This window comes from Diadema antillarum, unplaced genomic scaffold (genome assembly GCF_040938485.1).
Source record: "Diadema antillarum isolate AM-2024a unplaced genomic scaffold, OU_Dant_1.0 seq00000094_RagTag, whole genome shotgun sequence".
NCBI classification, from domain to species: Eukaryota; Metazoa; Echinodermata; class Echinoidea; order Diadematoida; family Diadematidae; genus Diadema; species Diadema antillarum.
In genome coordinates this window covers 896,073-1,040,251 of record NW_027271183.1, presented here as the reverse complement: position 1 = coordinate 1,040,251, position 144,179 = coordinate 896,073, and the positions used below count along the sequence as shown (strand labels likewise).

Below are 144,179 nucleotides of genomic sequence, written 5' to 3'. Positions count from 1 at the left end.
TGAGCAAAAGGGGGGGGGGCGCAAGAAAAAATCAAAAAAGATAAGAACAAAACGTAATGATGACGCGGAAATATACAAATTTCGGCTTCAGTTTGTTGGTATAAATCGTTATCTAAGAATAAGGTCGTCACTATATCTTGATTAGAATTGTAAGATTTAATAAGCAAAAAATGACAAAAATTCCATGTTTTGTAAGCTGAAATACAAAAATTTTCGGCTCGCTCGCTGCGCTCGCTCGCCAAAATTTATATATATATATATATATATAAAAGAGAGATAAGAACAAAACGTGATGATGACGCAGAAATATACAAATTTCGGCTCACTCGCGCGCACTAATTTAGAGTATTTTTTAAAGTCCTCAGTTTGTTGGTATAAATCGTTATCTATAAGGCCGTCACTATATCTTGATTAGAATTGTAAGATTTAATAAGCAAAAAATGACAAGAATTCCATGTTTTGTAAGCTGAAATACAAAAATTTTCGGCTCGCTCGCCAAACTTTATATATACATATAAAAAAGAGAGATAAGAACAAAACGTGATGATGACCGAGAAATATACAAATTTCGGCTCACTCGCGCGCACTAATTTAGAGTATTTTTTTTAAAGTCCTCAGTTTGTTGGTATAAATCGTTATCTATAAGGCCGTCACTATATCTTGATTAGAAGTGTAAGATTTGATAAGCAAAAAATGGCAAGAATTCCATGTTTTGTAAGCTGAAATACAAATATTTTCGGCTCGCTCGCTGCGCTCGCTCGCCAAAATTTATCAAAATTCGCTACATTTAAATCACCCTCAAAAGACCCCTTTTAAGTGCTTGAAAAAAGCATAGTAGACTTTGTTTAAAGTCCCTACCGGGATGGGGTTGGGGTTGAACACTTTTTCAGAAATTAGGGGCGCAATTTTCGCGCTTGCCCCGGGCGCCGTTTCCCCTATATACGCCACTGCAAATAGAAGGCCAGAAGACAGAGTTAGCTGGTAGTACAAGCTAGAAAATGCTGAGCATTGGAGCAAATTTCAGTGTTAACACAGATTGTCACACTATTCGTCTAAGGAAACAGTAGAAATTCTTTGAGGAAGCTATTGTCCGAAAGATTGGGCATTCTTCTTATTTGTATGATGGGGCAAAATGCCTTTTCAATATTCACAGTGAGAGCCGATCTACCTGAGGACCTCCTTGCGTCAGATCCACACACTGCAGATGATGGCAGCAACGACGCCCTCTATAGGTGTCGGAAGTGCAGGTAATCCTTTGATCATCTCTCTTTCTCTTTTCTTTCTTTCTTTCTTTTTTTTTGCTAGTTCGTTTTATCCTTTCTTCGTAGATTCTTTGTTTCTTCATTGGTTTCCTCTTTTTTTCTTCATTTTTTTTTTCATTCTTTGTTTCTTTCAAAATCAACTACTCCATTTGATTTTTTTTTCTTTTCAAAGACACCATTCAGTTTCCACCTCTGTAAATGATTAATGCAGACTTGTAAGAATATTGATTAATAGAGGGAAACTAACACACAAAGAGAATGAGTTTGTGATTCATGTCAACATCTCTGACAAATGTGGTCAAGTGTTTCATGTCACCAGCAGTGGGTAAGTGATGCCACTATTGAAAAAAAAAGAGAAGAAGATATGGTTAGCTTTGAAATTTTACACTTTATTTCAGAAAGATATCCTTTTAAAAACACAACCCTCACTCTTCCTCACTGGTGAATTTGATTCGTTTATACTTGTTTGAATACTCTTGTGTTATTTGTTTGGTTTGCCAGACAGTAGAATCTATGAATGAGGATGTTATCTCAATGAGCAGGCACACATACTCATTGTTTCTTCTATCCAAAACTACACATGTAGTAGTGCAATTCTAAGTATCCCTGATTCTGTAGGAAGCTTCTTGAAACTTCCTTAAAACTTTCTCAAGACTCTTTCAAGCCCTGACTTGGAAATTGTCACGATCCAGAACCCATTGAAATGCATATTATATACAACACAAGCATCATCCGGAGAGATCTTTGAAATCTCAGTGATATTGATGCAGAAAAATTGGCAGCCGTGCAAGCACTATTTGAAGAGATACACGCACACACAAGTACACACACACACATACACCAACCACAGATCTAATTTTATATTCCCATCCCTTTCCCAAAATGAAATTATCCCCCCATCACTTTGGTAAATGTATATGCTTAACACATGCAACATACATCTCGAGGTGTGAGAGGGTAAGGACTCTATGCACAGTCTCTAGTGTTTGGTTTTTGTTTCTTGTTTGATAATCTGTATTAATAATTGTATGTCTAATTCTTTATAATCAGGAGGGCACTGTTCAGACAGTCCAGCGTGATTGCCCACAGCCAGGGTAAAGGTCTGAGCAGCTTCGGCTGGCACAAGCAGGTCAAGCAGCAAGGACAGAGTCCACAGGTCAACGTCACTGGCCAGGGAGGTCAGCGGGACCTCGCGTCCAGCAGTTGCACCTCCGTCTTCATCGAACCCGTCTCATGGATGGAATCGTTTTTGCTGGGCGTCAACGAAGGAAAGGTTGGTATCGATGGATTTTTGAACTCACATCAGCTGAATGACTCATATGAGCTACATACTGTAAAACATGATATTTTCGCAGCATGAAATTTTCTTGAATTGCAGCTGACGGCCTTTTTCATGGCATGAAATTTTCTTGAAGTGCCTTTGGCATTCAATGCATGTAGAGTAGACAAGAATTTTCGCATGCATTTTAATTTCGCAATTGTTGGCTCACGCAAAATTCACGAAATTAAGATGCACATGAACATTCCTCTTCTACAAGTATTCTAATTGTTCACTGTCTGTTGTCAGTTGTGCATAAACATTTTAGCATATACCCCTCATATGGTGCCCCATGTAAGGTGACCCCTGATACCTAAATCTCGAGATTTTTTTGAAAAGTTTGCATCAGATGGAGTGTCATGAATGAGAAATGATATGCTGAGGTGAACCCCAGACCCAGGGGTTGGGTCGAGGGAGTACTAAGGAAGGGATAGACACCTATCTTGACCATAAAACTTTGATATTTTTTTCACCAAAGTTCCCATTAAAAGTTGAGGACCAAAAAGAGCACTGGCATTTTCGACTTGGTGACACACCCTTCTGTTTAGCAAATGATTATTGGGCTAATTTCATATTATCATACTGTGTTACAGGAAGGTTTGAATGGACATACTCTACAGTGCACTCCCGTTAAAACGAAATGCTAGGGACCGGCAGTTTTCTTTCGTTATACCGAAATTTCGTTATAACCGAACAAATACAATATATAATGAAAACAAGGAAGCCACGCATATATGATATTCTGTTTGTTGAATACTCGTCATACACTGGAAAGCTATGTGAACAATAAAACAAATAGTTAAACAATTTCAGATTATTGTATTACAATAACGCAAGTTCCCCTCGGAAACTGTGGGTGACACACCAAGCGAAGACACAGTGATGTGACGCGTTCGCCCATGCAGAGACGCTGTAAATGCCTTTTTCCGCTACATATTTTCGAAAGCGATCCGCATTCCGTTATAACGGAGCACATTTCTTTTGTTTTTCTTTGTCAGTGGTGCTCGGAAAAAACTTCGTTATATTGAAAATTTCGCTATAACAATGTTCGTTATAAGGGAATTTTGTACCATAGACTTTAATGGCAATAATTTTGGGACCAGAAGTTTTACTTCGTTATAACGAAATTTTGTTATAACCATGTTCGTTGTAATGGGAGTGCACTGTATTTAGATAGTTATATTTGCTGTACATGTGATGTAGAAACTGCATTTTATGGTCAACTAAAGCATAGTTGATTGTTATACTATCTGGTAACTACAAGCATTATTGCATTTGCCACTAAAAAAAGTGACTTATACTTTTCCAATATCTAGAGTTAGTACAGCCCAAGTTATATATAAATAGCAAATGTCTATTTCATATTCTATCTTGACAGATATCTTGCCCAAAATGCAGCTCTCGACTTGGTTCATTTAATTGGTCAGGTATGTGACAGTTGAGATAATTTTGACTATGAAAAACATGAATACCGCAAGACAAGATTGCTTCTAGCACAAAACTTTAGCATTCAGATTAAAAGAATTATTCAGTGTATGTTGAGTAGACATGCACAAGATATTACTATCTACCTGGTAGGAGGCAAGGTATCCTGAGCAATGTTGGGATTGGAGTACTGTATCTCATGAGGTGTCCTGTAATGTTGCAGAAAATAGAAAAGCAGCCTTATACAGCTCAGCTGGAAACAAGTATGTTTTTACCATGTTAAATGCGACACATATTAGATATATATATATATATATAATTTTTTTTTTTTTTTTGGTTGGATTTTTGGATTTTCTGTATGTGTTTGTTGTTTGTTTGGCTGTTTATACCCCCGCCAAACGAAGTTTGAAGGGGGTATATAGGAATCAGCGGACGGTCGGGCGGTCGGTCGGGCGGTCGGTCGGGCGGTCGGTCCGTTGCAAATCTTGCGTCGCGAACTACTTCCTCAGTTTTCATCCGATTCCCATAAAACTTGGCACAGATGTGTGCCTTGGGTTGTAGATGTGCAAGACGTATTTTTTGACAGTACCCAAAAGTACGTTGCCATGGTAACGGCATATTATGGGCAAAAATGGGTACAAATCTTGCGTCGCGAACTCCTCCCACAGTTTTTGATCAATTTTTATGAAATTAGGTACAGATGTTCATCTGAATATGTTAATGTGCAAGACACATATTTCCGCAGTGGCAAAAAGTGCGTTGCCATGGTAATGGCATGTTATTGGTAAAATATAGGGCAAAATGCTTCATGGCAAAACTGCTTCATCAGTGTTCTTCCCATTCTCATGGAATTCATATTGAATGTTTGTCTTAGGATATAGGTCAGCATGACACATTTCTTGACAGTGACAAAAAGTATGTTGCCATGGTAACAGCTCACATATGTGACCGTGCACCTCAAACGAACATAAAGTCGCACACACTGATTTTGCGCGAGGACTGAAAATAAGTGAAATGGGTCAACCTAGCCGAACTTGACTTTTTCATATTTTCTGAAAGAGCGAGGCTTCTTTTATATCATGCTAAAATTTGGTATCATAAAACGGGCAGGAAAGTGTGTTTTTTTAGCAGTTTATCTCGAACATTTTTGGTAGAATAGTGTGATTAGGTGTGTCTTTAGAATCCTTTTTTCATTTCTGAAAAACCTTGTCCACACTCTTCACTTTCAACTGTAATAACTTTTGAAAGGATAGTGCTACTGCTTTGAAAGTTGGTATAAATTATGGACAGAATGTGTTGATGAGGCATGCTAAATTTCAATTTAATCTGATAATCCCTTCATTGTTGTTACTCTGGTGGTTTACTTCCTGTTTTTTGTCCCATTCATTGCACAGCCAGCACGGTTTGGTAAAGATTAAGCGCTTGAATAGACACTGTACTTCAGAGCCTCTTTTCTCAGTTTCCACTTTTCCTGAGTTTGTGCTTTCTTTCCAATATTTAGATAGGTTAGGAGAGTCCATTTGATTTGAGTTATACATCATTTTAAAGCTTAAAGTCTGCTCTTTCAGAATATGGTCTGAACTAAAAATTCATGTCTGGCGACTTTTTGTTTGTTTTGAGGTGCAGGGTCACATATTATGAGCCAAAATGATGGAAAATTTTGTGTTGCAAACTACTTCCTCAGTTTTTGCCCAATTTCCATGAAACTTGGTACAGATGTGTGCCTTTGGTTGTAGATGTGCAAGACGCATTTTTCGACAGTACCCGAAAGTACGTTGCCATGGTAACAGCATATTAGTGGCAGAAGATCAAGGAAAGATCTTGCGGATTTAACTACTTCCTCAGTTTTTTGACCAAAGCTTATGAAATGTTGTTTTGACCAAAGCTTATGAAATGTTGTTTGGCGGGGGTATAACCAGTCGCTGTAGCGACATTTCTAGTTTTGTTTTGTTTTTATTTCTTGTGATTTTTGAGGGAGGTAGTGTGTGTGTGTGTGTCTGCTCGTGTGCCTGTACTTATGTTTGTTTCATACCCACAACACTGTGACACTTGATGTTTCCGGCACAGGTCAGCAATGTTCGTGTGGCGTGTGGATGACCCCGGCTTTCCAAGTTCACCTGAATCGGGTGGATCGCATGACTCCTATCGTCAGATGACGCGCCGCTGATCCCTTGACCATCTCCGAGAAGGACGAGACCAGCAAGATATCCAGAAAAACGATGAAAGATGCAGCTTGTAGTACAAGGAAGATGTGGCTAGTGCTATTTGATGTTGCGTACAACATGCCTGCATTATCAGGGCCCTGTAAAGATCTTGTCCTCCCAGCATGCAAGATTTACACACACAATTTAGGCCAGATGCTGTACGTAGGCTCATAAATGTCATCTTCTGGACTGTCAGCTTGTAACTCACGTTGCAAAGCTTAACATGCATGCTAAGCTGCACGAGAAATCTCTATGTTTAGTATAGAACAAGTGATGCATCTTGCCGTGGGAAAATCATGAAAGCTTTAATTTCACATGTAGTAATTACTCAACTAACCAGTGTATTGTTATGAAAATTGATATGATATCTACTATTGTCTTGTTCAAAAGAATACAAATACACCGTACCAATTTCTGCCTGAAGCTTTACGATTTTATGATGTTGTGGAATAACAAGTGCAGAAATGCCAAGTAGTGTTTTTCTGTGATTATAAAGTATGCATGTGTTTTTCATCCAGATGACTAATATACACAAGTATGCTTTTGAAATGAAATATATTACATTTCTGATAACTGGTATTGCAGTGCTTTATGTACCATTTCCCCATTTTTGAACCACGGCATGTTTCCCTTTTTTTCCCTATATTTTTTTGTTGTTGTTGTGTGCCCTGGTATGTTTTTGTTGTTGATATTGTCATGGGTTTTTGTCTACATATAATAGGATGGCAACGTATCAGGAAAAGTTGCAAAGTTACACACATCTAAAGCCCTGTGATGTAGTGTCGCTCTTTTCCACCTAGTATCGATCTCATGGGCCTACTGTCAGACTCATCGGCCTTGTTTGCCTAGTGTCTAGCTCATGGGCTATGTATGACGAATGGACCTTTTTTCAATGTCCAACTCGTGGGTGTACATCTCATGGGATGACCCTAACTTATACAAGATCATGATAAACCGATTCCTAAACCGCAATCACATACATGTATATGGATGACACAATATAAATTTTGATGTGGTGTGTAAATGTTGACTTACCCTATGCGAGGTTGTCACCCACTTTGAAAAGCTCTCAAAGACACAACTTTCATTTTGATCAAAGGAGTGTGGCATCAAAATAGCAATCTAAGCTAAAATAGCCTGGGCATGTAGCAAAGCAACTTCGGGACATCAACAGAATTTCTGCAAAAGGCACACTAACATCTCTTCATTATGATTTCTGTTTATTTCAATAATCTGTATGGTCTTAACCCTAACTAGGCCGGGCTATTTAGGGAGATGATAGAGCGGGGAGGGGGGGTCAATCTCGGCCGTTGACCGCGCAATCGCGCCAAAAATTGGCACACACATTGCCTATGATGTAATGTAAAGTACCATGAAGTTAATTTTTTCAAAAATTATCATTTACACTAAATTATGCTAATTTATGCATAATGATGCATGAAATCAGACAATTTGGTATAAATCACTAAACAAAGCTCAAAACAGGCTCATTTTTTGTGCAAATATTCTTTTCAGTGTCCTTAGCAAATGTAAGAGAAAAAAATTGCGCAATCAGAAAAAATTTCCTAAGTATTTTATTGTTTTTTGAATTTCATATGTATTTCTGTTTTTTTGAGTTTATGTTTGTCATTGTTTTTTCGATGAAATTTGTCCGCGACATTGTTCCGAACAAGAAAATATGTTATTAATTGATTTTAATCAATAACCCCAAATAATCATGCTTTAATGAAATTTGCCTGTAAACACAGTTTGCGTAGAAATCGTACACAAATTCACGTTTTTGAGCAATTTTTGGTCTGACATGCACGTGCATATTTATGCGCAACTTCGGAACCGCGCGCTCAGGCATCGCAAATTTGGTGTCAAAAGATGCGGGAGACTTGAAAGAAAAAAGTCATGAAACGTCGCGGCGATAGCTTCTTGCGATAGCGATACATCGCGTGAAACGTCGAGGGGGGGCCTCGGAGGCCCCACCCCCGGCCTAGTTAGGGTTAAAGCGTGTAAGAAAATATCATGTTCTCTATGCCACATTGTCTGAGATAAGTTTTCAACTCGTTTGGCTTAGACTAGGGCCATGGTGACTGTCATAATCCACATGATACACTGTGCAATGAAAGCTCCCAACTTGAAAATGTTTACAATGTAATTTTTTTGTCAAAATGTCTGATAAAATAAGAAATACTTGATTCGACAGAATCTTTCTGTCTTCCCATTTGGGGGGGGGGGATCATTTTTGTTATGTTTCTTGTGTAATATTGATTCAACAAAATAAATGTATGTATATCTGATATAATAAACAATTGTCACTGTGCCAGACAGTCTTTATATAATGTACTGAGCTCCCACTGTCACTCATTTTTGATGTCACGCTTTGATTCATGCATACAACTACCAAACCACTAAACAACTTCAGTGCGCCACAAACAATTGTACATTTTGACTTCTTCATTGGAGAATTCACCCAAAATTGACAGGCAGTGATGACAGCTTTCTTGCCACCAATATACAGGAAGCTAGGTTTTTATTGATGTCACATTGCATGATGTGCCAGACATAAATCTCTACATGTACAGTACATGAAGCTATGTGAACACTGCTCACTTTCCCAAATCGCTATAATATGTATTAGATAACTAACCAGCACCTTTAGGGGGCAATGCTGGTCATTTTTTTTTTTCCAAACAGTTTACATATTAAAGTAAGAATCATCCAGCATACACATGACAAACAATTCTCACCGCACAATGTTTACATGGTAAATATGTGAAGATGCCAAAAACATGGGTAATTTCTAAGAGTATATTATGTGACAAAGTACGTACACACCAGGCAGAAATATTGCATGAAACCGAGCCTTCAAATGTACATACAGTTCAACTAGTCACATGACTTCTCATATCAATACATACTTGATACACCTCATCTTCGATATCTATCAAGAGAATTTTAGCAAATGTTTATCCTTTGACATTCCCTATTTGCATCCTATAAACACTCATGATGATTTCCTCTCAATATTATTGGGACTGTCCAAACACCATACCTAAGCGATGTTAAGATATTCCTGGATACATTGACAGAGCACAATTCCAATGTGCAGCCACTTTATAAGTCACTTTAAAAAAGGGATAAATCTGAACAGATTTTAATTTAAAATGGTTACCGATTATTTGTTTCTTTCAGACAGCAGTCTTCTTGCTTGCTAGTACCACAACTTGAATTGTTAGCAATAAATATAGATAAATTACAACAAGTGAAATGTCGTGCAGCAAAACATAAGAGGTAACCCAAATTCCAGATGGACATTTAATATCGTGCCAACATTGTGATATGTGATAAAAGAAATAATAATCTTATAATGCTAAATGATAAGAAACTGATAATAAACAACACTCTATGAATTTTATCATTTTCAGTTTGCTAGTAACTTATGAACACACGCATGAAAATCATTCTCATTAAATATCCAAATGCATAGACACAAATAATTTTATTCCTAATGTGCCTACTTCATATGTGAGAGGAATAAAAAAAACAAAAAAAACCCACAAAATAAGCCAAATGATTTTGTTCCCCCCCCCCCCCCCCCAGCACACAGCATTATAAAGTTTTGATCCTATGATTACAAATCCAATATAACACTCCACTGATGGACATTACACTTGTGCTGTTCTGAGGTAGCAAGGTCTTGTATCGTGTATACGATAGTTCATGGTTTGGTTTGTGTATACCTAGATTATAACATGATCAGTGCAACACAAGGTACAGCAAAACAAAAGAAAAAGTGCATGAAAGCTCTTATTGAAGGAGGGTATGTCTTGGAGAAATATCTTGCACTGAACAAATGAAAGCTATAAACAAAGCTTGTACAAAGTTTGACAACTTGGTTAATCGATTAAACACAGGCAACAGTTTTCAATTAGCCATTACACACAAACCCTCATCCCTGTGTTGTTGGTCAAGTGAAGTTGACAACAATGCATAGAGATTTTACACAGAATTCTTATTTGAACACCATTCCAATTTAGTATGAAAGATTTGACTTCCCTGGTCTTTCACAGTACACTAAAACATGGCATTATCCTCAATGACCTGAATTCACAAAGGTGGTGCAATTGAAACCATTGTTTTAATAAACATGGACAATTTGTATGGAGCCCCAAGTGTCGCATGGCCTATTTCGTTACGAAATCACTCATTTCGTTGACGAAATGACTGAAATGACTGATTTCGTAATGAAATAGGCCATGCGACACATGGTGCTCCATACAAATTGTCCATGGTTTAAACCATTGTTTCAATTGTACCACCTTCGTGAATTCGGACCAATATGTCTTGAGCAGACTCAAACTGAGTCTTCAACCAAAAACAGTAAATTGCTTGTTAGTATTTTCTGCCTGAACCTGTCGAGAAATGATGACAGGAGTTACATCATTTTCACATGTTTACGACTAAACCATGTGGCAACTGCACACCAACCATGCACGTCTGGTAACTTGTTGACATTCTAATAAATGCAAATGCCAAAACTCAAAAACATTGAAATCAGGAAGAATTCAAAGAGCTGTTCGGGAGATACTTCTGGATCACATGCATCTCAGTAGGTGATGTTATTAAAGAAAGAAGCAGATCCTAATGAAATGACTGGTTGAAAGCATACATGTGACCAGGCGTCTATTTTGCCTGACCACATAGTTTTGCTGTGACAGGTCATTGGCACTTTCACTTTGCAATCACAGCCTATCACAGTAGGGTAATATGACAAACTCTGTACTGGTCAAATATGCCATGAAACAAATGAAATGGAAAAACTTTATAAAGCTAATAATTTCACAGCAGGAAAAATCATTATAGATGTTTGAATGTTGGCATTTACATGTATGTCTTTTGGTGCAGTATCTAGTAGGTATACATATCAGATGAGTTGTCACAGCTACATTTTAATTTCTCAAATTTCGCGAGCGGGAACATTCGCGAAATTAAAATGCACACGAAAGTTCTTGCCTACACAATACGCATTGGCTGCCAGTGGTAAGTCGCAAAAATTTCATGCTGCAAGAAAGGCCGTCGGCTCCAATTCACGAAATTTTCACGACGCGAATATACAATGTATCGTGTTTTACAAGTATACAAAGCAATGCATGATTTGTTTTTTTTTTTTTGGGGGGGGGGGGGGGGGGTTGAAGGCTGTTGAACAGATCCTTCTGTCTGTAAAGCATGTGCAGGAGCCTGAATTGTGGCAGAAATATTGTGACCAGAGTCATCAGGATTATGTTACCTTCAATAAAAGGAAATATCTATGATGCCCTTTTGTTGGTTGCCGTTGTTCTTATTCACACAATAAAGAGGAAGTTACTCTGCAAGCAAAGTTATGGTCCTATGACTCAAAACAATACTGTGATGAATGGATCATGCTGAGTCAGACAACTTGCCTACATCCAGAAGGTGATGACTGTCTTGGTAGTCATCCATTATCGTTGACGCATTCTCCAATTTGTTTCACTGACGTCATAGACGATTAAACAAGTAGTGGTATACCACATACACAAGTATGTGCATAGGATATTAGGACATAATTCAACAACCACTCTTTAATATCATTAGAGACATGAGAACAAGTCAGCTACCACACTAGAAAATCAAAGGTGATAAATTATTGACAATATAAAATTCTGAACATACGAAAACATGACGTATAAAGTATTTTCAATACTAGCTTTATATACTCAAATATTACACATTACAAAAAGCTTGATATTTACAGATCACATTCACAGCAATAGACCAAAAATAAAATTAATAAATCATTCACCATTTTGAGGCAAGGTTTCTATTCGCATGTTGTCAAAACTTCATCAAGCACTATGTGGTTTTTAAAGCATCTATCAAACCAACCCAGGGCCCTGTTTCATAAAGCTGTTCATAAAGTTACGAACAACTTACGAGCGACTGGTGATCAGTTCTGGGCCCCGTGTCATAAAAAGTTGATATGATAGCAACTTTTGCTGGGATGGCAATTGTCATGGTAATGACAAGAATCCAGCTTCCTGATTGGCTGTTGCTATTGGAAGTTGCCATTCCAGCAAGAGTTGCCATCCTAATATCTTTTATGAAATGGGGCCCTGATGTGCTATACTCATCAGAACTTCCATAGTTTAGCACAAGAACCAATCACCAGTCGTTTGTAACTTTACGAACAGCTTTATGAAACACCCCCATCAGTATTAGCTAATATTGTACATGCTTTCAGAATATTGGTAAAAAAGAAGCAAAACAAAAAGCATGTCACCTTTTTGAAATTCATGCTTAACGACAAATGTCTGTTCTTTTTAGACATCCTTTTGAATTGCTTTCTTCACCACAAAGCTAATATAAAGTGCACATGTATGCATACATACAATTCTTCATAATAGAACATTTCCCACAATTAACACACACCTGTGCTAAGACATTTCTATTTATGCTCTGTTCCTTTTGCCAAACTACAGGCCCAGTATGAAAAGGAAAACAATCAAGTGATCACTTCAATAAGAAAGGCAAACCATCATTTAGGACTAGAGTGACATTTGCACTTTCTCAGTCATGTCCCCAGATTTAGACACCATGGCCCGAATTCACGAAGGTGGTACAAATGAAACCATGGTTTAAACCATGGACAAAAACCATGGAGCACCAAGTGTCGCACAGAATATTTCGTTACGAAATTAGTCATTTTGTCGACAAAATGACCGTTTCGTTAACGAAATTATCATTTCGTGGATGAAATGTTCATTTAGTTACAAAATGTTGTCATTTTGTTACAAAATACATGTAATCATTTCATCGAGTGACATTTGCACTTTCTCAGTCATGTCCCCAGATTTAGACACCATGGCCCGAATTCACGAAGGTGGTACAAATGAAACCATGGTTTAAACCATGGACAAAAACCATGGAGCACCAAGTGTCGCACAGAATATTTCGTTACGAAATTAGTCATTTTGTCGACAAAATGACCGTTTCGTTAACGAAATTATCATTTCGTGGATGAAATGTTCATTTAGTTACAAAATGTTGTCATTTTGTTACAAAATACATGTAATCATTTCATCGAGTGACATTTGCACTTTCTCAGTCATGTCCCCAGATTTAGACACCATGGCCCGAATTCACGAAGGTGGTACAAATGAAACCATGGTTTAAACCATGGACAAAAACCATGGAGCACCAAGTGTCGCACAGAATATTTCGTTACGAAATTAGTCATTTTGTCGACAAAATGACCGTTTCGTTAACGAAATTATCATTTCATGGACGAAATGTTCATTTAGTTACAAAATGTTGTCATTTCGTTACAAAATAATCATTTCATTGACGAAATGACTGAATTTGTAACGAAATATTCCACGCGACACTTGGCGCTCCATGGTTTAAACCATGGTTTAAACCATGGTTTCATTTGTACCACCTTCATGAATTCGGGCTCATATGTTTTTACACACATACAAGCACACACTAGCAAAAACAGGCACACACTTGCACACACAATGTAGGCCTACTGTATATGCCATACATTTAGCACATTGAGACTTTCCGACAATTTTGTGAGTGGTTAATTCGCGAACGCGGAGTACAGTAATGGAGAAATGTATGTACGCATGTTGCATTCATGTTGATGTTAGAGTTAATAATTTTGTGAAATTTGTGATAATAAAAACATTGCAAAATATATGCCATATACAGTACACATAACGACAGATTCCTGTCATCTTTACTCTGGCCATAGCATAAACCCAATGGAGCACGACAACACATTTATATCACAGAAAAGGTGCATGTGTGGCTTCACTGTGAATACACCATGATATCATTCTATTTGATATATATTTTACAAATACAACTTGATTATCATAAACATTACAATGTCAAGTTTATTAGGCTTTATTTACTTAATGTATGTAAACTCAAATACACATATAATTTCAAAGATATAAGGTACACATCAGTACTTACAGTGCAGTATATCAAACATAAATGTTGCTGAAGGCCTTAAACCATATAATACTCTGATACTTAGTACAACAACAAAAAAGAAAAAAAAAAAGTCAAACCCGGAAAATTAATGAAGTAAGGTCTATTGATATATGAGGCAGTGATTCATATTAGAGTGAAACATGCATAGCACATATGAAACAATTTATTGCAAATTACCAGTTGTCTTGTGTCCACTGGTTACAGAACAACACATTTGTTTCTGTCTTAGTCCATAATTGATAACAATAATCATACCAATGCATAATTTTACTTTATGACTAATATGATGAATTCAGTATTACTGTTCCTCTGTAGTCTTTCACACTCTTTAAAGTATTAATCATGACAGCTATTGTACCAATTATGCAATTCTCTGGGGAAACTTTAGAATATCACAATGTTCCATATTTCTATGTGCTCCCCTTTATGAAAGTCACTTTTCAGCCGTATGACTTGACTTGTAACTCATACTGCCATTAGTCAGCATGCATGCTGCACTATAAACATTATGATTATATGCTTATACTGCTTAGCCAATAAGCTCAAAGGCTTAGCTATCATTGCTTTTTATAGCCAAAATGCTCAAAGACTAAATCCCTTACATTTCTGTTTTTTCTTTACGACAAGCAACCATTTATTATTTTTTTCAATGCACTAAGTTTTGCAATCTTTGTGGGCATTGATAATTGGAATATTGCAAAGTTAGAGAGCAAAATTGAGTACTCCTACTGTTCAGGTTGAGCCTTTCAGACCCACAGGCAAGATTATTGTGGACAATAACACTGGAATTTTTCTGTAGTGGTTCTGTGAGGGTTAAGAAATACAATTCTAATCCACTCAAACTCTGACAAAACTCTAATATCAACATCACTTTCTGCTGAACAAAAAGAATGAGGGTGGGAAGTAAAATCCTGGGATGTAAAGGTCCAGTATTAATACAACTACCCGCCCAATACCCCATTGTTCGTTTTCTGACCTTTATTTTCCAAAGACGATTCAGAAATCTCTTGGTACAGTCATAAAATCCTGCGTAACTATCACGCTGGATGTTGTAAATGAAGTCCACTTCACATGACTGCAAGCAAATTTTACTCCACACAGAATATTTTGGCATTTATAGTACACTTGTTCTCATTGCAAGATTTCATTAATAAACACCACCTCATGAATACAACACCAGTAATGATGACTTATACAGGATCCTTGATTTACCTGGGTACATATTGATGTAGATACTAATAGGGTGATTTCTTAGCCAAGAATATGAAACAATTACAAATATATATTACATTTATTACACCATATTTGACACATTTACATCATGTAAATTGATGAATTGGGTTTGGTTGACAGTTGCATCCTAAAAGGCTTCCCTTTTGAGAAAAAAAAAAAAAAAACCTGCCTCGAATAATTTTGGCTGAAGTTGATGCCACTCTGGTCTTCATATACATTGTATATTGCAAATTACTGGTTGAATGATTTTTTAAATAGGTATAGTGTGTCCACCAGCATAAATCTATTAATCTTCGCCTCAATATACATGTATATATCTAAATCACTCTTCAAGACATTGCTGTAACACCATGGAAGCTACTTACAGTACTTGCTCAGAGCTTGTCCCAAGTATTATAAGCAGGTACTGTATATGCCGAATATTGTGCGAAGTTTCTATTTTCGCGAATTTCGCGAGTCAGGTGCTATTCGCGAAATTACAAACACATGAAAATATTGACTCTGATCCCAATGTGAATGTGACATACGCATGTATATTTCTCTGTTCAGTACAGGACTCCACAATCGCAAATTTAACCACTCGCAAAATCGTTGGGAATTCCTGATTCACGAAAATTTAGACTCGCGAAATATATGGCGTATACAGTAGATGACATAGTTGAGAAATCACTTATGCCGCAATCTTGCTGTGCGGAGGACAGTCTCACTTCCTGATGTTATGCCTCACGATATGGATGGTAACATTTAATTTCCTTCTATGCAACAATGATCTGAGTGAACAAATATTTGTGAGACATTGTCTAGGCATTAAGAATTTACATTGGTTAAAGTTGTTGTTTTTTCTTCTTGAGAAGTGACAATAGATGTGTATGCATTACCACAAAAACTTCCTTTTGACAGGAAAGTTTGGACCACAGTCAGGACAAAACATATTTTTGAAAGGGTAACTGCGGTGATGAAAGCCTGCCGACTGAAAACCACGGCACTGCCCCCTCCCCTCTCACTTTCCGAAACCAAAGAGAACCTTCATGAGGGCGCTGGCTTTCATGACATCGGGGTCAAAGGCCGGAGGTCGGACCAGGCCCAGGGCGATGCCCAGCTTGACAGCCCAGGACGAGACACGCACCTTATTCTCAGAACTAGGCACCACCTGGCAAAGATAGTTATACAGGAAAGAAACAAAAACTATGGTTGTGCAACTGTCACTATTAAACCATGCAAATTGGCAAATGTCGCTTCCCTGTGTTTAGTATCATACCGGATATTGGTCATGCAAATTTACTTTGTGAACATGCTAATCAATCCATATTTTGCTGATGTGAGTCCACAAAACTATAGTTACTTGTACTGCATTTGGCTAGTCAGCTGTGAACAGGGTTCCCAACTCATTTTACTTCCTTAATTTTTATATTCCCCTTTGATAACAATACAATGTTTCCTCCCTCATAATGAGTAACAGGTGTTTAGCTTACAAAATATTCAGCTACAGCTGCAGCATAGAAAAGTTTTTGGGGTTTTTTTTTCAACTGATGATACTAAAGTATTGTTCAGATATTCTGATTGATAATCCCTTGTGCAGTCCCACCCTTGCTCAACCACATAAGGGATTCTTAGGATTATCCCTGTATTTCCATACCAGTGTGATGGATTAGACTCTTGAGCAATCTTGCCCATCTCTGCAGCTGAAACACCTCTTTAAAGGGAAGATAAACCCCAAGAGCAATGTGGATTGAGTGAAAGCAACAACATTAGTAAAACACATCAGTGAAAGTTTGAAGAAAATCGGACAATCGATGCAAAAGTTATGAATTTTTAAAGTTTTGATGTTGGAACCGCTGGATGACGAGACTACTAGAGGTTATGACGTATGAGTGGACAACAATACCAAGAAAATATAAAGAAAATTCTGCAAAAATCAATTTTTCATGAAAATTACAAATTCCATCAACTTGATGTTGACATATGTTAAGGGTAGCAATTATTCCCCCTGCTTTCTGAAAGCGGTTGGTCCATTGCTCTTTCATAATTCTAGAAAAGTGAATTTTTGTTAAATTTCCTTTATATTTTCTTTGTATTGTTGTCCACTCATACGTCATATCCTCTAGTAGTCTCCTCCTCCAGCGGTTCCAACACCAAAACTTTAAAAATTCATAACTTTTGCATCGATTGTCCGATTTTCCTCAAACTTTCACTGATGTGTTCTACTAATGTTGCTGCTTTCACTCAATCCACATTGTTCTTTGGGTTTACCTTCCCTTTAATAGTAAAATAAATCTTCAACATTTTCTTTGTGGTTACAAAAGTCAGGCAAGCATTTCTTCACTTTTTATCCCATCACACAAATAAGTTTCTGCAATGGACAAAAACTCAATAGTAAAATGCATGGACAGGTGCATCTCACTAATATTGAATACTGAAAACAAAACAAAGAACGAAAAGAGAGAAAATGCACCTGCCATAGCATACGAGCTTGACATTAAAACAGTTTTATTCAAAAATATGTAGAGTACATTTAAGGAACTCAATTGGTCTTCTTACCTTGTCCAAGACGTGAGTGTGAATCAGTCCATCACTCCCAATGTAAAACGTAGAGAAAGCATCAAAGTATCTGCAACGATGAAATGATAACACAGTCAGTGTAACATTAAAGGAACCATAACAAGGGTCTTTCTTTACCTTTTTTTTTCTTTGGTAAATAACTAAATAATTACTACTACTACGACTGCTAATACTAACAATAATAATGATAATAGTTAACAATGCTTATATAGTGCATAACACATAGTGTATGTCCCTATGCATTCAAGAAAAGGAAAAGACTATGATAAAATATACAATTGCCATTGACTATCAACTAGTGCAATTTTCAGAGTTTTCTTATCATGGTGTTCCTCTTGAATATGGCACAAGATAGACTCTATTATGACAAACAATAATGGCAGAAATAAAAGAAACAAAGCAAAACAAGATCTGAACTTAGAGAAATAGATGTTTACAATGGTCGCTAACAAACACAATTTGCAAATTCGGCAAAGTGAAGGGGTATATGGGCACTTACTCTATTTTGTAAAACAGTTTTGTTCTACTCATTACATAACTTTTTTTCACACAACACTGACTGAACCTCATCTTTTTTTTTTTTTTTTTTTTTTTTGGGGGGGGGGGTGCATTTTCTTATCAAATACAGTTCATTATCTTTGGGCACTCAATGCATCCTAAGCAACTGAAATATGTATATGCTCTAGAAATATTTTGGGCAATCATTATCATTTAAACATTAAATTCTTGTCAATATAGCATTTCTAATGACACATTCACTGCTATGAGGGATAGCCCTAAATGGGGAATTACATTCAACTAACACGAATTCCAGTACGGGCAAATATTCATAACTTATTAGACTTGACCTTGTTCATCATACAAAAGTTATACAACAAGTATATTCTGTATTCATATCTTATTTTTTTCAACAGCAAGTACAGAGTAAAATCCGCAAACTTAAAATTACTCACTGGCAACCATATCTACTACTGTCACATTCGATATTCAAGATAATTCAAAGCCAAGCCAAAAGAGCCCCATTTTGGGTGCTCTACTCACCTGTAATTATGTGACTTGCTCCAAGGCCTCAGGGCATAGCTGTGCAGGGGCACGCCCTTCATCCGCCATCTTGCCTGCACGCATCCTTGCTCTGTCTCCATGGTGATGCGCAGCACCTCCATCTGGGTTTTCAGCAAGTAGGCTGTGCTAAGGTATTTGAGTGACTGGACAGTAGCCTTATACGCTGGCAGGCCTCTGTGTATCAGATAAAGAATATTCAAAATGTGCTCATGCCAAGCTCTCCAAAATTAATGCCAGTCAATCATTTGATATTTAGACAAATGATCACATTTTGCCACAACAGGAAAAAAAAAAAGGATGAAGAAAAGCAAATCAAGTAACAATTGGGGAAAAGAGGTTGCAGCAAATATACATTTTCATTTACAAAACTGCAGTGTATGCATGAGGATAAATGTCAAAGATACAAACCTTGTGCTGACTTTCATGATGCGGTTGTTGAAGTGAATATGGTCTGCATACAGTCCATAGTCATGTGACTGCTCAAAGAATCTTGGCATCTGTTCAACACATAGCATTGGAATAAGATGAAAAAATGATACAAAAAAGTAAATAATTACAAAACTATGACAAAGTATTTTGGTGTAGGAAATCAATCACATAGAACTGCCAGCTTCGGCAGTGGAACATTGAAACATTGGTGATGTCAGTCACATATGGAATTATGCCCCTTTTGACATATTTCTAGCAAATACTACCGAAAAACCGACAGAAAGGCAGGTAAGATTTCAAAGGATCATGTACAACCATGACTTGATGTTCATCAAGTAAAGATTTTTTTTTTTATCAACAAAAAAAACCAACAACAGCACTTTGGTAATTCAATTGATATTCTAGAACATTCCTTACAGTTGCTTGTTTCATATTTGTAACTGGTTACAAACATGCATTTGTGTAGTAGTTAATCAAAGTCGATATACATGTACGTCATATTCATGTTGATCACAACGAAGTTATTGACAATGACAAAATGCCTTTAACTACAGGGGAAACTCGGTATAACGAACACTGCTATAACGAGATATCGGTTATAACGAGGAAATTTTCTCGGTCCCAAATTTCCTTCCACACAAGTCTATGTAAAATGCTACTCTTATAGCGAGATCGGCTATAACGAAATAACTGCTATAACGAGATAAATTTTGTGACTTCCAAACAAAGAAAAACATAGTAAATCAAACCTGCTATAGCGAGGTAAAGCAAAATGCCTTCGGTAAAGCTTTACTTCGCCTGTGCTATCATCTTCCGAGATTGTAAAGCTTGATGCGCCAAAAACTGTCTTGTACACACATAATCATTAAGCACTCCAGCTAGCACTGCATGTTGTACGTGTGAAGTGTGTGTGTGCACGCACACTGATCAGGGATGCCAAGTTCAAACAATTTGTATGAGTGAGATTTTCATGACTCGGCATCTCGGCGCGCGAATGTGCGCGCGAGCGAGGGTGTGGCAGGGTTTTTTCCACCTGATGGCCTCCCACGGTAGCTTTTTCAACTTTTTAGCTCGTAATGGTGCAATCAGGTGCATACTTACGTGACTTTTTTTGTACTTATTTTGAAAGACAAAAGGAAATATATCTTCGATTGCAACTATTACTTTAATCTTTTGAGCTACTTGCTCCTTTCATAGTCCCAAATTGCAGACTTCGCCCGGTGCGTGAGAAAAATGGGTGCTATGCGTGAGATCGTGAGATGGCCCCTAAATGCTTGAGTCTCACGCAGAATGCGTGAGACTTGGTAGCTCTGACTGATACATGCAGAAAATGTAGTGGGACGGCCATATGTGTACATGACATCATCATGACGTTTAGCAGGTGTGAGGCAATCTGATGCTGTGATTGGCCTTCTACTTAGGGAATTCCCCGTCTTTACACACACGCAGTCATAATGTACATGTATATAGAATGTGTCACATACACACACAGCATTGTGCAGACCATATTCAAGCTTTCCACACAACACACACCCATACGATAACCACATACCAATCCACAGACGATCTTGTATTGATACAATCACAAGCTAAAAAAATTTACAAATTCAAACATCTACAATTAATAAGAAACACATTCTTGATATTGGATTTCCTTGGCGAAAAACATCTTCTTACCCATAAAGGTGAGTAATTCCCTCACACACAATATCAAGTTATCAGTATTGATTGAAATATGATGGGTAGTCCCACATGTGCAAATTAATGTCTTTATTTTATGCCTTCTTTTATGCCTACTGATATAACGAGATATCGGCTATAACGAGGAAAATGACTCGGTCCCGACCATCTCGTTATATCGAGTTTGCACTGCAGGGGAAACTCGGTATAACGAACACTGCTATAAAGAGATATCGGTTATAACGAGGAAATTCTCTCGGTCCCAAATTTCCTTCCGCACAAGTCTATGTAAAATGCTACTCTTATAGCGAGATCGGCTATAACGAAATAACTGCTATAACGAGATAAATTTTGTGACTTCCAAACAAAGAAAAAGATAGTAAATCAAACCTGCTATAGCGAGGTAAAGCAAAATGCCTTCGGTAAAGCTTACTTCGCCTGTGCTATCATCTTCCGAGATTGTAAAGCTTGATGCGCCAAAAACTGTCTTGTACACACATAATCATTTTCTTCAGTGCACTCCAGCTAGCACTGCATGTTGTACGTGTGAAGTGTGTGTGTGCACGCACACTGATACATGCAGAAAATGTGGTGGGACGGCCATATGTATACATGACATCATCATGACGTTTAGCAGGTGTGAGGCAATCTGATGCTGTGATTGGCCTTCTACTTCGGGAATTCCCCGTCTTCACACACACGCAGTCATAATGTACATACAGAATGTGTCACATACACACACAGCATTGTGCAGACCATATTCAAGCTTTCCACACAACACACACCCATACGATAACCACATACCAATCCACAGACGATCTTGATACAATCGCAAGCTATATAAATTTACAAATTCAAACATCTACAATTAATAAGAAACACATTCTTGATATTGGATTTCCTTGGCGAAAAACATCTTCTTACCCATCTTTTGAGTTATTCCCTCACACACAATATCAAGTTATCAGTATTGATTGAAATATGATGGGTAGTCCCACATGTGCAAATTAATGTCTTTATTTTATGCCTTCTTTTATGCCTACTGATATAACGAGATATCGGCTATAACGAGGAAAATGACTCGGTCCCGACCATCTCGTTATATCGAGTTTCCACTGTATCATTCAATTGCAATATTTTCAGGGATAAAAAGAGTGGTGGGGTATGGGCAAGATAAGAGGCATGGGCAATGATTCGTATTGCACGTTTTTGAAGTAGTAATAGTCTTTGACTATGACATTCATGAGCATTACCCCAAACAGTTATTCCATAATACAAATAAGGTAAAATTATAGCATTATAAATTGATTTCAAAACAGACTTCGGGAGAAAACTAAGTTTGTACATTACACCAATATTTATTGATGATTTATTACAAATATGATTAATATGTGCTTGATACTATTTTGATTGTGTGTTGTTTATGAGATATTATTTAAATTTTACTGGACTGTGGTTGTACAATGCATGCTAGTGCTACAGTTGCTGTTACACATAAATATTTAAACACCCATTGCAACACTCATGAAGATTTTGAAGTTGTGCAAATGTACATCTAACATGTTACATTCTATACTGGTTTTCTCCTACAATAATTGATGTGGAAATTGGTCATGGAGAGATAACAGCACTGCTTTAGATAAGAGCAAAGTAATGAGAGATCCCAGCAATCTTGATATGATGTGGCTCCACATAGGCATTAATCATGTTTTGAGTAAGAGTTGATCAAGTGATATACCCAAGATTCCAGCGACATCATCAAGTCATCGCTCAACTTGCTTAGGGGCAAAAACTGCATATGGGGGGTAAGCGCATAAGTGTTACGTTACTAAAATGTTACATCCCATGCACGTCCCATCATCGCATGGAGAGATTTTATCAGGCCAGCCAGGCAGGTGGGTATGTGGTATGCGTACCGCGTGCGAGAGCAATGCGCTTTATACAAGTATGCACCTGATTTGTTTTTGCCCCTCAGGCAACACTTCTTTTTTTAGGTCACAGAATCTTGTCTAATGTATAATATTTTCTAAAAGATTTATTGTCCTGCATTTGGCAAAAGTTCTTCTGCCATGACTCTGTTATTGCATACATTGAGACTTTGTATTTTTCTCTTCAGAACTTCTTTGAGGAGATTGAAGATTTGAAGTTTGCTCTGCAACAGTCAGCCAAACTGAACCAAGAATATGACAAGGCCCTGAGGCATACGTGTCAGACCTATGGAGCTGCCTTCCCACTCGATAGTCTCCCATCCAGACCCCGATCTGCTCCATCCTCGGCATCCAAGAAGCATCGATCAAGACAAAAGAAGATTGCTGAGTGAGAAGACAATCTTCGTGCGGAAAAATGAGATGCAGGAAAGAGAAGACGGGACTGCTGAATAGTGAGCTCGGAAGAGAGAGTGTATCACCAGGATGGCAACTGTGAACAGCATATTCTGGGCCCAGCAAATTCCATGCTGTGTGAGATGTGTCAAGTTGCCTGTTTGTAAGACTTTACATTGTCTGTATAACAATCTTGTAGAGCCATTATTGCTGCAGAATTAGCTGAATTCTGATGGTTCTATTACAGCCCGTGTCTACCCAATTCGGGTTATATTACATGGCCGGCGGAGCGTTTTCAAAAGTGTGGGGGCCCACTTCTGAGCAAAAAAGAAAAACGAAAGGTCCTCACCTCATCTCTCCCCTTCCATTTCCAGGTTTCTTCAGCTGACAAGCAAAAAAAAAAAAGGTCCTCAGCTCATCTCCCCCTTTCCATATTCCGGGGTTTTTTTTTCAGCTGACAAGCAAAAAAAAAAGGTCCTCAGTGGAAAAACATACCCTTACTGTGCTCACACTTCAAGATCTCTATCTATTTCCATTTAGTGCCACTTACGTATTTCCGGGTTAAAAAAAGTGTGGGTTCCCAAAGTGATGACACCTTATGTATTCCTTTGTATGGTGCACAAAAAGTGTGGGGGCCCGTGCCCCCACGGCCCCCACAGTTCCGCCAGCCATATTGCCTGCAATTGCAGAGATATTACTGATTTTCAGACAGAGCTCTCCCTTTTTTATGTATTCATTACATTTCAGTGGCTGACACTGAGGAGTGAGGTCGAGTATTGGGAGGCTGAATTTAACATTGATCATGATTATGGAGTTCCAGCCCTTACTTCCCTACATGTACTGTAAAGTTAGTGCGAGAGACTGTGGGTGAAGACAGATGTAGATTGTACTCCATGAAATGATGAATGTCTCATCCTCTAATGATGTGCATTCTATATGGCAAAAAATAAATTTGGCAGTGGGATGAAAGGGGAAACCACTGAAAATTTGGGACAGGTCTTAACAAGGGCTCAGTTGTAACAGATGAAGGGGGGGGGGGGGGATTTGTTTGCCATGTCTGACAACTTAAATTTCCCATGCATATGTGTATGGATACTTAGTGTGTGTGCAGCAATTTATTCAGCACACACTGCTCCAGCTGCAGCTAGGCACGCTCAATGATTGAATATGCAACATACGGATACATGAAGTTTTTTGACAGTTGGAGATTGCATCCGTGCCAGGAAGACTGTGTAGCCCCGCATGCTAAATCCCAATGGCTAGGCACTGACATACTCTAATGTACAATGTACCTCTACAGACACAGATGCAGTTTTGCATACTTGATGGTAAGAACGGTTTGTTCTGAACATTGTTTTACTGCAAATTCGTTTGATGAGAATCGAAAGGCTAATGTGTAAGGGGCTTCTTTCTTGTCATATTCAATCTTTCTGTGAGTGACAGGAGGTTGCCCAGTACAGTACTGTATACGCCATATATTTCGCAAGTCTAAATTTTCACGAATCGGGAATTCCTGACGATTTCGCGAGTGGTTAAATTCGCGATCGTGGAGTCCTGTACTGAACGGAGAATGTACATGTGTACGTCACATTCACATCGGGATCAGAGTCAATATTTTCGCGTGTCTTTAATTTCGCGAATAGCACCCGATTCGCGAAATTCGCGAAAATAAAAACCTCGCGAAATATTCGGCGTATACAGTACATTGTACAGTGGACTCCCGTTATAACGAAAGTCCTCGGGACCAGCAGTTTTCTTTCTTTATATCAAAATTTTGTTATAACTGTGTTCGTTATAACAGGAGTGCACAGTGCACTCCTGTTACAACAAACACAGTTATAACAAAATTCCGGTTACAAAGAAGTAAAAATTCAGGCCGCAACATTATCCAGTTTATGTATTTTAAATGTTTATTTGTTCAGTTATAATGAAATTTCTAACTTCTTACTAAGTAATAACAGGAGTCCATTGTACTATACAGGTGTACATGCACGTGCATAATGAATAATTTTATACAATGTCCTCCCAGTTGACCAACTACGAAATCATTACATTCCAAACTAGAGAGGGGCCGTCAAAGGCGGCAGACCCATGCCTAAGTACAAAGTCGGGGTAAACATAATGTGCATTCGGTCATCTACCAGAATTCGGCCACTTAATTGCCAGTGTGCTTTATCACCAGCCAGTGAGTTCTACCAAAGATCGTACACTGAAGTGTACGATCTTTGGTTCTACAGTCACATCACACGCAAATCACATCATTACACATACGGTATTAACACTCATTCACGTACAGGAAAGTCCTTAAGTCTCCTCCAAAAATCCATCGAAAATCCCAAATTCCACCGTCAAAAGTGCAGAATCGGAACTTTTCCAAGCGCGCGCGAATTAAGTCCAGTTTTAAGAGTATTGTCTACGCGACGGGTCGCGGAAAAAGCGCTAAAAATCGAGAAATACGCTGTTTTCTTGCGGGATATTTTGATAACAGCAAGCCGAGAGTGTGATGATATCAAAGGTCGTATGAGTGTACGATCTTTGATGGTATCCACAAAAGCAAAAAAGAAAAACAAAATTTACGTACCCCCTAGGCAATTACCCCTAGGTTGAATGCAAATGTCTACTGCACCAGTATTCGGCCACCAACGAGCGCCGCAACGTCCCCGGTGCAATTTTGCACCAACAGTGTAGAGCGCGATGCATTTTCAGCGGCCTTGCACACGCATTGACATTGAGCACGCATATCGTGCAGTGTGACTGCGACCGAGCAAAATGCTCCTCCAACGAAAAAAACAATCAATGTTAATTTGAAAAATCATCAAAATACGGGCCAGTTTGTGATGACGGAGAACGAACTTTCATAAATCTAGAAGGACATAGTCCCTCAAATAGGCCTAAACGTAAATTTCGGAATTCTTACGATCATTTGAGCAGCGAAGTCGGATCGTTGGGGAGTTTATGTTTTCGTATGGTAGCGGAAAATCGCAAAGTGAGAAACGGGAAATTTTCGGAATGGTCACTATACCATGGGGTCAAAACTTCAAGGTCACACAGAATTTGCAAGGGTCAACCGATTATCACCAAAATCTAATCGATTCTTTCCTGTCATTATCCAAACATTCCCTGAACATTTCGTGCAAATCCGTTTACCCGTTCTCTTGTTATCTTGTACACAAACAAACAAACAAACAAACAAACAAACATACAAACAAACAAACAAACAAACAAACATACGGAACCCTTTACATAACCCCCTGCCGATTTTCATCGGCGTGGGTAATAACCCCCTGCCGATTTTCATCGGCGTGGGTAATGAACTACTTTGTCGAGAACTGTTTATGTAATTTGTGTCTTGTTGATCTTCCTTGGTCGGAAGTACAGCTGTACTCATTGTATTGAACCCGACTAAAGGTATCTGTCATTTTGCAGAATTTTCATCACATTTGTTCAGACTTTTTTTTCAATGTTTGAAAGTGCTGATTCACTATTATCTTTACAGATTATTGATGATGCTGTACATTTTAAAGTCAGTTATGTAGACTGGGGTAAAAAACCACTGTATAAATAACTGACATCTGGTTGATTGTTGTAGATATTAAAATATGATATATTATTTTATAACATGATCTTGTCTTCTTTGCGTTGTTTTGGATTTTTGTTGTTGTTTTTCACGAGTTGCCTTGAAACTGGTGGTCAGTCATGTATCACCATTTAGTGGTACATGTATTGTACCAGTACACTGTACAGTATATGTATAACAAATGCAACGGATGAGTTGCATTTATAGAGGTATGTTAAAGGGATGGTACAGTATTGGTGGAGATGAGAATTGGGTTTTTAACTTTTTGTGAGATACCAAGAAAACACTTACGATATAGTACAGAGCATATCTCATTTTAAGAGGAATTCAAAGTTTATTTGATGAAAATCGGGTTTGGAATGACTGAAACATCCAAAAACAAAGTAAAACAAAGCAATCGTAATAAAGTGTGCATCCCACACTTTAGTAGAATCACTCTTTTTTTAATATCTCAGCCATTTCAAAACCAATTTTCATCAAATAAACGATGAATTCCTCATAGAATTACATGTTCTTTCATATTTCATAAGAGGTTTCTCATTATCTCACCCAAAAATGTTAGAAATTAGGTCTCAACCAAAACTATACGATCCCTTTAAAGCATGGAAGTGCAATTTGCCTTCGTACAGACAAATTTTGTGGAGTTTGATGCAAAGTTCATTTTGACACTTCAAAATTTGCATTATGTGATGGTTAAATGAGGGAGAGAGAGAAAAAAAAAGAAGAAAGAAAAAGTGCTTGCTTACATGTGATGTAGTGACCATTCTACAGTCGGACAAGAATCAGGACTGAAGTTTTCAGAAATAGTAGACCACCTGCCTGGTGTATACCCCTCTCTGTGCCAGGCACTTTGGACAGTGTGTACATGTACAATGCTATGGGTTTTTTTCTCACAGCACACAAAGGGTGAAACCTCCAAGGACCACACCCTCTTATGCAAGGCATACAGAGAAATTATCAATGACACTGGAGTTGATCATCTCAGTCTATGCCGAGACGAGTTAAAGGAAGTGATGGAGACATTCAGTGCACTACAGTGCACTCCCGTTATAACGAACACGGTTATAATGAAGTAAAAATTTGGGCCGTAACGTTATCCACTTTATGTATTTTTATTGTTTATTTGTTCGATTATAACGAAATTTCGATATAACGAAAGAAAACTGCCGGTCCTGAGGACTTCGTTATAACAGGAGTCCACTGTACTAGTCACATTGCTGTTGGTATAGATTTAATCTCCAGTTGTTTAACCTATTTGTCAGGGAAGTTTTCCAGGAAATTTCATGTCTGATTCTGATCCGAACACTTTTCATACCCTCACCATGCTGTCAACACTGTACAAGCAAGTTGGCATGTAGAATTCTGATGACAGTTTGGGTTGAATACACCACAGAGAACAAAAGTTGTAAGTGTACTACAGTATACAGGGGAAACTCGGTATAACGAACACTGCTATAACGAGATATCGGTTATAACGAGGAAATTTTCCCGGTCCCAAATTTCCTTCCACACAAGTCTATGTAAAATGCTACTCTTATAGCGAGATCGGCTATAACGAAATAACTGCTATAACGAGATAAATTTTGTGACTTCCAAACAAAGGAAAACATAGCCAATCAAACCTGCTATAGCGAGGTAAAGCAAAATGGCTTCGGTAAAGCTTTACTTCGCCTGTGCTATCATCTTCCGAGATTGTAAAGCTTGATGCGCCAAAAACTGTCTTGTACACACAGTACATAATCATTTTCTTCAGTGCACTCCTGCTAGCACTGCATGTTGTACGTGTAAGTGTGTGTGCGCGCACACTGATACATGCAGAAACTGTGGTGGGACGGCCATAATGTATACATGACATCATCATGACGTTTAGCAGGAATAAGGCAATCTGATGCTGTGATTGGCTTTCTACATAGGGAATTCCCCATCTTCATACACACGCAGTCATAATGTACATACAGAATGTGTCACATACACACACATTGTGCAGACCATATTCAAGCTTCCATACAACACACACCCATACGATAACCACATACCAGTGCACATACGATCTTGATACAATCGCAAGCTATATAAATTTACAAATTCAAACATCTACAATTAATACAAACACATTCTTGACTTGATATTGGATTTGCTTGGCGAAAAACGTCTTCTTACCCATAAAGGTGAGTAATTCCCTCACACACAATATCAAGTTATCAGTATTGATTGAAATATGATGGGTAGTCCCACATGTGCAAATTAATGTCTTTATGTTATGCCTTCTTTTATGCCTACTGATATAACGAGATATCGGCTATAACGAGGAAAATGACTCGGTCCCGACCATCTCGTTATATCGAGTTTCCACTGTATTACCACTTGCTATAGACCGATTCGGGTTCGTTGAGGGCAGCAGACAATTTGTGGCACTGGGCGCAGCCATAAGTTCATTTTGCGGTGTCCCAGCCGACCCCCCCTCCTCTCCCCCACCCCACGGGCAACATGTTTATCGCGCACTAAGCAAGCATTCGTGCGCTCAGAACGAGTCGCCCATTGGCTAAAACAACCATGCATCAGTTTTTCATTCCGTGCGCGTGAGAGGGGTGGGGAGAGAGGAGGGGGAGTCGGCTGAGACACCGCAGTAATGGTGCTGCCCATGCCAAAAATACACATAGCGCGTCACAGAATCGGTCTATATAGTAGCAGCACTTTGATGATACTATTACAAACCTGACACACAAGAAAAAGTTCAAAACAGAAACTAATTTTGAGCAAAGCTGTACACACTTCTTCTGACAGGCGAAGATGCATATAGGCCAACTGTTCTTTGCTAGGGCCATCAGAGTTGGAAGCATCATCTTGTCGCGAAGACCGCTCATCTCCTGCTCCACATAGAACATCTTCTGTTGGGTTGGCTGAGCACATCGCATGCGCTCCACTCATCAGCACATCCATTCCAGAGAGGTCGCCCAAAGCCACAGGCTTTACATGTGGCTTTTTGTCATGAATACAGGGAAGCGAGCTGTTGTGCCTTGCTTCAGAACCACTCGAAACCAAAGACGGGGACACGCTCAGATTGCTGCCACCATCATTGACATGCATGTCATCATCGAGGTTTGACTGACTCGCAGCATCGTCTCTCCTGATTATGATGTCATCGGTGCACTCGTCGCATGGTCTTGCTGCAGACCAGATCACATTCTCCATGTGCATAGAATGGCAAAGCTCCTTTAGTCGCGCTGCGGCCGAACTGCAGAGACTTCCTGCCTCCTTCGCCGCAGAGATAATGTCTAGGGCCTGTTGATAGCTGGTATTCTCCGGTGAGAAAAGAATGGGTGGCTCTTTAATCACATTTTTCTCTGGACCCTCACATCCTTTCTTAAAATGTGGGTGTGTTGTTTTTTCTTGAGCTTGGCAATGTGAATTCAAATGTAAGTCAAGGTGCATGTCACCACCATTCTCATAAACAATCACACTTGTTGGTTCCTCTTTCACTGTTAGTACCAGTGAGTACTTGGAACTCCCAGTGGTGAGAGTATCTTGACACCAAGGCCTATCTTGCTCCAGCAGACCACCCTTGTGGCTCGTGGAGATGAGCTCGAGCTTGCCACTAGCGAGACGGAATATGCTGAGCTTCACAGGTTCAGATACCACTTGCTCTGGTGCAGCAGCATAGCCATGGCGCTGTTCACGATAGCCTTGATGTAACTGCAGAAGAATGCACAACATAGAATCTTCAAAATAAAATCATGGCAAACAAGAGACTAATTCAAAAAAAGGGGGGGAGACTTACTACTCACGCTCTCTCATATAAACTGCTGAATCACATTGCAATTAAGATCTTGACATCCAAAGATCTACAGTACTGACTGACTGTGATGCAGAAAGTGTAGTCAATGCTATGGCCCTAGCAGAGCAATAGTATAATTAGGCCCTAATGTAAATAATCAATGCGCCATTAATAGTTTATCGGGGGAGGGGCAAAAGGAAACAGTCACAGAGATTCTTTTGCATTGGCACAGAAGTACATAATTTTTTATTCATTTTCTCCTTTTTTTAACATTAACTTTGACAAGTAACTATAACAGCACTACAACAGTTACACAATGTCTGGACGGTCCAGTCTGCAATTCAGAATTCAGAATCATTCAATGTGTCCATGTTGGATGTACCGCCATATGGTCATGCCCAGGCCATGCCAAGGATGTGGTGGATGGATATGGACGGCTTTGTAAAACATGTTGCCCATGATTTGACCATTTCCATGAATCGAACACTCTGAATATAAATTTTATTAATGTTAACTGTCGATGAAATCAATATCAACCTCAATTCACTGCTATGACATGACCACACTTTCAAGGTCTAGAGATCTAGATCGATTTTTGTGAGGACTGCGAAATTAATATGACCTTTAATTTATGACCAATGAGCAATGTGTGTATTTAGGCCTACTTGCATTGTAATATGGAATGTCACAACGTCAACTCCCTCCATTTTTTCTTTCTTCTCTTCCTTCCACACCTCCCTAAGGTGTCAATGTTTTTGTTTCTCATCTCCGCCCTTCATTTTGCAATTTGCATTACATATTATTTTCACTAATCTGCATGTACTGGGATGTAGATCAACATGTTTTACACAGGGTATTTTTTTTTTTGTGGGGGGGGGGGGAGACTGGGGAACCTTGTTTACTTTAACAAGCTGTGCTTTTTCAAATTCAAGGTAATACCACACAACATTCCATAGACCATACATGTATATCCATCAACCTGGTTCAATTTTTGTAATTATATACAAACCAAATGTACATGTTTGTGTTACATGTAAATGATTTGTGGCCGTTTGGTGGGGCCGCATTCACGAGTATTATACTGTGGAAGAAAGCCCCACCGCCGTGCTTATCTACCGATGAACGCCACACGGTGGGGCTGAATTCACGAGTATAAACAGGCGAGCCGCCGTAGTATTTATACGGACACGCAGTGGTGGGGCCTATTTCACGAGTATGCCGTGGGCAAAATCGTGAAATAGGCCCCACCGCAGTGCGCGTGCACCCGTGCGTTAGCAAGCAAGGTTAGGTTAGGGTTAGGGTTTAGGGTTAGGTAGGGTTGTATTTATGGTTAAATTGGCCATTAAATTAGTCAAGGGACATTAGGGAGTCCTTCCGAGAACAAAAAGTAGAAGACCAAAGAAAAAAACGGGAGAAAGTGAGGACGAAAGATGCTATGCTGTGGAAATCACCCCCACCGCCGTATGCATCTCGCGTAAACGCCGTTTGGTGGGGCCGCATTCACGAGTATTATACTGTGGAAGAAAGCCCCACCGCCGTGCTTATCTACCGATGAACGCCACACGGTGGGGCTGAATTCACGAGTATAAACAGGCGAGCCGCCGTAGTATTTGTACGGACACGCAGTGGTGGGGCCTATTTCACGAGTATGCCGATTTGTGAAAATACATAACCGTTACTCAGGCGTTAGAACTCTAACGTTACATTACTACTAACATAACACAGGTTAGAGGTCTAGAACACAATTGAAATTGAATTGAATTGATTCCTAACATCGGAATAAATATATGGGACTGTTGAGTGTTAGCGGGTATATACTCGGCAATATTTCCTTACCTTTCGATCTGACCTAAAAGATCTGTCGGACACACAACGACAAGCACAGCCGGAGTTCGAGGCCCATACTCTGCGTGTAAATAAGGAGAACTGATAAAAGCAACCCTTGGAGGGTTTGATGTAAGGTGACATTTTGTTGATACACCACCGTGAGAACTTTCTACTACACGGGTTGAGCTGTAGAGTCTATCACCAATCAAAGCATGCATGCAGTAGCTAGTACAGTGTTGTATACGATCTTTTCGCGGCGGCGAGCATACAGGTGAGCCACGGCCCGAGCAGCGAGCGGTGTAGTCTAGCTTCTGGACTCTTTTTACTCGTAGCAGTGATCGTGTACACGTCAAGCCGTATGAGGGCGTGACACCCGAGGATTGCGATACGCCGAGAACTGCGATACCCGAGAAAAAGTGGTTCGTTGGGCGCGCAGTCTCTCGAATATCGCAATCAGAAAGTTTGCGCCCTCTCTTGGCACCAAGGAAAAGGGGACGGAGCCCAGACTACGAGCGGTGGTGCGGTGGTGTGCGAAATGCGTTCGTGTTTATGAGTAGCTGCCGCTGTTGCATACTGTATGCAGCACATACTATCAGAACCACATCATGTGGATGAAAAGGAGGATTTTTAAGATTGAGGAGAAAGAAAAATTAAGAAGGAGATCAAAAGAGGAGGAGGAGAAGGAGAAGAAGAAGAAGAAGAAGAAGAAGAAGAAGGAGAAGAAAAAGAAGAAGAAGAAGAAGAAAAAGAAGAAGAAGAAAAAGAAGAAGGAGAAGGGTGAAGAAAAAGAGCAAGAAGAAGAAGAAGAAGAAGGGCGAAGAAAAAGAGCAAGAAGACGAAAGTATGAAAAGATACGAATGTATTTAATACTTCCTACTGGTCAGTTGTATCAAAATATTTTAGAAAGGTGGTACAAAATGTACTCTGTAGGCACCTCCTTAATTATTCAAACATTTTTCCCTCCCTGTCGTTCTCTATATGATATTGTTCCTTTTTTTACTAGGTGAAACGATGCACAAGAGTAGGGAAATAATATGCATATGAAAAATCTGTGTTACAATGGATGTGCGAAAACAAACTTTTTATATTCTAATACTAGTATTCAAACAATTACAGTAGCTACCATTATGCGGCTACAAAGCCTTAATCGAATTATTTGGCTTTTGCAAGTGCAAGAATGAAAATGAAATTGCTAACAGCCGTACCCAAAAAAAAAAAAAAAAAAGTGATTTTGAAAAAAAAAAAATGGAAGCTGCGCTCCTGGGTGGGCTCGAACCACCAACCTTTCGGTTAACAGCCGAACGCGCTAACCAATTGCGCCACAGAAGCTGGATGGCCACAATGTGGGTCGCAACTGTACAGTATTTTCAAAAGTGTTTAGCGCCCTCTCTGTTTAGTTGTTTTTCTAGTGACTGATCTCTAGTTTGAGATCAGCGAATCTAGTTTTAAAAAAAAAATAGAGATCAGACAATTGAAACCCGAAATAATTTGTATGCACCCCCTCTGGATCCGCCACTGGAAATGAAACGGGGGGGGGGGGGTGGGGGGGTACGAACTAGTACCTCCTTGATATGATTATGTAGATTATAAGTTTGTATTACATGCTCTTGCATCCGAACTCTACGAAAGAAACAATAACTACAAGGTCATGTAGATAAGTGGAGAATATGAAGAGTTTGTTTGCAAAAACCGATAAGTCCATATTTGCCAAATGGAGATATTTGCGATTATAGGTCAAGAAAATCGAGAGAATAATAAAAAAAATTGCTTCTTTAGACCATAACTTCAAAAATGTACCTTTATGTAATTATGTAGTGACCAATATATCATTTAAAAGGTATTATTTTGTACTTTATGACAGAGACCGTACTTCAAAATCTTCAAAAATGGACTTTTTGCGAACAAACTCTTCATTATAAAATGCAGTGCATGGCATTCTAAAAGTGAAAAAATAGTTTTAGTAAGGGTTTGAGAACCCGTCTGGCACCATTTCATATTTGCTTGCAATATTGAAAGAGTCTACCAAGAAACTTACCACCATTTGTTGCGATGATGAGTTGTTTCGGAGTATTTTGAGATTTAAAAAAATAAGAGTCGGTATACCAACTTTTATTACAGAAGGATCCAGACTAACTCGGTCTCAGGGGAAAACTCGGCTTTATTTCAAATAAATTACAACATGTTGAAATTCAAGTTTAATGACATTTTTTCCCAGCAAATATGAATATACAAGACAGTACAAGATAGCACTGCACATGCTGGGTCACGTCTCTAGAAGTACAAAACCTTGTGACGAGTGTGCCCTTATCATAAAAAATGAATATTACATTCCAGACAATAATATGCACGCAGCAGCATCATCCCAAAACCGTGGTAAGGACAAAGACAGAGATATACTATCAGTAGCCAATACAGAAACAAAGACAGGAACATACCGGGACTCTCATAGGTGGCATTGAAAGGGGCATCAATTTCGACTTACTCCATTATTATGTAACAATATAATAGGGACAATTTATGGTTACAGCTCTTTATTCCGAAGGTTCGTTATTCCGAAGGCTCTTTACTCCGAAGATTCGTTATTCCGAAGATTCGTTATTCCGAAGGTTCATTGTTCCGAATTTCATTTTCGGATTAACGAATCTTCGGAATTACGAACCTTCGGAATAGCGAACCTTCGGAATAACGAACAGCACCCCAATTTATTATAGGGACATGATTCCCAACAAGCCTGTAATACATGAATACTTTGCAGCGTCATCAATATATCTGAGTATGCGTGCACTAAACATTTTCCAATGTCAGTTTATAATGATAATACCTCCATGGATCTCCTTTCTTCATCTTTCTCAATATCGTAACATTAAACAAGAAATCCATCCAAAAATAAATGAACTCCAAAGGAAAGAGAAGAAAAAGTCGCCACAGAACGTTCCTAAAATGACAAAAATCGGACAAGAAATAAGACATTTGATATTATATCACTCTTTTTTTTCGGAAAGCATTCCTTGACTATAATCATGCCCTCACAATTTTTCATTTGTTATACCTTATATGAAATTCAGAAAAAAAAAATAAGCTAAAAATACAGGTAAAAGCATTTAATATTCCCATACAAAAGAGGTAACGTTTGCTCTTTTTAATGTTGGGTAGTTTTAAGGCAAGTTTTGTATTTCTACAGCTGAAAAGTATGAAATATTTGTCAGTTCTGTACATGAAATGAATAAGAAATATTGTGAGAGCATTACAACATCTTGGCACAATATCATACGGTACAGTAATCATTAAACATGTACCTCTTATACTCAACAACAAGGCAATATTTTGGTCCACCCCCTTTTCCCTTTCTTTTACTTTGCTGCTTGACCCTTCGCCCATATTATAACATATTCAATCATTTTCTTAGAAGTGCTGACCATCAACACTTTCGCGCTTCATCACCTGCACACGCACTCACAGGCACCACTCCTGTTTACCAAGTAATTGTATAAAACTGGATTTACACGCATTTTAACATGGCCCATCCGTATTAGTGTTCAAGTACTACAATAAAAAATGGTAATTTAACTCTGGCTGTCCGTCTGTTCAAGCACGGCTTATAACGGCGGCCCTCTGCATTATATGTATATGTTATATATTGTACTGTGAATCAAGTCATTATTGGCCATATAAACATTTTGTATGTTATTTAACGTTTCATTTGTCTTTATATACAAAATATGACTTACTATGTAATATGTCAATAATTTTCAGAATTGTATTTGTGTAATTGAACCTGCCTTTGTTATTTTTGTATTCTGAAAGAAAATATGAAATGCAGAAAATAAAATCTTTTCAAACAAACATCAACTTGCTGATTTGAATATTCATAACGACTGATAAAGAAGTCGCGTTTTCCGGGAAAAAAAAAGTTTGATCATTTTTCCACTGTTCTGCAGGGATTTTTTTTCTCTCTTTCCAATGAAATTGGCAAAATATTGGAGTGGATTCTCTTCTTTAATATAGAGCTAAAACATTTAGCACCTTTTATACTCACGCCAACGTTCTCGGAATCTCAAAAGAGATGGCTCCTTTATACACACGTGACGTATGAAGACTGCGTGAAGATATGATGTGTCCATCAAAATCTACTGTAAATATCCGGACACTGTATTGTTGTGGTCAGTTGTTGGATCTGTGTGGTATAAGCTATAGCTTCTGAGTTCGAATCATGCATGCTCTGATGTGCAAATGCAAGATGGAGAGTACACATCACATTATATCCCATGACGTGAATGGCAGAAGTGTCTGCATTGGAGGCATCATCCCTGCGCAAAAATGCATGCGATCTTCTTCTTCTTTGGTATCATTATCATTATCATTATCATGCAGTTTCATTTCATTATTATCATTATTATCATTATCATTATCATTATCATTATCATTATCATTATCATTGTTTTCATTTTAATTGACACTATCATAATCATCATCATTATCACTGTCTGTGTATTTATTTCGTATTATCTAAATCATGCACTAAACGGATGTGTCAAAACAAAACATTGGCTTAGAGTGACATCAAGATGATTGTGCTAACGTGGATATCGTACTGATCGCATGCTGTCTCGGTCAAACCTTCTCTGGGCGATGAATTATTGTATCATTACTGTTTATGGTCTAATTTGTTCTACATGATCTCCATCCGTTCATTGCATCATGATTTGTGTGTGTGTGGGGGGGGGGGGTTGGTCGGAAAGTATAGTTGAGGAGGACGGCAGCAGGTGAGAAAGGTACAAAGGAGGGCATAACAATAAGGGCTTGGTTAGAGAGAGGAATTATTGTTATAGGGGAATGGATCCGAGAGATTCTTGTTTGTTTTGTAATACACTGTACGTTTTGTTTTCATTGAATTTGTTCGACAACAAACATGTGTTATTGGAAATAAAATTTCATTTGAATTTGAATTTGAATTGAATTGAATTGAATATAAGGATTCTCATAACTTGCTCAGTTTTTGTTTACTGCTTTCAATTCTTACTTTAAAAGGAATATTTCAATCACATGTTTATTATCATCGATGAAATAGGACTTCCTTTGATAGCCTATTCATAAAACTTTGAGTAGTAGCGGTTAGGGCATAAGGGAGTCATGGTTTCGATATGTAACATTTGTTATGTTATGTTATGTTATGCTATGTTATGTTATGTTATGTTATGTTATGTTATGTTATGTTATGTTATGTTATGTTATGTTATGTTATGTTATGAGTTTACTTCTCTCGCAAGAGAAGTTCGAGACACACCCCTTCCAGTTTTTAGATCCCCCCGCCTCCCCCCCCCCCTCCACAAAACCACCGCTGTGATTAAACCATAGTGCACCAGGTCCACTGACATTGGTTTTTGCCACTACCCGACTTCGATATCATAATCTGAAATAGGCTGAATATAAACGTAACGCGAATGGTTGTGAATGGATAATTCGCTCGTCGACAAAAAAAAAAAAAAAAAATGGAAGAAAGGAAGGAAGGAAGGAAGGAAGAAGAAGAAGAGAAAGAAGAAGAAGAAGAAGAAGAAGAAGAGGAAAAAGAAGAACAACAAAAACAAAAACAACGACAACAACAACAACAAGAAGATGATTTTGATCACGTGACTTTGCCAATCTCATCATCACCGTACGTACGTACGGTACGTACGTACGTCTAGTACTAGTACCTGTACGAAGTATGTGTAGTACATTCACACACGCTTTGCTATCTTTCGAATCGTTGGTAATACGGCGGCCTAGCCTGTGCATAGCAGCGTACACACCAGGCGCACTCAGAAATCCGAATAACGGGAACGTGAATCTCATAGAGATTGTTTCTAAACTCGGTTGTCATCGTATGCCAGGATCTGGGAGTAATGTTTTTTCAAGGAGTAGTATCGCCTCTTCAGGATTATAAATGATTGGGGATTGCATTTGTGTGTGGCAGGAAGAAACGCCGGCTTACAAGATCGATCGTTCGGTGTTCGCATTCGACACCACCAGCCCATCTTCTGTGGCACGTTAACGCCCGGGCTCGCGGCAGGGGGTTCAGGGTACATTGAATAAACTGTAACGCGAGGCGAGGCCAAGGGATTCGTTGGGAGCTGTGTGTTGGTCAGTCAGCGGCGACCAGCAGAGGAGGGACGGAATAACATCATGGCTGCCGATTCTAGTGCTGTTTTAGCCCAGGTACATGTTTGATTAAAACGTCTTGTGTTCAGTTATGTCATGGTATTTTCTTTTGATTTGCCAGAACCATTTTCAAGAGTTTCGCATGAGAATGATTTCGATTCAAACAGCACTAGGCCTACACACAGTACGGACGGTGGTCGTTGCTGAGCTGAGAGCTAGAGCTAGAGGCATGAGCACGGCAGCTCAGCTCAGCGACACACACATTGTATATTCGCATTCCTCATGTTCACTGTAACTGTTACTCCACCAATGTACCACTGCCTCTGCCATGGCACTGATCTGAATGAGCTCTAGATCTGTTATCTGTTATTTTTTCTGCCGAGAGTAGGTAAATTTACATGTAGACTGTCTATAGAAAACATGTTTATCGCTGATCGGAGCTAGGGTTATACTTATATCATCTCTCATCCAGAAAAAATGGGTCATCTTCATTCGGTGCAATGCTGGCCAGTAAAATACTGTAAAAGTGGATATTTTTGCGCGACTAATTTTTCGCGCTCAGTGGGGTAAGAAGAGTTTCGCGTGTAGTTAATTCTGCGGAATCAAGACATCAACTACTGGAACATATGGCAAGCAAAAATATTCGCGTGCTTTTATTTTCGCACTAGTTTCGGGTTGCGCGAAATGCGTGAAAATTTCCACTTTTTTTACAGTTGTCTACTGATGTCAGTGAAAGATCGGTCTATATCTTGTCGTGGGGGATATGTTCCGCGGACACTACGTCTGGCTTCATGGAATCCCCTCCTACGTATACGAGGATAGCCCGACTAGACACCATGCAAAGCACGCTATCTATACAGCGACTGGGCTGTGTATAGACACTATACACTACCCTACCGCGGTACCGCTACCCTTTGAATATGCATGGATGCACATACTCGGTCCCTCACACATTGGCAAATGGTGGGTATGTGGGGGGGGGGGGGACACATGTAAGGAAGTCTTGCTTTAGATGTGACTTTGTGAACAATGTTCTTGTACACATTTTATTTAAATTTGTGTCATTATCATTCTACAGTGTATGTACAGTGTACAAGTACGATGTGTACAGGTGTACATGTCAATACTCTATACACCACAGTATTTTATGAATTGGGATTTGTAAGACAGTTTTGCTCTGGTTTGAATTGTAGGTTTAATATTGATGGGATGACAAAGAAGTATTGACATTGTCTACATTTTCCATATGAAAAATTAGCATCCCATTTGTCACATAATACAATGTAGTTTATTATTATTGTTATCATTATTAAATAATTATCATTATATTATCATCATCATCATACAATCAGTGCAATGTACTTTTGTTGTAGGTGGCAGTATTTCCATGAGTTGTTAATTTGCAAATTGCATATATTGATTATCTTGCAAAAATTTACAAAAATTGTAAATTCCTTAAAATATACCATGTCACAGTGTGCATTGTATCTAACCATCAAGGCTTGGGGTAATTTCGTGGCACTACTATCATCTTTGCCTTGTATTTGGCAATTCTGAATTTTTATTGCATATACGGTGTCCTACATTGTATGTTGGAAAAAGATCATGAATGTGAAATACATGTAGCACAAATTCAGAAAGAAATACTGTGCATTAAGAAATTGCCAATTTGAGTTGAAAACATGCCGTTTCATATTCTCATAATGTACAAAATTTATCACCAAATGAAGGATGCAATGTACCATTTTAGGAGCTTGTGCTACATTTGTAGTTCTGCAACTGATAGGGCATACATGTACATGTACAAGTATACATTATATTACAGTACACTTGTTTGAAAGGGAAGCTTCTGTTCTATTCTACCTTATGGCATGTTTAAAGGGACTGTACAGTACTGGTTGAGGTGGGGATTCAGGTTTATAACATTCCTAAGTGAGATAATGAGAAACCTCTTATTGTATGAAATATGAAGAGCATGTAATTTTAAGAAGGATGCAATGTTTATTTGATGAAAATTGGTTTTCAAATGGCTGAGATATCCAAAAAAGTGATGATAATAAGAGGCAACAGGCCACACCTTTTATTAGGATCTCTTTGTTTCACCTTGTTTTTGGCTATCTCAGCCATTTCAAAACCGATTTTCATCAAATAAACTTTTAATACTCCTTAGAATTGCATGCCCTTTGTCATCTCATAGTAAGGACATAGAGTGGTTTCTGAATATCTCGCAAAATGTTAAAAGCTAAATCCTCACCTCAACCAGAACTGTACAGTCCCTTTAATAGCAACGAGTGATAGAAGAAATTACCATGAAGTAGATACAGCATTTATATGATATTTCAGTCTGCTGAAAAAAAGTGGAATCATTCAGCATAGGGTATCATGACATCTTTGACAATATGACCATGTGATTTGCATGCAGCGATTGCCGTCAGCTGATCAGTATCATTGGAGCCTTTTACCTGAAGAACAATGGTACACGGAATGTAACTTGCACAAAACCAAAACCACTTGGTCATATCATGAGATGATCAAAGGAGAGTGTGATAGTACATAGATGAATATAACAATGGGTGATTTCAAGTTCGATTGTAGTGCTAGTGCTATCTCAGCACTAGCACTGGCATTAAAACTGAACTTGAAACCAGCTGGTGTTGGGTGGTTTGATGCCAAAACCTAGTGCTAGGGATTGATAATTGTGATTGATATCATTGCGTTCATCTATCTGACTGTCAGTGTTCAAGCTCGTTTTAAAGCAGTTGTTTGGACAATAGCACTAGCGCTAGCCCTAGCCCCAAACTTGAAATCACCCAATGAAAAAGTTTCAGATACTCACACACAATACATTGTACTGTTTCACGAGTACAGTCGATTCTACCTTTATGATAGCTGTCCTATTAATAGTGTAGATGTACAGCTGTAGCTGATATGAAGTGTTCATGAATTCATGGTTGCATTACAGTTTTTCAATCATTTCTTTCATTGTTTGTTATTTACATAGAATTAGTATTGTGGCTTGCTGCATAAGCAGTAATTTTGGTGTCAAAAGCAAACATCAAAATGAGTTTCATTAGAGAAAGATTAAGTTTATAATGTATGCCTACCGATATTGTCTGAAATCAAAATTCTTCTGGGCTATTAATTGAGGGTGTGGTTCTTTTCTCTTTCACAGCCCCATGGAGATACGTTGGGGAATTACGTGGAGCAGCAGTATGGCAGCAATGAGTTCCTGGACCTGTCAGATGCCAGCATCCAGTACCGACTCGAGCAGATGAAGGACCAGATCCGCAAGGAGATCCGCAAGGAGCTGAAAATCAAGGAGGGGGCGGAGAACATGCGGAAGGTGACCACTGACAAGAAGAGTCTGGCCAATGTCAACAACATGGTCAAGCAGGCCAACGCCCGGCTGCAGGAGTTGCAGCAGGAGCTGAACGAGCTCAACGCTCGCATCGTGGTGAACACAGACAACACTGGCCCCAGCCCTGGTGAGTTTGTATAGCCTTGTATTTACACACACATATTGTTTGTGTTGGATGCATTATACAATTTTTACATGATAGAAGAGATACATATAGAAAGAAACATATAACCGCGTTCACACACACAGACGGATTTAAATGAAGACATTCACGATGAACATGTTTACATCATGCAGTGCACACTCACAAACAAGTAAAATGGATGTGAGACATGGATTTACACTGTAAGCACAGCCCCCCCCCCCCCCACACACACACACCCACACAGGATATTATGCAATGTTTTGTACTTTTACATTGTGTGCACTTATGTGTGGCCACAATGCGCATGTTCACACACTCACACAGAAACACATACAATGTGAGGTTTGCTGATGGACATATGAAATTTCAACACTACCATAAAAATAGGGCAAATACAACTGTACATGCAGCGTTGTAGGAAAATTTTGAGCAGAGATAACATGTATGACACACACAAGATTTGGAGGGAAATTTGTGTGATTTTTTTTTATTTCTTGACAAGCTCCAAAGTTGGGGCATGCCCCATAGACGGTCCAACACAGAACTTATGGTAATCCTCAGGTACTGTTTTTTGAAGAAGACCTACACAGTGTACACGTACAGAGTACTTTAATGCGTTGTATGTGTATGCCTATATCTTGCTACACTTGGCACAGTGCACAGGCATTGATTATATCTATAATGCCTATCGTATTATGCTTTGCTCTGGGATGTCATTTCTCTTGTAGCGGTATTTACTGTACCTCTTCACATGCTTGAGTAATAAACATGACAAAACAACCACAGAATTTTGTACCCTCTCCCATTCAGTGTGGCTAGAAATGCAGTGTCAAGAATCCGTGTTCTTTGAAGAAGATGTGATTGAGGGGAGATTTTGCATCCAATTTCATATGAAGGTTTAGTTTTGGTTTCATAGCTGCCTTGTCAAACTTTGTGTATAAGGAGTAACATATTTCTCTGCTCTTTATGGGTTTGTTATTCAACCGCTGTGTGCTTTGTAAATCAGAACCCGTGACATCTGAGACTGCTTAAAGTACAATATGTAGCTCTTCTGTCAACTGTACAGTTACAATGTACAGTACATGGACAATGTACACTACATTTTCACTGTCTGGTGAATGTAGTGTACCAAGTCTTTGCTGGATGTACAGTCTTGATAAAATGCAATAACTTGCTGGAAGATAATTTAAAACATCCAACCTATGTGATAAGGCTTCCAAATGTGGTCGCTGAAGAGCTCACATCAGTCAACACCCTCATCCAGCCTGTAATAACTTGTCACAAATCAAGCAGGCAGCACAAGAGCCAGGGCCATGGCAATCACTGATGGGAAGCTACTGCCAGCTGTACTCTCTTCAGGGGGAACCGGACAGGGATTCCTGGTTTTGTCAAACCGGATGACGTGAGAGAAGGTCGATCCACACACTTCCACCCTCACCCCCTCTGATTGTTTTTTTTATTATTTTTTAATCGAAACTTGACCCTGGACAGAACTTCAAGAAGATTCAAGAGCTGAGCTGTCACATCACCCAAATCGACATGGTAAACAGGGCTTCACTGACCAAAGATATTGGCACTGCATGTTCCAAGGAGTAATGTTCCTGAATGAAAATATTGCTGTGGATAAATGAATTGAAATTAGAGTGACATAATCATCAAGATATACTGTAAAAAGAGAAATGTTCGCGTGCATTTTAATTTCGCGAATTTCGCGAGCGCCAAGATTCGCGAAATTAAAATGCACGCGAAATTTATCTACACTATATGCATTGAACGCAAGAGGCAATTCGCGAAAATTTCTTGCCACGAAAAAGGCCGTCGGCTCCAATTCGCGAAAATTTCGTGCCGCGAATATATCATGTTTTACAGTATTTCAAGCAATTTAGATGCCTTGAATGGTGGAGAAACTTGTAGCCTTTGAATATGATTACAAGTCATTTTTTTTTTTTTTTTTTGTGAGGATATCTATAGCAAAAAATATGATTGCATGTTGCATTTTTTTTTTTTGAAATCATGGTCATAACCATTTAAGTTTGTCATTGGGAATATTTCTGTTTCATGATGCCATTTAAATGTTTGATTTTATGATGCATACTGCATAAGTTACAGTAAATACAAGTTGGACAATAATCAAAACCTTCCCAACAAGCAATACACTGTAGTTACCCAATGACTGAAAAATTTAAATCCATGTGATGAGGGAGATGGAGGTAGAGGAATATGGTTATTAGATTGCTAGCTCTAGTAGTGAGCATCCTTCAGTCTCGGGAGAGTGGAGTGTGATTGTCGGCTGATATTGTTAATTGATTTGACTTCATCCAATGTCTGTTGTGCTTTAAATTTGCTTGGCTGTATCACTTGCTGTTTCTAGTCTGGCCAGGTACAGTGTACATTGTAGGCCTTTGCATTACAGACCGGATATGGCTCTTTTGTGTAGCGTCCTTCACTTCACGGGTCAAAGGCAGTCTGCGTTGATAGCGACTAGATAGCACTTGGCTCAGTGAATTGCTCAGATGTTGTCATGAAAAACACCCTTCTTTTATCATTATTTTGGTTTTGTTATGTACAATCTATTAGGTTTTTGTCATTTGGGATGAAAGACTTCGAGCAATGGTATTAAAGTTGAGTTGAAACCAGACTTTTAGAGTTCACTAAAAATCACAATAAATTTTTTTTCCTAGAAGCATTCAACTTTCAGATTATCATATTGTGCAAGTCACGCACAACTATGTACAGGTAATGAAATGTACGTATGTACAGAAGCTGTTCCTTTTGCAGTGTACACTGTACATAATTTTACAAATGTGTTCTGTATTAATCACCAACATGAATGAGTAAATTTTCCACTACAGTTCCACTGGTAACATATGTTTTTGTTAAAATTCTTTGAATGCTATTATACAAGTAAATGTCACTGGTATTAAATACAATATGTACATTTGTACTCCTAGCCAAGTCTACATCAATGTACACACAGGAACTTCCAGAATCCAGCTCTGATGCTTAATTTTCATTTTGTTTCATTTAATTTTCATTTTATGTATTCATTGTCCATAAAATGGAAACTCTTCATGAATCAAGTGGCATAATTACTTGAAATGTGTCGCCAATGAGGAGCTCCACCTACAATGTACTTGTACAGTTGTACCTGTACATTTATGGTCCATGTTGTAGTTGGCACTATACATGGTTTTCTTGGTAAAGCAGAGCAATTCACTCTTGTTTCATTTGAGTATCCAGTGCTCAACATAGCAGTGGCCATTGGCCCTGGGCTACTAAAAATTGGTGTCGGGCCACCAAAGTTATCTTTTGGCGGCCCAATCAGGCAACTAGGATTCAAAATGGATCGTTAAATTGGCTTTATTTCGGGCCACTACATTTGTTCTTCAGGCCACCAAAATTTTAGAGTTAAAGATTTTAGTGGCCTGACCGGGCCGTGAGACAAAAAAGTTAGTATCGAACCCTGGTATCACAATGAAAATACATAATACCATAAATGCATAATACAGAGCTCTGTAATGCATTTCAACTGAAGTGATTTGCCAAGATACAAATATTGCTCAAGTGTACAGGTACATTGTACATTGTACCTCTCTGATGCTTGATTTCAAAGTGAAAGTACAACTACAATACCTGGTGATCAATGCGTACATTGTAAGTGTGCCTCTGCAATGAAAACAAAAACCAATTTTAATGTTGGCGATGCATCATTATTGTCCCAGCTGTTCTTTAAATGACACTCATGTCTTAAAGATGTACCTCGAAAGTACAACGTACAGTAGTGATTCACATTTTGTTTGTGTGTGTAGGTGGATGTGGTATAATGGAGAAATGAAGATAACTCTTGTTTGTGCACTTGATATCATTATACTCTTCTGAGCCTTAATTCTAACTTAATACAGCATTGACAAAGAAGGAACCAAACAAGGAAAAGTTGCATTGAAACCTGTACCACACACTTGAAAAAATACATGTTGTTTTCCTGATTAGAAAACATATATTCATACAAAGTACAAACGTACATTCTGTAGGTTTAAATAGTGTAGATCTCAATACAGTCATGTACAATTTAAATACATACCCATGGTACAAGTTATTGTCTGTTTTAAAAGATCAAGAATGTTTCTCAAATCAGTTACCTAAATTATACAAACTTGTAATACATCAATGCATAGATATGATGCATATCAACTTCATCCATGTCTTGATATCATATTGTACATTAAAAAATGAAAACAAAAGAGAGAGGATTCTCCTGTTAACACCGCATCGACTGCATAGTACAAAGTTTGTACCGTATGTTGTTGTAGGTCATACCATATCAACTTGTAGGCCCTCAGTGCATTACTTAGAATTGAATTGAATTGAACTGAATGTTAAATATTTCTTTATTATCCACAAAAAAGACTGGAATAGTGCTTTCTGCCAGCTTTACAACATTGCTCAGACAGGCAATGGAGAAACCAACTCATGAAATGGAGCACAAGTGAAATGATTCACAGTACAGTTTACATGTAGTACATTGTATATGGCACTGTTGTTATACTTAATACACTTTACTTGTATTTTAAGTGAAATTCAACAATTTGTGTGCAGTAGGCTCAATTTCAATGTACAGTGTACATAATGCCTAGTTCACTTGCTTATTTACAGTAGGCCTACAGTAGGTATAAAAGAGTTATGGATTGTTTATATATAGCACACCAAAATGAGTCTCTCTGTGCTGACTGTAAACTGTAAAAGTTAACTGTAATTTTCCAAGGCCGGTCAATCAAAGATGCAGCTCTTCCTTGTACACAAACACATGAGAGTATAATGTGTCCAATGTACATTGTACACATGCAGGCATAGTAGTACAGCAAATAAGATGAGAAGTCCTGTCCCAAAAGCGTGTGGCTTGTTTTATAATAGCGGAAGTAGATGAAGGTCAGGCTGTACTTTGTGTCCTTAAACGTGTTGTGTTAACCCTGTGAGTGCTGTGAGTGCTGATTGGCACAGAAAATTCCACAGTATTGTACACACTGTCTAAAGTCCCAGACACAGGTAGGGTTGACATAGAGGTCAAACCCTTTACATGTACATCCACAGCATTGACAGCCACAACATACAAATGTGTACAGTACATTGACAATTTTCCAAGTGTGAGTTTTAGAAATGTACAATGTATTTTTGGAGGAATTTGACTCAAACACCAATGACTTCCAATAGCATGGAGCATGTATCTACAGTGAATTGTAGGCACATACTGCTAACACAAGCAATCTCTTTTGCTTGTCTATTTAAAAAAAAAGAAGAAGAAGAAAGGCTGGAGATTCGGGTAAACAAGTTCAGCAGGATTGAAGTACATGTACATGTATGTCACACACTAATTCAATATCAGTGGGCTGGGGCGGAGATTGGTATACTTTGTGTGGAGATCTGAGCATTGAATCTGACTGTATTTACTGGATTTAATGTAGCATGACCCGCCAGCTTGCAGTAAGTGCCCAGTGTACAGCTGCAGTTGGTGCTTGAAATGCATTGCATGGCAGTTCTCATGGCACAAAAGGGCAATGTATTTAAAGTATCAAACACAAGCTGTAAAGTTGTGTTTGTGTCTGTGCAAAATGTGCAGGTACGATGCAAGTCCTCAAACATGGTGTTTTATTAAAAGGTATGTAAACAGACATGAGTCAATGTCATATGGAATTTTATCATGCCTAAAAATGTACTATCCATTTTTTATAGTGTACAGTAGTAAAATGTGGCTGCAAGTACAGGGTTCGAAATTGGCGATGGTCCCCTGGCCATTGGCCACCCAAAATCACGTCGGACTAGCCAAAAATCATAAAATTCTAAAGTTACTAGTCCGTCTGGCTAGCCAAAATATTGCTTCAGTGTCAAAATTGATTCTAAGTAGTCCGCCTGGCTAGTTCAAAAAAAAGTTAAGTGCGACCCCTGAAGTATCATGTTGCAAAAGATACAGTGCTTTTACAGAGAATATTATTACCATAATGAAAAGAGATGAGATCCCTGGATAAAAATCAAGAGCAGCATCAGTGTATTGGCAGAAAGAGTCTGTGTTTATCTAAAAACTTATTAGTCTACTATCAACTTTGTCTATAAATTCCCTTTTGGTCTAATTCTCACTTGGTCTTAAAGGGACTGTACAGTACTGGTTGAGGTAGGGATTCATGTTTTGAACATTCGTAAGTGAGATAGTGAAAAGCCTTTTATGAAATATGAAAGAGCATATTTAAGAAGGATTCAACATTTATTTGATGAAAATTAGTTTTAAAATGGTTGAGATATCCAAAAATGTGCTAAAAATAAAAGGCGACATGCCACATCTTTATTAGGATATCTTTGTTTCACCATGTTTTTGGATATCTCAGCCATTTCAAAACTGATTTTCATCGAATAAACTTTTGATACCCATTAGAACTACTGTACATGCTCTTTGACATCTCATAGAGTGGTTTTTGAATATCTCGCAAAACGTTAAAGCTAAATCTTTACCTCGACCAGAAACTATACACACCCTTTCAGCCCAGTTCGGCTAATTGTCATTATCGTCTAATGACCAGATGGTCTATTTGCAATTTTCTCTCTTTGGACTTTTTCCCATTTTGTCTAATATACTGTGGGTATTAGACAAAATGGGCAAAGCCCATCTGAAAGTAGACCAGCTGGTAATGAGCTTAAGTGGCAGTTGGACTAAATGGTCATTAGACGAACTTGTTGTAGACGAAATGCGATTAGACCATGTGGGTTGAGACTTAAATGGCTATTGGACGAAGTAGGAGTACATTGTAGACCAAGTGATAGATCACCCGTCAGCTGAGATGGTGCCATTAATGTAAAAACATAGTTCCGGTAAGGGTTTGAGAACCCGTCTTGCACCATTTCATATACAAATGTATACTTGCAATATATTGAAAGAGTCTGCCGAGAAACTAATACCTGGCTGATGTGATTTGCTGGGATGAGTTGTTTTGGAGTATTTTGAGATCAAAAATAAAAGTCGGTATTTTACATGGACCAAATTTTTGTGGAATTCCATTCATATTTTGTTTATGGTTGTCCAAACATGACATCATAGCCTCTGGTAGTCTCCTCAACCATCAAGGGGATTTGCCTACTTTTTGTACAGTACATATGCCTGATATGCACTGTATCTAATAATTGTATTTGCATACATGCTTTACGTACATTACACTATACATGTTATGTTTAACAGATTGATTAAAGTGACATGATATTCTACACACACTTGAGACATTTCTACAACGTAGTGCAAAATGTACAGTGTATTGTACTTGGCAGTCAGCCAGTGGTTGCATGGTTAACATAATTTTAGTTCATTATCCATACATCATATTAGACTTTTTATGACTACCGTGTGTGCTCACACGCTCACACGGAAAAGAAAATTTGTAGACGAAGTACGTGTATACCTGTCATGACGAGAGTCTTGTACAAGATATACAATGTATTTTAACAGGTTGTACCATAAAACATTGTATCTTTTAACATGTATATTGTGCATGACAAGCAGAGATCAATTGCAACTTACAGTGTACAGTATGTTATACAATCACAATAAATTGTACAGTATATTGAATACATAATTCCCCTATCCTTTGAATTGAATGAATGCCATCCATTCTGCGTAGACTGGCCCAGTGTCATGCAAGTGTGCATCAGACAAAGAGGTTTGTCTCTCTCTCTCTTCCCTTCAACTTGACACTCACATACAGTAAAGTGGGTTTGGAAGGAGACTCTTGCATCATCGGGGCCAGTTTGGTGGAGCATGAGTCATCCATCACCCCGATGGAAGATCTCCAGGGGGAGTCGGGGAAGACTGGAATCTTGTTCGACTCCCATCATCATCTCACATGAATTCTTTGGCACTGTGGAGGGATTACTGTCCCCTGCCTCGTCAACGGAGAAATATGTCAGAAGAAGAAGACCCTGTGCAAGTTTCGAGACCATTCTACAATCATCCCCCCCCCCCCATCATAAATTTTCCTTGCCATACAATTGTACCCTTACAGGTGGATGAGAATTTGATTGAACTTGAGCACTCCAGGGTTTTGTTTTGTTTTTCTGTGATAATTAGGGGAATGGGAAGAGGAGGAGTGGGGAGGGAGGGATGGTTTGTAAGGGGTGATGATGGTAGATTGCGGAGAAAGAATGTCTCGGCAGTCTCAAATTCACATTTTTCTCTGAAATGAAAAGTCTGTGGTTTCTGAAACCAGACATTTAATGCATTTTTAGAGTGCAGCCATCAATTTTAAATAGGTCTGCACTGTTGGTGTGTCCTCGCCCCATCCCTTCCCCCACCCCCCTCTGTCTCTCCCCCCCCCCATTCTTTTAGATCCATTAACTTTTCAATTCTCATAATTTGCAATTGCATTGATTCATACAGTATGTTGATGGCCCTTTTTGAGGAGTTTTCTTATATTATTTTCGTGTGATTACTTTTTTCATGCCTCATATATGCTGTAGGCCTACCAGTGTACCCTCATTCATATCAGAATTTAGCTAGGTTAGGGGAAGGGGTTCATACTAATTGACATTGTTGGAGTTTCTTACAAACAAAACCAAACAACAACAAAAACAGATGTTGCTGGTACAATGTTTATGATGCATACATGTACCATCCTACAGCTGTACATTATTTTTTAAACACGGTAAATATCCAGAGTAGACTGTGATTTGTATATTTGTATTTGATAAAAAGTTTGTATTAGCATGTGATTCAAAGCTTCCTGGCCATACAGCAGTGCTACTGTAAACAAAATATGTACACTTGCATTACTTTAGTGACAAATTTTGTGCTGAACTTATCACCATCTACATGTACAATACTGTAGTATCTTACTGTACAATTGTAGATAATGTAATGGCCACAGACTCCAGAGTCCCATTTTTGTCAGTAGTGTCTGTGAACTATCAGATTAATTGTCATTCATCCTACTAGACTTTCTGCATCACACAGGAACAGTCATTTATGAAAGGCCAGCATCCACACAGTTGAGAGTTCAAGAAACTGAAAATGATGGTCACTACACATATGTACAACATGTTTCATGCAATTTTTTTTTTGTAAAGATTTTATGTAAACCTAACTATTGGTGATGTTTTACAATCGTTTGTATGGGAGACGAGCATTTGACAGATATTAAAAGATTGTCATGTGATGTAATCAAGATGACCACTAACCTGTCTTCAATGGTCACCTGTATACAATGACCACCTTTCATGCTTCCCCTGACTGGCCACAACAAAATCGCAGGTTTCACTCTCATACCAGTACTTCACATATCTTTCTCACATGCCCCATCCCTTTTACTGGATCTCTTGATCACAGAGCTGCTGCAGCTGGTTGCAAATGTGGTTGGATAGCTGTCAGGGCACCATTGTGTACAGTGTAGTCCCATAGCCTGGCTGTGGTAGTGAAAGGATTGTGTTTAAATCCCCTAATCCCTGTCCTAAGGGCTGCAACCAAAGACCCAGAGCAAATCTTCAAAAGGTGTGCACTCATCAAAGGTGTGTTCTCATCATGCCACATTGTCAGTAATCTTAGCTGAAAAGATTTCGATAGGGCAATGGAACTGGATCTATAGGCAACCTGTAAAGCAGGGCTCAGCTCCAATCCCCCCCCCCCCCCCTTCCCCTTCCCCTTCTCCCCTCCCCTTCCTATACCAAAGGACTAAAGATGTTCATGTATTAAAAAGGATATTTTTAGTCCCATCCTACGGGTTGGCACAAATGGAATTGATCCAGGTGGGACTAGATGCATCTGTTGTGAAGCCACATGTGTTGTAACAGACCTTGGAGAGATTAGAGAGGATCCCAGACTCTGGTATGCTATTGAGCAGCTGATCATATCCTGATGATGTGCAACAGGGATTGATTGGCAGGAAGTGGTGTTGACATTGGTCCTGGAACTAATTAATTAGTCCTCAGCCTATCATGGCGGCTAATCACACGCAACAAAGCAGCCTGGGAGGCTCATATTGAGGGGAAAAGAGTGAGCTTAATTGCATTACCAGGCTAGTTTTTATGTCTTTTAATGAGGTGCTGATACACACTCATGCTATAAGTAGAGCGAGGCGCTCTATAATGAAGGTTGTGAAGCAATTTTATCGCCATGACAGAATAATAGTTTAGATACCAAAGAGAGTATCTGAGGGCCACATACAGCATGAGTAAACTACATACCTTTTTGCGCTAGTAAACACGGAAGGGTACTGGGAAGCACACTGTAAATTTCGTATGGTGCTGGTATTTAGGCAGTATGCATTCAATATTGTGTGCTTCTGCAGATTTTAAACCACTAGGAGTAGGAGTGTAAACAAATTTAACACAAGTATCTGGCTAAATGTGTTCTCTCTCATGTACAGTGTATAGTCAGTATTTTTAATAAACATAGGCACCTATGTCTGTGATTTCTCTGTCATGGAAAGTATTCAGTTGAACATTCTGTCTTTAGATGTATACATGTACAGTGTAGAGACCAGTTTGTAGAATGCTCTTGAAGCTACATGTACATGTACTCTTTACGTAGTAGAGTAGTACACATTTGTATTGACTGTTGTGGTACAAGTAGGTACAAATTTGTAGATCCCATACAGCTGTAGCTATTCCATTTACCACCTCTCTATGTTAGTGGGCCTATATAACATGGAATTCAGCTATAAAATTTGAGCATGTTTTGTTATGGATTCCTGAGATGTATACTGTCATTTGTTGGGTTGAACACATATTGATCAGGATTTAGCAGTATCTTCCTCATGCCTCATAAAGTCTGGTTGTGTTGAACTCTATGCCATTACAATGTATGTACATCATATCCAGGGTGTTGTAATGTTTAGTTTGCTATCTTGATCTTTGCCATCATAGGGAAGTACAATGTGTACTTGCATCATGTGGTTGATAGCATCTATAGAGAAGTGAAAGCATCTTTTAAAATGAATTTTAATGATGTAAACCTGAACTGTAAAGCCAAACATTGATTAATGGCTGTTTTTATGGTTTCATATCATAAAGAATGTACAGCTGTACTCTGTTTGTATGGTTTTGACACTAGAAGCTGTGCGTGATTTAACTCCAGTGCATCAGCCCAATGGAGTGAATTACAATGTATCTGGATTTTTTCCCCTTTTGTGTGTGTGTGTGTGTGTGTGTGTGTGTGTGTTCTGGATTTTGTTTTGTTTTTTGTTTTGTTTTGTTTTTGTTTTTTTTTTTTACAGAAAAGCCATCCCTTCATTACCTACATGTATAGTCCTCTAAACTTTCACACACAGATATGCACAGGTGGGACTACACATGCAATAACAATGTGCTACATACAGTGTATTACACCCTGTCACAAGAAAGCTCAAACATGCTTCCATACATGCATCTTTCTTTCCTTGCATCAGTGCTGATTCCCACAATGGCTCGTCACATGAAGAAATTCTATACCAGTCAAACCGCAACATTTAAAGAAATGACAATAGCACGTACTGTAGCAGTTGTGAGGATGGCTACCCACAGTATTGTCAACACAACATCAGTGTTTATGCAACCATGTCAGCCTAATACAAATATGGTAGTCTGGCTTGCCTTTTCCCCAATGGTAGGGCACATTATGTACAAATACAGAACTGTCAATGATAGCATGGCCTACATAGTGATGTGTACATTGTAGAGGAACTTGTGTTTCTTTTTCGGTCTACAAAGTCCAATATCATGTTAAAAGTGCTATTAAAATGTATCTTCCCTGGCTAGGAAATATTGTACTACCATGCTTTCTTTCCGTAAATTCCATTTAACTGATTTGTTTATTGTAGTATTTGCTTTTATTTATTTTTTTTTTATTTTTTTTTTTTGTACAGCAGTAGTGCTTGCCCCCTTTTGAGTAGATAAGAAGCTGATACAGAATATACTATATGGGCATGACATCCCTATGCCCAAATGTGTATCACACAATCCTTTCGATCGTGATGCCTGTGTGGGTGGTATTGACGCTGAACACGCACTCTTCACCTTTGCCGTCAACTTTGGGAAATATCGGCGCAATTAGTCACAGGGTTCAAATTAGGCATTTTAGGTGATTTTTCAAAATGATATAAGGCCAGGAAAAATTAGTGTAGAATGAAAGCCCTACTCTTCCCATTCACAAATCTTTTTGAATTTTTCAAATCGGTCAAGCGGTTGCAAAGATATAGGCGTTTTAATGTCACAAGACATGCCCATTTTTCAACCCGGGGTCAAAGGTCAATCTTTTGTTTTACTTTGTTTTAACAATGGCACCGCCTGAGCATGTACACAGACAACTAAATTGCCTATAATTCCTTTACTGTTTGAAGTATGACAATGAAACTTGCAGGATATGATGATGATAGATTGTGTCACAATTTTGCACTGTTTTTAAAGAAATATGATTCATATTTTGAAAATTATGAATATTAATATTCATAAAAATGCATATAAATACTTGTAACAGAGTGATGAATCACAATAACTCAACAAAATTTGCAGGATAGCTTTGTAGAATATTTTCCCACAAGTCTACAATAATTTTTTAATGAACATTACATTAAAAATATTAATATCAATATTAAAAAATAAAATATAATGTATGTTAATTGGTAATGGTTAACAATACCAGGAAAAAAATGCAGATTTGCTAAATGACATGTTTTGCCAGAATCCTGTCAGAAGGCCACATTAATATCATTCATACAAATATGAATACTGATATTCAGATGAAGATATGAATATTAATATTCATATTGGTCCATATATTTCTGGCCATAAATGTTCGCAATATCTGGGTGGAAGTTGCCTTTCATCTTCATATCACTTTCTGCCACAACTCTGCAATAGTATCAAATTCATATTTTTCATTTTTTGACAAATATGAATATCAATACTATACACACACACACACACACACACACACAATCACACAATTCATGGCACACATACATCTTTTGCAGTTCGCAGGTATAGAAACAAAGCACTACAAAACGCAAGTTCAATAAATCGTTGAGAAATGTATAGATGTATTCTGCCATGTGATTTCAAATTCACTTTATGTTCACTCTACTGGAGTTGCCTTCAAAGAAATACAGAGCAAAAACCTATATCAAGTCTCAGTCAGGTTTTAAATTTTGGGTTTGAAAAATGCATACTGATGCAGTACTGGGAACACATGGATATTCAGCACTATCCAAACATTATAACAGTTCCACTTACATAACACATGTGGAAGCACACATTAAGTGTGAAGAACATGTGTGACTTATATGTTATATATGACATCAAACACCAATGATCGGCCTCTATCAGGGAGCTGAATGTGAGTGGGGCAGCGATGAGCCTGCAGAGGATTCTTCTAGCAGCTGACTTGGCTGGACGGCAGAAAGGTTTGTTGGGCCTGTTACATGTCGTTGAGAGGATCCACTTCCAGCTTGGCCAGAGGGAAACACAGAGTCATGTTCTGTTATAAAGAAGTATGATTAATATTTGATTACTTTACATTGATTTTATTAGATTAAACAAATAGTTCAGAGTCCTGGCTACATGTACAGTAATCACAGATTAACAATCTGTTTTGCAAAACGTTATCCAGATTATGAATTTATAAAGCCTGTGAAAATCTTGAGGCAAAATTTTAAAAAATTTCTTAAACAAAAAAACAACAACAACATATATAGAATTGCAGTCTGTAAAGTTCAAGTTTGAAGTGTCACAATTTTAGGATAAGACCTTGCTTATTTGTCTCGCCCTCACTGGCCTCAGATTGTGTGTGCATGCATGTACGTACATGTTCACATGAAAAACCAGAAATCTAAAAATAATAATAAAAATAAAATAAAATAAATGAGTCACAATTTTGGGGGTTAAAGATGGATAAATATAACATAAGGAATGAACTTAAATTTTTCTAACCTGAACTTGGATTTTGTTTGCTGGCTACACCACTGCAGTCACCTTCAACATCCATGGCAATAAGAAGGCACACATACCCGCCCAGTCACCTGAAAATAAAGTCGTAATCAAACTGACATGAATTACTCTAAGAATACGAAGATTGAAGGCTTCAGGCTACTCTGTAGGAAATACTAATGAATTGACAGTCAAGCGCTTAGTGTCTCATATAATCATCATCACTAGTCTGATCAATCTTGGTTCTTCTTCAAGCACACTGTCTGAATATCGAGCCAAGACTCATGAATGTTTAGCTGCTCAAAACTTGAGTTGAAACAAAACACTAAATATCAATTTATCAGTCACAGAAAATTAAATGTAAATGGTGTAATTTCTGCTTTTTATATTTACGTAGGTTGACGTTAGTGACATAGCTAGGCCTAGTGCCCTCTTTATTAGCACGAGCAGCACTAAGTGCTGATATTTGTCATACACTTAAAAAATTACGGTAATTTTCCCTTCCTCCCAGCTCAGTGGTGTTCAGTACGAAGAATCAGAGAATGAATTCTGTAATTACGTAAAATACTTCACAGTAATTTTACTCCTGTAATTTCACAAAATATAACTATACTTGGAATACCAGGTTACAAGTAAACTATTGTACTGAAGTTTGAATTGTAGAAACTGAAGAAATTTTCCAAAAATTCTTGCAAGTTGCAAAGAAGTCTTTTCAAGTTGCTACTGTCTGTAAGTAACTCTAGCCCGACCAGACGCTAAAAAAAAATCATTGGTGTTACTCCGGCCTCCAATCTGACTTGTATACTCAATCTGTCAAATGTTCATAGTTTTTAGGTCGTCCAGAGGGGATATTTGAGAGAGACACTTCATAACAACTAGGGATTTTGAAAGTTGCTGTCAAAATAATCCGATCGAATTTCGATCGAAGTACGAAGTGGAACAAAGCCTGCTCTGCTCTGCAGGTCAGGTGTACACAGTACAGTAGCTCACATACATAACGTGTACTGTAGTATTGGCAAGTCAGTGTGCACGATCGTGACCACTACATTGATCAAAACATACGGTCGGTAACAAAAACCTGATCATAAATCTGACATTCAAACCCGAAATTTTCGTGAAGGATAGTATAAACTAAATATGGAAACAAATTAAGTCACTCTTGGGGGGGTCGTGCCACAAGGGATTTTGATTAAAACATCGTCGATTCCTTCGTACCAACAGCAAGGGTTATCACACATCGCATTTGTTGTTTACCGTACTTGTTTACAACACATACCAAACGGAACGATCCATTCGCCATGCAGGTAAATCAACAGAATGAGGTAACTGAAAATGCAAACTTTGCCACAACGATGACCGGATATTTAATCGATTGGCATTAAGATTACTCTTCACTATTAATAAAAATGATCAGCAGGCCAGCATCGTCTTTTACAAAGCTATAAAAAGACCACACACACAAACATCGCAACACTACGATACCTGACTGTCCGTAATGGATCGTTCACGTAAACAAATCACTGCTCGACATGCTCTCAGCTGTCAACAGCTGCGTGGTTGCAGTAAAAACTCGCTTGGAAATTGAACAGACAGTGCTGCCTAAAAATCACTCTAGCATCAAAATGAAATCATTTTTCACCATGAAACTTCACATAAAGTTTCTTGAAACATGATATTATCTACTTACGTGTGAAATGGACGGATCTTGGCGCATCTGGATAATGAAATCTTCGAGCAAACTTTTCTTTTAGCTCAGACGTCATGAAGCTTCACGATAGGTGATCCATTTCACATATCATCGGAATCGTCAATGTTTACTCTGTCTGTTCGGATACTTTCAGAAATTCATCGACCAATCACATTGATGCTACGACCCTCGGAAGTTAGCGAGGTATTCCGAGCAATTTCGGAGAGTTTCTGAAAAGACGGTGCCGTCGACCCAAAACTCTTCTCGGCAGGCGCTGCACACGCAAACCCTATGGAGTGACCTTCACGCCCCATAGACTCAGTGTGGGGCAGCGGAGCGGTTGAAAAAAAGTGTCACGTGACTGAAAGGCCTATTCAAATGGGTGGGAAATTACAGTACTTCAGTAATCATGATCATGACAGCTTTATGGGGAATGTGACATTTATTTGTCATTTGGCTGTCAAAATGCATTGTGGATGGCAAATAATGTGCTTCTCCTGCGTGGAACCTTTTTTTTTTTTTTCTTAGCATTGCACAGAAATTGATAGTGGTTACAGTACAGTGCTCACAATAAAATGATGGTTACTTTTTCTATTCTTACATGCATTGGTAGGGATTATCCATTCTATGTAAATTGTTATGTAAATTCCAGACAAACAGGAATGTTTGTTGTACTGGATGTTGAAGTAGACAAAATTGTTTGAAGGTTTAGGCAGCATCTTCATGTAAAACTTGAAAGGCATGACTGGCTTTCAGATATTTAATTAAATTTGTCAATTATTGCAAAACAGTAAACTATAATACTAAAAGCATAGAACTTGTTTGATGCAGTTGAAGTATGCACAGTTTAGTAGCTCTTTATTAAAGGGATTGTATAGTTTTGGTTGAGACCTAATTTCAGGTTTCTAACATTTTTTTGTGAGATAATGAGAAACCTCATATGAAATATGAAATATGAAGGAGCATGTGATTCCATGAGGAATTCAATATTTATTTGATGAAAATTATTTTTGAAATGGCTGAGATATCCAAAACAGAGCAATTCTAATAAAGTGTGGGACCCACACTTTATTACGATTGCTTTGTTTTACTTTGTTTTTGGATGTTTCAGTCATTCCAAACCTGAATTTCATCAAATAAACTTTGAATTCCTCTTAAAATGGTATGCTCTGTACTATTTCATAAGTGTTTTCTTGGTTTCTTGCAAAAACCTAAAAGCCCCATTCTCATCTCCACCAATACTGTACTATCCCTTTAATATACTGTAGGTTTGGTAATAATGATCACTGTACACCTACAGGTGTATACCATGAAGACACTTCAATGCCGTATGATAATGAATACCGTACCATTCCCCAAGAAGGAATTACTTTAAACACAAGAACAGGAATATGTGCCGTTAAAAATAGTTCCATTTGGAAAAGTTTCTGTTTGTGCAAGGTGCAAGGAACATGAAAAATTTGTCGCGCGAAAGTATCCACTTTTACAATGCGCAGCACACAAACATTTTTATGACGAGGATATGGTACCAAAATATTCTTATTCAGGAAATGATAAACAAGAGAAGTTTGCTAATATTCGCCCAGTGAGCAAAAAATTAACTAATCCGCTGACTTTTTCAACCAGGCCATAACTGTTGTCCAGTACTCCAGTGCACGTACATGTGCAGTGCATGTGTACACTGATGTAGGCCTATATATAGTTTGTGAATCGGGTAGGATAATGCGAAAGCAAACCTCATTTTAATTTGTGGAATCCTTCAATTTTGCCAGCACCGTACATTCTGAAATCAGCAGGGCAAAATGCTCTAATACACACGCGTATACATGTACTGTGTGTGTGTCAATTCAACATCCTGTCACCATCATTTTCAAAATTCCTGTCATATGAATAAGTTAGCATACCAGACCACTTGAGTCAAATATAGGATGTCGTTGAAAACATACCGATCGTCATATTTGGTTGACACCGTTTTATTTTTACATGTATTCCCCCCCCCCCCCCCCCCCCCCAGTCACCAGTTGGGCAAAGTTTTGAAATCTGTTGACACCATTTGCCAATAGTGAGTCACTGGTGCATAGGGGCAACTCCCTCAGACCTCACTGGACATACCCTACGAAACATGTCGTGTGGTATTACCAGAGAACAAACGCCTTTGTCCCTTGTTCCATTGCTTCCAATACAACCGAGCTTCCAGCTACTATTTGTTGTGCAGTCGGGCATCGTAGTCATACAGTGCAAACAAGTAGGAAAGAGAGGGAGAAAGGGGGGGGGGGGGGTAGAGGGAGAAAGATTAAAAGAAAAAAAAAGACAGTCACATTCTGATTTCCACAGTGTATGCATCGTTTGTTATAGGTTATTGATCGAAATATTCTGCTGTTTGTGCTGTTCACGATATGTAGTGATAAAATGATATAAAGTGTTTATGGAAACATTTTTTTTAAATCTTCATGTAGGGCCTACATATGTACATGTAGTTTGGTTTTCATGCCTGCTTTCTGCCTATTGTACCAGTCCTGTTTGGCCCTGTCAGCAACATGTTCATGACCGACATCAACAGCATCTACAATAAAAGACAATGGTCCTCATCAGTTTATCAACAGATTCAACAGAAGTGTGAGATTTTCTCCGGTAAAATCTGAATCCCTTTTGAGTTGGAGTGAACAGAGAGAGAGAGGGAAAAAAAATCACAAAAATCTGTACAAACTCGAATTTTTAGAATTGAAATCATCTTGTATGAGTTTTTGTGTTTTGTTCTGATGGGGCACGGAAACAGATTTTCAACATGCCTTTGATGCAGTTCATGTTTTTATTATGTATAATCTGCATACAGTGCATACTGTACATTGTACGTTGTAGGCCCGATACTGTTTGCAGAGTATTAACATGAACTTGTAGTAGCATTGCACTCGCTGTATTCAGCGTTTATGCTACACATTGTATAATGTACAAACTCTTATAATGTACATTGTACACTGCAGAAAACATACATGTACTGTAGTACTGCATGTACCAATTGTTGTAAATGTGTACCTCTGCGTTATGGTTTGTACACTGTACTTTAGACTGTAGGATAGTTACTCTGGACATGAATGTCAAGTTTTAATTCATGTTTATTAGTATATTCTCATGCTCTAATATTCAGAATGTTTCTTTAAAAAAATCTTAGATGGCACCAAAAGAAAAAAATAAATAGAGTACAAGTATATTACAGTTGTATCTTGTGCCATTGGTACCTACTTTTGTATGGTAGGCAGTGTTACCGGATTACGAAGTACAGGAAACTAGTATGAGTATACAAACATGTAAGTATCAGGGGTTATTATTATCAGAAATTGTGTGAGGATTTACCGTGCAAGTGATTTACATGTTCGAGGCATGTTTCAGAAATATTCGTCCCTTTTGCCTGTCAGTGAGCTGTTGTGATCAGTTGTCCAGTGATATTAAAAGACAAGAGGTGACTAGAGTTTGACAGTCATAATCCTCCATGAATAGACCATTTTGATTTTAAGCAATTGTCATGTGTGCAATAAATCCCTGCTATGCCAGTACATGGAGCATTGATGATTTGTATAAATTGGCATAGTCCCACCTCCATCCTTGATTGATACAAAAGTACACTACACTATGATGTAACTGTACCGGTACATGGTGTATATTATGGATATATTCTCCCTTTTCGTACAGCCACTAAAAAGTGGTGTTGCCATCTGAAAGTTACCACAGTTCAGCCCTGCATCAGATGCAAGAAAAGGAAGAAATAAAAAAAAAAGAGAGAATGTGTTAGTGTATAACAATGGTATAATACCATTATACTGCTCCTTTACAGCACATACCAACCTTGGAAACATTTGAAAGGAATGAGATGGCAAGAGTTTGTCCTGTTTTCCCCATTGCATTAGATCAGTGCATCGTTTGATACTTTTATAGGGCCGAGGGGGGGGGGGGGGGCAAGGGGATCGGGGCTGAATATAACCTATAAGTACCTTTGATGGACTGACTCCTATCTTTGTTCTCTTGCCTATCGTAAAACCAGAAACATTCAAGGCACAAAACTTTCATGAATTGGCGACCATGAAAAAATTACAAGTACTGGGTTGTGCGACAAACCTTTCATGCGCATTTTACTCAAGATTGCCGAATCCTGGCTCCTCGTGTAATTTGTGAAAGTTTCATACGCTCGAAAATTGCTAGTTAACTGTGCACTGTAATATGGAGTTAACAAAAATAGAGTGCAAACTTTAATCTTTTATAGCTACAGAAAAGTATTCAGATGCATGGAAGCATGTTTCCATCCCCCCCCCCCCCCCCCCGTGAGAAAAACAAAACAAAATCCCAAAGCATGCCAGATTTCTGACAATGGAATAGCCGACCTACCATGATTCATAAACAGAAAATGCTGTGATAACCTCACATAGTGGCACTTGTGCTTTTCTTTGTTGACTGACTTTTGTTTCTTTGCTGCTCTGTCGTACTTTTCAGGATATGTTTGATTTGATACATTTAAATGTTTATCATGGTATTGGATATTCAAGTTTATATAACTGTTGATTGTCTGAGCTTTTTTGAGGTATTTTTTATAGCATTTTTTTTTCTCATTTTATGCTTATTCTTTATTCTTCTGTTGGTTTATATTATCATTGTTATTTTAATTTCATTTATGAGTCTGATGTAAAGCAACCGTATCAGCCTTCTAGCTGCTGGATTGTTATTTTATATTTGCACAGTAAGCCATATTGAATTGAATTGAATTAATTGTTTGATGTGTAGGCCTACATTGTTAATGCCTATTTTGCCCTCAGTGATAATATGTGATAGGGATTTCAATGTCAGACACCTGTAAGGTGTATGATGCATTTCCTGCAACCATGTTTTGATTGTGTTATCAAAATTTTTTTCATAAATCCTCAAACTTATAGATCATCATATTATCTTTGCAACTCCTTGAATCTACAGGGCAGGGATCATTGAACTTTGTACAAAAAAAAAATGTTTAATGAGAGAGAGCGAGAAAGAAAGAGGGTTTTATTTTGATCAAAGGGTGGAAACGTCTTAATCTGTAGTGAAGGTTGGAAAACAGTAAACCATAAATTTGGGCGTTTATATGTTTTTTTAATATAATACATCCTGTTCCCTTTCCTTGCGGAATCCTGTGCACTGATACCAAGAAGGGAAACCACCACAGTCAAGCAAGATCGTCATTGATGTTTGGTGATTAAGGTTTTCACTGCAGGGGGAATAATCTTTCTTAGAGCTCTGGACTTTGTCACCTTACTGTATGCTATTTGTAGGGTTGTTTGTTTTGATTTGTCACTTTATGATGAAGAACATGTTCTGAGCACATACATTTGTAGAGGCTCTCTCAGTCATTCAGTACATCAGAACAAAAGTGCATGATATGCTGTAAAGTACAAGGTGTACAGTCAAACCTGTCTATTATATAGCTGCCACCTGCATGTAAGGGAGACTAAAAGAGTGGCTGTCATAGACAAGTGGCCGCTATAGACAGAATTAATATCAAACATTTCATTGTATCATCATTGCATACAGGTTTATCTAATATACATGTAAATCAGAGATTCCAACCCCAAGCACCTTCTGATCTGGAGATTCTCCCGCCCGAAACCCCTAGCAAACGGGAGACTCCAAGTTGATATGTGCGAAGCGCGAAGTTCCCAGGGTTCCAGATGTTCTCTGGTGCTATCTAAGGCTTATTTTTGCAACATACATGTACGATAGCAATAAGTAAGAAATCCTTTCCACCGGGAGACACAGAGCCAGGGCGGGAGAAATCAAATCTCAAGCGGGAGAACGGGAGATTTTGCGAAAATGGGCTTTCGGCAGGAGATCTCCCGTCGAAAACGGGAGAGTTGGAGCCTCTGGTAAATACCTTCATGTACTATGTATATTGTAGATGTGTATACTTGCACATGCTTCATGCATTGAACAGTCCTGCTACTGCTAGCGTGCAGGGGTTTCAGCAAGCAAGTTTTTCATGAGTTCATTATTATTATATTCATTATTCGATGCCTAAATTACGGGTGAATGCAGAAGGTGATGATCATTGAGCTATTTGCATGTCCTGCACGGCTGCACAGCAGAAAAACACGCTGAATTACCGGTATCAGCTTGGCTCTACTAGCTCTGAATTGGTCTGTGGCCACTACACCGGTAAATACAAGATGTACATGTACCACAGGAAACAAAATTGGTGGCCGCTTTCCACGATAGACAGGTGACTGTAATGCACAGGGTCTTAAATGTGGCTTTTCTCTTGTGAAGGGGGGGGGGGGATTTTTCAGTGGCCGCATACAGCAGGTGGGTGCTATAATCAGGTGGGCGCTACTAGGAAAATTTTGACTGGACATGACACTGGAGCTGCTTGGCAAAATTCCTGTGGATGTTGTCAAATTTATTACACTGTACATGTAACTCCAATTAAAGCAGTTATAAAAAACAGATAAAAGAACCGTAATCAATACTTGTCCATCCTAGAGATAACAAAGAGTGTTGCTCCATAGGCAGCCGTCAAATCAACACACATCTCTTTATATCTGACCTTATGTGGTTGATCTACTTTAATTCATGCAGTGCACATGTATTTATAATTCATGCAGGATACAAGAATGTAATCATGTTCACAAACAAGCCGTGCCGTGTTTGCGCAATCGCCAGTATTGGCGGTCCATGCGTGATCATCTGACCGTGTTCATGTCAGAAAGGATAACGTCCACATGTCAATAATAGATTTTATTGATCAGGCTATGTGAATAATGCATCCTCATGGGGGAAACATTCAAATCGTGAAAGGTGCTCAATAAACCCTTGTCTCGTAGAGATGTTAAGCATGAAGACATTGATAGTGGGAAGTACATGTACATGCATATATACACTTACACAAATGTACAGTAGGCATTCTTCAAGGGGATCTGTATCTTCCTATTGTAAACTCATGTGCAACTTCTTATGTTTCAATGTACAGTGTATACCCGTATGTGATGTTCTTTTGCATTATATTTGCTCCTTTATGGAGTACACTGTAATTCATACCAAGCAAAGAAATGCTGCTGTTCATGCCAACTTGATGTAATTTTTTATTATCAAATTGCAGGTCACATGCAGTCTCGTGATAGCCAAGAATAGCTACAGAAATATTATTTTGCAGAAAATGCAATGACAATGAAGCTGTGTTGTGACCGAAATAATGGGCTTATCCTACAAAATGTATCTGTATTGGCAGTATGAACCTTATCGTCTAGAAATGTATTTATCTGCCTTTTGAGTCTATTTCTATTTTCGTTAAAAAAAAACCCAAAATCCTTCATCGTGCTAGTGTGAGAAAATATTGGTATAAAAACAATGAGAGGCGATTTAATGCATTGTTGTCTTTTGGATGCTAAGAAAATGTGATGCATATAATTCACTTCTGTGCACTCGTGTAGTTTTGTGGCAGTTGTGAGAACAGGCAAATCCTGTTGTAATAATCCGCATTGATGAAGAGGATTTGCTAGTTTATTTTACCACCAGCTAATGAGAACGTAGGAGCATGACCTCTTCGTCTGTGGGTTTTCGGCAACTGATGGCAATAATTGAAGAGACGGTCCTGCGGTTGCTTCCGAAATTAAGTGCCTGCGACGATCTTGGCTGCATTAGGAACATCAATTAGTTTTGCTAACCTAGGGTGTGGAAAAGTTGGGAGGGGAAATGTCAAGTTAATCGTGGAAAGGCAAAATGACATACACATGTATTAAGATGTCATGTCCTTGGGGAACTATGCCGCATAAATTATATTCATCATGGCATCATCAAATTAGCACCACTGCGTTTCACTGCTTGTCTTGTATTGGGCAAAGATCAGTTGGAGCTGTTTGTATCATTAAATCTGCTCAAAGTCAGAAAGAAATTTACAAAAACTTGCCAGTGTGAGAGAGAAATGAGAATTTTTAAGTGCTCAGATGAACAATTTGTCATTCTTTGAATCTTGCAAATTCACAAACTTTCCAATGTTTCATATGATTTTAATGAAGCTGCTCTTTGCTTTGGTTTATTATTATTTTTTTAGTTTATGTCGAAAAGCCAACGTGAATACAGGGTTGGTTTGCACTTATTAACCCATTGAAGACTAATCCCGCGTACAGTGTATACTCATGTGGGTGTCTGTGGGAAATACGTATTGTAGCAAAATAAGCTCCTCCTCAACAGGTACATTGTAAAGTGTAGTGTACTGATGTTGTATGCTAGTAGAGACACTGAGAACACAGCATCGGAAGTACAATTCGACCTACATTGTATTCTCAAAGTGTAGATAGTGTGAGGACCTAGCACACACACACCATCACACACACACACAAGCCAACAATAGTAATGTATAAATGCCCAGAATGACACTATTTGGGAAACCCTTTTGTGGACTTCTTCCACTGATGTGATGGCAGCCGTACAGTGTGTCCTGACCAGCCCCTGTCAATGGTCTTCTTTCATTTTTGAGCCACGACAAAAAGCTGACCTCAAAGGAACCTGCCACAATAGAGGATTGTCCCTTCCCTCCCCCCCCCCCCCTATCTCTTTGCCCCCTTCCATTAAAAAAGGGGCAGGTTGTGTGTGGGGATGATCCTATTCCCCATTTCTCTTTTTGTTTGTGCACCAACCTTTTCTAGCACCGGTCGCTGGCAGAGGGAGTGTTTCTAAGCCCTCTGCTGGTTTTTTGCTACTCTGCCCGAGGATCATACTTTGAATGAAATCTACTGTCATTTTTATCCCATTGCCATCACCCTCTCGCACGCCTTCCCGTATGGTGAGGCAAGATGGGGAGGAAGGGGGGGGGGGGGGGAGGACCTCCAGAGATCCTTGATGAAAGACACTCCATGCTTTGATAACATCAGAACATCTGAGATTGGAATCTGAAGAAGCTGTCTTAAGGCGAGCCAAAAGCATCCTCACATATTTCCTCAATTTCAGAATGGCCTCGAGTGGAAATGCTCGCTTCCTACGTACACTCGCACCCCCCTCGGGGCATACTCCACATCCTCTTCGGAAAGCGGTCACAGGGAATTGGCGACTCCTTCATAGAAGAACATGTACAGTGGTAACATGGGAACCTCTCCCTGCACTGATTGATATGTCATTCCTTTCAGAAACGTAGCCACAGTGCGTCCAGATCCTGCAGGGTTTAATTCATGTACATGTACATGTAGGCCCCTTCAATGCAGAGGCATGGCATTTGTAACATTATATCATCCCCACAAGTGGGTTTGAATGAGCAAGATGTTCAAAGCAAGCTGTCGAAACTCACCCAACGTAGATGGCTGTGGTTGTCTGTGATGAAGACAAATCTTATGTGTGATTGCCAAATCAATCCATAATAATTTTGTATATTTCACAGCTGAGTCACAAAGAAAATATTTGATACATTCGTGACTTTCAAAGGAAAAAGTGTGATTTAGCAAATAAATGTATAATTCACCTAACCGCCCAATCCAATGAATGCTTAATAGCAGAGTGCATTCTGAAGTTCCATTTTCTCAGCGCTCTTGTTGCATGTGGAGGAAAAATACTCACTGGGATATGCACAGAAGGGATTATGTAGGAGATTGTCTCGCGATGGCTGTCATGAATATCATTCTATACCCTGTTGACATCTTTTGAAGTCACAAAACCTGTCTCTTCCACAGCACTGTGTAAAATGATGTTGAAAACTAATACTGACATGCACTTTATTAAAAAAACAAACAAACAAACAAACGAAATCACAGCCACAGGAGGTAGCAAAGTCTTCACTGTGCAATGTGCAGTCAATGCAAGGGTAAACCTACATGTACAATATCAACTCACAAGAAATATCACAAGAAATGCAATGACAACAATGAAGGGAATCAAAGTGTACTCCTGAATGCAAAATCGAGATCAAAGTTTTTTAAATCAAGAGCCACATACATGTAGGTTATCACAAATCTTTTTTTCTGTAATAAACTTTTCCGACATTTTCCTGCATTTATACAGGTGGAGAGCTGGACCCCCTGTCACCGGACCAGAACGACGCCCCTCTGCGGCAGCCACCCCAGAACAGCCGCATTGCCGCCCTGACCAAGCAGCTGGACATCGAGATGAAGGTGAAGCAAGGGGCGGAGAACATGATCCACATGTACTCGAACGGCCCCACCAAGGACCGCAAGCTGCTGGCCGAGGCGCAGCAGATGCTCCAGGACAGCCGCACCAAGATCGAGTTCATCCGGATGCAGATCCTGAAGGCCCAGCAAGCCCAGCAGCAGAACGCCTCCGACAAGGAGCAGGGGGAAGTCTCCGACATGGGTGAGTGCATTCGAGGAGTTGAGTTTGTTATTGAGGAGCCGAGTTTGTTTATTGAGGAGCTGAGTTTGAGTGGTGAATGTGAGTTTGATTGAGGAGCTGAGTTTGGTTTTGGAGCTTTTAATAGTTCCATTGTGGAGTCACTTTTGGTAGTGGCTGTGGGAGAGGAGATACAGACAGAATGAGGAATGTGCATGCCAATCACACATGTATGCACTGACATCGTCATGGTAACTGCATCCACACCTTCTTTGAGTGAAGTTCTCTGTGGAAGGAATTCAAGAGGGTTTCAGTCTGCATATCTTATTGGTGTGTAAGCACACTTTTGAAGAGCATCTTTTATCATGCCATGAGCTAAGAGTCCCCTTGCTTACTGCTGTGTGCTGATAACATTCCATACAGTAGCTGTGTCATGACTTCCATGGCTTGTCAATGAATAGCTAAACTCTTGATAAGTTATGTGCTGTAGTATGTACACTATCTGTTGCATATGTACACGTAGGTGAAGTGAAAACAAGGTTATGCTATAAATGCCACCTCCTCAATTGTATTCTGAAGGTCAAACTGTACAGATTGGACACTCACACCCAGAGTCAAGCAAACTTGATAGGAAAATGTCTCCAAACCGGAATGAAAGTGATTTGAGAAATGTGTTTGGAGAAACGTGTGGGAGAAACATGATTCTAATACACTTAAAATCAAGTTTTTGCCAAGTCTGAAACCCATCCAATTCTTGCAAGCAAATAGTCAGTCCCCCTCCCCCTCCCCCCACCCCACCCCTCCCAGTCCACCTGCGGGTATGAACAGTATTTGGGACCACCCCATTTTCCATGGTGATGGTGATATGCCTTGTCCTTGTAGTCTCCTCTTTGTCTTCCATGTAACTGCATGAACAGGTGTGGATATTTATGTCCATTGATGTGTTTGCTTCTTCATTTGTGTAGATACAGGGTGTGCTTGTGTATGCATTTACCATATCATGTGTTTGTATTGTGTGCATGTTTACTTTTGTGACAATTTTGTTATAATAGTGTATGTGTCATCAGCTGATACACAGATACCAGATATCAACCTCATTGACTTCATAGACTTGTGGTCCTTATCTTGCGGAATGGCATGGCTACGTGACTAAGAATAGACTAGCTCACAGAAATCGGTTGATGTGGTCATCCTTGGTGGACATCATGCAAATGCAATATTCCCTCAAAATTGAGATAGTATATTTGCATAGTCCAAGATGTCTGTCTTTCTTCTCTAATACATAGTGCGTTTTGCGAAGTGAATGGACTGCTGTCCAAAAAAGTTCAGCTGTACTCTGTGGCTGTGAGCTAACTCTTCCTTTCAATATGTTATCAAGTAGTATAAAGGGAGCCTTGAGAAAAGTTGTCAGAATGTTTGTCTGAGCTGTACTTCTAGAAGATTCCTTGCATAAACTGTGTTCTTTTGCATACTTCTAGAAGATTCCCTGCATGTGTGTGTGTGAAGACTGTGTTCGTTTTGCATTCTGAAAAAGAAAAAAAGAAGGATATTTTTCAAGATTACTTCAAATGTAAGATTAGCTTTTTAAAACATTTCAGTTTAAATTACATTCGGGTATTAAACTTGCACAGGGGGAATAAAGTGTTTGAACACTTGTAAATGTAATGCCTTGGTACGATGGCGCAAGGGTGCATTGCTGTATAGCACTTCCTTATTCAATCTGAATTTGCAAGAATTAAAAAGATTATGAACAATCATAATTTGCTGTCAACATTTACCTCAAGAGTTGGTGCCTAACTATTCAGCAAGAGAGGAATTTGACCTGTTTGTACTTTGATACCAAGTAGCCCCCTGTCAGCAAAGTTTTGTGCAAACAACTCTGAACAGTAATTGAGCCATCACATTCCTACTGTACTCATTCCACAAGACTCTAGTGTCCATGTTTTACATTCGGGGTGATGTCGAAAGAATAGCAGTGTTTTGGTTTTTGGATGACAGCTTTCGGTGAATTGCATCAAATGGAGCCACAAAGGCAGTCACTCTATTTGACACCACTGACTTGAGGAGCTGGTACCAATTGGCATAAAGTACAAACTTTTGCAAGAAATTGTCCCTAAAAAGTACTGTATCACCAACTTGCACATTTCACAACGATTCTTTACTGAAGTGTGAAATGAGTCCCCAATATTTTTACCAGGGCTGCACACTACCCGTTTTTTCTGCCGGTCCAACCTGTCTCTGTCGGACCGGTAAATGCCCCGTTTTACCATTTTTTGCCGGTCCGAACAGAAAATTTACCGGTCAACAACAACAACCTAAAAAAACATTAAATGACTTGCAAACTTATTTTCTTGTTTTTTATGGACGTACCCCCCCCCCCCACCCATGTACATTTTACAGATTAATATTTTTTTTTAAACTTGCATTATTTATTGCACAAAAAATATTAAAAAAAGATAGGAAAAAATAGAATGTTTGTTTGTGAATTACAGTGTAAAATGATAATGAACAAAATCAGATTGTATCAAATGCATTTGTGACTTTTTCTAAACATCGGCACACGAACTTGCTGAGTAACCTGCTCTTGGTGGTCAGTTGGATTGCGACGATTTAATGAATTATTGTAGCTGTGATATTTTCTGATGCACGCGCTACAAGGGGTTCTTTATTTTTCTCCCGATAATCTATTCGCATTTATGCATGCGTTCTTGAAAATTACACGACATGCAGGGCCGAATTCGCGATCCTTTTTGCGCCCATTTCCACCTCAAATATTAGCGGGATTGTGACGATTTCATAAATTACTTAGGCTGTAATATTTTCTGATGCAAGTGCCAAAAGAGGTTGAAAATGTGTCCTTTATTTTTTCCCGACAAACTCTTCGAATTTCGTAAGTGCGTTCTTAAATAGATGCACCACATGGCCGAATTCATGATACTTTTTTCGCCTATTTCTACCTCAAATATCAGCGGGATTGATTACGATTTCATAAATTACTTTATAGGCTTTAATCTTTTATGATGCACGCGCCAAAAGGGGTTGAAAATGTGTCCTTTATTTTTTCCCAATAAACTCTTCGAATTTCGTAAGTGCGTACTTACAGATGTTCCACACAGCCGAATTCATGATACTTTTTGCGCCTATTTCTGCCTCAAATGACAGCGAAATTGTGGCGATTTCACGTATTACTTCGGATGTAACTTTTTGTGATGCACGCACCGGCAAGAATGGTTGAAAATGCGTTCTTTATTTTTCTCCCCATAATCTCTTCGCATTCCGTATACTTGCGTTCTACGACACGGCCGAATTCACAATCATTTTTGCGCCTATTTCTACCTCAAATATCAGCGGGATTGCGATGATTTCATGAATAACTTCGGCAGTAATCTTTTATGATAAACACGCCAAAATGGGTTGAAAATGTGTCCTTTATTTTTCCCGGATAAACTCTTCGCATTTCGTAATGCGTTCTAAACAGATATACGACACGGCCAAAAATCATGATTCTTTTTGCGCCTATTGTTTTCTCAAACTTCAACGGGATTACGATGATTTCATGAATTATTATTCGGCAATAATCTTTATGATGCACGGGCCAAAAGGGGTTGAAAATGTGTCCTGTATTTTTCTCCCAATAATCTCTTCGCATTTCGTACATGCGTATATGACACGGCCGAATTCATGATCCTTTTATCGCCTATTTCTACATTAAATATCAGACGAATTGTGGCAATTTCATGAATTACTTCAGATTTAATCTTTTGTGATGCACGCACCAGCTAGAATGGTTGAAAATGCGTCCTTTATTTTTCTCCCCATAATCTCTTCGCATTCCGTACATGCGTTCTTGAAAGGTATACGACATGGCCGAATTCACGATCCTTTTTGCGCCTATTTCTATCTCAAATATCAGCGGGATTGCGATGAGTTCATGTATGACTTCGGATGCAATCTTTTATGATACACGCGCCAAAAGGGGTTGAAAATGTGTCCTTTATTTTTTCCCCGATAAACTCTTCGCATTTTGTAAATGCGTTCTTTGACACGACACGGCCAAAAATCATGATTCTTTTGCGCCTATCGTTTCCTCAAACTTCAACGGGATTGAGATGATTTTATGAATTATCACTCGGATCTATAATCTTTATGATGCACGGGCCAAAAGGGGTTGAAAATGTGTGCTGCATTTTTCACCCAATAATCACTTCGCATTGCGTACATGCCTATACGTCACGGCCGAATTCACGGTCCTTTTAGCGCCTATTTCTACATAAAATATCAGCGGGATTGCGATATGTCATTAATTATTTCGGCTGTAATCTTTTGTGATACATTCACCAGAAGGGTTGAAAATGTGTTCTTTATTTTTCTCCCGATAATTTCTTCGTATTTGGCGTTTTCAAAATTATACATTGCATGCAGGGCCGAATTCGATATTCTCTTTGCGCCTATCATTGTTTACTCAAATTCCAACGGGATTGCGAAATTTTCATGAATTACTATTCGGCTGTAATTTATATGATGCAAGCGCCAAAAGGGGTGAAAATGTGTCCTTTATTTTTCTCCCGCTAATCTTTTCCCATTTCGTACATGCGTTCTTATCTACAAGGTATACGACACGGCCGAATTCACGATCCTTTTTGCGCCTATTTCTACCTCAAATATCAGCGGGATTGTGGCGATTTCATGAATTACTTCGGATGTAATGTTTTGTAATACACGCACCAGAAGGGTAAAAATGTCTTTTTTATTTTTCTCCCGATGATCTCGTCGCATTTGTGTATGCGTTTTTGATAACCAAGACGGCATGCAGGACTGAATTCAAGATCCTTTTTTGCGCCTATTATTTCCTCAAATTTAAACGGGATTGCGTTGATTTCATGAATTGTTATTCGGCTGTAATCGTTTATGATGCATTCACCAAAATGTGTCCTTTATTTTTTTTTTCTTTTTCTCCTCTATAATCTCTTCGCATTTCGTACATAATCTTTTGGAAGATACGACGCGGCCGGTCGAATTCATGATCCCTTTTGGGACGATTTCTACCTGAAATATGTAAGCGGGACTGCCATGATTTCATGAATTTTTTTTCTCCCTAGTATTATCTCTTCACATTTTGTGCATGCGTTCTTAAAAAGTACACGGAAGGGCCGATTTCGTGATCCTTTTTGCGCCTATCTTCGTAATGAGAACATTCTGAGCGAATGAAAATATTAATTTGTGAAATGACTGCTCAAAATGAAAATAAACGCAATCAGATCCATTTACTGTATCGCTGAATATCGAGTGTGTTCTTACTTTTTCTAAAAATCGACACAAGTAAATTAGTTCTAACATAACTGCCACGCTGCTGCGAAGCCGGGATCGGATCGATCTTGCGTTAAAAAATCATGAGTAAAATGACCCAGAAATGCGTGCGCTTCTTTCAATGCTTCTTGTCTGGCATGACAGCCGATGCGATCGCAAGCAAACGAGAAGCAGTTAAACTGTACATGCTTTGCATCGTTTGCTTTGCATGTATTGCATTGCATGGCAGTGCGTGAGCAGCGCCAAATGCGCAAGCGAGCGCGAATGTAACTGGTCGAATGCTAGTGCTCAAAACTATGTTTACTGTACAAATTGCACTGGTAGACATTAACGAAAACTTGCGTAAAACTTGTTGAACAGTGCGATATCTTGCATTCTGTTTCTCCCTGATCGGGGCTGCTCTTTTCCTTTCTACTGACCCCACCAATGCTTTTTTTTTTTTTTAAACTGGTCATGTCGGACCGGTAACTTGTGGATTTCCTGAAAAGTTACTGGTCCGACAGTGACTTTTACCGGTCTTTGACCGTCGGACCGGCGCCAGTGTGCAGCCCTGTTTTTACTCTAATTTATTCATTTAATGCTAAAAAAAAAATCAAGTTCAGGTGGGAGTCATTTGACATAGATTTAAGAATTCATGGCTTGACGAATTCGTGGCTTGAATGGAAAAAACAGGTACTGTAGGATGAACTGCTGAAATTTGTCCAAATAAATCTTTATGATAAACAGGCAGTGTATATTATGTTCTTCAGCAAAGCCCATGGTTATGATAGCAAGGACAAAGTGTCCAGCACTCATATCAGCCAGGAAAACATTGATTGATTAAAAGAAAACAAAATAAAACAAACATAAAAAGTAGATAAAATTCTGTCAATTATCCTGGAGTAATATAATTTGGCCTTCACTGACAGTGTATTTTGTCAGAAAGTTTTGTCACATGTACTGTGGTACATGTATAAAGTGAAATAAAAGGTATGTTTTTTATTATTGATGATCTCTGCTGCCAACTACAAAACTGATGCTTCTGGAGTGTGGGATAGTTCAAACCATTTTCAGACCACCTTCATACATGCTTCTGTAATTGTACATAATCGTCTTTCCCTACAGCTGTCATGGGGTTTGAATAAATCTTGAGAAATGTGTGTGTACAGGAACCCTCATCATTAGACAAGAATTTGTACGGAGGCTGCCTTTATCGTCAGACAAACACACAAACTGCCGCAATATTTATAGCAGATGACATCTTGTTTCACCAGCTACAAGTCAGCCAAATGCAAACTGAGGAAACCAACACATGACATGTTTTGATGCTAATGCATTGTTATTTTGATAAGCGCATGCCTCAAAGCAAACGGTCTTAATCCTGGAAATACGGTGTACATATAATGACATGGTAAAATACATTTTGCGGTTACAGTAGGCCTACATATGACACAGCATGTAGAATGGAACAGGCATTTTCTTTAATCTGAAAAAAAAAGTTGAATGGGTGATTTGATTTTGTTGTTGTTGATTAAAATAAAAATGTCTCTTGGGAAATTATGGAATGATTTATTGCAGCTTTTAAAGTTTACGCAGATGCATATTTACATACTTGCTGGTTATGAAATTATGTCAATATCTGGTTCAGTGTTGTTGATTTTGTAATATATCACCAGGTACAATGTAAAGTTGCTGCTGTGTTCATTTAAATAACAGCTACTCTCACAAGATTTGCCTGTACAATTACTGTCTATAAAGGAAGTTATTACTTCATACTACTGGATTACATGTGATGCCTGTATGCAAAATTAATTTCCCCAGTACAACAGTGTGAAGGGAAAATCGTTGAATAGAGAACTTTTTCTTGTTCTGTGAGGAGCAAAGACTCTGCTGCCAAGAGGCGTGGCTGTCCTGCTGCAGAGATGATAAATAATGTCATAAATTGTTTAGGTTTACTGACTGCTGGAATTCTCCCAGAGGAAAAAAAAAAGATGGTTTAAAGGGATTGTATAGTTTTGGTAGAGATCTAACTTCAGGTTTCTAACATTTCTGGGCGAGATAATGAGAAACCTTTTCTGAAATATGAAAGAGCATGCACATGTAATTCCAAGAGGACGTCAACGTTTATTTGATGAAAATTGGTTATGAAATTGCTGAGATGCCCAAAACAGAGCAATTCTAATAAAATGTGAGACCTGCCTTTAATTATGATCGCTTTGTTATACTTTGTTTTCGGCTGTCTCAGCCATTCCAAAACCGATTTTCATCAAATAAACTTTGAATTCCTCTTAGAATGGTATGCTCTCTACTATTTCATATGGAAAGTGGTTTCTTGGCGTCTTGCAAAACATTGAAAGCCCAATCCTCAGCTCCACCAATACTGTACCATCCCTTTAAAGTAATCAGAGGAGAGGAAAAAGAAGGGAAAGGAGATGAGAGGGGCAGATATTCCATGGGCCTTACCTTTGTAGGCTCCTGTGAAGAAGGTTCTGTGATGTACATAACATGCACGTCTACAAGTATATCCTGTTGACTGAACTCTTAGTGGACTCGCGTTGTGTTGGAAAGTTTCAAATGATCCCCCCCCCCCTCCCCTCCCCAATGTGACCAGCGCATGAAAGAAAACATGAAATAGCTGTGGAGATCTCACGCATTGGCTCATCTACCAGCTTTGCAATCTTGAATTGCCTCTCTTACGACAGTTTGCCTCCACTTCGAGATATGGGTCCCATCTGTGTAACCTTCATGAGGAATACATTACGCAATCGACTCAAAAGCCAAGGTGTCATGCATGCTAGCACGTCAAGCATAATATGCAATCATTTGTAGAATTTGTTTGTAGATTCAGCCTTTGCAATTTGTGAACATTAGGCGTTTTCACATCAGTCCGATGTTTCGAAATAGCACGCTATTTTCTGACTTGGGAAATTGGAAAATATCTCGAGCTTGGATTTTTATCGGGCTGATGTGAAAACGCCTATTGAAGCTGTATGTGAATGTACATGTGTGTTTGTGCGTGCAGCCTGTATTGCTGTACAAACATTTGGAGCATGCAAATTAAAAGTTACATGATGTGCTGTTTGAAACACATCATAGTGTTCCCTCAAACCTCTCTTTCTCATTTACATGATGTATAATACTCTATGCAATATACAGAGTGAAAGATACACTGTACAGTATGTACTGCAAGGGGAAAAAACATCCTGTCCTGAAGTATTAAAGCAGTAGCACCATTGACTGGCCTCGCTACAGTTCTAGCAATACCCGTAGTAGTTTACAATGATTTCAGTGCGCTTTTCACAACACCGCGTAATGCTTCCACTCAGCCGTAGCGTTTGACTTCGGATCAGACCATGAGAATAACAAAGCAGTAGTAAATAGCTACAGGAAGATTTGGCATTGTTTCCAGCGATTCAGTGTTGGGATCTTTGCTCTTCTGGATCTTTCGTGCTGAAGTGGATGTGTGGATACTAGCCTGTTTCCCAGGCTAGTAAACTTATACCCCTTTCCCGCTGCCCGTCTCGGTGAACCACCGAGAGGTTCCCCGGTGAATTCACCGGGGAACCTCTCGGTGAAAGTTTGAGTGCCGTCGTTTCACACTGCTCTCGGTGAAACTTTCCCCTAGATGGGTTTTCTGCTCGCAACGTGGGTGATCTTATGTACTTGAGTTTGTTGTGCATCTGCGATTTGGTTTTTTCGAAGGAGTTTTCGGAGGAGGGACTCGTACGCGGCAGCGTCAGCCGACGTCCCGCTCAGTTCTTCGTTCACTGCTGCCTTGCTACGTAATTGAAGTTACAGTCTCTCTTCGTCTTTGGTCCACGCTCCAGCCATTTGCAAAATTCCCTCAAATTTCAACAGCACAAAACGTCAACGGATTTCTCCTGCACACTGTAAACCCAGCACTTGACGAGAAAAGCACAAAATACGAAAAAATCAAGCAAGAGGCGCACTGTATCAGACTTTACTGGAAGAGTTAAGAGCTAGACACTAGAGGAAGACGAAGAAGGAGGAAGCATCAAATCGATCAAGTACATAAAATGTACACTGTAAACCTATATCAGCTTTGTATACAGTACACGGCGTGCTAATTACTAGTAAACAATACAATGCACAGCACGATGCAAAACAATGCCGTCGCACTGTCAACGCCACATTGCACACGAAACGACATACTAGTACTATGTAGTGTCGTGTGTATGTTTACAAACACGAATTACTAGTACTCTGTACGTGTGGATTTGGGAGGTCGAGTGCGCGCTAGCTAGCTGAAAACTTGTGCATGACCAGAAACAAAACATGACCTTTGACATAATCTGCATATTTTCCCCGGTGTTTCACCGAGACAACCTTTCACGCTGGGCGCTCTCGGTGAACCACCGGGTGATCTCCCGTTGAACTATCGGTGTTCACCCAGGACGCTTCTCGGGTAAAAATTGCCAAAAATTTCATCGGTGTTTCACCTAGGCTTCCCCTAGGTTTCAACCGAGTGACCTTTCACACTGAGGGGTTCCCCGGGTGCCCCCAGGTGCCCCCGGGGAAGATTTTCTTCAGCGGGAAAGGGGTATTTGTGTTCCCCACCAGTAAATGTGTTATCTCGTTGAAGACTAGCACCCACAAGATCTTCTATGGTTCACACTCCTGTTGTTAAAGACCGTGATAACTCATCCTCCTCTTGAAAATTTTTCTTTTGCAACAAGGCAATTTTGTTTGTGTGTCCCCTATAAACATGAAACACTGGTTCTGTCATGTACAGTACAGTACATACTGAAAAGTAGATGGCTATTTGGGACTTTCTAGTACTTGCATCTAGGTAGTTCCTTATCTTGTTCTAGTACTTGCATCTACGTAGTTCCTTATCTTGTCTATCTCTAACTACTGGCATACATTAAGCCCCACCAGACCTGCAGAGGGAGATAACAACAAAGAACCTTATTAATAAAGCTAATCCTAACACACTCCCCCTTGTTTCTTCTTTTGATTAAAACCGAGGTCTGGAGAGGTACGCACAACATACATGAATAGAAGAACACTCACATCCAAAACTACAACAATACAATAAAGAGTATAACACAAAGAGGTCTATTCAAATGACCCTGAAAACACATGTCCAAAACTACAACAATACAATAAAGAGTATAACACAAAGAGGTCTATTCAAATGACCCTGAAAACACATGTCCATGCATCACAATCCAGGTAGAGTCCTTTCAAATACTGTCCAATGTTCTCAGTCATTTATTCAGGTAACCCTGAAAACACATGTCCATCACAATCCAGGTAGAGTCCTTTTAAATACTGTCCAATGTTCTCAGTCATTGACATCTGGCAGTTTTCTTTTACAAAACGTAGTCTTGTTAATGTCACATATTCAAAACCATGTACAAGACATTTTAGGTCCTTTTCCTATAATTCCTTGGGAATCTCAAATGTCAAAATGGTCCACTGGCAGTCCACCACTCTTGAAACTCTCCAGAAGCAGTCTGTTATCGGCACCCCTTTTGGTCAGACAGTCCGCCAGCTGCAGCTTGCTCGGCAACCACTCGATGGCACGGATTTCTCCAGACGACAACATCCTCTGGATTTCAGCCACGTTGATTCTCAGACGCTTCTCATACACTTGCTTCGTGGAGTGTATGTTTTGATGCAGAGACTTATTGTCCGTATATACAGTGATGGGAACCACATTCTCTGCATAGCTGTCATTGTAGATCTCGGTTATCAGACTTCCAAGGTAGACTGCATCATCAAGGGCATGCTGCATGGACAATGCTTCTGCTGCTAGAGTGCTTGACACTTTCCTCTTTATTTTGTTTGACGTCCAACTCACAGGACAACTTTTCTCATCTTGTCCATGGAGGAAGATCACATGACCCTGAGCACTCGACACTCCGTCACAAAGGTTGCCCCAGGATGCATCACAGTACACAGCAAGTTTCCATCCTCCAAAAGGACCTAGTGGTGGGAAAAGTATCCCTTCTCCCTGACATTTGGCATGTCGCACAGCTTTATTTGCTCTCAGCAGCTGGTCTACAGTCGGGTGGTTTCTAGTCATATTTAGTTCCAGAGCATCAAAGCTCAAGTCTGGTCTAGCTTGTGTTGCCATCCAGTTGAGCTGACCTGCCGTCGTCCTCAAATTGTGCATCTCACTTTTGTTCAGAGTGGAGGTTCTTTCAGTTTTTCTCTTGAAGGTGATGGGTATCTCTTCCATTTCTGCCTCGTATGCTTTTTGCTGTACTCTGATGCCATTGTCGTCTTGAGAGATCTCCAGCCCAACATACTGGAAATTGTCAATCTGTCGATTTCCAACCTTGTATTTCTGAACAAGGGGATCAATGACTCTCCTTTTGAAGTCATCAGTTCCAGCACATAGGAAGTCGTCTACATGCATCAAGAAAATGCCTTCCATCTTCCCAGAACTGTACCATCTGAAAAGAGCTTTATCCAGCTCTGACTGTTTGCATTCAAGCTTCACTAGTTCTTCTCTGACACTGAGATACCAGTTGCGAGATGCATCTTCCAAGCCATATGCTGTCTTGTTGAGTTTCCACAGGACTCCGTCTTGACGTACTTCTGTGGGGGGTGTGACATAGATATCTCTGTCTATTTTTCTGCCTTGTAGAAAGGCCGCCTTGATGTCTATGCTCTCACACTTCCATCCTTCGCTTGCCGCTATCGCCAGGGCTAGCCTGAGTGCGGATTTTGAAGCAGTTGGTGAGTCAGAAGGGACTTTGTCTTGTTCCTCAAATCCTCTGACTACCAACCTAGCCTTTACTCCTTTCTTTCCATCAGGCATTGTTTTCTCAGAAATCACCCATCTTGTGGACAACGTCTGCTGACCAAGATCCTCAACTTCATGGTACACTTCAAAATCATTCCAATTTTGAAGTTCCTTCTGTTTGGCCTCTATGACTTCTGGTTCATTGTGATGATTAGGAGGTATGAAGACGACATTGGCTTCTTCAGCTTGTCCTCTTTGATCAGTGTCTGTTGGTTGCTCTCCTTCTTCATCAGGCATCGTTTCAAATTCAACTTGATCAAGGTGAATGCCGTATCTGTGCTTATCTGTATTGGTCTCTACGTTGACATAATACTTGTTTCTTCCAGTAGCTTTACCTCCTCTACTCAGGATTTTTGCATCTGTCCATTCTGTTGTGCCTGGATGCCGATACTTTATGTTTGCGTTCACTTTGGGTATCAGCACTTGTGCATTCTCCTCATTTCTCATTCGATCAACCGGTTCAATTCCATCTTGTTGTTGGACGCTATCATTGTCTCTTCCTTCATTTGGCACAGACACATTGACATCATCTTTGTTGTGATTTTCTTCCACAGATTCGCTATCATCCATTTCTGCCAGGACAGTCAGTTTGCCACTTCCAGTTTGTTTGATTTGAGTGTCATCTTTGCTTCTGTTGTCTATCATGTCATCTGAAGAGGCAGTGTCATGATTGCTTTTGATCAATTTACAGGATGCCACTCTGACTAGTTGACTGCCATGTCTGATGAAGACAATCTTGCCATCCTGTCCTATCACTTTTCCCGGACCTCGCCACCTGTTACTGTCATCGCGTTTGTAGTACACACGTTCACCAGGTTGAAACGGGACTTCTGGAACTCTGATGTTGTGACGAAGGGCTCTGCGAATCCGCTCAGAAGCTTCAGACCTTGCGTATGCTCTTCTGGCAGCATGGAGGGCATTCAGATGTTTTGCCACAGCTTCACTGACTTCAACATCTTCTAGTGCTGGTGGGCAACTGTTCAAGACTGAAGGAAGGTTTGGATTTGTCCCCAAAACTAGCTGGATTGGGCTAAATCCACTCTGATTTTGCATGCAGTTCTTGGCATTGACAGCCCATGCAAGGGCCACTTCCAGGTTCATCTGAGGGTCATCTTCCATCATCTTCTGCACACACACATCCACAACATAGTGGTTTCTCTCACAAATACCATTTGACCATGGCGAGTATGCTGCTGTGGTGCAAACTTCAATGTTGAATTGTTCTGCCAACTCTCTGTATTCGGCATTGTTGAACTCTCCTCCATTGTCAACCAGGAATTTCTTGGGTGGCCCGAATCCGGCTGCAATCCACTCAGTTGCGATGCTCTCTACTATCACCTTGGGTGTTTTTCTTCTGATCACTTTGCTCTTACTGAATCTAGTGAACAGGTCAATGAAATGCAAGAAGTACACTTCGCCAAACTGCTTCAGATCCATGGCTACCACATCATTGAACTGTCTAGCCAGAGGCAGGCTCACTGCAGGGCGAGGTGGTGTTTTCTTGTACCTCTTACACACCTCACATTTGTTGCTGACCTCCTCAATGAGGGTGGCATAGTCATCATCTAGAGCATCCTTCATGATAGCTTTCAAGCTTTTTGCCGTGGGGTGAGCAAACTGGCGGTGAAGTTTGGTGATCATCTTTTTCTTTTCTTCCTGGGTTGTCTTTTCTAGAACCATATTCACCCTTTCAATCTGCATCTCACAATCTCTCAGTGGTAAGTAGTAGTGGCCAGATGAAGTGGTATCAAGGTCTAGCTTCTTTCCATTGACTTCTAGGGTGTCATCAGCCATGTTCAGAGTGAATCCCAACCGTTTCATATCCGGCTTACTGAGCAGCAGTGGAATGTCACTTTCTATCACATCAGTCACAATTGTTGTCTTCTGACCAGCAATGGTGCATGGAAACTCCATCCGTTCATCTGATCTGACCGTACTTTCTCCTCCAAACTTGAACTTAGTATCGCTGGCTCGAATTTTCACATGCATCTTCTCGTCTGAGGACAGTGAAGCCAGGTATGACTCTTTCCATGCACGTCCTGTGACAGTTTTTGTGCAAGCACTATCCAATACGGCTGCATGAGCTGCTTCTGTCATAAGCACCTGCTTGTCTTCATGAGAATAGTCTTGGACTTTGTATGCTTCTTCATTTTTAGTTTTCATGACATTTTCTGATTTGCCTGAACTGTTGTGAGGGCAGTCCTGTTTGAAGTGCATGATAGATTCACACACATGACATTTCAAGAAGTTTCCATCTGCATCACATGGATTTTTCCTCACTGAACTTCCTTTCAGTGTGTTGGATGCTTTTTCATTTTGTGATTTGTTTCTCTCCTGTCCGTAGTCATGTCCACGTCCTCTACCAGGCTGATTTCCCCATCTAGGCCAGCGACCTCCTCGTCTACCACGATAACCACTTCTACGGGTTGTACCTCTTCGAGTATAGTAGGCTTCTTCTGACTCGGTGTTGAACACAGCTTCTTCCTTGTATGCTGTGCCTCTTTGTTTCTGCATCGTCTGTTCCCCAAAGAACTTTCGTAAGGCATTTTTCATCTGTTCATACATCTCCTCCTTCTTTGAGTAGTCTACCGCAGTAAGAACTATCTGCTTCTCCTTTTTCTCCAAACCAGCACTGTCAATCAACTGCATAGCAAGAACAACCTCTGGCAGAGTGATTCCTTCCTTTTTGAGCTCTTTCACTCTTTTCTCATATTCATTCAAGAACTGATCCATGCTTTCAGTGTCCTTTTTCTGAAGATTCTTGTATGAAGACCACGCTTCACAGACCACACTGAGGTCATCCTTTTTGTACCATTTGTCTAGTACACCAAAGATCTGACTGACTGCATCATCATCATTTATGGAGATCTCTCCATTCTGCATAGCCAGCCTCACTTTCTCGTTGACTCCCTTGTCTGTAGGAAGAACACTGTACAACAGGAAACCCCGTCTACGTTTTTCTGTCTTGGTGAATTGAGTCCACAGTGATACATCAAACTTCCAATCTTCGTATGAAGTGGTATCCACCTTCCATACTGGTGGGGCCACAAAATTGTCCTTTACCTTTTCAGCCATGTCTACTGTTGATTCTGTCTACCTGTTCTAGTAACCTCGCTCTGCTACCATGAAAAGTAGATGGCTATTTGGGACTTTCTAGTACTTGCATAGGTAGTTCCTTATCTTGTTCTAGTACTTGCATCTACGTAGTTCCTTATCTTGTCTATCTCTAACTACTGGCATACATTAAGCCCCACCAGACCTGCAGAGGGAGATAACAACAAAGAACCTTATTAATAAAGCTAATCCTAACACATACTACATGTATTAATAGATATTGTCTACACAGTGTGCTGCTTGAAATGAGTGGTGATGGGAAGAAAAACAGCCTGCAGCCTGAAATCAGACTACTGCTTGGTTGTTGCTACTGAGCAGTTGGGGGAGGGTGGGGGGTGGGGGTGGGGGGGGGGGTGGTAGATGTATTCAACAATTTGCCAATGAGATGCAAATCATTTCTATCTTCACATGTACATTGTTGACCTTTTGGTTTTATGTTGCATGGTTAAATAGCCATAGATATCTGGAGATGGTGGCTAATAATAGCAGAGCTCGATATGAGCGGTGGTCTGGGGCCACTAAAAATTGATGTCCGGCCACCAGACTTGGTTGCCCGATTGGGCAACTAAGATGTAAAATTGGTTGAAATATTTCCTTTGGATTACTGGTGACTACTTTTAAAACAGGGAGTTGCAATGACAGCTTTCCCTGTATTACAGTCTATGTACTGAGACTCATGCAGTGTTGATACGGATATCGAGTGATACATAAGCGCAGGTTGTTTGGTAACCTGGTTCTTGTCAAGTTCAACTTGACAAAGAGGAAACATAGCCGGGGTGTTTTTTTCTCCCCACAATATTGTCCTGTTGTGTGCATGTCTCGAGTCAATTTAGGGAAGAAGATGAACGATAAAAACGTAGTTTATGAGATTATCTTCTACATGTACATTTTAGATGCAGAAGGACATAAATAAATATGAGCAAAACATGAATCACGTGAGGCAGAAATTTTGCCAAGGACAGAATGGAGATTGTATACAAATGCTATTAAAAACTGCAATACGTGCAGTAAGAAATTTTCTTTTTCTCGTCAAGTAAATTTCTAATAATACATGTACACTTGACACAATCATTGTAAATATTTTTTTTTTTCTTTTTGCAATCCCTGCATGAAAAAGTATATTCTGTCGTCAATAACACAAAAAAAAGGAGAGGTTTTATTTCATTTTGTATACAGGGCAAACAGAAGATGAGCTCACATATGTGTATCTGTCATGTTCTGTTTGATTGGTCACACTTTCAAAATCTGCTCTTTTATTTGTAATCAAAATTTTGTTCAACTTTGGACTATCCTGTGGTTTTGTTTTTCTTTTCATTTTCTGTTTTGTTCAAACAAACATGTCCTAGGTATAGTAATAGCATCACCAACTTGTTCTATACAATCACAGTGGCATTAATTTTCTAGATATTGGTGCTAAGAGGGTTGATGTGCCTCTGTCTGGTAGTGGTTATAAAAAGATAATACTGTGTACTGCAGACAAGTATTTGTTGCCTTGGCTACAGCTGTTCATTTGTGTGGAATTTCTGTGGAGGAATGAATATAATTTGAAACCATCGGGTCAGATCCTCCCACTTGTGGGAAAAAAAGTGGTGAAAATTACTCCATAAACTCGCAAATAACAGACTGATTCTGATATGGTTGGATGCTACAAATTTGTATCACAATTGTGAAGTAGTCTTTCGGTGCATAGAATTTGGCTTCGGAGAAAGCACATTACTTTGTAACGTTATTGTGTGATTTTCCGGTTTAAAAAAAAACAACAACCCCAGAATGAAATGTTTGTATTTCGTGGCTTGTTTCTTTAGGAGAGAATTATAAAATGCAAAGAAGAAGATCTGTTGATCTGTATTGCATCTGTGCAAAGGATACTACATGGTACTGTATGATCTGTATTGGTTTTATGCAAGCATTTAAGGAGAATGAAACCTACATATTTTGATTGAGTGGGTGCAGAAATACAGACCGTATGCCTAACACCGTACATCAGTGAAGTTTGAGGAAGATCAGACAGTCTGTTCAGAAGTTATGAATTTTTAAGTTTCAGTACATCATTGGACAAGAAAACTGACATGTAGGCCTATGTATTGAGCTGAATGATCATGGTAAATTTGTCTTGGTGCAGGCAGTGAGAAATGTTGAAAAACGTATAAGTATGTGAAATGAGGGACACCCTATTATTGACCAATGGAAAAAGACCTGTTAAATACAAATCAGTTTTGTGATATAACCAGAAATGGCAGAAGAGTGCCCATTCGTATATGATGCCTCATTATAGATTTACAAAATGTACTCTGTTGGTTCTGTTCAATGGCCCAATTTTTGTTTAGTTTTTTGGTCTGATTTCTTTTAGGTCAGGGGTTGTACTCTGTTGTCTTTGTGACCTTCTGGAATTTGATGCCATTTAGTTCTTCGGAGTATTGTGCATTCCAATCCGAATATGAATGCAAAGCATTTTTAAAATCTTTTTAAAGAAGAATATAAAAGTGAGATTCACTTTTAGGGGACGGAGGAGCTTCTTTGTTGGACTACGAAGTTCAGCATGATCCATCACAAATATTTATATGGTCTTGACAATGATATTCCTATTGATCAGTGTGCTGTGTGTGTACCAGTGTGTGTGTCTCTCTGTCTGTCTGTCTGTGGGGGAGGGGGGGGGGGGGGTGGGGAGCAGAGAATGGCTAGAGGGGAATTTGTGACCTTTGATCCAATTTAGGGTCAGGATAACTGTCTGCCCCTAAGGGTTGTTAGTCTCATTTATCAGGCACTGCAGTTTGTTTACATATTGTACTATGACCAAAGTCACACACTTACAGTGTATTTCCCATTCTTTTTGTAGTTCCAAAGTACATCAACTGTATCCAATGAAAATTCAGGTGCTTCCCTACTCTATAGGGCTTTTTACACTTGTAAATTTTTGCTTAGTCCCGTACCAACGGTGGGGCTAAGGGGGGGGGGGGGCCTTAGCCCCACCGTTGGTACGAGACTATCCTTAGCCCACTTTCTGTTTACACTCGTTTTTGCCAAAGTGAGCTAGCCCCACCGATAATCCCGTACTATCTGGCCCTGCAAAATAGCAGGGTTAGCACCGCAATTGCGGTGCCAAGCAAGTGAGTGTAAAAAGAACGAAAAAATAATCCGGGGCTAAGCGACGGAGACGAAGTCCGACCCCCACTGACCAATCAGAAACGAGGTAATCAAGTGCTGCCGGTGCGTGCGTGTACGTGTACAATGCACAGCGTAATCATGAATATTCATGTGGTTTGGAAAGTACCGGACCAAGAAATACGAGTGTAAAAAGGTCACTTTTCTCCTTAGCCCCGGACAAGTAGTACCTGGTATGGGACTTATTGGCGAGTGTAAAAAGCTGAAAAAATTGGTACGGGACTAACGATAGTCCTGGGTCAGAGAAAGTACGGGGTTAAGAAACACAAGTGTAAAAAGGGCTTTAGGAATGTTCAAAACATGAATTGCCACCTCAACCGGTACTGTACAGTCCCTTTAATCCTGCCAAGTCAATGCACACTTGTGAACTGCTGCTTGTCAAAGTACAGCTGTACTGTTGCTGTACTGGGGCAAAGGTCATTCCTTGCCCAACAGGGCAGAGACTAGTGATCTGGAGGTCACATGACTGTGTGCTTTCGATTCACAATAAAGCCCCACAAAGGCAGTCTTTGTGAGGTAGTTCCTGGCCTCTTCAAACCCAAGAGAATATCGTAACCTTTTCAACCCCTCCAGGCAATAATATTCAGATTTAGGGCTCAAATCACAGATTACAACTTCTCACACTTGACTCTCTGTTCGATATGATCAGTTTGCAGGCATTCACTGTTCACGGATTGTAACCCACTGACTGTGGTCATACGCTTTTTTCAGACAGTGATATCATTGAAATTGATCCATACGGTATAAGTTTTGTGCTGCTGGATTTTGTTTTCTCTCCTACAGAGCATTGAAGTGAAAAATGTTTTCAAACTGGGATAATGAAGTTACAGCGGTTTGACAGAGATGCTGAAAATTCCAACATGTTTTTATTTTGGTTTTGTTCTGTTGTTTTTTTTCTGCTGAGCTGATTCCAGTTCCACAGTTTTGAAAGTTGATCGTTAAATGCTGAGCGCAGGAATGCTACTTGTGGATCTACCCTCTCCAGACAGTAACAGTGGTGGAAAAGTGCACACATGTATCGGGACACTTGAGTGTGGATGTACAGCTGCCACTTGCAGATCTGTTGCTGCAACGTGTTGCATCTGCATGCTCAGTTACCTGCAACTAGCATCCAACATGTCAACAGTAGCAACCGTGTGATTGAACAGGGGTCATGATTGGCAACTCTGTCATGGATAACTTTTGTGTTCATTGTAAAAAATTGATTGTACTACACAATGGAGGGGGAAAGTGCATCACATCTTGCAAAAATGATGGAATATCTACCAGGGAGTGTAAACAATATTTATCGGAAAGTCTGATTATTGGCTCCTCAAGAAGGCAGCACAAATAGAGAGTCTCCCATTTTTATTCAGGTCTCCAGCCAGACTGAACACTTGTCTCATTTATCAAGCTCTGTCCTGATTTCAAGAGGCAACAGAAAACAGAACTGGGCATTATGTGGATGAACTTTTGTTGACATTGGTGACCACAACCATAGCAGTGTCTCCTTCCCCACACCCCTCCCCCACATCTCCCCTTCTTTGATAAAGGACCCATGTGTGTCATTTTCCAAGTAGTTGTGATCTAATATGGCTCCCTTGTGCTCTGTTTTTATCAGTCCAGTATAAACAAAGGGGATAAAGGAATGGAAGGAGGAGGAAAAGAGGAGAAGGGGAGGAGGATCTAGTGTACAGCTGGTGTGTTTGGTGATTCATCTTTGCATCATCATCTTCTGGCTCCATTTGGTGTTGAGGTGCTGCAGAGGGTGGACCAGTGCTGCCTGGGCAGGTGTGAAACAAAGGCAAGAGGGATTACTACCAGTAGAGCTGGGTTAAATTCCCTGTGATGAAAGCCTAGACTCTAGAGAGTGGAGAGCTACTGCGGGAGAAACAGACAGTGGAGCACATGTTTGGGGCATGGCAGCGGGCTTTGGCATATGCTGGTGGAATTCCCTGTGAATAAGGTGGCCGCATTTTGATACCACAGAAGATCGCAGGCCGTCGAACTGGAGGGCGTGAATTTAAATTTCTCATATCTTGCGCTGTGGCGGCATGCATTCTTGATGTGGAGCCGATGGTAATTGCCACGCAATCTCAGGCCTGGGATAGGTTTGTGTGTCTTTTGGTTTTTTCTTCATTTGCCCGCTGTTTGATGACTTGACTGCACTGCATGCGCTTGGTTCAAGTTCTGTGATGCAGATTGGATGCCGCCAAAAGTCATTCTCACTTTGCGATTCCCCATAATCATTTCTGGAGGATATTGATGAATATTGGAACCTTCTCTCTCTCTCTCTCATTTCTGTCTGCATTTCAAATGATCTTTCATCATTTCTGTACCCTTGTGTTGCGAGGAAAGTTGATATTGATGCCGGAAGCCGCTGTGATGAAGCTTTCATCATGCTGATGACTTTCTGATGTGAATTTTTCCTTGTCGTCTGGGTAACAGCCAGAGGAAATCAGCAAATCGTCATTCTTTCTACATCTGACTGCTACTTACTGCCGATCATCATGTATATCTGTGTAGTTGGTGAGTATGCGAGAGGGCCATGCATAACTTTAGAAAAAGTTCATGTACCTGTGCCATGCCTGTCCCCCTCCCATAACACAAGTATGTCAGCCTTTGTAACATTAAAGGTGGGGAGGGGGGGGGGGGAGGGAGGAGGGGAATACTGTAAACGTGGAAATTTTCGCGGTACATTAATTTTAGCGGATTTCGCGCTACGTTCGGCTAGCGCGAATTCAAAAACGCGCGAATATATCTTCACAATTTTCTATGCACATTTTGAACGGGATGAATTGTGTGTGCTTCATCGATGATACTGCTACGTAGTACAATGTACAGGCATGTTTACGCTACTAGTACTGTGCGAAGAGACGATAGATTGCTGTGTACTGTAGCATGCAGTGTGCACCGCGCGCACCGATGCTACATTCCCCCGTGACTACGGTACTACAGTCACAGCTGTACTACGTATTTGAGTGCTTGTACTCGCAGTCGAGCCGCTCGCTACGTCGCTTGTCGTACGCTGGCATAGCAAGCTATGTAGCAGAGGCTTTGGATGAAAGCAGTGAATGTGTACTACAGTAAAGTAACCTGCTGCGGAGCGCGAATTTAAGAACCCGCGAATACGTTTTCGAGCCGCTCAGCGCGAAAAATTAATCGCGCGAAAATATTGACGTTTACAGTATCACTAACTCTTTCTGTAAAGTGCATGTAGCAATATGACTCTGCACAATTATGTTTACAAGGATATATTTGGTGTATCATTTGCGAGAAGCCAACAATTGCTTTGTAGAAGAGAGTAGAATATCTTGGACCCATTTTTGTCGATTGCTTACCTACAATTGTAGGCACTCCAATAGGTCTGTCTTCATCAGACCAAAATTTCAAAATAGCGCGCTATTTTATGGTAGCATGCTATTTGATCGGGAAACTTTTTCCCCGAATCTTGGTCTAGTTTGTGAAATAGCATGCCAATTTACGAATTAGCATGCTAATTGTGTTGCGTCTCCATCAGCCGAAAAGATTCTTGATCCCATCATTTGAACCATGCACTGTGAGCCCACAGAGCTGTATGTGTCTGAGCGAGTCGAGCCGATTAATGATGCAAAGTACGCATAGTGGTGTACGTCAACTTTGGTCTAATTTCCCAAGCGAGCTGTGTTTGAGCTGATGAAGACGCACATTTATGATATCGGGCGTTTTTCCTAAACCGCAAAAAAAGCCTACTAGTTTGAACTTCGGCCTGATGAAGACACGCCTAAACATTCTTTAATTTGTTGTTTGTGAAACCTGTTCATATATCCATGTCCAACAAGTATTCTTACACATAATACTGGTAAATATTTCATGCCCAAAGGCTAGCTCCCAGCCATATATCCACAAAAATTGTTATGGAGGTGGCCTGTTACCATGGCATCCACAATGTTTGTGAAGACTGTCAGTATTTCCAAGTTGAGCTTGCCCCATGGGACAGCTCCAGGATGAGGTTTGGAAGAGCAGGTTGCATTTCTTCTGTACCCACTTTCAGTTTTGTGAAATGGTGCCATAGGAAGTTTGGTTGAGTTTCTCACCGCTGCAGTTTGTGGTGAGATTCCAGCTAGAATTCTGAGAACCAGACATGCATCCGCAGGGAGAGCTGAGATATTCTTGTTTTTCTTCCAGGCTTAGCATGAATCATTGATAGCATCTACAAGTTCATGGAAGAGTTCGATACCCATGGAGGCTTCTCTTGTTTTACCAGCCATTGAGTTCTCACTCATCATGTTATTCACCTTATTCTGTTTAAAAGAACAAATTAATGGCTGCCAAAATTCTTCATGGCAGTACAACTCGCTGTAAGCAATTCATTTTTATTTCAATCATATTTGCATGATTCATTGTTTTTATCTGCACATATTGTTGGTATACACCCTAACTGAATTTCCTTTTCCGAAATGAATTAGCCATAGAAGAAGAAATGACATTCGTAGTATTAAATTTTGTTTCAGCGGTACAAAAAGTTACAATGATTTAGCAGTGATGACATGGTTCTTTAAAAGGAGACTAAATCTTGCAAAGTTCGAACATTTTTTTTTTTTACTATTATCATGGACTAGCCAATGGCAGAGTTGTGAGACCATGACATCATATCATTTGATTTTAATGTGTAACTACACTAGATATGGCAGTTCATAATCTCTGTTTCCTGAAAATATTAAATCTAAAAAAAAAATGCTCTCTTTTGTCCAATTCTAATGAATCTTTCCCTCTCTGCTTTGTTTGGTGTTGCTACAAGTATCTTCATCAAAGTTAATTTAACCAAGGGAGTAGAATAAGGCCTGAAGATGTTCAGTAAACCTGAGACTCACATGAATATCTTTTTGTGTCTACCATTGTGTTTGTGGTTTACTATGTGTGATCATAGTTCATACTGTATTGTCTGTTGTCCAGTCCCAAATGACATTGGCACTCGCTTCCCCATCAATTTGCTCCGGCAGCTCGCCATTGTCGCCTAATTGCGTCTTAAGCTGTTGCGGTAGCGTCAAATTTGCCCTCATTACCATCTAGAGACATTGCTCGTCTCTCGCTCGTTCGCCGCCTGCTCTGCCGTCGACGATGCCGCTAGCTGCCCGGTGGCGCGAGAATTTGGCGGAGAGACTAACACCAATCATTGGCCCATTCTCGGCGAAGTAGAAGGCAAATGATGGGGAAGGCTGAGAATGCCATTGTATGTGCAATAGTCTGTGGTACATGGTAACGAGAAATACAGATACAGACCCCCCCCCCCCCTTCTTTTTGATTAGTTGTGCCCTTGGAGAAACAGGCTAATTGCTGTCAAATGTAATATAAAATTGTGAGCAATGGATGTTTTAAGCATACACACACACTACACACACACACACACACACACACACACACACACGCATACATACACACACCAATTTTTTGTAAACACCAAAGACGCACACTTTCTGGGCCTATTTGTTGGAGAAATTAGCAGATTGCTCAAGACTGAGCTGAAGAGAATAAAGGGAACAGGTGATGCAAAAAAGAGGACAAAAAGAAAAAATATGGAACTGACTGAAGTGTGCAGTAATTTTGGTGGTAATTATCTATTTTGCTGCTCTTTTGACATGGCCAGGCCTGGACATGACTCCTCTGAGTATTAATTCTGCAAAATTGTATTCAATGTTTTGTGACCTTCTTCTATTGGTGGATATTGAATTTTATGTCCATTCTTTATTACCTTGGCTTCTACTGGTCAAGCAAAGGTCACCATACCCCAGTATTTATTTGGTACATTGTACATGTGCATTGCGTGGAACTGTTGGAATATATGTTTACAACAAAAGCAAAGCCTCTACCTTGACAGCATCATGCAGTGTCAAATTCTTCACTGGCAATCAAATCCTTTGCATCCTGTACCTACTTGTATCCGATTACACTCTGATGATCACTGTCAGGTTCAGCTGATGTTGTCGTTTTTGTTTTTTGGTTCCTTGGTTGTTGGTGTCATTTAATACGGTACTCCAAGTAGTTTCTCGTTAGGTTTCTGCTCCTTATTATTCTCATCTGACCCAAGCTTCATCATGTTACCATCCCGTCGGGTGCTGTTCGTTATTCCGAAGGTTCGATATTCCGAAGGTTCATTATTCCGAAGGTTCGTTAGTCCGAAACACACAAATTCCCTATACCTAGAGGTTCGTTAATCCGAAAATGGAAAAGGGTTCATAAAGCCGAACATTTGTGGCGTTATTCCGAAGGTTCGTTATTCCGAAGTTTGTTCATCCGAAAATGAAATTCGGAAAAACGAACCTTCGGAATAACGAATCTTCGGACTGAAGAGCCTTCGGAATAAGGAACCTTCGGAATAACGAGCTGTAACCATCCTGTCATAGGCTAAGAAATTAGAAAGGAGGAGCTGAAACAACTATTGCCTTGAATGTACCAAAAGAATGTACAATTGAACTTTCTGCAACAGTAGCTTTCAAAATTGTGAATTATAAAAATGCAATTTCAAGGTACGAAACTATAACTTGTTACATATCTACAGAAAACCCAATCGGATTTGCTTCAGTAGTTTAAAAAATACAGAGAAATGGGGATTTTGTAGAGCATGTCAGGAATCCCTTCCCTCAAAGTTTTGTCCATTGTGTTCACACCATACAAATACACAGTTGTTCATTGTGTTCTGGCACAAAATCTCTGTTGAAAGAGTGACTGCTTGCTTCTTTTCATTTTCAACTATTAATTCATGACATCAAAAAGGAAACAGATTTTTTTTTTTTTAGTTTGTGAGTGTTGCTAAAGTGTGAAAATGAATGATTAAAGGACAAGTCCACCTTCATATACATAAGGATTGAGAGAATGCAGCAATATTAGTAGAACACATCAGTGAAAGTTTGAGGAAAATTGGACAATCCGTTCAGAAGTTACACACATTTTAAGTATCTGCGCAGTCACTGCTGGAGGAGAAGACTACTACAGTGTATTATGTCACATGTGTACAACTATATAAGGAAAATAAAAAGAGAATTTCACAAAACTTTACTTTTTGTATAAAGTGCACATTTCTTCGACTTGCTACTGACGTATGTTAAGGGTAATATTATTCCCCCTGCCTTCTGAAAGAGAGAAGTCGAGTGTTCTTTTATTTTGCGAGAAAAATGGAAATATGTTAAATTTTCTTTATTCTTTCCTTACATGTGTATATCGTTGTACTCATGTGACATCACGAGCTATACTAGTCTTTTCATCCAGCCGTGACAGAGCAGAAACTTCAAAAATTCATAACTTCTTAACAGATTGTCCAATTTTCCTCAAACTCTCACTGATGTGTTCTACTAATATTGCTGCATTCACTCAACCCACATGTCTATGAGGGTGAACTTGTCCTTTAAGGAAAGATATGAAATTATTAACTCATGGAAGATTGGATTTAGGTTTTCTGCAAGATAAAGGAAAGGAGTTATAGTTTCATACGCTGAAATTGCATTTAGCAATTGTTAGATTATTTTGAAAGTTAGCAATGCAGAAATCCGATTGTAATTTTTCTTGGGGACATACTTGTATCTAGTCAGTTTTAGAGAGTTATGCGATGAAAAGTTGTTGAAGAGCTAACATGAAAATGCAGCTAGCCAAACTGACTCACTGCTCTCTGCAATCTTGGGATAATCCCTGGATTTGTTGTCTTCATACCTTGAGCTTGACTGCTCCATGTGGATTGAACTATTTGGGTTGACTCGGGCCTTGGAGGTTGTGTCAGGGGTGCTGGCCTTACCTAAGTGCATTAACTTGGATCTCCTCTCTCCTTACCTGGGTTAACGTCCACATTCGATTTCCTGTTTGGTTGCATGTGTGAGGACAGTATTAAACTTGATTTGATGTACACACAGAAACCTCAATATCTGTAGAGTTTAATAGAGGGCTGCTTTGTGCTACACAAAGCAAGAATTCAGATCAGAAAAGAATGATGCTTTTGTGCTGATTATCATAACATGCATCTGAGTTTCTGTTCATTCTTCGTATGTACATCAGAGGAGGTGTTCGGGAACTCGTGCCTCTTTGCATGCAGATGATTTATTCTGTGGCACACTTTTTGACTGTTGTTTCATACTCAAATGTTCAAGAAAAAGAGAAATTAAGCAGTAAATTTAGCTTGTTGCCATCATCAGTGACATATATGACTATCACATTTTTCATTCTCTGTGGTGACTCAAATGCATTTCTTATCATTAAGTCAGCATAGTTGGCTTATGTGCAGTAGAGCCTACAGCTTTACATTTTGTCAGCAAAGTACATGTATCTTTGGTCTCATACATTGGAAACATTGTTTGGAATGTGAAAGATGATGAGAATTTATGATGCTTGTTGTGATAGCATTACTGAGTGATGAATTCCTTTTCATTTTGCAGGCAGTAATGATATGATGGTCTGAGTATAATGGGCTGTGGTTAATGGGGTAATCCCATTAACAGGGTGTGATTTCTAATTAACATTTCCCATAAAACTTCATATTTGTTTGCCTCTTAAATGGCTGTTCTGTTTAACCCCATGCATGCCCTGAGTGCCGATTGGCATAGAAAACCTTAAATAGTGTTGTATACACTGTCCAAATTCTCTGGCACAGAAAGGGTTAATGGGTATAAAAATCTGCTCTCAATGACTCCAAGCACTCAGTACAATTTGTACATTAACGACACTTAAAAACTATTCAGAGATACAAGAGGTGAGGTGTCAGGTAAATCTTTAAGCGTTAAGAATGACGCGTGAGCAAATATGTCTTCAGCCTTTGAACCTTTTAAACACTAATGAGAGTCTCTGCAATTCATTTGCTGGATGAAGTAGAATTTTATGGATATGGGACAAACGCACCAGTTGCCTTTGGAATAGTGGACTCTAGGCAGCAGTATTGGCATATCCCACTGCCAGTAGATCTTCAATTTTTCTTTTAGGTACACACCCTGACAAAAGACTATCAAAATCACGAGGACAAGGCCTTTAAAAGTACACTGTAGATGTTTCTACAACAAATCTAGATCTTCAATCTGATCCTTTTTTTGTTTTTCATACCAGCAGCCATTGTAAGTGTTAAACGCATGAAAACTTGGTGAATTCCTACTCTGACATGGCCTGGCTATATTTGAAGACTTTGTTGCACTGCTGCTACAGTATGTAATTCGAGTTGACACTGAACATTTAAGCAGTACAGTGTCTGTTGGACAAAAATATAACAAGTGAGTGCTAGAGATACATTCTGTAGATTCCAAATACACTGTACTGTAATGTCACCCTTGTCTTTGTCTCTTACAAATACTGAAACTTGGCTATCCCTGTCTGACAATGTATCAGTGTTTCAGGGATTCAAATGACATTGTGATATCCTGCACCAGATTATCTCCCTATCCTTGAAAGAGAAGGGAGTCCTATTAAAGTTATGATAAACCCGTTTTCACAGAAATAGGCTCCTTACTTTACCTTTGGTGGGCGATTATAATGCGAGCCTATCTGTGTATAATTTGGCGTTTGTCTGGCCCGCTTCCCTTTCCACTGGCCCATGGGGGTTCATTCGCACTTCATTTGACTCTGCAGTATGGGTGATAATACTAGAGGATAACATGGAAAAAACACATGATGATCATTGATAATAAATCCTGTTTCTCTCCCTGTGAGGTGGTTATGATCCGTCCAAGTCAGGAAATAATCGTAGTTTGACAAACCTTTTTCGAGCACATGGCAATATGCCAACGATAAATTCTCCTGTTGTGAAAATAATGCCAAAAAAAGTCCTCGACAGTTTAAAAAATTTTTTGGAAGCCTTTTACTAAGATAGTCCTTTTCTGATGAACTCAAGCAAATTAATCAGACGTCGTGGAGAAAAAAACTGTTTGCATAGTAGCGATCCCGACTTACCCACCAACCCTGTTCATGGCATAACATCTCACTGTCAACTTGGCAGGCACTGGAATTGTCCTCAATTAAGCAGTAGATGGATACTCTCTTCTAGAGATTCTGCTAAAATCATCATCTTGAATGCTTTGCCTGCCCCACCACCACCAAAAAAATATAGGGTCCTATATATAAATATACAACAAAGAAAAAGATAAAAAATGGAGTTTGGCAACCTCATCACACCCCTTTCCCTTTCCTGTGAACAGGTGGTGGATACTCCATCCACAGAATTTAGTTGTAAAATTATGTTACATGTGTGTTGATTTCTGTGTTCTCTCTTGTGCCCCCCCCCCCCCCCAACACACACACACACACACACACTCTCCATCGTTTATAATGTGAATAGACTGGTTTGCTAAAATTACACAAATTGCATGCATACATGTACATTGTAGTGTAGCAGTGGGTTTTACATTTGTTTTTGCACTGCTCCTCTATCTTGATCTAAGCTTGATGTTACATCCATTTTTCTTTTCTTTTCTTTTTTTAAATGACAGTGTGCGTGGGCTGACCGTGACCGTACCTTTGGGTGCAGTAGCCAAGCTTAGCTTCTTGACAATATTTGCCCTCAATCATCCTTTAATATTAGAAATTGAATCCATGCCAGAGCAGTGCAATGAGGGTTTTAAGAGGTCATCCTACAGCAGTTGTGGCCAATCAGGACATTTTCCTGGCAAAGTATTTTAACCAAAAACAGGTCATGCATCGTTATTGAAAAAAGAGGAAAAGAAAAACAAGACAGTGGGTGTGATTGCAAACAGCGAAGATTACGGGGGTTAGTGACTACTTTCATTATCATGAAGACAACAACATTGATAACCCTGTGAATGTATACGATACAGTGGAATTACTCTTGAATTAGGCGGTGATATTTACATGACACATGGTGCTATTCTAATGCAATGGTAGTACTCGTGTCCTGTCACCATGTAGATTACTCTGATCAGATCGTGAACGGCAAAACCAAGAAACCTGCAAGAGAAGGTGATATGCCTGATTAGGAAGATTTTTTTTTTTTTTTAAACTGTGGGAAAAAGAGTTTGCTTTCTTTTCATCATTTTCCTGTCCAAATTTCAAAGTGGGAATGCTTGAAAGTCAGGAGTAATATTCTGTATTAGTAGGTCCTACATTCACAACACGATTTGTGATTTAACCTCGAGGTTTCGTAACCTCGCGTTTAAGATTCGCACGTCAAGGTTAGGAGGTAAGAGCTTAACCTCGAGGTTTCCTAACCTCGAGGTTAGGGCTTGTCGTCTGAACGTAACTGCTATAACAGTTATGGTACGTGCCTTTTGTCGCACTGATAATAACATGCAGACCTACTCCAACTGTATAATTAGTCCTTGCGCAGTTCTATTTCAAAGTGAACAATAGATGAACAGTAGTGGTCAGTGGTGTCTAAAATATTCAACTAGTTTGTGGTTAATTCCAAATATTCACATGTTCTTTACATGTAATTTTTAACTGTGTTCATTTTCTTCAAAATCTATGGCATTGGACGTCTAGTTGTGGTTTTTTTTCTTTCTTATTGTATTTTTATTTATCATCATCTTGATGAAACCGTAAATCTTTCACACGTAGTTCATCCTGATAATCTGTCTGCACCAAGTATAATGAAAAACAGAAGGTTTTTTTTTTGGGGGGGGGATTGATATCTCCACTATGTGACCCCCACATGACCTCTGAAAAGGTCAACGTAAAGTCAAAATATTTGTATACAGTGCTTTTGGAAATTGTGTATTTGAATAATCGGGTGCCAGACCTATTGCCGCCACTCTCAGCATGGACTTTGGACGACTGTGGGACACATCAGAAATCAGGACATCACAGTGTGTGAATCATATCTGATTTCTTATTTGTAGAGCAGCAAACTGTGAGATGTAGGGTCTATGTCCACCAAAGCATATTGTTTGTGAATTAAAGTATTCAGAGCTTTGATGCAATTGCATGCAGCAGCGAGTATACAAGCGTCGACATCTCATGCGACTGTAAACTGAGTACAGAAAATCCAGTTCGTGTAAATCACAAAGCTTCAACGCAGTACTTCATAGAATGCAAAATCTGAGCAAGTGTATTTGTTTGCATCCCATGCAATACTTTCTTTAAAATGTTGTTTGTTTGTTTGTTTGTTAGTTTGTTTGTTCGTTTGTTTTTGGTTTGTTTGTTTTTACGGGGGGGGGGGGGGGGGGTTGGTAGAGAACTTCTGCAGTAAACAGTAGTTATGGCCGGCGTAAAATATTCGTTTCGCTTATTTCATTTTGCTGGCTATCTTATGAGACTATAAATTGTCCACCTGGTACTGCATATCTTCAGGGCCCTGTATATAGAAGACGAGCCCTTTGTAGCAGCAAACAGCAGGCAGAAAGAATGGTGGTAATTTGATTTTGCTCAGTCCCACCAGTGCATTCCAGTGTTAGCCCCCTTTCCACCAGTGCTGTTTTGGCAACTGCTGTGTGATGCTATATGACTGTAAACTCACACCCACACATACGCACACACAGTCTTCAGAGGACAGACCCTTTTGCCCATTTACTCGGTAGTGAAAACACAAACACAAACAAAACCAAAACTAAACTTCAGTTTTGAGAAAGTGTAGAGAGATTGCCTTTGCCGGAGAGAAATTGCCTTTTCCCGTAGAGAAATTGCCTTTTCCATAGGAGTGAAGCACATCTACAGTTTACAAAAATCAGTTGTAGATCAGATTTGAAGCAAAGCATTCTGAAAAAATAATTGCAGAGTTGATGATTCACATTTGTTCATTTTTGTTTCCTTTTCCTTCTTAGGGAAAACAAAATCTTTTGAGTGGAGCAAAAAGTCTGCCGTATACATTGTATGTTTCTAATTATTTCTCTGTTAATCCCCAAAGCCTAATCTACATGTAGCTTAGTGGGGTGGTGGTGGTGGTGGGGGGGGGGGGGGGTGTTAAGTGTGTTAGTGGCAAAAGGATTTCATTTTGACACTGCTCAAATTACTTCTAAAGACTGCAGAAGCACACCATCAGTTAGGATTGCTACATGTATAAATCTGTCACTGAAAAATTTTACTGACATCTTTGCACAAGAAATCTTTCGCACTCGGTTGGGTAAGATGAATTTTGTACGCTTGAAGTATCTGCATAAAGGGAATGTTCAGTGTGCTGAGCATTAGGATTGGACTGTGTTTGTGTGTGTGTGTGTGTGTGTGTGTGTGTGTGTGTGTGTCTTCCACCCCCTAACCCCCCCCCCCCCCCCCTTCGATATGTCTAGGCTGGGTGTTTTGTTGAGTTGGCCGCTGACATTTCAAGAAGAGTCTAGGGGTGCTTTGCAATGGTGGCATCACACTGAGCAGGGTACCAAGCTCAATTTATGTGCGGCATTTCACCGGCGTCGATCGTTAGATCAGTGGAGGTGTACCCGCTGGATGTGGGAGAGAGTGAGAGAGGGAGAGAACTGCCAAATCAGTCCATGGCATCGATTGCTCGACCTTTCTGAGTTGCCAGTGAAGTAGGAGCTGCCTGGAGGCCATGGTTATAATGTGATCGCGACTTTGTAACCAGGGTTTCCAAGCATCTACCATTAATGCAATCTTAAAAATCCTTCTTTCCTTCAATTTATTTTTATTTTATTCTATTCTTTTTTTGGGGGGGGGGGAGGGAGGTTATCAATACCTGAGTACATATGTATGATAGCAGTGAAATTTCATTCACAGTTGATACATTTTTTGCTCTTCTTTTTTTTTAGTGGAGATATGAAAAAACCATACAAAGGATACATGTACATTGTGATATCAAATGACTTGCAGAGTAGAATGAAACTTTAAACAGAATCATGAATGATTAAAGCCTCTTTACAGTAGATATGAAGTACAAAAGTTAAACTGAATGTGTATTCAAAGACTCACTTGTTTGGATAGAACTGCAATATCCAATGTCACTACTTCTTCATGCAAATCGTAGAAGAGGTGATCAATGTGGTAATTGCCTCACAGCTCTCTAGTTGAGTGTATTGAAAATGATAGAAAATGCATGGTTTTGGTCCAATTATGTAACAATCGCAAACAGACCCCTCCCTGAGAGAGTTATTTTGGTATTGAAGAACTTGGTAAAACTCTACAATGATTGTATACGAGATATGATGGATATTTACTTATTTTAAAATGTCATTTAAACAAAAACAAAGTTGTGAAGATCAGTGTGAAGGCCATTAGGATTTATAACTATGAGACAAGGATATCACTACCATACCCATTTCTGAGTATCTTTTCGCTGCTTCATTCATAGTGAAAATGTGCTATGCTCTGAAATTCCAAGGCAATCCCACTTTACATTTATATCAGATTTGAATGAACTTATGCTGTTCTGTCTGTTTTATGCTGAGTTTATGATAGTGGATCTCTGTAAAGTCAGAATTGACGTGGGAGTGGCACATATCGCACAACAGGGAAGTTTAGTGTCATTATTGGCCATATTTCGAGCGAGAGTCATCAACACCAAGGAATGTGGACACCACTTGACCACCAATGTCATTTCTGCTTCCTCCTTGCAGATTTATATTCAATCAAGAGCTGATTTAGTTTCAAAATGTGAAACAATCTGCCAAATAATTATGCTTAAAATGTGTGGGCGGTCTCCAGATAAATTTACATTGTATATTACAATGCATCGAAGTTATGAGTTTCTGTTCTTTGGAAGAGAGTGTAGAGGGCTTTTTACACTTGTAAAATTTTGCTTAGCCCCGGACCAACGGTGGGGCTAAGGGGGGGCCTTAGCCCCACCGTTGGTACGGGACTATCCTTAGCCCACTTTCTGTTTACACTCGTTTTTGCCAAAGTGGGCTAGCCCCACCGATAGTACGGTACTATCTGGCCCTGCAAAATAGCAGGGGTTAGCACCGCAATTGCGGTGCCAAGCAAGTGAGTGTAAACAGAACGAAAAAATAATCCTGGGCTAAGCGACGGAGACGAAGTCCGACCCTCACTGACCAATCAGAAACGAGGTCATCAAGTGCTGCCGGTGCGTGCGTGTACTTGTACAGTACACAGCGTAATTATGAATATTCGTGTGGTTTGGAAAGTCCTGGGCTAAGAAATACGAGTGTAAAAAGGTCAGTTTTCTCCTTAGCCCCGGACAAGAGATAGTACGGGACTAATTGGCGAGTGTAAAAAGCTGAAAAAATTGGTACGGGACTAACGATAGTCCTGGGTCAGAGAAAGTCCCGGGTTAAGAAACACAAGTGTAAAAAGCCCTTAGGAGAACTATCTTGTAGCTGACTGCAGTTTACTGAACTTTACATGAACTTAGTGAAACATTCATTGATATTGTGAGAATTAACTATGTTGATGAGAATGCATGTACAATGTATTTAATGTATTCATGGGTGTTGTTGCTTTTGTGTTTGCTGTAATTGTATGGATGAGTAGTGCTATGGTGCAAATCTTTTGCCCCATTTCTACATTAAAGGAAACCAAAACCAAAAGAGAAATGTGGATTGAGTGAAAGCAGCAACATTAGTAGAAAACATCAGTGAAAGTTAGAGGAATTTTGAACAATCGATGCAAAAGTTAAATGAATTTTTTATGTTTTGGTGTTGAAACCGATGGATGAGGAGACTACTTAAGTTTTAAATGACATCATGTGTGGACAACAATTATAAAGAAAATAATACAGAAAATTCAGCATGCTTTCACTTTTCTAGCATAATGAAAGAACACTTGACTAACCGCTTTCAGAAAGCAGGGGGAATAATTCCTACCCTTAACATATGTCAGTATCAAGTTGATGGAATGTTTAATATTCATGAAAATGAATTTTTATGGAATTCTCTTTATATTTTCTTTGTTGTCCACACATGATGTCATAACCTCTAATAGCCTCCTCATCCAGCAGTTCCAACACCAAAACTTTAAAAATTTATCATCTGCATTGATCGTCCGATTTTCCTCAAACTTTCACTGATGCGCTCTACTAATGTTGCTGCTTTCACTCAATCCACATTTCTCTTTGGGTTTTGGTTTCCTTTAAGTTCTGTCTGGGAATGGCAGTCTTCAGCAAATAACATTATCAAACAGTGAGTCAAGGGTTGTTTTGCATGTTGCATGAAAGTGAAAATAAAAAGTTTTGAATTGCACACAATTTTTTTTTGCTGTGCGAAGTGCACATCAAAAGTGCAAAGTACCTTTGGGATCCATGGCCTTTATCTTTAAAGGGAAGGTAAACCCAAAGAGCAATGCGGATTGAGTGAAAGCAGCAACATTAGTAGAACACATCAGGGAAAGTTTGAGGAAAATCGGACAATCGATGCAAAAGTTATGAATTTTTTAAGTTTTGGTGTTGGAACCGCTGGATGAGGAGACTACTAAAGGGTTATGACGTATGAGGGGACAACAATATGAAGAAAATATAGGAAATTCAACAAAAATTCATTTTTCTAGCATTATGAAAGAGCACTAGTGACTAACCTCTTTCAGAAAGCAGGGGGAATAATTGCTACCCTTAACATATGTCAGTATGAAGTTGACGGAATTTGTAATTTTCATGAAAAATGGATTTTTGTAGAATTTTCTTTATATTTTCTTTGTATTGTTGTCCACTCATACGTCATAACTTCTTGTAGTCTCCTCATCCAGCAGTTCCAACACCAAAACTGTAAAAATTCATAACTTTTGCATAGATTGTCCGATTTTCTTCAAACTTTCACTGATGCGTTCTACTAATGTTGCTGCTTTCACTCAATCCACATTGCTTTTAGGGTTTATCTTCCCTTTAATAGCTTTTGCTAGACGATAGAACCATGGCACTGCTTTCCTAGTAAAATGAAAATATCAGAATTTTTTTTATTTATTTTTTTTTACTTTGAGTGAAAGAGTCATCTTCCCTGGTCTTGGAAGACGTGCAGCTTTCTTGTAGTATCTGTGATAAATCTTGTTCAGTCATGAAAAAGATATTAGTTTATAATATCATAAAAATATAAGGGGGAACTGTCGATGTGCATAGATGCTGTGTCTGAGGTTGTTATGCATTCGTTCCACAAAGTTTTAAGAGGAATTAGTGTCAAACCATTTTTAATTTGAACCATATTTTTTTTTTTCAAAGCCGATCTCTGATGCAATGTGGATCATGGGTATGAGTTTGCAAATCAGATCGTCTGATCGGATCTGCGGCCATTTTGACTCTCTTCTCTCTTTTCTTTTCTTTTTTTTTTGTACTCCTTTTCCATCTCGCAGGTTTCAGGCGGACGTCGGCGGTCGAGCTGCAGCTGACGCCAATCGAATTCCGCGTGGAGGAGCTGCGGCACCACTACAAGGTAGAACTGGCCCTTATTGACGGCTTCAAGAATGTCCTGAAGATGTACAACAATGCCAAGACTGCCGACAAAAAGGGGCTGGCTGAGGTAAATATCCGGGATCAATTTGGTTACTGTGAAACCAGACATTTTCGTGTGCACATGAAACTTCCACAAATTTTGCTAGGAGCCAAGATTTGTGAAAGTAAAATGCATGTGATGTGAAAGTTTTTAACTTCACAAAGCATTGAAAACATTTAGTGGATTAAGACAGTGTGAAGGCAGTAGGTGAGCTGAACAAAATGTGGGCAAAATTTGTTTTTAACACTTCATATGAGGAAGTTTATGACTGTTTCAGTATTGTCAGCATCCAAACAAAATGTCCTGTGGCATTGTCTGGGTACTTTATGGTTTCTTTTCTTTCATATGAAGTCTATTCCTATGCACAAATCATGAGAAAAACAAAACAAAACAAGAATTTGGTCCGGGTTTGATACAGAATAAAAGAGATCATGAATTTTGTGTGAGTGACATCACTATTCACATAACCAAAGTCAGCACTTTTGAGATGCCCTTCATCATTGTGTATAATAATGTGTGGTCTGTGCACATGAAATGATTCTTATCCATGCATCTGATTTTGCTCAGTCGTCCTCCGATCAGCAGGTTCCATTTTTATCGATTTGTCAGACATCACTCTTCATACAGGGGTTCACTTCCGCAACATATCTGTAGCTGTCTGCTGGATATGTTCACAAGTATATCGTGTGTATATATAGAATGAAGTATTGTGAGCTTCAGTAGGTACAGTAAGCTTTTACAGCGCAGACATGAGGGGGCCCCTTTTCCAATAAACAGAGGATCAGAACATGATGCTGTTGTCGTTTAGAGAAATTGGACACAATGCACTGCCCCCCCCCCCCACACACACACACACACACACACATTCCAGACCAGCTCTGGAGAAAAGAATAATTGATTGGGATTGTTATGAGAAAGGTGCACCATTTATGCACCCTTCAAACAAGGAAACAAACAAAAAGAAGAGAAAGTGGAAACATTACAGTGGAATAGAAATATGTTTGCCAGAGAAATCTTGTGTGGCACTACAGCAGGCCTCATTAGACCAACTGTGGGCAGAATCTTATCCTGGAGTCTGCTCCATATATATTTCTACCCAGTGACAGTGATGTAGAGCACCCCTGGAAAGTGCAGGGCAGATAGAGTTTCAGGGGTCAAAGGTCACCTGGGGTCACAGGGTTCAGGAATGTGACAGATGTAGTGTGCGGCACATCTCTCTGCATGTGAAAATTCTCTTAAATACACGAGTGTGACATATGTAAGCAAGCGATCACCTACATGGCTCCACATGGTGGCTTTTGATTTGTTAGTTCCTCTTTCCTTTTTCCGCCAAACGAGATGGAGGCGACATGTATCTCCAGTTCACTTTTTAGAAACCACAGCAATCTTTCATCCTCTGAGCATGTCGGTGATTTTTAGCACAGACGATATACAATACATTTGGCATTTTTGATAAATGCCAATTGGTTCACTCAATCTCAAGAAGGTTCAGTGTGGTTCAATCTGTGAAAAAGAGCACTTATTGTAGAATGGGGGGATGAAAGAACCGTTTGAATATTATACTGCATGGAAGGGGTTACCAGTCCTGTTGGGAAGAGAAAGAAGTTATTTATTTTGAGCAGAGTGTACACTCCCTTTTTTTCTCAGTGATGACTGTGGGAACTGAAGACACTTGTGTAAGATCCATAAATGTTTTGTTGGGTCCTGTCTTCATAGAGAAAGAGCCTGGAGGAATAGATTGAAGAGGTCCTTGTACATCAACTTTGAGAACAACTGTGATTCCTATGAATGAAAAAAAAAAGAGGAAAATTGTGCTTATTTCATGCAATGGCTTCATTTTCACCCTTCTTGTTGACTATCACTGCTTTGACCAAATAACGTTTTGCAATTTAGGAACAGAGATGTTAGGAAGTGTGATCATGGACAAGCACCCCCAAAAATATTTCCAAGACCTTGTCATATGGTAACTATTTGAACTGTTTAGAGTTCCCTGCGACATTTCACTCACACAGTGATAAAAACATACAATTTTAATATTACTGATCTCAAAAAAAATTGTGAGTCTTTGCCACTGTGCTGCACATGCACAATTGACTCATCAGTCTTTGTGGGACTATGAATGTTACTCAAACGATACCGTAGCTGGATTCATGCGGCTATGGCAAATAACCCAGTAGGTAGTGAAAGTCATGTGGTACAACTGTAATTGTCAAGATTTCTATGGTATTGCTTTTTTCCCCCTCATAAATCATGACAGCCAACTACAATTTGTGTATATTTGAAGTGAGACAAGTACAAGTCTGTGTTGTGCGGGTTTGTAGTTACGCAGATGGTTTGTTAGCACAGTCAGTAGTAGCTTATCAAATTTCAAGGTATGTGTGTAGTTACAGATATTAATTTTTTTCAAGTTGCAATTTTTCACAGTTGGTGCGAATGGTCCAATAGATTGTTTTCACACTATATTTTTGTTGCAGTGTCTTTCTAGATGATCAATATTGTGACTGAATCCATTCTTGTTTCTGCAGGCACAGAAAGGTTTACTGGAGTCCAGCCACAAACTGGACGTCCTGCGTGAGAGTCTGGAGAAGAGGATCCAGGAACTACCGGCTGACCAGCCGCGGGTCACGCAGATCAAAGAAGAGCTCCAGACGGGCAAGATTCAGGTACGCTTCATCGTGGCGAAACTTTTCTTTTTTTTTTCTTCATTTTCAAGTCAAGGAATAGCGCCCTCTTGCTTGATGAACGAAGTTCATCAACTCCTTACATACACGTAGATACGTAATAGTCATTTATCTGTTAGTGTGAAAATGGCTTTTTGGCTCAATTCTAAATGATGATGTCCTGTGAGTGTCGGAGTAAAGTATCTAATTGAAAGCGAAAAAAAAAAGACCACAAATAAGTCTTTACAGTTTAAAGACGAGTTGGATTACGCAATGTAACATACTTTCATCACACACTGATGTTTTCATTTAAGCATCAAAGCATTATTCATTTTATAGAATGAAAGCAAAAAGTAACAGAAGTCAAATGATGAAACATATGCTCAAAATGTTGCAAAAGTGCTTGCAATGAATGGAGAGTGTCACACACATGGCCACGTAGAAGTATTTCTTCGGCTACGGATATCTTCTTGGTTCAGTAATGGGCGATAACAATGAAACGGTGTCAGGAATAATGACTTTATCCTGTAATGTATTTGCAGGTGTTGATCAAACTTATTTCAGTCAGAGTGAAATTTCGATTTCTGCATATAAGCGTTTGTCATTGCATATCTCTGTTGGCCACTGAAGAGAGCAGTAGCGAGTGCTCAGTCTGAATGGCAACATCAGATGCATGTGTATGATTCGAACATTATCTGGCATTCGACGTAGCGGAAGTGCGATCAAGTTTCGCTTTCGAGGCTGCTTCGCTGCCTACTCAACAGCTGACCAGTGAAATGTGACACATGTATGACAGTTTATTATCATCATACACATTTGATGCTGAGAACCCTACTTTTGATTGCTGTAAATCAATACCAGCTATTCAAGAAGAGGAAACCATGATTTAACCATTGACGATGACGCAAAAACAAAATATGTGTGCATGCAGTATTTACTTCTTTTATGTAAAGTTTTCTCTTTTTTAAGGATAAAAGAAGACATACAAATCTTTCCATTCTCTGTGAATTATTTCCTCCTTTTCTTTCCATTTTTAATTTTTTTCTTTTAAGGTAGAAAATATGAGAATATCTTTATGGCCCCTTTTAGCCTCTTGACATTTTGGCCTGATGTAATTTTGACAGGTTGTTTGGAAAAGACTGTCAGCAAAATTGCAGTTCAGATATTGACTATGACCTGCTTTGTGATATAAAGTCTTGCATGCCAGGTGCACGTATACATAGAATGTGAGCTTTGGCTTGTCTGCAAATCCTTCATGAGAAAATGGGGCATCATTTCTTTTTTTTTACTGGACTGCAAATGGAGCAAAACAAACTACAAATGATGCAAAACAAACTACAAATGACCTTGACATTGATTGTGTCATTTTCAAGATTTACGAGCTTGCAGTCTTGAAGGGAGACGTAAACACTATGCATGACCCAGTGGGTTCAATTTTCATTCGAAATCATTCCTAGAACACATCTTCCATCATGTGACACCTAGATTAGTGCAGACTGTATAAATGTTACGTACTCTTAGTGGTCCAAGGCTGTAAGAAGTCTTTTCCGTACCATTTCTGTTTATAACTACAGGTAGTTGTCACTTTACAATAATGTATTTTGTATGCATAGTGTCAGTATTACATGTATTGGATGCAGTCGTAAACAAAGACTATCCTTCCAGATAAAGTTCTGCTTTTGTCGAGTCTACATCACTGGTAGTCTTCATAGAGGATGCATCCATATTGAGCTGGACATATCTGTGAGATGTGCTTCTCGTCAGTCAGATGCATTGGCATTGAGTGGAAAGGAGACCCCAATAACAAACAAAAAAAGAACCCCAAAACAAACAAACAAAAACACCAAAAATGTTATGTACATAGAGTCCGATCTTGAAGCCATGCCACTTTTGATAAGGTATGAATAGATCATGTCAGTTTCATGGCAGCAAAGATCTTCTTGGGAAAGATTTTGGGCGAAATTAACAGCATTTGTTGTTCTGAATGTTGGAATACATACATGTTGTATGTATACATTGTATTCAGCATCTGATTTATATGAACTATTCAAGTCAAAAGTCCAAAAGAAAACAACCCAAAATCAAACAAACCATGATTAGATTCCAACATGGATATGAATATGTGGAACTGAACATTATGTTTGAGTGATGTTTTGCTCTTTGTTTGTTTGCTTGTAGTTTAGCTTTTCATTGTAACCAGTTCTAGTAGTTGTAGTAGGTCATTTCTAATCCTCTCACCTTCAAATGACCCCTTGCAGTCGGACAACCCCCTCCCGAAGCCGGCGGCACTGACCGGCGTCCTGGAGGTGCGACTGATGGGGTGCCAGGACCTGCAGGAGACCATACAGACCCGGGCCAGGAACAGCATCTCACTGGCCCACAGCCCCAGCGATGGCAGCAAGGGGGGCCTTCTGCGGGGCAAGACCTCCTTCCACAACAGAAACAGCCACCGCTCCTCAAGTACCAAGGAGGAATTATCAAGTGAGTGTCATCCACTGCCGCGCCCTGCCACGCCCTTTTCTATTATCCCCCTTCGAGTGCAGTTCCCCACCATGGTCAAGTTGGTTCTTATACAAATAGATGTAAAATCAAACAGAATGTAAGAGATCTTATCAAAATTAGTTAGAATATTCAAAAGTAATGCAATTGTTAAATTTATTTTCTTCTTTGAATACCACATATATGCAAATTTGAAAGTTTAGAGTACTATATCTTTCATATGGATCAACTTTATGGAACTTATGCTCCATTGTCTGTTCGAATTCACTTCATCTATCATAGTCTGCATAAAAATGTGGAATGGATATTTTACAACTTGGCCTCTCCTTTTTAATGTTCAGCTGACAGTGTGAGCAGATCAGTATAATCGTCATTTAAACAAGAATATATCCATGCCCATTGTCTTATTCTCTGATATACTATGTGTGTTTGGTGTGCATGTGTGTATGGGTGTGTGTATATTGTGTATTTGTGTGTGTGTGTGGGTGGGTGTGGTTGTTGCTAGTGCTTGATTAGCAACTCAGGAGCCTACAGCTTCAATTGAGAGAGACAAATTATATCCTAAAGTCATTGACTGGGCATGAGTGTACCTTTTCTTATCATATTATTCCCCACATTAGAAGAGAAATCTGAAGATTCTTCAGGGCACGGTCCTCAAAAGGGGTATCCATTTTTCGCTGATGTGACCTATGACCTTTGATGTCTGGAGACAGGCATCGATTAGTGTGATTTATCTGTCCTGCTCCCCAATGGGGTTAGAGCCATTTTCATTTTACAGTTGTTGTTCTCAAGAGTGCTTTAAAAAAAAAAATCTGTGTTTAATGTATCCCTACCAGATGTTTCGGGAACATAAAAGCTGGAATGCAGTGGGTGCCCGCAAATACGGCCTCACAAGTGACATTAAAGAGAAAGACGACAGTCTCAAGGAACATGGTGCACAGAGCTGTGATTAATTAGTGCCATTTGATTGGAATGGCGACACTTATTGCTCTCATGTTCATTTCGAGAGCATTCTTGGGAGCAGTGTCGCCGGAATTATACTTTGCGGCAAAAATGGACGAGGTGTTGTCGCCATCATTATCATAGAGGTCCCTGCTATTGAAGTCATGTCAGTTGATCTTGGGTTGTAATAAATCTGCATTGTTAATGATAGTTATGTATTTGTTTGTGTGTATTTGTATGTGAGTGTGTGCATGCGTTACATGGAATGCGTGGTTGGTAAGTCGCGAGATTGGAGCAGGAGGCTGTATCTAAGGCCGTCAACAGCTACATGTACCTCTTCATGCTCCAGCATGAGTTATCTGAGTGAAAGTAAATAATCACACACATCTTTTAAAATACAAAGATATCGTATGCAGGTTTTTGTTTTTTAGTTTGTTTGTTTTTTATCAAGAATGGAAAATTACATTGTACATACAGTATCTCAAGCCTCAGTTTTGATTACTTTTGAGAAGAATTTTTTCCCGTATTTGTCCGTATAGACACAAAGTGAATACAATGAGCTATACAATGTGCCTATGCTCTGTAAAGTCTACATATAATCACCAAGTAGTGCTGTTCTTTTCGAGGGCTTAATGTCATAGCAATTTGCTAAATATGTTCATTTCATTACTCTGATAGCTGCAATTATATCGTGTATCAGCAGTAGATCATTATCTATGGCGGAAGCTGTTGAGCACGGTCTTGGCATTAATGTCGTATCTGTGTCACTCTCCATTAGCGCCTCAGAGTGTGTGCACATTAAACAGACAGGCCTTATTTGTCATGTGCTCACAAACTTTGATGGGGTCATTTGCTCGAGTGTCTGATAAATTAATATGCGACTACTTCAAGGGCTGTCATTTAATCTTCGGCATGTTGCCATGACTATGAGCGCAAAAGTGACAGGTGTTACCTACACATGGAGCATGCTATTTATGCTGTGTTGAAGTGTGTGCAACCACTGTTGTTGTTGTTGTTGTCATTAGCTGTGGCAGCCGTGTGTGTGTGCATTTGTGTTTGTGTGTGCAAAAATGTAATCATATTGCAACAAAAACAAGACACTCGTGAATTTTCCGTCTTATGTTTTTGAGATCTTGGCCATGAAGTTCATGCATATCAGGTTTATGTTTGTTTGTTTGTTTGTTTGTTTGTTTGTTTGTTTGTTTGTTTGTTTGTTGTTGTTTTTTGCCAGGTCAGTGAGTTAGAATTGAGTATGGAAGGCACTTGTGGCTTTTCATCAAACAAGAGAACCTTGTCCGTAGAGTGTGCATGAAATCCATTAGTGTGTTCACTCCTCTTGTCATCAAATTGGCAAACATTTCTCTTCTTGCCCTCATGCTTTCCATATCATTCTACCTCAATACATCAGCCCACAGATGTCTGTAAATGTTGTCACAGTTAAAGCATCGTATCTGGCCTTTTCATGTTTTGAGTATTACAGTTTTTCTGATTATTGCAACATCTCAACAACAACGACAAAAGATATGCCAATGAGAACCAAAATCAGTTTGCGACCCTACAGAACAAGATTCCGTCCCACCAAGGCGGTTGCCTTGTACAGTCTGTTCATATTGACAAGTAGATCAATCTTCAGTATTAGTACAGGGAACTGGTATTAGACCATCAAAGTCATTCTCTACTCTGTCTTTGAAATAAAAGAAGAAAGGTTTGTTACATTGCATAGATGTTGGCTGAAAGTGTGGACATAGATTAATAAATTCATGGAGATGCTCAAGAATGTTCTTTCTTCCCCTGCAGATGAAATCAGTGCTGTCCTCAAGTTAGACAATGTGCAAGTTGGCCAAACACCATTCAAGCCCATCAGCAACCAGTGCTGGGACCAGAAGTTCCTGCTGCACCTCGACAAGGTGAGTGGTTTGAAAGTAGATGATACTTTCAAAGGAAAGTTCTGCCTTATTAATAGAAGTATGTCACACACATAGACAGTCAGCACAGTGAAGAGATGCAGTCAGTCATGAGATATAACAGGACTGCACACTAAACCCATTTTTTCTACTAGTCAGACCTGTCTTTCGGACCAGTAGCTTTGCAGTTTTTCCTTTTTTTTTACTGGTCCATTCCTGAAAAAGTTACTGATCTGACAATGATTTTTACTGGTCCTGGACCATCAGACCAGTGCTAGTGTACCGCTTTAGATATAAGATAATCTACAAAATATAGAAATATATTTATGAGAGAGAGATGGATGAGGGTGTGTCTTGGCGTGAGAGACGCATAGGAATATAATTCACTTTATTAAATGACATGGCGCACAGGTTACACCTAGAGGCAGATACAATGATAGGATAAAAAGCAACAACAACAAAAATATATTTTGTAGGCTGAGAGAGAGATAGAGAGAGGGAGGTAGGGGCATGAGGTCATTACGTCTGATCCAAATAGCGATGCACACAAGGCCATGTACTTGCAGCTGACCAACTGTAGAAGTATATTGACCCTAGCCATTGCTGGGCTCATATCCACGATCTTTCAAAGTGGAAAACATTGCCTCTGTGTGCGTGCGTGTATGCGTAGATGCGATCAATAATCTGTGCAAAGGTTAGCGGTGGATGAATACGGTCTCAGATGCAAGAGAGGAAATTAATCTTCTCGTCAGTAACCTTGAAAACTTTTTCCTCCAGGATGATAATGTCTCCCCTTTCCCCCTCCCACGTCTTTTGTTCGTGTCATACCTATGATACAAATTATGCTTTCTTGAAAATTGGTATTTGATACGTCTCGAGAAAACTTCTTTGATCGCCACCAGCTTCCAATGCTGAAAATGCTTCTTTGATGGCAACGCAGCTGTAAATGAAAACATTGATCTCTGATGTTCAATACTCAGAGAAATTGTATACAAATTCTCAGACAGTTGAAACTGAAGAAAATGTTTTTAAAAAAAGTTAGTCCTCTATGTTTGTTGAAGGTCAGCAATGATTGCCTAATAATATTCTTAGCAAATACTTACTGGTAAAATGCTTCAAAGTTTTGTAATCAGTAGAAAATTTATGAAAGAAAGAATGACATGTACATTGTAGGGAAAGGGTAACAAGTAAGGCCTCGGCAAATTTGAAATCATCCAGAGGGATGCGATACATTTCCTTTCTTTGATAGCATCGATGACTTCTTTCTCATGATGGTGGTTTGTAGTTTGACTGTTGAAGGGTCAACCGCCCTTTGACTGGTGAAATTCAGCTGGCTGTACTTGTTATCAGAAAAGAAACCAAATCAAATGAATGAAAGTGAGGAAGACAAGAGTTCTAGCTCAAAGCAGAGGAGCAAAAAGGAGGAGAGAAAAATTCTCTCTCTCATTAGAAGAACATCATGTTTTCCAGTGCTTATGTAATCGGTGGCATCATCTTATTTGATTTTATTATGCAATGCTCTTTCCGCAGTTTCAAGATTATTAAGTAAATATCATGCATCTTTGCTTTAAAACCTATTACATTGTGATTATACTATATTTTGACTTATCTAGAATACAGATTGTGTTTTATCAGCATGTTATGTTTCGTACATATCCTTTTGTTGGTGTTATTGCTGAAAATGGATAAATGAAATGAAAAGAAATGACAGGTACAACACTATTTTTTATGGCAGGTATCCATTTTTTCCTTGTTCTATTTTTTATTTTTTATTTTTGTTTGCATGGCCAGGCGAGAGAACTGGAGATCAACGTGAGATGGAAGGACTCGCGCTCGCTCTGTGCTGTCAAGTTCCTGCGGCTGGAGGACTTCCTGGACAACCAGCGGCACGGCATGTGTCTCCACCTCGAGCCCGACGGCCTCTTCTTTGCAGAGGTGAGGAGATCAACCACTCTTTTCTCCCCTGTTCTTCCTGCAATTATTATTTCTCCTCTGTTAGCCTGACAAGTATTTCCCACCCTGCAGGGGGCTCCCTCAAAAAAAAAAATAATAATAATGATAATAATAATAAATAAATAAATGAATCAAAATCGAACTTTTTTTTCATGTCCATGCAAAAAGAATCTAAAAGTCCCCCTTAAATTAAGAATCATTTTTGTTTTTGCCTATCTAGGTCTATGCATGTACCATCTCTTTGATTACTCTTTGTTACCACTATGATTTTGATGTGCAAATGTTAGACAGCCAATACCAGGGGATAGATATAGTGTAAGGTTTCAAGTCTTCACTTAATTTTTACTGCTGTACAATCTTTTTTTGGACGGTCATTGCATCGACAATGTCGTCTTCATCTCCTCATCTCTGTTGGCGCAGTTATGACGAGATGGCCTGACTTTTTGTTTCCGCCAAGTATTCAAACTGTCGAGGGTTTAGCATTCTCATCGTAAATGGCCTCAAGTAATCCCCAAACACCAGTCTTTGTACAGCATTGTATTACATAGGAATTACTCTCTTGTGGGTGTAGTAATTTTGGTACTCACATGAGTTTAAGGCTTGTGATATGGGCAACAATTTGTTTTGCAAATTTTCTCTGACCGCTGTCAGAAATTGAAAAACAATATTTTTGGAGAAAGACAGAGAGAACGTGAGAGATTATCTCTCAAAAAAAGACGGGAGTGAAAAATGCATGAAAAATGTGCAGACTCTCTCTGGCATTCTGCAGTCTTCCTTCGTATGGGCGCGAGAGCTTTGTAAACCGAAAACAGAAACCGACGTCACAACGATCCTTGGTTGTTATGTCATTGAGACTGAGGTTATGAGTACTCCAGCATGTATCGATGAATAGGAAAGCTTAGCTGCACTTCTTCTTCATTTTTCTTTTCTCATTTCCGTACTTTCTATGCCGACCTGCAGGGTGATTGTATGCGTGCTGATGTGTCTGTTGGGCCTGATTGTTTGACGATTGACACCCCCACCCCCCCCCCCCCACCCCCAACGTATGATTAAAGAGAAGCATTCAAATGTAGTTTTGAGTGGTTGCAAGTGACACATTTTAAACACTGATCACTGACATCAAGAGAAATTTCCCCCTATAAAGTGAACCCTTTTACCTGAACTGTGGCATAAGACATATAAGACCTAAACAGGAGAAAATGGATGCGTTGATGGCTAAAAGTGATGAAATTTGACTCTCAGCATCTTGACACTAAAAGTAATCTGAAAGCGAAATTTTATGTCGGTTTAGACTGCAGACAAATGAGGTTTGGTATGTCACTTAAAGGACAAGTTCACCTTCATAAACATAAGGATTGAGAGAATGTAGCAATATTAGTAGAACACATCATTGAAAGTTTGAGGAAAATCAGACAATCCGTTCAAAAGTTATGCATTTTTTAAGTTTGTGTGTAGTAACCGCTGGATGAGAAGACTACTGCAGTGTATGAATAACTTAGATGTCACATGCGTACAACAATATAAAGAAAATATAAAGAGAATTTCACAAAATTCCATCTTTTGAAAAAAGTACACATTCCCCTGACTCGTTACCGACAAATGTTATGGGTAATATTATTCCCCCTGCCTTTAGAAAGAGGGAAGTCAAGAGCTCTTTTATTATGCGAAAAAAGTGAAAATATGTTGAATTTTCTTTTACATTTTCTTTATACTGTTGTACGCACATGACTCACCAGCTGTAGTAGTCTCCTCATCCAGCGGTTCCAACACAAAAATTTTAAAAATTCATAACTTTTGCATCGATTGTCCAATTTTCTTCAAAGTTACACTGATGTGTTCTACTAATATTGTTGCTTTCTCTCAATCCTTATGTTTATGAAGGTGAACTTGTCCTTTAAGATGTTTTGTTATTTTTATGAACAAGTGTGTTAGAACAAATATATCCATGATATACATTTCACAAGAATTATGTTTTGCGAACTTGGGCTTGCAAAGGCACTTTTGTGGGTAGCTGAATTCACGATTGAGAACTGTTGTGATGGAATACATCCTTTTCAGAGGATACTCGTGACTCCTAACATTTGTGACAATAAATACTGTGCATCTGTTTCTCGATATTACAATATTTTTGTGAGTTGTTCGTATCTTATTAAATATCAGTGGACTTACAAAATTGGCAAAATAAACACATCACGAAAATATGCCACCTCTAGAGTAAACGCCAAATCATGTCACTGTAAAACCAGAAATTTTGGCGTGCATTCTAATTTTTGCAAATTTCGCGAGAGCCAAGATTTTACGGAATTAAATTGCATGGGAGAGTTTTTTGTCTACACCACATGCATTGAACGCCAGTAGCATTTTGGGAATATGTTGTGCCGCAAAAAGGCCCGCAGCTTCGATTTGCGAAAATACACTGTATCGTGCCGCGAATATTTCTGGTCTTACAGTAAACCTGTGCAGTGATTAGAGGAAAGTGGAAAGGAACGGGAGAATATTTGTATTGTAAGCAATCTGAGGAAAAATATTTGCTCCTTGTCATAAACATCCTCTCTCTCATGTTTTTTTTCCCACATTTGATTTTAGTTTTGTTTTGATTTGCTGTATCAGATTACGTTCACAACGCCGGTGATTGAGAGGAAAACCAAGCTCAGGAGGCAGAGAAAAATCTTCCCCAAGCACAAAGGTATTAAACATGAATTTATACATTGTAATACTGTTATGCAGTCAAACCTGTCCTTAGTGGCCACCTGAACACAAGGTTGAAGCGCAGTCATAGAGGGCTAAAAGAGGGACTCTGCCACTTCGGCATACATGCGTACCTGTGGACTGTTCTCATTTGATAGGAACATCTCTCTGTCTCAAGAGAGAAGAAGCTCTGTTCTGATATTTGGAGAACATTAATTGTTGATCATAAATTGTCCAAGAGTGAGTAAGATTTTTTTTTTTTTTTTTTGGGGGGGGGGCGAGGGGGTAAATTTTTCTCCCATTTGTAACTGTTTGTTGGGTTCAATGGTCGGCAAGCATGTTAAGATGGTGAAGGAGGCTTGCTATGAGTTGTTAATGGTGCCTGTAGGTGCATCTGAAAGTAATGAGATGGCAGAAAATGAATGGAATCTGTCAGGGTAGCATTGAATATGAATATATGTACATGTATGTGATATATAAATATATACAATTTAAATAAAAGTTGTACATTCTGGGAAGTAGTATTTTCTTTTTAAAGCAGGCAATACTAGGATGAGGAAATAACAATGGTAAAGCATATGCTGTGCTGTTCTCCTGGGCTGGTGAGGAAGATTTTAGAGCACCCAATAATCCATGAAGTGAGTGCCCTGTCGCCAAATTGGCGGGGCTGGGGATTCAATTTAGTGCGCAGTAATGCAGCAGTGCGCCATAATGCAGCAGTACTGGCCGGACCCAGCTCTCCTTGCCTCATTACACATAGTCTCACTTAAAGTCTGGCCAAGCCATTTGTTCCCATTGTGCTCATCCAACCCAGGACATGTCCATATAACAAACGTATGGGTGGTCTGTAGACGAGAAAAAGAAAAAAAGATACGCACCGTCTTGTCTTTGGGTGTTTAATAGGACGTCATTATCAAATCAATCAATTAGTCAATCAATCAATCAATCAATCAATCAATCAATCAATCAAACAATAACATTGCACAGGTTGAAAGCTGCAATTTTTATTAGCACAGAAGTAGCACCATATGGGTTAGACTGTAAAAGTAAATCATACAAGTGCAAGGAAATGCAACAGACAAAATGATTATGCCTGAAGTAGTGCAAATGTTGTTAGATAGTGTTTGGAAACTTGTGGCGAGAATTGAAACTTAAATGTACTCTCGATGGGATGTGATCAAAAGTGAAAGTTCAGAGATGCTGTCTTCTCCTTGATGAGGTTTTGTTTTCTCTCTGAGTAGTGTGTCGTCACAAGTGTTCTTGTAGTCGTGGTAGATGGTGTACTTCCTAATACGGTGTCCATTGAGAGTAGAGGCGTGCATTAAGTTCCACTGCAGAGTAGTGGCCGTCAGACTCTTAAATCAATAAGAACACAATGCAATACTTGCAACAATTGCCACCCACAGTGAGTTTGGTTGCTATGGCAGCAGGACACAATTTGATACTCTCAACAATTGCAAGCCACAGTGATTTGCGGTTGCTATGGCAGCAGGTAAATGAAGGCCAATCAGCTGTGAATGACATCTGCAGTTGTCATGGAGACATCATCCTCACTTTCTACAAATTACCAGATGAGTAACCTCTCTGTGCATTGGGGCACCTGACCTATGCAGCAATGTGCATTTCTGTGAAAGCGTAGATGCTCTGAAATGTTCTTAATTTAAGATCTTAAATTAAGGGGAATGAAACCCAAATATAAATGTGGATCAAGTGAATGCAGCTGCAGTATTAGAATGCCTCAGTGAAAGTTTGAGGAAAATTGGACAATCCATTCAAAAGATATGTATTTTTAAAGTTTTGGTGCAGCCATTGCTGGATGAGAAGGCTGCTTTAGTATGTGAGGTCTCGTATGAAGAATGATGTGAAGAAAATATGAAGAAAATTAAACATGTTTTCACTCTTCTAGCATAATGAAAGAACACTTTTTTCAGAAAGCAGGGGTAATAAAATCACTCTTAACTTACATGCATATCAGTAGCAAGTCGAGGGAATGTGTACTTTTCGTTAAAAAAATTAATTTTGTTGAATTTTCGTTATATTTTCTTTCTATTGTTCTTCATATATGACATCACAAACTGTAGTAGTCTTCACATCCAGCGATAGTTGCACCAAAGCTTCGAAAGTTCCTAACTTTCGAATGGATTCTCTGATTTTCCCCAAACTTTCACAGCTGTGTTCTGCTGATATTGCTGCATTCACTCAATCCAAATGTATACTCAGGTTTCATTCCCCTTGAATGGAGTGGCTTCACAAAACTCGTGCCATTGAAATGAGTTGGGGTTGTTGAGTAACCGTGCCATGAGAATCGTAATAGAATAACTCTGTACCATGGCAGTGCTAAGTGGAGTTGGGTGGCTTATCCCGAGCACTCCCGAGATTTGGAACCTCAAGATGACGCTGGCCAACCTCAAAACCAAGATCTCTATCTACTGCCGGCAGACCGGGAAGCGAGATGAGGGCAAATTTGATTCGAGAGTCACGTTTCGTGACTGATACGGGGGCAGACGATAGCTTGTGGGAAATTGGGGCAGCTAGCTGGGACACCGTCTTTCTCTGTAACGCTCCTTTTTTTTCTCGTTCTCTCAATCATTCTCTCTCATTTTCACTCATTATCTCTCCCTGTCTCTTTCTCAATCTCGCTCACTCCGTCCCTCACGTTCTCTTGGGGCATCGTAAAGTGGAATATTGTATAATGACATGGGGGAATTGCGAGCTAGAAGCAGAGCACATGATGTAACGGTGACACCTCTTGACCCCGTAGCCTTTATCTTAAAATAGCTTCACTTCCCTCCCTCATATATCACCCTTTGGTGCATGCAAGTGGAAAGGATCAAGAAGTGTCTTTGCACTCAGATGGAATGCCAGAGATGTGTTTTCTAGTAAAACAACAACAACAACAGAAACAGCAACAACAACAACAAAAGCTACAGGGAGAGAAAACTTTTCCCAAGAATGATGTGTTTTGTTTTGTTTTGTTTTGTTTTTTACCACGAAAGGAGATTCTTTGTGGAAGGATGTGTCAGTGAGTAGAGGTGTTCCAAGAACCAGACCAATGTCTCATAAATCACCCCCTCCCCCACCCATGTGTGTCTTGTGCATCCCGCACTGTGATACTTATCTTCAACATATGGAGTATCGTGTAATTGAAGAGACATATTGGCTTCATAAGCTCTGTCTGCAAGTGATGTCTGCTTTTGTAGTATAGTGACAAATTGACAATGTTCTCTGCCTTTTGCAGCTTTTTATAATTAGAAATACTCTCATTGCTGGTTTGTTGCGTCAGAGGGATAAGAATAAAAATGGCTTTTGTATTCTCTGTGCAGGATAAGAATTAAGTTAGGAGATATGATTCGATTGTTGATTTGTTGATGGTTGTTTTCTTGGGGGTGGGGGAGGGAGGGTAATGCTAGCGATGGGAGTGACGGGCTCCAATTAGAAAACCAGGGTGCTAAAGAGATTGAGCAAATAAATCAAAGTATACAATGGATCGCTGTTATGATAATAATTCAATCAAAATTCGATTGATAACAAGAGCTCCCTCTTTCATTGCTTCACCTTCAGGCAAGAACTTCTTGCGAGCGGGCCAGATGAACATCAACGTGGCCACGTGGGGGCGCCTCATGAAGCGAGCGATCCCAGCCAGCATCTCGTCCCAGGGCCCGGGCACCTCGCCACCGACGGCGGCCCGGCCCCGCCCCCCTATCCAGAGGCTAAGCTTCAGCGACGGGGACTCCGCGGGGTCGAGAGGGAACGGCACACCCGAGGGCGAGGCTGCGTCACCATCTCAGGAAAGGCCTGCTGGGTTGGAGATACAGGTACGTAGTGCTCTGCCTCACAGGACCCCATTCCAATTTCTTGTGGGATCATCTTTCATGATTTATAATTTCATTCTTTTTCCAATATTAGTCATTAACCTATTTAGGATGAGCTGACATTGCTATAACTTATCGTCGCTGGGGCGACAAGACCTCGTATCTACAAAATGTCAAATGTTCAGGAGAAAAAAGAAACATGGCAGCCAAAGCACTATATCAATTTTTTTTTTTTTTTCATTTGACATGCCATGGGGGCTTCATTTTTGGGGTAAGAAAGCTTGGATTTGGACAGGACATCACTGAACTGATTATCTGGCCCTTAATCAAAGAAAGTCATTTTCACAAAAATTTGAAATACAAGGTCTTGTCACCCCAGCGTCGCTATGTTTCCCATAGACACCTGCCTGAGTAAACTCGGGACTAAAGGTACGTGTACAGCGTAAGGTTTTTGCTCCTCCTTCTCCTCTTTTTTGGCTTTCTCTTCCTTTTTGTTCTCTTGTTCTTTTATTTTCTGTATCTTCTTCTCCTGCAACTTTTTCTCTTCATTATTCTTCTCTTTCACCTTCAGAAATCTTCTTTTTATCATTTTTCTGTGTAAAACAACCTGTTTTTATACTTATAAGATATTCTGAAATTTTGGTAGTGCTGTAATCAGCAATGTCTTCATAATAGTCTCACACATGCATGCATATGTAGTACTGTCATGTGAGGACAATTGATGTGTTCAGTTGACGTATGACACAGTAAATCAACATCCTGTTCATGTCTAAATACCTCAGTCTCTGTCTTACCAAACAACAGGATGCCCTGTCCTCGTTCGACTTCCTCAACAACAGTCCGTCGGGGTCACCGCAGGTCGGGACGCCCATGACCCCACCGGATGCCAGGTCATCGCCCACCTTCGCCCCACAGAGCCAGGGGAGAAAAGGACAAGAAATCTCAGCCATGGATGACGGGTGAGATGCTTATCATGTGCACTCCTTTGCTCCTCCTCCTCCTCCTCCTCCTCTTTTTCTTTTTCTTTTCCTTCATTTCCCCTCTTTTCATCTCCTCTTTTTTTTTTCCCTCAAATTTCTTTTTCTTTGCATTTTATGCCCTTATTTCTCTTCGTCTTTTCTCCTTTTCCTCCTCTAAATTCCTAAATTTTTGTAAAAGCCCACAAACACTGATGTCTTTGAAATATGATGTATCCAGTACAAAAAGTAATCTTGTGATGAAACTAGTTTGAATTCTTTTCTTTTGTTTTTTAACAAGATTGTACATTCACTAATTTTTTCCCTTCTCTCTTTTCATCCCTAAACAAAACAAAACAAATCACAACAAACCACATTTGTGCCATCCCAGGACGCTGATGACCATGGACAACTTCCGGTTGATAAGCGTCCTCGGCCGCGGCCATTTCGGCAAGGTGCTACTGACCGAGTACAAGACGACGGGCGAGTTGTTTGCGATCAAGGCGCTGAAAAAGCGGGACGTCGTGGCGAGGGAAGAGGTGGACAGGTGAGTGAGAGGACATCCCGACGGTTCCCATCGTCTGAATGAAGGATTGCGCAACTCTTTTGAAAGGAATTTTTGCTAGCGAAGTTATCAAGGATAACGGGGGATGGTCATGGCAGAGAGCAAAATGTTTTCTCATGCTCGAAGAGAATGAGATGAAGTGCAACTTTGTGGAAGAGATTTTTTTATTTTTCACAACTCTTTGGAAAGAAGCTATTTTTGAGCCATAGTAATCGAAGGGGGGGGGGGAGATAGTCCTAGAAGATGATGAAATCTTTTCCCACGCTCTAAGAGAATTGAATGAAGTCGTGCTTTATGAAAGAGATTTTTACTTCTTATTGGGCTACAGCTGTAGATGATATTTGCAATGCATTGTTGTCTTTTCCCTGAAAGGAAAATGTGAGTAAGGGCAGGTGACTTTCTCGATGTGATGGCACATTTTGAGATATGTATTATAAGTTTTAAAATACAGATGTGATTTTGCAAGGGGTATATTAAGTTAGAGCTGAATAAAAATGAACTGTTGAGGATTAGCCAAGTTGTTCTCTCACCCAAAATTCTTTAATTAAATAGCATAATTAAAATATTTTTAATTAGATAGCATTTAAATCTCTGTGAGGGAAAAAGGTAGCAGTTTATTTTTCCTCTGTAATAATCTACCTTTCAGGACTACTTTCACAACATCGGGATACATGCACTTAATAGACTCCTGATTCAAGGCTGCCAGCAGCAGTAGTTGTGCCCATAGACAAGGCACTTCTTCATTCCAGAGTCTTTTGGAGGGGACTGAAATTCAATAATTATTTGATATTTTGCTTGAATAAGCATTTAAAGGGCTTCTGTAGTTGCAACACAAAATTGATCCAGAAATACTGAACAGTGTTTAAGTCGGTATATTTTGTGATGCGACTCCTCACCAATTTTGTTATGTTATTTTCGAAGCTTGATGTGTGAGAAGCGGATATTTGAGGCGGCCAACTCTATCCGGCACCCGTTCCTGGTCAACCTCTTCGCCTGCTTCCAGACGGCGCACCATGCCTGCTTCGTCATGGAGTATGCCATGGGTGGTGACCTCATGATGCACATACACAACGACGTCTTCTCCGAGACGAGGACAGTGTGAGTGCAGTAGCCGGGCATAGTAGGAGATTTTGTGGGGATGAGTTCATTCTGAACAGATCCCACAACATATTATTCAAATGTGATGTAATCAGTATCATGTGACATGTTTTACATGTTTCGAAATCACAAGTTGTAAGTATTCTGTGAAATCTCAGCTGTTGAACGTCGAGTGTTATATCATGGCAATAGATTCTAGTACATGCTGTCCCATTGCTCATGCAGAACTATGGGAGTGTATGTTTGTCAAGAAGTTAGACATCTACTCACAACAGATTTCTTTTCTTTTCTAAATGTAATAACTCTTTTGTAGTTTGTTTGCAGGACAAATTGATATCACACAAGTTCCTACTCCTTTCTTAGGGTGAGCGAGACCTTTTTGTGCCCTGAAAGCTCAGCTTGCATGAAAACTACAATAAATGGATGATTTGGTACCTGGAATGACTTGGACAATGTCGAAACCTCGACATGCAGTTATAGCTATTTCCTCATCCATTGGTATATGGACCACACTTCAGATGAATTCCCAGAGTGTTTGGGAGGTGGTAACCAAGCTAATCAAAATTGTGATGATGGACAGTGGTTCATGGCAAGAATGGTTCTTAGCAACAACACTTAGGGGTTCATAATATCTTGCAGTGGTGAAATCATCTTGTAATCGTTTTGGCAGTATTTAAGTGGGACTGTAGATTTTAACGTTCGCACTAGACTCTTTGTCTCCGGAGAGTGCGTAATAACACCTTTGCATTTACCCCCTTTTTCTTCTCAACCATTTGCAGATTCTACTCGGCATGTGTCGTCCTGGGCTTGCAATATTTACATGAGAATAAGATTGTGTACAGGTGAGTTCCATTAGTGTTTGAGCCACATATCAAGAGGTCCAATTTAACACAGCTTTGGTCACAACTAGCATTTTGAAACTTGTGTTTCACTCGTGAAGTAGAAGAGGCTATACAATAACAGTTTCAGCTTTGTGTGCGAACGTACAGTGTGCTCCCGCTAGAACAAACACAGCTATAACAAAATCCAGGTCCCAAAATTATTATCTCTATATCTGTACATACATCATTTGTTCAGCTATAACAAAATTTTGATGTAAAAAAGGAAAACTGCTGGTCCCTAGGACTTCGTAATAACGAGAGTCATCTGTATGCACTACAGAAGAAATAGATGTTTCAGAATGCAGGTAATGTAGAGTGGCCAAGAATTCAATATTTTTCTCTTCCTTCCAACAATTCTGTGTCTTCCACAGGGACCTCAAGCTGGACAATCTCCTGCTTGATCAGGACGGGTTCCTGAAGATCGCCGACTTTGGGCTCTGCAAGGAGGGCATGGGCTACGGGGACAGGACCAGCACCTTCTGCGGGACGCCCGAGTTTCTGGCCCCCGAGGTGCTGACGGAGCCGTACTACACTCGGGCCGTGGACTGGTGGGGCCTTGGGGTGCTCATATTTGAGATGCTGGTTGGAGAGGTAGGAGCAAATTCCACCCCCCCCCCCCCCCCCCCGACTCACTTACTATATAGCATCACCTGCGTACATGTCCATGTATGTTTTGTTATGTAACTGTTTTTGCTGTGTAAAACTAGCTTGTCTTGTTGTAGTTAAGTAAACCGACAGTTGGTTGAAACTGTTTATTCATTTATCTGTGTATGAGGCCCCAATATCAAGCTCGGCTTACTGGGGATCCTCCTGTATGGTACCCTGACTTTTTGTTTATTATCAGTATGTCTTCGTTCCTTGTCACTAAGATTTGATTACCTGTCATGTGCAAAATCAGCCATGAATTATTATGAATCATATGTTTATTTCTGAAAGTGATCAGAGTTGATTATATTGTGCCATACAGAAACAATAAAATGAAATGAAATGAAATGAAATATAATATGAATGATTCAATGGATCGATAAATTAGTGAGTGAATGAATGAGTGATTTAGTAAAAGAGGGAGTGAGTGATTGAGTAAGTGGCGGAATAGTTGAATGAGTAGGTGAATACCAGGTACATGAATAAGTGTTTGATGGAGGAATGGATAAGTCACCAACGGAATCAGTAGTCAAAAATGTCAGTGAGTAAATTAATAGTTAAATGAATGAGTGAGGAAATGAGTGAATGGAGGTAAAAAAAAAATGATTTGCTCTGTTAAGAATTTTCAGTTTGATATTTCCTTCAAATCCTTTATCGATACCTTACTAGTAATCATAGGTAACAATTAAGATTTGATGCAACAAAATATGTCGTATGAGAAAGCCCATAATATCACAGCTTTTGTGCAGAGTTTGTGTCTCTGTGTGAGTCAAAAGGTTCATCGCTGTTTTTCTTGGAAAGAAAAATGAAACAAGCAAGAAATGAGTGAGTGGAGTGGTAGCAGAGAATGAATGAAATAAATGTGTCTGTAGGTTAGGGTAGTTAGAGGGGATGTGCAGTGTTCGTTTTACAGCAATCTGTTATCAATAGTTTTAAGTGTGTTTTTCGTGTGTGTTAGATATTATTTCGGTAATTTTGTGTTTTATCTTATTCTATTGTTTTTATTAATCAAATAATTATTTAATTGATTACTTTAAGATATTCATGATTTGAAGTTTTAATGGAAATGTTATTCTATTTTGTAATTTGATAGTCTTGCCTGTTTTGTGTGTTGCCTACGATATTATGTTAATTAATTTGTGTAGTTTTATGTAGTTTTTATTTACTTTGTATCTATGATGGTGAATCACGTTATGTATACTTGTTTTTATTGCACGGACTGACTGAAAAACAGCTGTGGCTGATGTTAGTACCGTGGTTAAATAGAATGATTGATTGAATGGATCCATAGCATTGGGTTATCAATTAACCCTTTGCACGCTTTTGAGTGCCGATTGGCACAGAAAACCCCATAACCCTTTTGTCAATACACATTGTCCAAAGTTCGTGGCACAGAAAGGGTTAAAATGTCATTTTGCTTCCTTTGTTTGCAGTCACCTTTCCCAGGGGACGATGAGGAGGAGGTGTTTGACAGCATCGTCAACGATGAGGTGCGGTATCCGAGGTTCCTCTCCACCGAGGCCATCGCCATCATGAGGAGGGTGAGTAAATGCAAGAAGAAAACAAAAACCACACTTTCACTGGAATTTTACTCATGCATATGGACATTAAAAGTAGCTAAAAAAATAGACTAGGTTCAACTAGGTTCTCTCTCACACCACTAGTAACTGCTTTTGCAAAGACAATAATCTCACCGCATCAGACGTTGATAGCGTTACAGCAAAGACAATAGCTGCACCCTCCGCCTCGATTATAGGCTAATCTGTCTAGTGTGAGAGCATGGTTTTGATTTCGCAAATGTGATTCCCTTCATCTCTGCTCGATTTCGCAGTTACTGAGGAGAAACCCGATGAGGAGACTCGGGTCAAGCCAGCGAGATGCTGAGGACATCAAGGGTCAGGCATTCTTCAAGGTGAGAGAGTGACCAGAGGGTCACTTGATGGTCAAGTTTGGGGAGAGGATGAGCCATACACATTCAAAACTCTACTTCTCCATATTAGTTTCCTTCGCAATGCTGGGGATTGGTTGTTTCAAAACGTATTTCAGCCTTTGTGTAACCTACTTGGGAATGTTATGAAAATGCTTTTAGTATTTTAGTCATGAGGTTAAAAACCAGTGGTTGTTTCCCCATCTGTAAAATGTAATTTGTCAGTCGTGTGTGAAGAAAAGTACTGTACTTGAATCTGCCTCAAAAGCTACCAGCAGCAGTATGAGGAAAACAACAGGCACAAACTTCTCAATTTCAGAGCTGATAGAAATAACAGGGAACACACACTTCAATTATGTTTAATTGCGTGCTGCAATGTAATGCTCATATTTCTTGCCCCTCAGTTTACACCTGATGATGAAATTTGTTCTGTGTGTTCCCACACTTTCATCATCCTCAAACTTCTTGTGACTGTAAATTATATTATATACCTGCACCTGTAATCATGTCATCCATGTGCACTAATCATTGATCATTTATTCATTTTGTTTATATGTGTTTGGTGTTTTTTTCCACCGATAGAGTATGAACTGGGATGACCTACTGATGAGACGGGTAACGCCACCGTTTGTCCCCAAGATCGTAAGCATCTCCCTCCTCTTAGTGCATCCTCTTTTTAAAGAGTGCTATGAATCTTTGCTGGTGTTGTAATGATGATGATATTGATAAGGATGATGGTGATGGTGATGATGATGATGGTGGTGGTGGTGGTGTTGTTGGTGATGATGATTATTATTATTATGATGGTAGTGATGATGATTATATCGATGATGGTGATGATGATATTGATGATGATGATGATGATGTTGATGATGAATGTATGAAGCAGGTGGTGACAATGATGATGACTTATATTTTTTCAGAGCTATAGTCATGATTTTCAAAGCATTAGGCAACTAAAAATTTATATAGGAATATGCTAGAATGATTAAAAGCTAAATTTTGATGATACATGACGAAAGCGTTCCCATCCATTTTTTTATTGTGATCATCAGGCATCTGACCCTTCAACACTTGATAAATTGTTACATCGAAATTCACTTTCAAAAAAAATAAAAGTGCTATGGTAATGTAGCAGGATTTTTTAGATGAATTGATTATGAAATCTTGTCAAATTCTTCACATTCAATTCAAAGTAGATCATCAAGCATGTGGTAGAAATATCAATTTTTGTGATGGGACAGTGATCTCTTACATCTTTTCTTTATTGTGTTTTTGCCTTCTAGAAAAACGCGGAGGACGTGAGTAACTTTGATGAGGAGTTCACATCAGAGCACCCAGTCCTGACGCCAGCCAAGGACCCGAGGCCGCTGACCGACAAGGAGCAGGAGTGTTTTAAAGATTTCAACTACATCGCTGATTGGTGCTAAAGTACTACAATGAACCCCCAAAAGAGAAAAGATACTATGAAAGAAGGGATGAAGAACTTGCAGATGAGAACTCGGGAGGAGAAGTGGTATTGGGAAGACGTTTCTGTATAGAGGACGTTTGAACAACTTTGTGTGAACAAAATATGCTTCCAGTTCAGAGACGTTTCTCTCTTCTGCTTTTTTTTTTCAGTAATTTGAATGAACAGCAAGAGGTCTAGCTTTAGTGCCACCTCTGCTGACGATAAGTCTGTTAAAGTGTGTGTCATTGACAGCGGTGTAGTGGGTGCATGTAAACAACGAAACCTGTCAAGAAATCATCACCCTTCAAGGAGGCGTGTGTGTGTGTGTGATTCTCCTCTTCTCCACACATGACAGGTGCGTTATGTTGTCATGAAAACGTGACGAAGCCTAAAGAACTTGTGAGGGAAGAACTCGCCCCCTCCCCCCCATGCGTCCCTGCTTTCAGGAGAGATGACGTCCGAATTTCCCAGAGCCCTGTGATGTCGCAATGTGTCTGACGGGTACGGACCCAACACCCCCTCCACTCCGCGCCAGCTCGCGTCTGGGAATGAATCGCATCTGCGCCAACCTACCCCTTCGAGTTCACCGAGGCTGCACTACGCGTCTTCCTCCCTCCAGAAGTGTTTGCTCCGCAATGCGCCGAAACCAAAGTTTGGCAGTCCATGAAGGCAGGCGACATGTGTGATGCGGTTATGTTCCGATCCTGCGACAAGATAGAACAAAGGATGGATATGGCTTTGCAGTGAATATGCACACTTTTCCCCATCTAGCCAATAAAGGGTATATTGCTAGTATTGTATGTGACACTTCAGAAATATCCAAGCTAGATTTCTTCTTATCAGGTGGATGGGGAATTTTTACAAAGACTGGCCCCATGTGCATTCTAGGCTGGTGGAGCATCATAAGATAGACATGCCCAGAAGCTTGACAAAACAACAAATTAACCAAGAATGTATGTCGTCGTAGCTATTGCTTCAACTTCGAGTTGTTAAACGTCCTTTGGTGCCCTCCTAACTGCTGCAAATTCACACTCATAATTTCTTTTCTTTTTTTTTGTGGTCATTTTCACTTTTCCTCGTTTCTTATTTTGTTGCTCTGATATGTGTGACACATGTTGAATCTTGAGTCGGTGCTATGTATTCCTAGGAGGGTGCTTATAGAAGGTTAACATGATGGGAAAAAAAGAAGTGGAGAGGGTAATGCCTGGGGGCATTTCATACAAACCAAAGATATGCTCACTGGGTCACCCATCTTGCTTCCATGTACACAAGACGGGAGTAAGCCGCCTGTACCAGGGGAAGGAACTTGTGCGTTGCAGCTTAAGATCTATGTTTTGAAATGTGAATGGGACAGGTGCTGTCAAACTGTATCAGAGAGTTATTTCTTAGTATCAAGCTCCAAATCTTTGTATCAAAATGTGAATAGGACAGACACTATCCACATGTATTAAAGAGTTAATTTCTTAGCTTAGAGCTTCAATTTTTTTTTTTTTTTTAAATGAACGGGACCAGGTGCTATTCACCTGTATCAAAGAGGGAATTTCTTAGTTGTGAGCTTTAAATCATTGTTTTGAAATATGAATGGTACAGGGGCTGTTCACCTGTATCAGAGAGAGAATTTCCTAACTTAAAACTTCATATCTTTATTTTGAAATGTGAACAGGGCAGGTGCTAGTTGCTTGTAGCAGAGAGGGAATTTCTATAACAGCTTTCAGCTTCAAATCTGTGCTATGGAATGTGAGTGGGACAAGGCAAATTCACCATCCTTTGTCCAGGCAGGAATATCATTTGTCACATCTTGAAATCTCTGTCTTGAAATGAGTATATTTTTTACACTCAAGTCCTCGGAATATTCGGGCACAAGGTTGTGATTGTTCAGTCTCCTTCTGCCCCAAACTGGAACAGGACCACAAGATTGCAAGTGATGGCAGCATTCTCATTCAATGTAGGTGACATGTGTCGTTCATCTTTTAAGTTAAAAGGATTTGAGAAGATTTCATTTTCAGGAAAAAAATAACTAGCGGTTGAAAAGAAAAAACTCTTGATTTGTTCAAATCCATGTTATTTAGATGCCATAACCTATGTGGTCAACTTTCGGTTTTGTTGCCTTAAAATTTGCAGGTATGCACAATTGAGAATAGTGTGTGTGGTATTATGGCAATAATGGACCATTCAGAACAATGCCTATTCTGTTTCTAGCTGTGTACTGTTCCGTTACACAGACTTCGATAGGTGGGCTTTGGTGTCGGGAGCCGCTTGTAGCAGCGATTACACTATATAAAGCAAGGTGCATTCTTACAACATAGGGGTCAACCGAGGTCAATTCCAGGCCGTTCGTACATTTATTTATTTATTTTATTTTTTTCAGTCTGTTCTTGGTAGGTGGAATTGTGTGTATGCATTGGACCTGTAGGCATAAAGTCTTTGATATTTGAAGATTGTGTGATTTCCTTCATACATTGTCCTCTGTTTTCTATATTTGCACATACACACACACACACACACACACACACACACACACACACATATGTATATATACATATATATAATATTATTATATATCCCTCCAAACTTGCCAGTACTCTTACATGTATAGAAAGGTGTGAAGAAACAGGAGATACATGGAAATGCAAGTGTTTTGTAGCAGACGAAAAGTTTCCATTATTTTTGTACATTTGTTCGTGTCCTGCAGGTAACAAGGGAAGAATTTAAAGGTATTTATATGGCTGTGTGAATTTGTTGTATATGCATGGTTCACACAAAACTGTAAAAACGTGTGGCGGCGAGTGTGCTGTCACATTTTTTGCGAGCCATAGCTAGATGGCGTTTCCCTCCATTAAACACGCAAAATGTAAGCCACTCTGCGTGGCTAGTGATATTGATGACGACGATGACACATATAAATGGCGAACCACCTCAATTCATCTCCAGCAAACGATGAAATAGTATTAGCACACCAGAGTGTATAAAAGAATCCTCAGTACGATGTTTGTGTGTTAAAGAGAGAGAGAGGAGGTCTCCGACCCCTCTCATTCTCACCTTTAGCGACGTGTTTTTTTTTATTTGTCAAGTATATTCTGACTACAGAATTGTATCGAGCATTTGCACGAGAGACTGTTATTTGAAGAAAATTCTGCAGCCCTGTTAAATATGTTTCTCTTGTTCAGCTCCGTATATATCATGTCCAGAGAGCGCCAGAGAGACATTGAGTCTTTAGGTTTCTTCTTCTTTTTCCCTTTTTTTTTTCTTAATGATTAAAGTGATGATTGTATGGAGTCAAGTCCTTTTTGTAACTTTTTGACAGTACTAGCACCCACCAATGAAATTATGATATTATACTCAAATGTTAACCCAATATTGGCCTCCATGCATTTCTTGGCACACATGTTGACGTGATAGGCCAAGGGGAAATAGGGATTTATGAAGTTGTATGGGAAAAAAAAAAAAATACCCTTGCTTTTTCACCAGCAGTTATTAGCAAGTATCCAACATATTGTTTGATATTTGTAGGTGTAACGATGCCATTTTGCATGAACTGTAATGGAAATTTTGAGGGGGGGGGGGGGGGGGAACCGGTATTATACTCTTTCTGCTAAACTGCGTTAAGCCTCCAAGGGGCAATGCAAAAATTTAATTATCTGTAAAAGCTCTGGAGTAAAACCATTATCAATTTTGTGTGTGAGTGTCCACCAATCAGAGACTATTTACAGATTTCAATTTCATATGTACCTATTAAAAGTCTACGTAAGTGAGCATGCTCAGTATTTGATGAATACTTCAAAATGTATGTCATAAAAAGAAAAAAACAACATCTGGACAATAATTTGTAGCATTCATGTACAAAAATTAGGTATTCAAGAGTTGTTTTTTCCAAGGTAGCAATCAGATCTTGTGTGAATTGTTTTGGTTTGTTTTTGTTTTTGTTTTTTGATTTTTTTTTTTTTTTTGGGGGGGGGGGTGTCAACCTGTAGGCGGTATTCAGACATGACATGTATGAAGCCATAGTGTATACATTTCACATCACTTCACTTAAATAGTGTACTGTGGATCATGAGTAGGACCAATGTAAACCACAGAGAGAAACCTGCATGTTTGTATACCCTGCTGTCCACACTGCAAAGATGAGCAGAAGAGAAACATTTCTCCAGCTGCTGACACACCCTATACTCCATAAACTCACCTCCGTCCCGCTCAATATGAGCGCTTTGAGGTTGTTTCCTCGCGGAGGCCCACGGCATGAGATTGCTTCTTATTTTTTTCTTCGTTTTCACTTGAGAAAAGGCCAATCAGGGTACAGAAGTAATGATGTCACAGTCTTGTGTTAATATTGTACCTGGTAGCTCAGTGCTGATATACAAACAGGTTATCCTTTCACAAGGCTCAGGGCGGGCGGTCTGGATACGAGCATGGTTAGCAACCGTTGTGTTTGCAGATATTCAGGCTAAGTCGGGTTGCGTAGAATCAGTTTCCATGGCAACGAATGGCTATGATGTCACACTAAAGGTACCAAAGGTACTGTGTAATTTTGAGACACTGCGACAAGGACCAACGTGTATTTCTCTATTCACTTGCAGATTCAAAATACATCTTTCCTTGTAATGCTATGAAGGCTATTAGTTAAAATTGTAGATTGGGTATTCATTCTTCTGTTTTTTCCCCTATTCATTCCTCTTTTATTGCATATGATAGTTGTGGAATGGAATGTCATTTTGCATATTGTGGTTATACTCATATTTCTCGATTCCACACGTCCCAACTTCATAAAGAAAGATGAGTTGCACAAATCACAACTGTGTCAAAGTAAGAGGCAGTGGCTCTATGGATATTCTGTAGCGGTGTGGTTCCACTATTTATTGAAAAAATTGTATTCAATTTTGTTGTGTTATTCATATTTTTGGTTACCATGTATATCGAGAACACAGCATAGAAGAAACAAGTATATATGAATGAGTGTGCAGATATGAAATGTTGGTATAGGAACTGATTTAAACATTTGAATTTGCATTCATTTTTTTTTTTTGCATATATATTGTAAATATAAAAATATTTCCTGTCCAGAGTATGTGTCTGTAAAATGCAGATATGTAATAGATAATCTCCTTTCACGGAGGGTGATCCCCCTAGGCATTTGTACTGAAAATCATTTCTTCTTTTTTTTCCTTGTATAAAAAAAAGAGAGATGTGAAATTAAAATTTTGTACATGTATCCTTACAAAAAGAGCAAGTACTCTTGGTTCCTCTCTTAAATGTGTGTGTGTGTGTGTGTGTGTGTGTGTGTGTGTGTGTGTGTGTGTATATATATATATATATATATATATATATATATATATATATATAGTCTAGGTCCAAACATGTTGCGAATTCACGTATTGGCTCCAATGTAACGAAGAATAAACCGGTAATGCAATATTTCGCCAATATAGAGTTTATTGAGCAACTCAAATTTTCGGTGGCTTCCATCCACCTTCTTCAGGAGTCTCGACGCGGAATGTCAATGTCAAAACATAAATTGAACATGAAGAGCGCGCACATACACAGAATTGGTTGCTATGAGAGTGCGTACCCTTTACAATGATGTTGCCATGTAGACGCAATGTAGTCAAGGCACCCCACGCATAAGGAGGAGGACATTGACAAGCTTATTACGTAACAATGGTGTTCAATTACTTTGTATAAACACAAGTTATGATATCGACATACTATGTACTCATCAACGTACCATAGGTTACAAAAATAAGTTAAAGAGCGCTCCAGCAATTAAATTGTTTCATGTTGTGATATCGACACATGTAATCATAAGTTACAAAAATAGGTTAAATAGCACTCAAACAATTAAATGACTCAGAATTCAATAATAATTCCTGTTAAGAAACAGTTGAAATAATCAATTACAAAAGTCACAGTTCAGTGTCTCACTGAAATCTAAACAGATTTGAACATACAAGTGTGAAATTGATTGTATCATACAAATGAGTATTAGGATGACAGTGTGAATCCATCTATAGAAATAATACAAAGTAAGAGTAAATTGATTATTAAGATGGAGACATGAAATCATAATATTCGCTTTAATTCATCATAATCACAGACATGTCAGACAGAATAACCCACTAATTTCTCTAAACACCAGTGGTAGTGAAACAGTTATCAATCAAATATCTTATAATCCTCGTCATGACATATTCTTCTCTTTAATGGAAGAATGAGTAACCATTTAAAAAGGATAAATCCCTGTTCAACCCTTCACCTTGAAAGCTCTTACTCTTTACGATTACTCGTAACTCGGCGAGTTTTCTTTCCTCTGTTGATGTGTAACCTCCCCCGAAAATGCACACTCTGACATCCGTCAGTGAGTGGCCGGGGAGGTTGAAGTGTTTGGCAACGGGGAGGTCTTTCCGATTTTTCAGGATGGACGACTTATGATTATTAAAGCGCATCCGGAATTTGGTACTGGTCTCACCAATATAGACAGCGTGAGGGCACTTTGCACACATTAGACAGTACAGTACATTACTGGAATCGCAGGTAAGTCTCTGTGGACGGAGGGTGACATTGTTGGAGATTTTCACCCTGGTGTCAGTAATAAGGTGTTTGCAAATTTGGCACCTAGGCTTAGCACATGGTGTGTTACCACTCGATGGTAAAGGTGCTGGGAGTTTGGTGCTTACAAGCAATTTTTTGAGATTTGGGGGCTGACGCTGGGCGTGTAGAGGTTGATCTCCAACAAGTTTCCCTAACTCGGGGTCGAGAGCCAGTGTAGGCCATTCTTGCCTGACTTGTTTCACGAAAGATTTGGTAGCAGGGTGGTAAGTGGTCACGAATGGAAGGCGTTCCTTGTTTTTCTCCAACTTAGTTTGGTTGAGGGGAACTCTTCGGGATTTCCCCTTTACTCTACGAATTGCATTCCTGATCATTTTTGGAGGGTATCCTCGTTTGAGGAATTGTCTACCTAGTGTAAGGACCTCTCTGTCAAACACATCCTCGTCCGAGATGATTCGGCGGAAGCGAAGCATCTGACTATAAACAATCGATTGTTTGATGTGGTGTGGGTGAAATGAGTCAAATCTCAAATATGAGAAAGAGTCGGTGGGTTTACGGTACACAGATGTTTGTAACGTTTTGTTGTCCTGGTCTATCGACACCAATAGTACGTCCAGGAAATGGACCTTCTCTTGTGAACTTTCCATTGTGAATTTGATGCTTTGACTGCATGAATTGAATGCCTGGTGGAAAGTAGCCAGCTCTTCAATAGAGTGATCCCAAATCATAAATATGTCATCAATGTAGCGAACATATACCGTAGGTTTCTGAGGATAGCTTTACAGAAATTCCTCCTCTAGGGCAGCCATGTAAATGCTGGCGTATGCGGGTGCCATCTTAGTTCCCATGGCAGTGCCTTTTTTTCTGTAGATAATACTTGTCGTCAAACTGGAAAAAGTTGTGTTTCAGAATGAATTCTGTCATTTGGGCTAATGTGTCTTTATCTACAGCTTCGTCCTCATTAGCATGGTTACGGAGGAAACGGCGTATTGCTTGTACACCGTCCTCATGAGGGATGTTAGTATACAGACTTTGAACATCCATGGTGACGAGTGTCGAACCAGGGGCAACTTGAACCGATTCAAGTTGCCCATTCATTTTTAGAGGGTAACTAATAAAGCCACAGTTCAGTGGAAATCAAAATGGAAACATAAATATAAACGTAAATATATATATATATATATATATGTATTTTGTTGCTGCTGCTGTTTGAAAAGTCAGTTTTTGTTTAGTTTGAGCAAGGAGGTGACCTGGGGGGCGTTTCATCAACGAGTTCGTCGGAGTTTTCACCGACGAATTTGCTATCAGCCAATCAGACGCAAGGATTTATACTGACAACTGTCAAAAGCTAATGAAATCCTTGGTCTGATTGGCTGATAGCAAATTTGTCGGTGAAAACTCCGACGAACTCGTTGATGAAACGCCCCCCAGGGCCTCGTTTCATAAAAGATGTTACGATGTCAACTCTTGCTGGAATGACAACTTCCTATAGCAACAGCCAATCAGGAAGCTGGATTCTTGTCGTTAACATGACAATTGACATTCCAGCAATAGTTGTTATTATATCAACTTTTTATGAAAGGGGGCCCAGGCGAGCTTACTTAGTTCCTCCTGGGTTTTAAAGTCAGAAAAAAAAAGAAGAAAAAAAAGTGTTTTGATATTTGCTATTATCGATGTGGAAGGAGAGTATGAAAGTCACGTGTGCACTGAAAACTCAGAAAAAAAAGAAGAAAACTACCAAAGTGTAAACCAGTACAATTGATTGTGACGATTTACCTTCTTTTTTACAAAGCTCCTCCCATTTGGGTTCAGGGGGCGTCATGTTGTTTTCTGTTAATTTTAAGTTTAAATAGTTGTATATATAACAATTAACAGCTGTTTGCTGTTCTTATTGAACAAGAATCAACCATGTGTTAAAAAAGGAAGACCCCCCCCCCCCCCAAAAAAAAAAAAGAATGTTGAGTAAGTTCTTTCCAAAGTGGTTGTATTCAACCTTATATTTGGGTCGTAAGGGCTTAGATGCTGTGGCATAAGCCGGTCGAAATTAACCAAAACCCTCATTAGTGTCAATCACTCTCAGCGCACAGCAAAGGCACTGTTTAACAGGCATTAGTGTTTCTAGTTTAAAAAAAACAAACAAACAAACAAACATGAGAGAGGCATAGTCCTACATGCTATCAGAGTCTCTAAAGTGTATTATGTAGATATGAAGCTATGAAAACAGAAAAGAAATAGGGTTTAAAGTGAACGAAGGAAGTAGAAATCTGCCAATGACTAGATCAAGCATTCTCAACATTTGATGCGGTATTTGGTACTCCGGTGTACAACTAAAAATTGGGCATTTTGTTAAATTGTTAGCTTGTTTTTAATTTTAGCCCTGTACCCTGGGTTATAAAAATGGATGTTGGCAAGTTTACAAGAAGTTCATTGTCATATCTTTGTCTGTAATATATACTCTGTAATAATAATAACAACAGCAACAGCAGCAGCAACAACAAACAACAAACAACAATAACAACAACCACAACAAAGTACATGCAATGTCTTATCTATCCAGGGTAGCCTCTTCAGTGTTGCCACTGCTCTACCAGAGGGCCCTGCCATTATTATATGCCTGTAGGCATCTGTATGCGCTATCAATCCAGATTGAAGCCACCAGTTTGTCTGTAACTACTTGGTTATATATGCAGCCGTGAGCTACTGTATACGCTATATATTTCGCGGGGGTTTTATTTTCGCGAATTTCGTGAGTCGGGAGCTAATCGCGAAATTAACAACACGCGAAAATATTACCTTCCAAAATGAATCCCTTGCCTTGATGATACGAACATTTCAGTACTAGTAGACCATGTCACGGCTTACCGAACAGACCATACTGGCTAAGCTTGTTTACGCACGTCCACGTCTACTTACGAATACTGTAGAGAGCCAATCCATTATCGCAAGGGGACCACTCGTCAGAAATCTAGCGCGATGGACTTAACCACTTCAAAAATGTTGAATTCTAACTTACTAGTTCGCAGAGTTTGGCAAGTCTTTTTCATGCAGTGTATAACTAGTACCATTCTTATTTGCTAGTAAGTTGAAAATTCACACTTTCTTTGCCACTTCATATTTTCTCTTGTCCCCCAATCGCGAATTTAACCACTCGCGAAAATGTGTGACAGCGGCAATTCGCGAAAATTTATGTACGCGAAAATTATAGCGTATACAGTACTCAACTGTGAATCTGTATGGATAAGTGTATCTACAGCAAATGAGAAAAAGGACACAAGACGTACAGTTCAGCATTTGCCAGCATTTAATGCCTGTTTGGAAATCAACATACTGTATAAATAAATAAAAATACACAACGTAATATTTGCAACACAATTCCTTGAAATCAAAATCAGCATCATAAAGCAGAGAAAGGCATTTCAAACAAAACAAATCCAAACAAAAATGTACACGAAGTATAAAAACAAAAAGACCGATTCAAATCAAATCCAGAACCGCTAGAAAGCATATTGTTTGGCCCAAATGTGAGACGCAGTCACATAAAACAAGGATTAAAAAATAAAATGAATATGAAGTGAATTCTCGAGGACTTGGAGATACATGACTGAAAGCTAGTCTCCACAACGTAAAACATAGCAATCATTTGCTACACATTGCAACAAATCTCTAATCATCTAATCCTCTATTCTGATAGGTCAAGTTGGAGCAGGGGCCGAGAATTCTCGGCAAGCAACTGCTGCATACATTTCTACGATGCAGGGCCCCAAGTTATATCTATGCACCAAGTACAGTGCAATATATATTCGCTGACATTCTGTGCAATGAAAGAGAGTGTACATCCGAGACACATATTACAGAACACAAGAGAAAAAGCACTGAATGATCACAATGTATTTACTGAAAGAAGCATTCATATGATCTGAACCTATCCTTTAAATCATTTCCTTCAATCAGACAACCTAATAAAGACAAATTTGGCATTAAACTTCACAATGATGACTACAGTTGTCACATACAATGTCAGGTGAAAACAGGCGGATTGAAACCAGTCTGCATTTTAGATATATTTCATTCAAACTTAGCCAGGCTCATGTACAACATGCATACAGATGTATTTAAATGATAGCATTCGAGCTATGGACACATTTCATAAATTCAATGTAGGTGTGTGCATGTGTGTCTGTCTGTCTGTAGTATGGCATGCACTTAACCTTGTCTACTATAAACTGCACTGATTTTCTTCCGATATGCCTAAGGTCCAGGCTTCAATGAAAATGAAATGCCACTTGGACAAAGGTGATCTACAACCACCATTGATAAAACACATCACTGACTATATTCCTGCGCTGCCAAGACCTTCACAACATAGAATGAAGAGGCAATCATAACACACAATATGTTCCAGCTGCTGCTTCCTCTTCTCCACTTCAACTGGATTATCTTCAAGAAACCATGGCAACCCTTTGTAACTGCCCTTGCACACACACACACACACACACACAAACACACACAATATGAAGTATGATCAAAGCATAGTAGAATACACTGATGTCGCCACTTTTGAAAATATGAGATCTCACCTAGCAATACATTGAATATGTGTGACACAAAGCGCCCTATATAAAATAATCCGACTGCATCCGACTTTGGAACCAGGCGGGCCCTCAAACTACGTACAGACCTATGTACACATCTCTTTCGATACAGACCATCCATTTTTGCTTGTTTGTTTTCATCAGGTGACTATCTCCAATATCTACCACGATTCTGAAGATCTCGAACACGACACTGATATGCACACTTATGCAAAGATTCTCAGGGACAACATATATGAATTGTACACACATTGTTTGAGCTGAAAGAACATACACCCAAAATAATAGTAGGCCTATACATTGCATCGGTTTCATACAAACCCTATCTTCGCTTCTGTTTACATCTCATACACGCAGTGCCGACATTCAATATAAATATATTTCACCACAGTTAAAGTGTATGATACATTTGATCACATATTTGGCATGTAATTCAGTGATGGCCGACAGTCAAGTTTCACACAAAATATGCACGCATGTATTACACAGATGACGCTGATAATATTTCTATATACATACCCAAGTCTTCGAAACGAAAATATATATTGCATGAGCTCCCACTGGTTACACTTTTGTTGTTGTGTTTTGTATTTTTCTTTCTACAGTCAGCAATCTAGGGGTGGGGGAATCTCATATTCTGCCAAAGTGATGCCCACTTAAATACATCTGTTTGATTATCTACACAACATCAGTGGGCTCACAGGATATTGATAATGACAAAGATGATGACTACGATGAAGAAAGGGAGGATGTAACTGGTGTGTTTTTGATGATGATTATGATGATGAGCATTGTGGAGGTGGTACGACAAAAGTTATGGTGATGGTTATGACGATGATGATGATGATATTGATGACGATGATGACGAAGGCAACAATGACGGGGATAGTAATAAAAGGTTTTAATATGATAGTGATAAGCTGTCCGATCAAATTTATCTTAAACGCGTCTTGTACATAGGAAGAGGTTGTGGTGGGAAGAAACAATATACCAAACATCACTCAAGTTGAATATCAAGAAAAAACTTGGTGGATACTGTAAAACAAGGAATGGTCGCGTGCATTTTAATTTCGCGACAGCCAAGAGTCGCGAAATTAAAATGCACGAAAAAGTTCTTGTCTACACTATATGCATTGAATGTTAGAGGCAACTTGCGAAAATTTCATGCCACGAAAATATCATGTTTTACAGTACTCCATACATAGTCCATTATATCGTCATGCAAGATGCATGCATGTTCATTTCAACAACAGAGAGAGAGAGAGTGAACACAGTTATAAGTCTACATAGCTATAAGGATATATCTGTTTAGATGTGTGAATTCCTTCATGAATAGATTCATATGTCCCTAGCAAGTATATTCTATATCTATCATAACTTTTGAAACATCCTGGGCCATGCATGTTTGCAATGTGATACAGCACATAAGAATAAAAACAAAATAGCCCATCGGTCATCAGCACTAGCATGCTATGACATATGTACAATTCTCCTCCCCTTTCATTCATGATTTTTTTTTTTAAAGTTGTTGTTGTTTATCCCAGAAACTCTCAAATAGCATTAACATGGCTGCACCAAGTTTCCGAGACACAATATACATTGAATTTACAAGTAGTTCTCTTTATCTTTTATACATGTAATATACAGGCCCAGGCATGTACAAACAAAGACCACATATGTACATGTAAATGCAAGATTTACAATTTGTTTGCAGTCGAGCATAGAGTTAAAAAACTTGTTTTTAACTGTGAAAGCACTACGAGGAAATCTATGAATTTGCAGGTACCGCTGCCCTTTAAGATTTACTCACTTGACACATTTGGGATATGAAATCATTTTTTAAACCAATACATCAGAACAGACATCTGTCCTGCACAATGCAGCAGTAAAACAGCTGGTACTGCAGTAAAGAAAGAAAAAAAAAAGTCAGATGATGAATTTTGCCTCTACAAAATTCATGCAGCTTATCTTTCCATGACCTACATCATACTGGCTCCTACAATGTATCTGTACCAATATATCCTGGATGGCAAGCATATGGCAAGTCAGCATCAAGGTTTCAAAATAATGCATTGCAGCACTGGATACTGGTCGTAAGTCATGTATTTCGGGCATTTTCTCCAATGCTAGAATAAATGACTATGAGTTATAGAAAGCTGCTGGCGTGAATCCATCCCTACCAACCATTTTGCTTTTAAATACTCTCTGTGACAAAAACAAAATGTGGAAAAATTCCCATCTGGTGCGTACGGCATTGTTTGGGATGTAAAATGTACGAAACGTTCTCACACTGATTCACTACTTCTTTGAGCAATCAAAGTTGATGTGGCAGCCTCTGCCATGTCAGTTCTCTGTGCACTCACAATAAATTAATAAATTGTGAATTAAATTCATTCACAATAAATTCACAACTGCTGCATTATTGAGTACACAAGATCGCCTTGTGATAATTCTAATGCCCACATACGTTTGGACTCATGATATTGCATATACACAAGAGTCCACTGCTTAGTCCATGTACTTCCCTCATGACAGACATGATGATAGGGGTATTTCCTCACAGCCGGGTGATTTGACAATTAATACAGAAACATGCGCTCAATAATCGACCCCAAAACAATGGGGAATGAGCACTTTGACAGGAGCCCTAACTGCTCTGGACACACTGCAGCTTAAAATGCACCCTAAGCACCAAAGTACAAAGTGTGAAATCTCTTTAAGGCAAGTAAAATCATGCCCAATGTCCTACTATTTGGGGGGGGGGGGGGGCATCTGTACTTCGCAATCAAAGCTTGCTCACCTCATTGTCTCCATGTAATAAAAATACAAAGAAGGCAATTCTGCTTCAAGGATTACCACGCAAATAAAATTCACAGAGACTCGACCTGTCCAACTTTTGAGGCTCTTTTCTCAGAATCTCCCGCTTCAGTTTGAATCTCTCCTGTTCTAGCTGTGTGTCTCCCACTTAGAAATTGCCTTCCTCCCACCCAACATTCTAGTTTTGTCATTTGTGATTAATAAAAAAATCAGGCTAAGATAGCACAAGAGAGCATCTACAACCCCAGCCTAATGGGACATCACACTTGGCTCTCGTGATGCGCACCTTGTGCACACAATATTGAATGCATGGAGGAAAAAAAAGTGCTATAAACTGGCATCCTTGCTTTCAATCAAACTCTCAATAACCTTTGCTACACCTTTAGTCTGATGAAGAAAGATGCAGACCAAATTGCACAACGATGAAAGCTCAAACAGCGACCCGCTTTTGCCCCACGTCTTTTTACTTGACTTAAACCAACTAACGTGAAAGAGAGCTGCAATATACCTTAATGTTGGTGGAGTGTATTTGTGGCAGTGATAGACAATATTTACAAAATGGGAGGTGAACTGTCCCTTTAACATCCTCATCACGCTATTATGTACAAGGCAGAGTGTATCCGTTCTTTGCACTACACACAGCATCTCTACCCTGACACTCGCATTATGAAGCTGAAATGTTCACTAGTCTTGAACACTCTGATTAAATTGTAAGTAATGATTATTTCATTGATATGGTTTCATTAAGGTCAGCATAACTCCTAAATTTTGAGTGTTTGATGTGGGACAAGACATGAGGATTTTTCTAGTTTTTCAATTTCCCTTCTTTAATGTAAAACTAAAGAAGAATTTTTATATGATACTCACATTTTGAAGGCAAAGATAACATTTTGCTTTAAAACTGTTATGACTGAAAGCAGAGCTACTGTGGTATGTAGCACTTAACATGTGAAATGAATTTCTAAACATAACATAAAGAATGCTGTATTATCTTCAAAATAGCAGCTGTCTCAGTCAAATTTGTGCACATTTCTATGAAGAAAACATGTTTACATTTCAGAACAGGTTTCACACACTAACACTCTACAGTGAACACTACTCCAGCCCAGTATGCATAGAAACAGAACTCAGATGGCAGTGTATGCATCAAAGCATGTACATCACGCAACATATCATATAAAGAAAGTTGGTGTGTTATTAAAGGGGAAATATTTTCTTACCAAAGAACTACCCGCTAAGGCATAACTGATCATTCCAATACACGGATACAAGCGACACATATCGAAATACTGTGGGGATAATACATGTAGTTCCATTATACATACGGCATAGCCATGAATATCTACCATACAAGTGTAGTATATGAGCACTCAGTTATCACAACTGAGGCTGTTGTTTGTCAAATGTAAATGAGATACACAGAATTCTGACATCGGTTCTCATGGCTAGCGAGTCAATCACCATTTGAATCACCAGACACATCAGGGTGGTGGAGATGGGGGGGATGGTGGTGATGGGGGGTGGGGGTGGTAGTGATGGGGGGGGGGGGGGAGGGGAGCACTGGGGTAAACTGGTATAAAGTGACTGCTACTATCAGCGATGCATGGGAGATAATGGTTGGCACGACTTATTTGCACACCATGCTCATTCCTCTCTCTATAAGTAACATGCATAGGTGTACAACCAATATTAGCCTCGACAGCTTCCCCAAGCTTTACCTTCCTATTCCATTCTGTCTCCCCCAAACAAAACCAACCAAGCAAAAAACAAAAAGCAAGTATAGTCGGGGTGGGTCAGACACAGGGAATGAATACTGTAGTTAAGCACAACCACAGAGCCTCCAGTTTGGCATTTCATGTACAAGAGGGTTTGTATACACAAGCATTTTTCCAACCGTGATTCCAGTTCTAGCACATAATGAGAAGATGTATAACATGGTAACGCTTGTCAATCTCGTAAGTGCTGGGCGTATTGATAGATACAGATTTTTTTTAAATCTAGAAGTAATAATTGTCATACAGATAGTCGTACATTGACCATCTGTGTGTTCTGGAGTGTGGATCGGCTCAGGAAACCTCATAGTGTTGTACACAACGTCCAAAGTCCCTGGAACGGAAAGAGTTAAATCGCAAGGTTTGCCCACCCTTGACCCACTGTGAATAAGCTAGAAATAGAAGTAAGATTTGATACATTTTGATACATTTGATCGTAGCTCGCTTCCAGTGAAAGAACATTAAAATCTTTGATGTTTATACATATATACCTATATACCCGGTATCGTTATGCATATAACTATATATTCCCTTACAGCATGATAGTGTTGGTACTTTACTAAAGTTCCATTATGTTAGGTGAACTCAACATGTACTTCAACCTGTGGAGACTGACAGCTGTTGGATACACTGGGTATAGCATGATATCATATGACCACG

The 144,179-nt window shown here is 39.4% G+C and overlaps 4 protein-coding genes, 1 long non-coding RNA gene and 1 other non-coding gene across 6 annotated transcripts in view; 3 read left to right on the top strand and 3 right to left on the bottom strand.

The window, feature by feature from the left end:
* The window catches only part of LOC139726646 (dual specificity protein phosphatase 12-like), an 8,740-nt gene extending 2,548 nt beyond the window's left edge, over positions 1–6,192 (top strand). The window contains exons 4-7 of the mRNA XM_071637635.1: positions 1,158–1,247; positions 2,313–2,535; positions 3,959–4,007; positions 6,073–6,192. Coding sequence (XP_071493736.1) covers positions 1,158–1,247; positions 2,313–2,535; positions 3,959–4,007; positions 6,073–6,161 — 451 coding nt within the window. The 3' untranslated portion in view covers positions 6,162–6,192. The remainder of the gene's footprint in view (positions 1–1,157; positions 1,248–2,312; positions 2,536–3,958; positions 4,008–6,072) is intronic.
* A 10,071-nt stretch (positions 6,193–16,263) lies between these two features.
* LOC139726645 (uncharacterized) lies at positions 16,264–32,849 on the bottom strand. Its single transcript, XM_071637634.1, has 6 exons — positions 32,695–32,849; positions 29,856–30,776; positions 19,485–19,573; positions 19,056–19,250; positions 17,994–18,063; positions 16,264–16,605 (listed from the first exon to the last, which is right to left on the bottom strand). The coding sequence occupies exons 1-6, from the start codon at positions 32,824–32,826 to the stop codon at positions 16,456–16,458; spliced, it is 1,557 nt and encodes a 518-aa protein (XP_071493735.1). The 5' UTR covers positions 32,827–32,849; the 3' UTR covers positions 16,264–16,455.
* A 1,091-nt stretch (positions 32,850–33,940) lies between these two features.
* Positions 33,941–34,014, bottom strand: Trnan-guu (transfer RNA asparagine (anticodon GUU)). The gene has a single exon. It is a non-coding gene; the product is annotated as a tRNA-Asn (tRNA).
* A 4,476-nt stretch (positions 34,015–38,490) lies between these two features.
* Positions 38,491–43,732, top strand: LOC139726644 (serine/threonine-protein kinase N2-like). Its single transcript, XM_071637632.1, has 3 exons — positions 38,491–38,880; positions 41,996–42,308; positions 43,620–43,732. Exons 1-3 carry the CDS (start codon positions 38,848–38,850, stop codon positions 43,730–43,732), a joined length of 459 nt encoding a protein of 152 aa, XP_071493733.1. The 5' UTR covers positions 38,491–38,847.
* An 11,300-nt stretch (positions 43,733–55,032) lies between these two features.
* LOC139726631 (uncharacterized) lies at positions 55,033–58,147 on the bottom strand. Its single transcript, XR_011710713.1, has 3 exons — positions 57,940–58,147; positions 56,256–56,344; positions 55,033–55,803 (listed from the first exon to the last, which is right to left on the bottom strand). It is a non-coding gene; the product is annotated as an uncharacterized lncRNA (long non-coding RNA).
* A 5,869-nt stretch (positions 58,148–64,016) lies between these two features.
* On the top strand, positions 64,017–128,541 carry LOC139726643 (serine/threonine-protein kinase N2-like). Its single transcript, XM_071637631.1, has 18 exons — positions 64,017–64,110; positions 67,939–68,247; positions 103,679–103,845; positions 106,344–106,481; positions 108,737–108,959; positions 111,717–111,826; positions 113,615–113,758; positions 116,387–116,462; positions 120,026–120,279; positions 121,081–121,235; positions 121,624–121,779; positions 122,719–122,895; positions 123,675–123,737; positions 124,148–124,367; positions 125,855–125,962; positions 126,253–126,333; positions 126,931–126,990; positions 127,635–128,541. The coding sequence occupies exons 1-18, from the start codon at positions 64,017–64,019 to the stop codon at positions 127,776–127,778; spliced, it is 2,679 nt and encodes an 892-aa protein (XP_071493732.1). The 3' UTR covers positions 127,779–128,541.
* Positions 128,542–144,179: the final 15,638 nt, after the last annotated feature.

What these genes read in the sequence shown, in the direction of transcription:
- LOC139726643 (XM_071637631.1), top strand. Translation starts at nt 64,017, where the DNA reads ATGTCCTGCACGGCTGCACAGCAGAAAAACACGCTGAATTACCGGTAT. An exon ending in TACCAAGGAGGAATTATCAA is followed by an intron (nt 108,960 to 111,716) that starts GTGAGTGTCATC and finishes CTTCCCCTGCAG; the next exon opens with ATGAAATCAGTGCTGTCCTC. An exon ending in CCATCGCCATCATGAGGAGG is followed by an intron (nt 125,963 to 126,252) that starts GTGAGTAAATGC and finishes TCGATTTCGCAG; the next exon opens with TTACTGAGGAGAAACCCGAT.
- LOC139726644 (XM_071637632.1), top strand. Translation starts at nt 38,848, where the DNA reads ATGGCTGCCGATTCTAGTGCTGTTTTAGCCCAG. An exon ending in CTAGTGCTGTTTTAGCCCAG is followed by an intron (nt 38,881 to 41,995) that starts GTACATGTTTGA and finishes TCTCTTTCACAG; the next exon opens with CCCCATGGAGATACGTTGGG. An exon ending in CAACACTGGCCCCAGCCCTG is followed by an intron (nt 42,309 to 43,619) that starts GTGAGTTTGTAT and finishes CAAATCAAGCAG; the next exon opens with GCAGCACAAGAGCCAGGGCC.
- LOC139726645 (XM_071637634.1), bottom strand. Translation starts at nt 32,826, where the DNA reads ATGTCACCTTACATCAAACCCTCCAAGGGTTGCTTTTATCAGTTCTCC. An exon ending in ATCATGAAAGTCAGCACAAG is followed by an intron (nt 19,251 to 19,484) that starts GTTTGTATCTTT and finishes TCTGATACACAG; the next exon opens with AGGCCTGCCAGCGTATAAGG. An exon ending in ACACTCACGTCTTGGACAAG is followed by an intron (nt 16,606 to 17,993) that starts GTAAGAAGACCA and finishes TATCTTTGCCAG; the next exon opens with GTGGTGCCTAGTTCTGAGAA.